The following is a 123135-nucleotide window of genomic DNA, read 5'->3' on the forward strand; positions in this document are numbered from 1 at the left end:
TTACCAGTAAATTCAGATATGCATTTATACATAATGAAGCAATAGGAATTAATATACCAATAGCTTGAACTTCCTGCTTTGATTCTCAAATTTTGTTTTTTTAGAGAATGTGCTGCCTCTGTAGAGAAAGGGGCAGAATGTATAGATAGGGACAGAAGCATGGCACCAAAACTGTAAATCAGGAACCAGAATCAGCAGAACTCGCCTTTATAACCTCTTGTCTGGTTCATATTAGTGCCCTGAGCATGTAAAAAGCAGGGCATGAACTAAGCATGTTTAGGGGCGAGATGAGGTTTCTCACCTGCTGCAGCTGTAGCAAGGAAAAGGGTGCAGAGTTTCTTACAAGGTGCAGGGGGGAGCAACTGGTGGAAAAAAAAAACCACAAAACACCACAAAAAAACAAGTAATGGAAACCACAGACTCAAATTGAGTGTAGTATTTGCCAGACAGTAGGTAATAAGCTTGGGTGTGGTGAGAGAAATTATTTGGAGAAGACTGAAATTAATAAGCACAGTACATATATTTCAGGTGTTGAATAGCTTTTTAATAGACAGTATTTTCAGGTAACTCTCTAGCCACATAGGCAGCTGTACTGAAGCATACTGGTACCAGCCAGCAATAATGGCACCTGCAGGAATGAACCTGAAAATACTGGTAATCTTGTATATTTTTTAAGTTCTTTAAAGAGATTTTTAAAAACAGAAAATGAGATTTGATCACTAAAGGTCTTTATCTTCTGCAACACAGGTTGCAATAGTCTTTTTTCTTTATTTCACTTATTAAATAAAAGGGAATTTGGGTGCCATCTTTCTGTAAACTTTTAGTGTGTTCTCTGTAATATTTCCCAAGTCTTTTAGTGGATAATGCAGTGAATTTCTGCTGGCAGTTTGAAAGTAACATAGAACGTGGGGCATAGCCTACGTCACTAATACTTTCTGAAGTTTAAACTTATATTCAAACGTGTAGAATACTAGCTTGTTACTGCAGAATTCCATACTTCTAGCTTAGCTTAATTTTGTAGGTGGGCTTAACTTGTGCAGAACACTTCTCCATGTACAGAGGCTCAGTCCTCTTTCTTAAATAGAAAGAGGAAGTGTCTTGGAGGAAGAAATTGTGTGTCAAGTTAACTCCTGTTCATACTTCATAGCCAACCATCCATAAAGCACCATGATTTGGGTTTAGAATGGGGGTTGTGTTTTTTCTCATGAATGCTCTTTCTAGATATACAAGAATTGCCAAGTGAAGATAGGAATATTATAAGAGAAGATAACTATTTTATAGTATCAGAAGTTAGACTAAATGAAATCCTTTCAGCCAACTTCTTCAAGCAAAAAGGGAATTTGTAAAACAAGTTTAGCCCAGCAGTTAATCACGGTCACCTAATTCTTAGTGGGTATTCTTTAGAACACTTCGCATGGTTTTAAACCCTGTTAAATACATTTTCTTTTGTGTGATCAGTAAGCAGTTGTATCCTTTGTTAATGCTTATTCCCTTCAATATAAAACTTGGGGAATAAACAACTTTAGGATGTCAGTGAAGATATCCTTTTGAAAAGTATGGTATAACAGCAAAGGAGAAGTATTAGTTATAGATTCTTAAACATTACCTTAGTACTTAAAAAAACAGGCTAGAAAATACTTCTTGTACTGAACTTCTGATGGCATGCTCACATGGATTAGTGGAGGAAATTATTGGTGTCACTAGGAACTATGTACTCCCATTACGCACATGTTTTACATGGTGACAGTGAAAGAATGTCTCCCTGCAAATTCTGATGTTTTTCCAAAAGGCAGCTTGCTTTTATATCTATGCATCTTTGAGGATTTCAAGATAAGATTTTATTCTTTTGACACTGTAAAGAGGAACTGTTTAAAAATGAACTTGGAAACTCTGCACCTGTATACAAATTTTTTTAGCAATAAAGCAGCACAGGCTGAGAATGCACTAAAACTGGATGTGTCATTTGTTCAGAAGACAAATTAACCAACTTACTATACACTACACTCCACTTCCGAGATGCGTGTGTACTTGCTGTACCTTTGTCAAAACTTAACAATTTGAGCTAAACTCATATATGCTGGATATCTGCTTTGGGTCCAGCTGTTCCAGTGGACTTCAGGCACAAGAACCTCTGACTTCCTGGAAGGCAACTAAAGAAAAATTGTTACTCCACTCATACTAGGATGGACAACTTATCAGATAAAAGCTTCAAGGGTTATTTTAGACGGTAGCAGAAAGTTTCTGCTGCTTGTATAGATTGCCTAAAAGTAATAAGCCCTTCAGAAAACTGTTTCATATACATGGATTGTTTTGGCAACTACATTTCTGAAAAATTCCTTCTGTGCTTGGCATATCACAACCCACAGTTGTAGTTGCTGCTGTAAGCAGTTTTGGGGAGTGCTGTAATGCAGCAGCACGACACCACCTCACGAGGACTGTGCTGAAGAAGCCATGGCTCCTAACCCTGCTACAAGCTTTCCAAAACCCATTATGGATTGCTAACCCTTTATGCTAGCTTATAGAAGATTCACAGTATGATTGTTACTTCAGTAGCCTGTTCAACCACCTTAATTTGTTTCATTTTCTAGTTGTTTTTGTCTTGAGATTCCAGAGAGGACAGCTGTTGGTTAGCTAACATAAGAAGGCCTGACCTTGAGACTTGCTTTCTAAGTGGTTGGTATTGATTTAAATAGAGAATCCATCCTGTCCAAGCCAGACTGGCCCTGGCTGCACTTAAAGCTAGAACACATCTCTCAAGATGCCTAGTTAGAGGAGATTAGATTCTACACTAGAATAAGAAAAACAATTATTCACTGATCAATTGTAGATTAAGAGGAATTTGAATCTGGGACAGGCTGTGGGATCAAACACTGAATCTTTCAGGAATAAAAGTTTGTAAGTGTCACTTAAATCAAAATGCACCCATAGGTTTAAGTTGATATCTCAGTAAATGTTCATCTCAAATTACTGAAGAGAATGCATTTAGTGTGGCTTGCTTCTTAAAACAGAATTTACTTAGAATGCTGTACTGCTGTGAGTCTCAGCAGGTACATCAGGCAATAGTCAGTGCCAAGAAAACACATCATTTGACAAATAGACATGAAGGACCACAGCTTGACTGAACAGAGCGGAGGCCCTCCCAGTTCCAAAGAGTAAAGAAATGTAGTTTAAAAATTTACCAGCTATTATTTAGGACATTATTTGTTTAAATTCATGCGAAGTAATGTAATATGAGGAACCATTCATTTAACGCTTCATAATGAACCAGGACCCAAGCAAGATAAACTGATGTTTTTTTTCTGCAGACGTAATCTAAGGAAAAGAAGTAGGCTTATGACTCACATGATATTATCAGTGATCTGCACTATATATATTTCTGAATTTCAGCTTTTTTTATTTAAAAAAGTTTCTTCTTTACAACTGTAAAGATAATATAAAAAAAATGTAACTGACAAATTTCCTTTTAGGGGTGGACACTTAGCTAAATGAAGCAAGACCATTTAGCACTATTTACACAGTATAGATATAAAGTATATAGCAAGAAACAGTCTTAATGCAGAAACCAGAATGAAAGGGCAAGAGTGAGTAGTCCCGTTATCAATCATGTTTCTCAGACTGATGCAACAACAAAAGGGCTGTCACTTAGAAAGTAACACAAAGGTGAAGTAATACAATGGAAAACATTTACCTGAGATGGGGAGATGCTTGCACAAAATGAGCTTAGTCACAAGACCCCAATTAAAGACCAACAGGCCCTTAAACATAATGCAGAAGTCACTGCACAACTTTAAAATGAAATAATCAAATACAGCTAATCAAAACTTTACATGCATATACAGTGACAACTGTTAAGAACAACCTTCCAGTTAAGGTTTAAGGATAGAGCTCATTTTAGAGAAGATAACATTTATCATTACAGGCAATGAAACAGATCTTACAAGAGTGTAACATTTACTTCAAGTAGTTACTTTTGGTATCCTGAATTCAGCTGTCATTGAAAAGCACTGTATTTTTGCACTTACGCCTGTCAAATTTGTAAAACATAAACAACAAAAATAATTTAGATAGCATATAGTATTAGAATTTAACAGAGAGCATCCCTCCTCTCCCTGCAGAATGGTTGTTGATATTCTACATTGTTGCTTAATCAGAATGAACTGAGACAACCTGGAACTCTTAATCAAAAAGCAGCACAGTGAACATTAGCAATAGCATAAGTACCAGCTGCCCACCTAAAGCCTCTGAGGTGCCTTGCAGTGAGTTTTGTCCCCTCTGCTCCAAGCCCATTACAAGAGGTATTTTACAAATAAAACAATTATGACCATGAAATACAGGGAGTACTGGCATCAGAAGCAACGGGGGGTGCAATCTGCCAATCATATATAGAAGCAGAAGTAAGGGAATGGCAAATTGCATGACTGGAATTAAGGTGATCAAGTAAATACAATCCTCTCTAGACTACTACAGACAACTACTAAACTTTATGGAAGGTTTAAAACATCAGCGCTTTAGGCAGCAAAAGGGAGAGGAAAAGGACCCTTAACCTTCCAACTAACAAGAATTATGAATAAAGATACTCTGTCCCAATAACAAGGGGTAAGTAGTGTTCTTTCTTTTCCATCAAATTACTTTCTAGATGTTTGGAAAGAAGCAGAACCCATTCAAAACAGAGAGAATGCCAATGAGTACCCATTAAGTATTTTTTATGAAACATCTTGACTGGCTAAGTGAAGGCAGCAGGCAGATTATCACAATTTCAGCAGAGTAGTGTTCCCACGATTGAGCAGAAGACTGTTCCTTGGTTTCACAGCTTCAGCCCCAGAAAGAAATGCTCAAATCTGTTAAAGGCAGTTGCTCACAGCCTAAGCTTCATGGAGCTGCCAGAACTTGACTCAGTCCTGTGCAGCCATGGGGCTACACTTCCATAGGACTTGGCAGGCATGTGGGTTGCCCCTGAATTTGAAATGTAAAACCTTGTGCTCCACCCAGCATTGTGCCATCCAGATTCATGCACTAAGCACACTGTGCAGCTTCTATGACATGCTAGCTTGTGCCTTTTGCAGGCCGCACACACAAGCAAATCCAAAAGAACTGATCAGGAGGCCATTTAGCAGTGCTTCACATACCAGATGTGGCTAATGAGCCACTTGACCAACAGCTAGCTGCCATTAACACTGTATCTATATGAAAAGGTAGGACAAGAACTTCAGATCTCTGTAAGAACGTTCAATTTATAATAGCTCCTCTTGAATATCATCTTGTTAGTATGTTTTGTGTAGTTCCAGAAACCTGTTTGTAGTATTTCAAAGGCTGTTTTCCCCCCTGAAGTCGTTAGAGAGAATCAAAGTCTAGTTATACTGTCTCAGTGAGTGATGTGCTGCATGGGTGAGCTATTCATTTTTCCACGTATAACTTCAGTATGTCAGATTTTCAGGTGTTCCCCTTAGATTAAAGGGATGCACTTAAGCATCGGTTCCTTCCATACACAGATAAAGTGACAGATCAACACTCAAACCTGTTCTGGTGCATTATTTCATCATAATAAACTCAGCAGAGATGCAGAAACAACTCCAGCAGTTCTTGAAAATGGCATCTTACTAGTTGACTCTGACTATTGCATATCCTGGCAGTAAGCCAACTGCATCTGATGCAGAGCTTCGCCTTTCTGCCATATTATTCTTTTGTTCCAGTTCCTCCAGCTTCTTTATCAGCAATTCTATGCGAATGTGGGCCTCCACAAGCTTTTCTTTCAGCTAGGAAAAAAGAGAAATAAGAGTATTAAAACTAGAGAAAAACATCCTAACACTGGATCTTTGAATGATCTGCACCCCACTTCCGGTGGCTAAAGAGCAGCTGACTTTCAAGATGGAAAATTATACTGGGCTTTAATTTCTATACTGCATGTCTAGTACAGCCAAAACTGGCACCCAAATCAGAGGCCTCCGCTACAAAGAGATAGATGAATGTGTGCCAGCATAACCCCTTTCAGAGGTGTATGGAAATACTCTACTTAAGGAGACAGAGTTGCTGGAGCCTTACTACAATCAATCCAATCTTTCCTACTAAACTCATTACAAATTTTTACAGAGCCAGAGACCTTCTTTGACAATATCTGGACAGACTGTTTCATCATTAGCTTAGGAACACATGTGGACAGTCCCTCAAAAATGCCATTTCCAGAGTCTGGGGTTTAAGTTAACACATCTAAAGCACAAGAGTAAAATCCTGCTGACATTATGTCTCAAAAAGCAAAGACCAGATTCTTGCACTTGTTCTAGTCAACAAGCAAACTCTCCACAGTCACATAATTTGTGTTTGCAATGAAGTACTACCATTTTTTTACTTCAGAAAAATGTGTCTCAACTTTAGAAGTCTTGCCTGGATAAGGTTTTTGCATTTTAGCCTCACTTGACCTGTAAAAACACTCTGATCTTATGGTAAGACACTGGAAGATGACTTTAAAGAGGACAAAACTTAAGAAATGTCATGGGCCCATTTCCATGCTTAGAACAGAAACTACAAGAAGAAAAAGTAAGGAACAAGTAAGCACATAAAACTAGATACACTGGCTCTCTCCTACACACAATAACTTTGAGTAAATTTTCTGTCCCATAGCTAAGTTAACTAACCAAGTTACAGAAAAGAACATCCAATTTAAACACCAAAAAAGGAGGGAGGTTCTAGTGTTGTCTCTGAAACGACAAATAAATACTGCCATGCTGTTTTGAGCTTACGTAACCATAAATACAACTGTGCTAGAATCACTTTCAAATAAACAAATTGCTTTTTTAGAAATTCTTCAGCAAGGACTTATCAATTCTACGGACAACACAAGTAGCAATACTTCGGCGAAGTCTGTCTAAACGATTCTTGGTTTTTTTTCTTTTCAAAGTATAGAGAGAAAAGGATAACACACTTTTGCCAGAAAATTAGCTAGAACTGGATATCTTTTGCAGATAAGTGGTTCTAGAAAATGTTTTGCATGTCTCACACATTTAAGTCAGTCACTGTATTTTAAGTCAGTATTTTCTCCATCTTATGCACTTAAAAAGAAAAAGTCATTGTATCAATATTTTTGGACCAATATCCAAAAATATCAGCATTTTTAAAAGATTTTCCATACAAATTAATGTAGAAACATTACTTCCCGCAGTTGTTCCTTTAAGGTCACATCAGGAAAATCCACCTTAGAAGCTTCTATTATCATTTGGTTTTTTAAGAGATAACTGGAAAACAAAAGGGGAAAGGGGGAAAAAAAAAAACCCAAACAAACAAACATAGAAAAACAGTTAAAAACCCCATAGTTGCATTCATTGTTTAGACAGGTTATTTAAAATGATTTTAAAGCAGATACAAAGTTGTTGTCAAAAGTAGTCAATATGAAAATATTAAAAACATAACAATGGTTTTACTTTGAAATCATAAGATCCTCTCATCACCAGCTATAAGTAATATACAGCTTCTATAGCCAAGTCCTCAATCTATCATGGAACTACTTTGATATCTTACATTAGCTAAGCGAATCTGGAACTGAAAGAGATTTCAGTATTGCAAATAACTAAATTTAAACCTTGACATTACATGAGGACACTCAAGAAGCGCAAGGCAAATCAAATGGAGTCACGCCAACACAAACAATTTAAACATGGAAGATATTAAAATCCCACATCAATGCGCTCAGTTAAAAGTAAAGCCGCTTTTGTTAGCTGTAGATTAGTCTGATACCCTGTTGTAATAGCTTTCAAATTCCTGTGAAATCATTGACCATAAGAATACTGTATACTCACCAGAGGATGCTGTCCTTGAAGAAACAGAAGAAGCCTCGGAGATATGCCAGGTCACTGGAGGCAGAATAAAGAATGAAGCCCACGATCAAGCCACATGACCGACAGGATAATGCCTTGTAAGCACTAAAAGGAGAAAGTAAAAAATATTATTAAACAGAAGCTTCTGAAACCATAGATACTGCATGCTTGTCAGAGGACATCAAATCTTCAGTTCTATCAGGACAGCAAAACAAGACATAATAATGCTTTCTCCTTAAAGAAATAACACATACAAAGAGAACATGAACATAAAAAGTTGGGCATGTTGTGCAAGAAATAATCTCTGTAATAAGTGAAGTTGCAATTAAGGAAGGAAATACATGTCTTATTATCACAGAGTGGTTTAGGCTATACTTAAACATGATTTAACTGGTAAAACAATGCCTGTGCCAGGTCATAGATGTGAAATTTCCTCCTGATAAAACAGATTATTGCCTCATGCAGAGAGACAAAAAAAAAAGAAAAAAAAAGGCAAGTCTTATATTTAAAAAGTTCCCAGGCCTTGTAGTTTGTAAAGTAGCCTTTACATATCATTTAAACCAACTACTGGTTCTGTAAGTCTCAGGTGATATTTACATCCTTCCCGTCAGACTAATCCCAGAGTTATCAAACCTGTTGCTAACTGTAGGCTCGTGAATAGAGCAGCGGAAGTTACTCATTTTCAGTACAAAAAAACCCTAAAACCCCAAAGAGAGGTGCTTTAATTTAGGTAATAGACCTTTTAGGGAAGGAGCAGAAGAAAGAGACCTAAAGGCTAGGCTGTCTTTTGCTGCATTGCTCAAATGTTCCTCTCCACCAACAAAAGATTAGAGCAGCAAAACTTGTGATTTTGACAAAAATGAAAGCTACACACCTACAAAAGGTTTCTCCATCCGAAATGACGAAGCACGGGTACAAAAAGCACTTCGGAGTTTACCAAGCCCATAAGAAACTCCAGCGCACAAGTCAAAGGAGCTCCTGGCTCCCAGCTTTGCAGAAGCCCGTTTTTGCCCACGCAGTTTACCGCGGCCGGTGTTCCCGGCAGGCGCGATGCCAAAAGCAAGAACCAGGTGAGCTACGCACCATCCCAGGAGGGGTCCCTCGAGGCCGATCATGAGCGAATCCTCCCAGGCCACATCGTTTGTAACTTCTGAGAAGAAAGAGAGACCCGCTGAAAACGAGACCTCCCCCAGATCAACCCCATCCCGGCCGCCCCCCACGGGCCCGAGACGCGCGCAAGGCAGCGGCGCGCCCTCCCACCCCGCGCCCTCAGGGCACCCAACGCGAAGCCCAGCCCAGACCCCCAGGGCCGGGGGAAGGTCGGCGGCCCTCCGGGGGCGGGGGGGGCAGCACGGACTCGGTCCCCCGCCCTCCCCGCGGGGCCCAGCCACGCACAGCCCCCCCCCGCCGCCCCGAGGCCGCCAGGCGGGCACTGACTGAAGCAGACGAGGAGGCCGAGCCGCCGCTTCTCCTGCGCGCACAGGTGCAGCGAGTCCCCCAGCACCGCCCAGCAGCCGCGGCACTGGAACATGGCGCACTCCTCCGGCAGCGGCCCCCGCCGCCGCGGTGGCGACGCCGCCCCTGCGGCCGGCGACGAGGAAGGCGGCAAGGAAGACGGCGACCGCGAGACCCATGCGGCAGCGGCGTGCGACGACGGCCACTCCACAGTGATGGTCCCGCCGAGCTGCGGGTCCTGCAACAGCTCCTGCAGCTGCCGGCGCACCGCCATCTTCTCCCGCCCCGCGTTCGAGCGCGGCGCCCGCCTTCCCGGCCTCACAATTGGAGCGCACTTCAAGATCTGCGTTGCCATTGGGCAATAGATGCATCCATCCTCATCGCCCGAGACTATTGGGAAGTGGGCCGCACCGAGTCATTCCGTCGCCCAATCAAGCAGGAGAGGGCAGGACTTTCCCTCGCTAGGAGCACCTATCGCGTTTGAAAAAAAGCACGCCTCGGTGACCGCGTCGCCATTGGTTGTTTCCGTGCGCCCAGGCCCGACCCCTTTGCCTCGTTCAGCCAATAGCCTGGCGCGGCGGGCGAGTTCGAACGGCGGGGGCGAGGCGCGCCGTGTCAGTTGAGCGCGAGATTCGAAGTGCGGCGGTTGGCGCTAGTGAGGCGGTGGGTTGGTGCTGCAATGGCGCTCTCTTCGCTCCAGCAGCTGGAGTCGCTGAAATACGTGGAGCTCCAGCGGATCGCAAAGGCCGCCGGCCTGAAGGCCAACCTCCGGGTGAGGCGGGGGCAGCTGCCGTGGCTGGGAGGGAGCAGCGCCGTGGACCTGAGCGAGGGGAGAGTGGGGAAGCTCCGGGTTCCCGCCCGCTCTCCGAAGAGCGGCCCCGGCTCTGGGGCTCCCTCTCTGCTCGGCCGGGAGCTGAGGGGAGCGGGTGTCGTGTAGGGAACATGCCCTGCCCGTCCCCGTGGACATTGTTCTCGTTCTGGGTACCGCACTGACGGAGCCTTCAGTCCCCGTCCCTTCCTGGGGCTGGAGGCGGTGATGGCAGGGGCGCAGCCCCGGCCTGCCGGGTGGCGGTGGTAGCTTTGCACTGAAGCGTCCCTTCGTCCAGGAAGACGCGTCCTGGTCGTTAGTTCCCGTCCGTAACGCGAGGCGCTGTGCCCATACAGCTTCGTGACGGGCGTACACTCAAAGACAAAGTTGATTATGCGGGGCTCCGTTTTTCCGGAGGCATCGAGAAGGGGAGGCGCGGGGCTGCCCCACGCTGCACCCCACGGGGTCCGCCCGCAGCTCGGCAAGCGCGTCCCTGTCGTGCGCAGCACCACGGTGTCGGCAGCCTGCCCCTGGGCCCGGCTGCCCCTGGGCCACCGCCGCTGTTTTCCCCCCAGTGTGGGTAGTTGGGTTTTTTTTTTTTTTACGGCTCGGAGTCAGAAGAATAGTAACGACAGGGTGCCTTAAGGGACGAGAGTGCGTGTGTTTACCAATCGTGGTTAAGAACGAGAAATTTAAGCACGCTCCGATCTCTTTCGCCTAGAGCTACAAATTTATGACAGTGGCCTGATCTTTTCTGGTAGGCACTGCCAGTAAATCACTCCGCAGCAGTCAGGCTGCTGCACTACCAGTGGGAGAAGGTATAAAGCCTTAAAAGAAAGAAGATCCACGACCTAGGTGGACAAAGGAACTCGTTGTCCTGACAGGACTAAGACTTCTGCTTGGGGTTTTAGTTCTGGGTTATTTTGTTCTTAAACTTCTAGTTCAGGTTTGATTTTATGCTGACCTTTCCAATTAGGTATTTAAGAGTCTTTCATAGCCTAAAATATCAATGAAGTAATTTTGTTGTTGTTATTTTATTGCTATTACTGCTGAATATATGCAAGGGAAGAGAAGAATGCTTTGCATGTAGTATGGGCAAGACAGAAGTTATTGCAGAAATTTCGTATGATTTTAATTCATATTCAGCTACGCAGTGCTGCTAAAAACAGTCAGTCTCATTCATCCTTGAACAATTAAACTTTTTGGAAAATAGACGGATGGGAAGAAACCTAGTCAGGGAAATTTGTCTTTGTGCCTCTGTGGAGAATATGTTACATATTTATCTGCGGCCTTAAGCACTTTCTCTAATTTGACTTGAATGAAGCTCTAGGCATGTCTTATTCTGCTGGATTCAGGAAATGTTCTGCTTGTTTGTTAGATCAATTTTTAGGATGCTATTTGGGTTTATGCAGTTTTTTGTTTGATGACTTAATGCAATATTTGGTTCATATATTGTTTTGATTTCTCCCCAGGCAGACAAATTGTTGAAAGCACTGAAGCAACACTTTCATGGAACAAAACAAGAAAATGAAAATATGGTAATAGATGATAAATCAGCCATTCTTTTTAAGAGAGATAGACCTAACTTTGTAACTAGTAGAGCAGGGCATGTACTGAAGGTTGTTTTTTACCACGATGTGAACTGTAATAAAACCACTTTTTTCTTAGTAGTGCCTTTAGTTTAGTGCACTCATGCACTGATAGAAACAGATGTGCTAATATTAGCTTTGAAATGGAATCCTGTATGACCCAAAGCTGATTTCCTTTCAGCTACCAAAATTAACAATGTATTTTTCAGCATCAGTACAAAATTATTCTCTGAACACTAACATTTAATTTCCATTGAATAAATCTTAATTCTTGCCTGTTTAGCTCCAGACACTGGTCAGTACCAAATATAAAAATATTTTATCCATTTTGCATGCCTAGATGACAGGGACTAGATACTCATCGGAAAGCATTTTGTAGCTACTACAATTTACTTACACTGACACTATAATGAAAGTGATACAATTGTGGAGTTTCCTTTATTAATCTCTTAATGTATTGTTTTCTTAACTTTAAAAAAAGTTTTCTCTTCTGTAAGCTGAATTATTTTGTTGGGTATGGCAATGTTTTTTACATTTTTGATAGAAGGTAAATTGTTATCTGCTTTTTCTAAAATATATCTCCCTTTAAGTGCTTCCTTTAAAGTCATCTTTAAAGGTTTGAGGAACAGGTGTAATCCTTGGCAGCTTATATTTAATTTTAACAAGCATGGAAGAGGCTCTGATTTTTTGGTGAAGAGTATTCCACAGAAACATACAAATCTGGGAGGGTCACAGCATCATGCAAGTCGGATTTCAAATATAAAGTATTAGGTTTTTTATAATCTTATTAAAATGCTATATAATAAAACAATTTTAGGACTTCTTTTTAAAGTCTTCAAAAATGAGCTTTGATGTTTAGGGAAATCTAGATATTGCCAATTTCTTGATCACTATGCTACTAAATGGCATGCTACTGCTTTTCCTCTGTATGAAATACTTTTTCCAATAATAAAACTGAAACTGTCCCTTCGGAGTATCTAATTTATGTTTGTGTCAGGTATGTTCCACCTTATAGCATTTTTCTGCTACAGGACTCTGAAAAAAGTGCATCTGCTTCCATCGGATCGGATGAACTGAGCAATCAGGAGGAAATTATGCCTGATTCAGTGTGTTTTATTACAAAAAGACGTGGTAAAGAAAAGAAAATAACCAGAAAAAAGAGGAACTCCAACGAGGAAACTAATACTGGTGAAGAAAATACAGGGCTTTCTGATGAGAAAGAGGTGATTTGCATGGCTTGGTTCTGTGTGCTGGCCGCTCTCCCTTCCCTCAAGCATAATTTAAACACACTTGATTTTTTTCTACCACCATTTAGCAGGTGGTATCCTTTTTTTTTATATATGTGTGTGTGTATATAAGAATTTCATACGCAAACATTCTGGTACTGGTCTTCTGTACTTTGTAGCACTGATTTTGTCCATCTTGACTATATGCTATTCTATAATGAACAGAGATTACTTGTTAGTCATTACTTCAAGGAAATAAATTTAATTCCTCTAAGAAATACACAATTCCAAACACCTTTACCTGAATGTAAGACTGCTTTCACTAGTTCATCATAGGATTCTGAATATTAGACTAGTTTCAGAATTTATCTAAAATAAGGCTATTTTCACTTTATTTAGAAAAAATTAACAGAAATTGGATGATCGCCTAAACCTCACAATTTTTTAGTTCCCACTCCTCTCAGTGGGTTCTTTTTTGATGGGTTGTATGACTGAGGGGGGGAAGTTTCAAGGTGAGATGGGAGTAGAATTATTTTTCTCTAGAATTACATGCAAGTAGTGAGTGAACTAAGAACTGTGTGAAAGACTTTTACTGATTTAGATTTAGAGGAGGGAAATGAGAAGATGAGGAATGTTAGTCTATTAGTGTTAGACAGAGAATTGTACAGTAACCAAAGCTACAATAGTAAAAAGTGACATAGCCGGTGAATTTATTTTTACTTGCAAATAATTAACTTTTGTCAATAAAGGCAACTTTATACTAAAATGTTAGAGCTGTGCAGGTAAAAGCTTTCTAATATAGATTTATCTGTGAAATAACAGGGTAAGTATTTCACAGGTTAATTCAGGTTAGACTTCAGAAAGTCTCTTGCTCAATCTCCCAGTCAAAGCACAGTCAACTATGAGGTTAGACCAAAATGCTTGAGGCTTTATCTAATCTGATATTGAAAACCTCTAAGGTTGGAGGCTATGCAACCTCTCTGGGCAACCTGTTCCACTGACTGACTGTTCTTGGAACAACAGCCTTTCTTTATATCCAGTCACAACAAACTGTTCAAATGAAGTATGTTTAAACTGCAGGAGCATTCCGAAATGAAAGAAAATGAAGTACCTCAGGGTGAGCACGAAAAGGGACAGAAGGTATTCCAAAAAGAGGAACAAGTAACTAAAAAGAGAGCTATTGAGAATCCAGGGATGGGTACTGGTCAGAAAGAACAACCAAAGAAGACTTCTCCTAAAAGTAGTGGAGGTGAATGTAAGTAGAAAATTCCAAAAAAGTAAGTTTAGTAATTTGTACTGCTTAAAATGCACCTTTTCGTTATTTTATTGTGTCTGCAAAAATTTTTGTGGCATGTCTGGTGATCAGTACTTTATTTGGGAATACCAGAAAAAAATCTGTCTTGTTTGAGTTTGTGTACCTGTTTGTTTAGCATATTGTAACACAAATCCACAAATTCTGCAATGTAGGAATTCTACTGGCTTTGACTTTAGAACTCTGGACCTGATGTTTTTAGTGAAGGAGTTCTTGAAGGTGTGATTGTATTTGAGTCTTGCACCTCATTTAAGATCAGTGCCTTTTGGAATACCCCTGTGTCCTGGTTTCGGCTGGGATAGAGTTAATTTTCTTCTTAGTAGCTGCTACAGTGCTGTGTTTTGGATTTAGTGTGAGAATGATGTTGATAACACGCTGATGTTTTAGCTGTTGCTAAGTGGTGCTTATCCTAAGTTAAGGATTGTTCAGTTTCCCATGCTCTGCCAGCAAGCAGGTGTACAAGAAGCTGGGAGGGAGCATGGCCAGGGCAGCTGACCTGAACTAGCCAAAGGAATATTCCATACCATAGAATGTCATGCCTAGTATATAAACAGGGGGGAGTTGGCTGGGAGGCGTGGATTGCTGCTGGGGCATCCGTCAGCGGGTGGTGAGCAATTGCATTGTGCATCACTTGTCTTTTCTTGGGGGGTGGGTGTGGTTGTTTTTTTTTTTTTTGTTATATTCCTTTTCATTACAATTACTATATTATTATTAGTTAGTAGTGTATTTTATTGTAATTTAGTTATTAAACTGTTCTTATCTCAACCCATGAGTTTTACTTTTTTTTTTTTTCCCTCCTCCCCACCCCACTGGGAGGGGGGAGGGGGAAGCAGCTGTGTGGTGCTTAGTTGCTGGCTGGGGTTAAACCACAACACCCTGAGATGCTACTTGGCTCCTTTAAAAAGTGGCAAGAAAGGGAGAGCTTCCTTCCTCATGCTTCATTTTTCTTTTCCTACAGATGAACGGGTTTTGTCATTTCCTTCCCAGGAGTAAAGGAAGGGGTAGAAAAGGACGTACAGACAGAATTCTTTATAACTTGTTTAAACTGCCTAACAATATCTGAATGTATTATGGTGGATCATTTTTCTATCTGGTGGCTTTTTTTAGACCTTCAAACATGATGTCGCTCAAAATATGAATTCATTTCTCCCCCACTCCTTTGTGCATGCAACTGACATGAAGAAATGAGTTTGTCTGCCCAATCTGATAATTTATTGGTACTCTGGGTCTGTCAAATAAGACACATACCATTATTTGCTCCTGTTAGACTAAGCGTATGTAGTCCTTGAGCTGTATTATGGATATTCTTGCTGTTCAGTAGAATTTACAAGGACATTTTTATTGGAGGCCATCTATAATTTTGAAACTAATTTAGAAAATAATGATTTTCAATGAAGGTTCCTTTAAAAACAGAAGCAATAGAATATGTAGAGGATGCTTTGGTTGAGGCAGCATTCATCCTGACAGTTGGCACAGAACTCATCTGTTCCTATAACTGTAATTATAAGTGTCCATACCGCTTTCTGTTTTTTTGTTTTTCTTCAGTAACTTCAGATAGCAAGAGCTGTGTGACAGAAAAATATTATGTCTGCATTCAGTGTTGAAAAGTTGATTTTTCAACAACTGTTTTCAATGACGCCCCATTATTTGCTTCCAGTGAGGATTTCTTTCAATATATTGAGGTCATCCAAGTTTACTTTAAAGGGAATGTGAATTAATAGAAAAGCAAATGTTTGCTTTTGATATGCAAATATTGAACTTGAAGTCTTTACCTGATTTTTTTTTTTTCCTTAATAAAATAAATCACTAATGTGAACATGAGCTTAATACTATACCTGAGAGCAGAGATGATAAAAAGAACTTAGACTCTGTATATGTATATAAGGCAGTGGCAGAAAAGCTGGCCAAAAGGTATTTCTTCTTTGTTATCAACATTTAAAAAACACTAGCTTATTAAACAGATAAAGACCTGTGAATTTAAAGTTGGTTTTGCATACCACAAGCATAGTTCACTTGTTAACTTCCCCTGTAAAATACTTTACTGTCGAAAAATAACCGAATATGACTGTAAGATTCATGCTGGGCTTGTAGTTTGTCAAGACATGCTGTTACTGACATACCATTTAAAAGGCTTTTGAGAGACTAAGGACATATTTATTCCAGCTGATGCTTCTATTTCTCAAAACCTAAACCCACTTTGAGGAGATAAGGTGTGTTTTGGAACAAATACTTTAAAAAAGGTTGTGATGACATTAAAGTATTTTTCAGGAGTTCTAATGATTTTGTCTAATCTTACTGTACCAGGTGATGCTCATCATGCAGGAGGGAAGATCCCTTTATATGTAGGCCGTGCATCTAGGTCTGGGAAAACAGGAATGAAAGCTACTACACCAAGTAAGATAACCTACCATCTTTAGAAATAGATGTGTTGTCTGTGTGTGAAAGGAGACTTGACTTATAGGTTTTTTACAACCCAAATTTCTATTTCTGCTTGAAGAAGAGAACATCCTCTCTTTAAAAAGCAAGCAAACAAAAAGAGTTCCCAAAGGTTACATATTAAGGTATATCTTCCAACTTGTAAATTCATAGTAGTAAATGACTCATATGTATGTTATAAAACTGGTTTGTTGAACACTTAGATGTCTTTTGGATATAATACTTGCATTCATGATTTTCAAAACAACAAAGAGCAGGAAGACATGCTATTACCCCTGCTTGTTTAGTTTTCACTTCATAAATACTACTGTTGTGCTGTATTACTATGTATTAGCTCATTTATATCACTTTGTAAAATACATCCATTGGTTTAAAATTTGGAAGTATTTCTTTTTTTCTTTAACTGCAGAATTTGGGGGTTGGACTAGATGATCTTTAAAGGTCCTTTCCAACCCGAACTGTTCTATGATTCTATAATTCCCCAGAGCATGCACCAGGTAACTGGCTATGTGGCTGGTGAAGTAGATTCTATTTCATACTGTTTGGTTACCTGTGTATACACAGTCTTTAATTAAAGGGATACGTTATATTTTCTTTGAGGCCATAATGATAGGTGTAGCAAGATTCTCCTGTTACGTAGTAAACTTCCTTAGGAGCTTATCAGATATGTGACTGTTCTTATTTTTTGGAACTTCTTAGACTTTAAAAAGTTGCATGAGGCTCACTTCAAGAAAATGGAATCTATTGCTGACTACATTGAGAGGAAAAAAAAAATGATTGAACACTGCAGCAGTTCTCTCAATGAAGTCAAGGTAAGTGATAACACAGGAAGATATCCATTGTTTCTGTGTTCATTTATTTCCAGAGCCTCTCTGTAAAAGTCCTGTACAGTCTCTTTAGAGCAGTAAGTACCTGGTCATGTGTACATGCAGTGGAATGTTAAGATCAGTGAAATTTAACTGCAGTCCTATATAACTAGTTATATAGTTATTTGTATAGAACTTGTAGCGTTATATAAGTTTTTATATGTTAACAGTGTATGGTTATAGTTATAGGAACCAACAAATAACTTGTTTTGAGTAAAAATAATTATGTCACAATTACTTTTGTGAAGGATCTCCTGGAGCTTTTGTTTACAACTGCTTAAGTTGCTGCAGAAATTAACCAACGGGACGTGTTATTTTTCAAAGAGTGGGAATTAAATATTAAGTTCCTCTTTTGTGCCTTAAAGAACCATTGTCCAATTACTGCATATGACTCTCCTTTAAAATATATGCAATATACGTTGTTCTCAGTGGCCCCGATTCTCAGTTCTTGTATTTCACGCTTGCACGGGTGAAAGCTGCTAATAAGGCCCTTTCAGAGTGCAGCAAACCTTAGCAAAGTGACAGTAATGTATCAATAAATATATGAATGAATATGTCAATGGACATATCAAAACAGTAACACTGAAACTCCTGACCACTATATTTCTCTTTTCTATGGCATACATTGTATCAATGTATACTTAAGACAAATTACTTTTGGCAGGTGCTGGCCAAAAAATCGAATCACTTAAAAGCATCAGAAAAAGGCACTCCACATAACAATTCTAAGGTATGTGTTTTCAGATCAGTTTTATTATTATTAAACTACTTATGTTTAAAATATGCTTTTAAAGAAAAAAAGGGAAAAACCGAAGAGACTGTATGCTTCTGATTCACTGTGTATTTTCCCTTCCTCTTAGATGCTTTTCTGATAAATTTTTAGCAGAGTGTGCTAACTCATGATTTGCTTTTCCCTAGAAACAAACCAGTGGCAAAACTTTTTTATTCAGCCCAAATCCAGAAAGAGGCAGATTCTCCGCCACTTGCACTCCTAGTAACCTCCGGCACTCACCACACAGTTCTCTGAATGCTGCCAATCGGAGTATTTTATCTAGGAAATCTTCATTTAATCCTTCTGTCCTTTCAACAACCAAAATGAATGTCAGGTAAAAAGAACAAACCAAAACTACCAGTGAGAAATTTGGTGTGATACACATGAAATAATCAACGCTGACTGTGATTTGACTACATTATTTCTATTCCAAACATGAACTACATGAGACTAATTCTGATTACTAACTTCCGGCCTACCTTTATGGCTGGTTTAAGCCTTACTGTGCTGTTACTATCTTGATTCTTCATTTTGATGTCTGATGGTAGAGGAATCTTGCATCTCTTTCAGCTTTCATTTTGCTAAAACAACCAAGCCAAATTATTTTTCTTCTCTTACTGTGTTAGGTTTTCCGTTTTGTCAGGCAACCTAATAGTCTCTGTTATCTGAATTAATTAATCTTTGAAATTACTTAACCAGAACTGTATGCAGTATTCCAGGTGAGTCTCACAATGGACTCATCATTTGGGGTTTTTTTGGTACTCTCTTTCCTTTTTTCCACACCCCCCCCCGCCCGCCCCAGTGTCACAGCAGGGGCTCATCTTGTCATTGACTACTATAATCAGATTGTTTCTAGCAGATGGGAACCAAGTTGACACCAGAAAGTCATGAGGAATTGCTAAATGAACGAGCTCATACACAATGCTATTAAATCTCACTTCCTTTTAAAACATCATGCGCACTTCACTATTCCTACACAGTAATCTAATTCTCTATTATGTTAATATTTCATGAACTTTTGTTATCAGTAAATTTTATTAGCTTATTACTAATTTTTCTAAAGTCTTGGACAAAAAACCTTTTAAAAGAAGGAATCAAAAGGACAGTCCATATGGTACTCATTGATAAATGCCCTTTCTCCTGGTTTTCTTTTCAGTGAAAATCCTTGTCTCTACTATTTCTTTGTTGGTTTCTAACTATTGTACTAATTCCAACGTTATCCAGTTTACTAAACTTTCCACGGTGTCTGAAGTTGAGATTTAGACATTCTATAATTTACCCTTATCCTTTTCCCCCTGCTAACAATACCCAACTAATCTCAGGTCTCAGTTGTGTCACTCTCCATTTTTCTGATAACCTTCACTTCTCAAGTTTTGCATGCCAAGATTATAGCTGCTGGGACTTTTTTGTCCCTGAATAAAGTAGGGGGAGGGGGATTGTTATTATTAAGTCAGATAGTGTGACTTCTAATACTGACATCTCCTAATAAATAATTATGGGACTTTTGCATGCAGTTCTTTTGCTATTCAAAGGTCAAGATTACAGGTTCCTTGTAAAATCAAGCTCATAATCTTACTGGCTTTGTTTCTACTTTAAATGTGCTATCTTTCATTTCAGTAGATAACAACAAGTGAAAACAATATTCATTCTACCTCTGGTGTCCTGTTGGATGATCTTTATTGTCTTCACTGCAGCCCTACTTGATTCTTAGCAATATTTAAAACAGAACAACACTTTTAGAATTTGCTGCCATTCCATTTGTCCAAAGATGTGCTGAGGTGGATCTTGCAAGCTGCACTTCATCCATAAACCTGCTAGCCCTCAAAACAAAGCTTTCTTCAACATTTACTCATTGTCTTTCCATATCTTGCAGGCTTTCAGCTTATTCTCAGTATCTTTTTGATAAGAGTATTACTTCATGCAAGATTTTGAATATATGTACACATATATATGTATACACACATATACGTTAAGAATGTGTGTGTATATACACACATACATACAGCACATATGTGTGTCTTGGTATGCAAGTAACTTGTGTGTTTTGACTAAAATGTCTAGCTTCTTCCTCTTGTAGATCTTTGAGTTCTAGAGTTCTGTTATTTAGTTAATTTTCTTTCAGTTTTTCTTATTTTGAATTAAAATGAACAAAATATATATATATATATATATAAAAAACGTTTTACTACAGAATCTAAATCTAAAGTAAATCATATTTGTTGGTGAAGAAATCTACAGGCTTGTTGCATCCAAATATATTTGTTCTCCAAAATAACAAGAAGGTCAGTTCTTTTGTAATTCCTAATATTACTTACTGCTATTGATGGTGGCTCATAACTTGAAAACTGCTAGGAAAGGTATTCTTAGTGCAGTTTATGCATAAGCTGTGAACATCTTATACACAGTAAAACTTTCTACCTGTAAGAAAAGTAGAAGGCAGAACCTTCTGTATTCTGTCACATTGCTTATGATGTGCATAGATCTTGCAGATGACTGACTTTGTTTTCTTATTTCTAACAATTTTCAGATTCTCAGAAGCCACAAAAGATAATGAGCATAAACGCTCTCTTACCAAGACTCCATCCAGAATGTCTCCGTACTTGGAGGAGATCTGCACACCTGATAGCCAGAAGAGCTGCAAACTAATAAGTCAGAAAAACAGCAAGGGAAATGCAAGAAATAATGATCTGACTGCATCAAAGGGTAAAGTGGATGGTAAATATTTGGCTTTTTCAGATCATGACTTTTGTCTTATTGAATTATTATATAAATTTTTTATAACCTAGCATCATGTAGACCCAGGTTTTAATGTCATTCTCTAATTTACGACTGATTCTTTAGAAACTGCAGTAGTTTCTTTGTTTCCTTTGGTTTCCAGTGTTTTGACTAAAATGGTTAAGTGCTAAGACTTAAACATATGGTACCTAACTAACTAGAGAAAAGGGGATAGAAAATCTTCTAGACATTTGGGGACTACATAGCAAAAGATTCATATAACAGGTACAGGGAGATCCTGTCTGCGGTGAGAGGAGTTCCTGATGCCTTCTCAGAGGTCTCATTCTCCTTGTGGGATTGGCACACACCAGGCTTCTAGCTGTGTTTTAGGACAACCTGTTATTGTCAGCCTCAGCAACCCTGATTAACTGAGGAACTAAAACCCTGTAAGAAAAAGCAGAAGTCTCCTGATTACTAAAGATCTCTGCACCAGCACAGCTCTGCTATCTAACCATTGATACCCTAGCATCACAGCTACATTAGCACAGGTCAAGAACGCAGAGTTGCCTGTCTTGCTGTATGACAATAATGATGTTTTTAGGGGGAAAGAAAAGTTCCACTGCTGATCTGAAGCTGGTGTGTCCGGAAGAATGCTTCTTTTTTTAATGTGAAAATCCACTTCGCTCCAAATAAGCACAGAGACTAGGAAACACAATTTGCTCTGAAAGACTAGAAAAATACATGGAGCTGTTTATGCTATTGCATAGCATAATCGGAGCAAAAGGGCTAATACTCTACAACTCTTGCTCTCTCCAGACCCAAAAGCTCCCTATTTCAAGTGAGCTGTATTTGTGCAATTCTGTCTTTAGAGGTAGCAGATGGTAGCATTTGATGGCTCTTTGGTCTTGATGGTTGTAAGGTGGTCTTCACAGGCACTTCCAACTTGCTATGTACAGTGATGTTCTTGCTACTATAATTAATTATGATATCTTGATGTTTTTTGTAGTTATCACCCCCTTCAAGTTTGCAGCTCACTCTGCAGAACCCACAAGCACAAAGAAGACGTTTGATCTCAAAGCAAGTCTCTCAAGGCCGCTGCGGTATCAGCCACACAAAGGTACTGTGATCCTGTGCAGTTTGCATTAGTCATACCCCTTATACTCAACTGCTCATAAAGCAAGGCATTGATACAAACCATGACAGCAAAGTTTTCAGTCTCTCTTCCTCTCCCTTTCCCTTTCCCTCTGGATTCCCACACAGTCTGTGGACTGATGTTAAATTTCTACATAATATATGCTTTAAGAGCTTTTCTACTGAAGAATAAGCCTTTATAACCAAAAGCCCATAAATATAAGAAGAAACACCCTTGTATTCCACTGAATAGATGTACAGGAAGTATGAGATATTCCTTACACAATGAGGCTTACTTTTATTTTATTTTTTTTAAAAGTGCACTATTGTGTGAGAAGCTGAACTTTGTGTGGTGAGTGTTACTTATAAGTGCAGTCAGCTGTTATACTTTCAGAAAAACTACTTGTAGGGGATGGGCTGGTGAAACTGATAATACAGCTGAAGAGGCATTTCATCTTAAAGTCAACCAGAAAAAGCAGGCTAGCTAGTATAAAATTCACAATAACAAGTTAAGCACACAATTACTAAACTAGGAATTCAATAGTCTCTCTTTTTGCCCCTAAATTGTAGGACGACTAAAACCTTGGGGAGAATTTAAAGAAAATACTGTCCTAAATAAGTCTGTTGGTAGCAACATCTCTTCACGTAAGAAAGATTACAAACAGCCGCATCTCCAGACAAGGTTAGTACACCACTAGCTTTTTATGAATAGTGTTATTTAAAATAATACGATGACTCATTTGTATTTTTAGGATTTAAATATGCAGTTCAGGAAAGAATACTTTTATATTAGAGCAATTTTTGCCTCCAATAGTCTGTCTAGTATCAGGAATGCCAACAGAGAGGGCAGCTCTGAATCCCATAGACTTTTATTCTGTGAAAGCTATCAGTTCCTGCGTTGGGAGATTTACCTTCACCTTGGAAGAAGCTGTGAATATTGACATGTTGTTACCTTGAATGTTAGACCTGTACATCTAAGCAGAAGTATTTACCTGAATATTTGGATTCAGTCCAAAAACGGTACTGTTCTCTCTGCCCATGGCAAATGCAGCACACTGGTTAAATAGATGTTAAGCCTTGGTCAGCTTCAGATTCCTTTGGTTGCTTGTGTCTATACCTTTAACATAACTTGATATGGTCTCTCTCTCTTCTTTTTCCCCTTCAGGGAAGAAAGGCGTGAGAAACATGAGCAAGAGAGAAAAAAGAAAAAGGCTCAGGCTCTCGGAAACCGTAGAGGGCTCTCTCTGGGTTAGGAGGAATAAGAAATATCTAAGAAATCACTGTAAATACTGTTCATGTCATGTAAATATTTGTGCTGTCTGTGTATGGTTCAGGTTGCTATTAGCTAGTGGAATCCAGAGAGCATTGAGTGAGAACGTATAATGCATCTGAGCTTAATGTTTTAGTGATCAGCTTCTCCGACGAGATGAGAGTTCTCAACTTTTAGGAGCTTAGAACTATCTCTAGTTGCTTAATAATGTTTTTCGTTTAATGAACTCCTTTAACTAAAAGATGTTAAAGGAGAAAATGTAAGGGGAAAAAAGATGCTCAAGAAGCCTCCTTGCAACTTAGGACAGACTTCCACCAGAATGCATTTGTTACCCACTAGAATGCACACTTTGGATAGTAAGCTTCAAAATGTTCCACTGGTAAATTACAGGAGTTGGAGATGTCTGCTTGCCCTGTTCTCCAGATCAGTCCTTAAATTCTGTAACAACAGTTACAGCAATTATTCAGCATTTCTAATTGTATGCCTGTGAAGTGGTAGGGAATTTCCAAGAGAAGAAAAAATACGCAAGCTCTCTGGAAAACTAAAAGCTTACAGCATAACATAATTGTAAAGTACTGTATTTTTAAAAAGTCACAACTGAAAAGTGGCTTTACAAATTACCAACTGGATGCTTTGAACAGTTAAGGTTGTTTTTGTTCCTTTCTATGGTAAATAGCAGATGTTAACAAAATTCTTCTGCTTTTCATCTCTATGATGCTTAAAAGAGGTTACAGTAGTGTTGAGGCACATTTAATACCTTAGATTTAAAAGCTGTTGTTACTTTTACTTCTAAAAAAAACACATAAAAAAGCTGTCTGGATTTATTATGGATGGAACTGGAAAGGTAACTTAGCAGTTAATCTCAGCTAGAATTTTGAGCATGTAATTGTTTCAGTGAATTTAGTGTCCTATCAAATATGCTGAAATGTCAAGAACAAGCAATTTTTTTTTATAAACTTAATGGGGGGAAATAAATATTTTGTATATATCCTGTTTATCACTGGTTATATCATCTAGCGTACTATATATAACTACCTCCTTAGTGTAGTGCTACTTTTGTTCACACTTGCATTTACTACTCAGTGTCTTTTTTTGTGACAAGTTTTCCTTACCAATTAGCCTGCCTACCACTTTATGAAAGCATGTTTGTTCCGGTATCTTATCTGTATAGAAATGATAACCATCACCCCTCATTTGCTCTTAAGCTATTTAATTCTGTGCAAGAGGAAAATGATAGTACAAGACACCGCTTCAGCTTGCTTTATTGTGGCCTCTTCCACATAACATATAGGTACACTTAAACAAGGTCACTGCAGAGGAGGTCAGTGCTTTGATGAGACAAAGTTTGTGACAGCTGAAACAAAACCATTCAGCGCTTGTCCTTTAAAGTGTTTCTCAAATTACTGAAAACCAGACTTCTCAGAAAAAGGGAGGTATTGAGCTTCTGTGCCACCAGCTGAGGCTGTGACTTCTTACAATACAGCTGAGTTAAGCTAATCGCACACATCAGAAGTGTGATCTGATCTGCCCTGTAATGGTGCTAATCAAGGTGAGCTATGCCTCCTTAGGGAGCAGACAGTGATGGGGGCTTCCCCCCAACCCACCCTTGGAGCATTACTTGTGTTCAACAACCTTAGCTCTATAAAGCTGTAGGACTATCATCAACAGCTCTAAACTAAAAGCCAAGCCCACCGCATAGCTACTGTTTCAGTCTTGGCAGTGGCAGCTTTTTCTTTTTTTAGTTATTCAGAGGAGCCAAAGCTAAAGGTTGAAATACTTCTGCCTTTTCCACTTCTGGTGCTACTCTTTGTGAATTTCAGCAGCTGAGTCACACTTAAGCACCATTCCTCAGGGTATTAATTCTCATCATACTTTTTCCAGTTCAAAACTAGCGGATGCAAGTGTTTTACAACTGTCTACAAACCATATAATGTAGAAAATGAAATTGTACAAAAAAGAACTACAACAAGCTCATGAAATACTTTTATTTCTGTAAAGGTCAGGACAGAAGCCAAAACTTACCCAGTCAACAGTTACTACTTTGTAAGAATGCATCACAACTCTCCTCAGGCTATGTTCCAGTCCATGTATGTACAGTCTCTCCAGGACTCTATTTGGCAGCTCGAAGATGCCAACGGTGTCACTCTAGTCAGATTACTACAGTCGACACTTCATGCACTTATCTCGTTAATGTTTACTGAGAATCTTCAAGTTGTTATAAGCCACACGTTAAGAAATGTTTTATAAAAATGAACCAAGCATCTGAAGAATGCCCCAAAGGACACCAGCCCAACTTAGACTTGAGGATTCTTTTCATATGTTTCATAGGCAAATTCTTCTGTATGAGCTCTATCGTTTAGCAGGCCAATAAAATCAATCTCCAGCTGGAACGGACCATCTACTTTATCTCCAATTGTGAATCCAAGGGTACTAATCTAATTAAAAGACACATACATTAGAACAGTATTTATAATGTTACAATCAAACACAATTGTATCTACCACTTCCATATTTTACAAACAATTCATGGCCATCTACTTTAAACTGGTATTTGTTCAAAATGCAGCAGCATTTCTTAAGGCCTGAACACTTCACTACTGCATTTTCAATACAGACCCCAATGGGAAACTAATTCACATTTGCCTTTCTACCACTGTGTTGAACCCTTTATTAAAAATGGCCTGAGCCTAAAGCAACACTGCAATTTTTATCCTCCAAGGTTTGTGTACGGCCAGTTTCATCATGACTGGGTGTACAAACACATTTTCATAAAGTCTGTTACAATTCTTTCGTGAGCAGGAAACACAAACAGAATGTAATTAAGGATGGAAGGGAACTTTCATTCTAGATCAAGTCATACACCTGGTATAGTGTGAAAGTGCACCAAAACAGACATTTTAAAATGCATGAAACTGTTACTGAGTTTTATATTGAGGCAAGGTTCTTAGCCACTGTTTCCCCATTAGAATAATGTTCTTAAATATAAGAACATTCTTCATTCCTTTCCCCTAATGTTCTCCCCCACCGTTATTCCAATTTAAAAAAAAAATAATTTTTATTCTAACTGTAATAAATTCCATAAAAACCTGTGTGGCTCAGGCATGCTTCCTATTAGCCTGTGGCTTGCCTGAAAGCTCTCTCAGCTCTTACATGTCACCAGTCACCTTTCAGAGACTCCAGTGCTAGCAGTTCTCAGGACAAGTTGGGTCACCAGTGGCGGGCCACCTATGAAACTCTAGCTGCCCTTAAGTCCTGCTAGAAGTGCAGGTCTGAACTGTACCCATGATTTTAAGGACTGCTGTACATGCAGGAAAATAATGCCTAGGATATGTCAGATAAAGTTGAATAATTGTAGGCTGAGGCTAAATATATATTGCAAATGTATGCTAAATAAATAATAGAACAAAGCTAAAGAAATTAAATGCATTGACATTTCTCTCAGATCATTCTAACGTTTTAAGTGCTGTCTCTTCCCCAGAAGCAAGCTCTATAATCAGCCCCTTGGCTTGTGGAGCCTGGAGAGCTTTTAAAGTTCCATCTTTCTGGTTCATATTGTTATAGATGACTACAGGAGACACCTAAACTCCCCGCTCTGAAGAACATATTCCTTTGCGAGCCCTACATACATTGGCTATTTCCCGCCTTTTTACTCCTGTTTAACAATGCCTTTCCTGGTTTCTGGGAAAACATATAGTAGTACCATGAGGGACCAAGACATTTTATCAAGATTTCTTTAATTTCCTTCACACCGCTTCCCCTATTTTCAGTTTTCTTTGAAATACATTTGTAAAATTAGACTTCGTATTATATGCAAGTGCATTGTTTTTGCTGTGAAATAGTAAGCATAAGATAACAAGGAATGAAAATTAAGTGGAGGGTGCTTAGATCAAGTACTGTTTTGTCCCTTTAACTCCTGGTAAATATTTTTAAACACCCCATATACAACTTTATGTTTTCATTTACCATTTTGAATGACTGTATATTCCAAATCCTGATAAATTCTTCAGCGTCTGTATTTAAACATAGGCCTTTTATAACAACTTTCTTCCATAAAGCGTATTTTTTCTTGTAGTTGATCCACCTTCTTCATATCATTCATACTTGCTTTCTACAGCCTCAACTTTTTCTGTTTTAAAACAGATTGTTTTCATGCTGCCAATCACTGAATTGCCCTCAAATTTTTCCTAATTTGGGTTTCGTTTTTCATTAAGGCAATTAGGAACTGAATGCAACATTCCAGGTGACTAACACTGATTCAAGTAATGGGCCTTTTATTTTCTCCCCATATATATTTCTAACATCATTGTTTGTTTTCCTTTTGGTAGTCACTGGGTATTAAGCTGCCCTTGATTACATGCAGGAGGGTCGCTGAAATTTAAAAGAAAAAAAAGATACAGAAACATTTTTTTCCAACTTGTCTCCTCCTGTGAATCAGTGAATTAGTCTACCTATTTGCAGAAATAAAATAAAAAATAGTCAACACATTTACTTAATACTTAGACTAGAAAGCCTGAAAAAACTAAAAAAGAGCCTATAAATACATCAGTTTACTGCTCACCATCAAGGTCACTGATACTGTACATCCTCAAATAAAATCTCACGATATAACATCCCTGACAGTCTTCTGTCAGGAAGAAAGTTTATGATACTTACTTTTATTATTTTTGGCAGTACTGTGCCAACCGGCATTTTAGATTTCTTAGTCACTTTGTCACTCCTCAAAAAAAAAAAAATTGCTTTTGTTTTTTTTGAAAAGCCAAGTAAGTTGTGAGTTATTTCTTGGTTACATAGATCTCTCTAAAGTATTTTTGGACCTCCTTTGAAGTAAACTGACACTATCACAAAGTAGGATAATTTAAATGCAAAGGCAAGCACACAAGAATAAGTATCTTATAACTAGAAGAGGCCCTTCAATTTCAAATTCACAAACATTAAAGGATTTGTAAACTATCTATATCATGACAATATTATCTTAAAGGAAATTTCAGACAGATAAAGCCTATAGAAAACTTGCCTTGTCTAACCAGATAGGATGCTGGTCATCCTGGACTCTTCCCCGACTGGAGAGAAAGAATTTGGAGAATGGAATCTGACAGAAACAAAACAAAACAAAACCAGACTTTAGTGTCACCAGTACATAAAACAAAAACTTAAGAAAAAAACCCAAAGCCTGCCTTAGTAAATGAAATAACACTGCTACATCTGATACCAGCACTAGTTGGGTACATAGAACTGGCACAGACAAATGGGCCACATTAACCCTTTCGTTGATCACTCGCAGCCAGCTCCAGGCCCATGCTGTTCTGTGGTGGCCATTTGTGGCCATCGTGCAGGATTGTTACCCTGTTAGGACACAACAAGAAGCTGCAGCACAGGTGGCTGTTTACATAGAGAATATCTCCTTCCAATAACATGTCAACATAAAATAGAAATTAATGAAAAGTCGAGCATGCATGTATATTGGCAGCTTGTCTGTATCCAAGCTGTGTATTTCATAGCGCAAACTTCATACTGAGACATCAGTACTCTAACAAAGCAGTTCAGAATAATGTAAAAATGACTTTGAATGCAGTGGGAGCAAGAAAGAGAAGGGGCTGTGATGAGAGAGAGGAAACAGGAGGGTTGGCTGGTGGAGGTGAGAGGAAAACATGCAAGTCAGCAATGACACACCGATCTTCATCCTCCTGACTCCTCATCTGTGAAACAGTGGGCTGTTCTCATATGATTGGACAACGGTATCATGAAGCACTCAATGCCAATTCATAAGGATGTGCAAACCTCCCTAACGTTGTCATCAGCAAATTACAAAAGTTGCCCAAGTTTAATCAGAAAAGAGCCGAAACTCCCACTTCTTACAAATATTATTTTGTGTCACAGATTCAAAGGCCACAAATGACAAACCACACCTCTGAGTCTCTGACTGACTCCAGCGAGTCAGCGGGTTAGCAAATCCTGTTGCAGGGCACAAATCCTACACCAGCCTACATCTATCTGTATTACAGATAAAATGGTTATCACAGAGAATATTCCTGGCAACACCTGCTAAGCTTCAATCGCTGTATCTATTCTGTTACTCCAGTAATAGCTAACAGCAAGCGTTTAGGTGGATGTATAGTGGATCAAATCTTTTAACACAACTGACACAGTGTGCCCTCCCACAATCCAGTGATTTACAGTTTTGGGAACTCCCAAGCCAAAGGCACACGTCTGTTGTATAAGGATACATTACAGAAACATTGTTGAATGGACAGCAATAGCAACAAACTGTGACTGTCGAAAGAATTCCCCTTCCACAGAGCTATGGCCAGGACCCCAAGACAGTCTCCTTAGTTTGAAAGACTCATTAGTTCACCTTTATTTCCTCCCAGTATGGGCCTCCTCGGGTGAACATGAAGTAGTTGTAGAGGTCATCCTTTTGATGAGAGAAGTAAGGGTCTGTATAAATGTTTACCATCCAAGGTCTGCCATCGCCACGGACACGTAAATACAGGCTGTTGAAGTTTGACCAGTCATAATACTTCTTCCTAGCAAAAGATCCCTACAAATTATTAATAAATAGAATTATTCCTCCTTAATAAAGGGAAATTTCCATCATGAAGAACAGAGCACTATTGCTTTGATCACTGCCCTCATTATTATGTCAGATAATATCTACTGTGACATAGTGAAAACTGGGTTACTCTTTCATCATACTAGTTGCTGATCTCACTGAATTTCCTTCAGCACTGTATTAGAGCCCACAAATTGCAGTATTATCACTGTGAGGACGCATGCTTTAATTATAAACCACAATCTTGTAACTATCAGAAATCAGACCTCCTTCCTAGGACCAAAGTCCCTACCAGGCAAGTACACAAACGCTATAGTGACGGATCAGTAGTTATGTAGTTCATTAAGTTTAACGTAGTTCATTAAGTTTAATATTCCGTAGTCAGTACTAGGTTATTCAGAGGTGATTACAAGAAATTGAAGAAGTGGGATAATTTATCCCTTGTAGTAACTTCCCTTACTGAAGACTGACATAGGCACTGGATGCATTTAATGTGTTCCAACACTTATTGTCATTAACTGTGCATAATAATATGGATTGCAAGCATGTCTAATTCTCGACTGCATTTTTCTCCCAAGATCTTAAAAGTGCTGGTGTTGTGATTTGCACAGAGGCAAATCCAAGAGTCTTCAGAGAGTTACACCGAGGTCACTTGGAGCGATGGGGGGTGGGGGTCAGGGCTATTCTTGGCCAGAACTGCTTAAACCAAGTAAAAATTAACACCAAAAATTCAGATGTTTCCCCTTAATTTTAGAGTACAACGACAGTTACCTATCAACTGTCCTTCTATCAACTCTTCTTATAGGTAATAGGATGAGTAGATCATCAATACATTAATACAAGGCCTGTGTTTACTTGATTTTATGGTTTTGCCCGTTTTGAGCCTTTTTAGTTAAATAAAGAAGAGCTTTTGCATTTATGTTTTCACCCGCTGATTTCAAACTGCATTATAAAGACAGACTGATACACTCCATTACTTCAGAATTAGGAGATGAAAGTTTCAGTCACATTTGCACAAGTCAGTAGCAGTCCTGGGAATTTAACTCAGGTGAGATGCAACTTGCTGTTCCATTCCTCTGACCCAGTGTCACCATTTTAATCAGAGTTCATCTGCCTCTCATTTGCCCATTGATTTTGCTCACTCATATTCTCTGCTCTCCAAGTTTCTGGCCCAGAAAAGATTTTACCTGTGTACCTGTGCCAAGTCACAAACAATAGAACGAACTAAAAAGCATTTTATACACTGAGTCAAAATGTTCTTTTGCTTTTAAAGGTGCTTAAAAATAAGGAATGAAACAAGCAGTGTCAATAATGAGCACATCCATTTCTGGTTCAGTTTTGCTCAATTCTGAGCTATCAAAGATTTGCGTCTCACTTTTTCTGATGTACAGTAGGAGTCAGACCTTTAAAAAGTACATTTCAAAGCATTATTTTCTGCAAGAAAAAAGATGAGCTCATTCACCTAAACCAAGTTTGATGAATAAGCCAAGTTAAAGCCCAGAAAATTTGTCCTTATGACACATTCAATTAACTTCAAAATTTAGAGAGACATCTATTAAAATCATACCAATTTTGGATATAAAGGTTCATTACAGATCCTTCATTTGCAAGGAGGCTGCAAACAGGGCTGTCTAAATGAGTGGATGCCCTATTGTACATAAGTAAATGATCAAACATATATTATTCCTTTTCCAAGAAAGGAAAACAAAATCCAAGAAAAAGTTTTAAGTTCCTTCCAGGTCAAAGGACACAGCAGCAATTACCTCCCTGAAGGAGTATCTAATACTCCTGAAAGTGATCACTTTCAACCACAGTAAACAACAGTCCACTTGTTGTCACTGGGATTACACAAGAATGCTCTCCAATTAAATAACAGAAGCCATGCAAACATGAAGCTGTACTTACCACTGGCGGTTTAGCTCTCATACTACAATATCCACTGTATTTTGTCTCCCCATCACGAGGTACTTCTGTATTGAGGGTTCCATAGAGCAGAGCAGCCTGGTTATTCCTACCCAATTTGAGGTAAACTTCACTTTTCCCTCCAATCTCTACATCAGAGGAAATAACCCATTTATTTAAATCTTCTTGACTCCGAAACTCCCACAACACCCTTGTCTGTTCCAACAGATGCCGACTGAATGGATCGCCTCCAGGTCCTATTAAGTAATCTTTGGTCTCCTTCTTCAGCATGCTTAGCTGAGCCTTTAAGACATCAATGCCCTTCTTAAAACTGAAATCAATATTTTGCAAAGATGTTTCCTTCTCAGGCTGTGACCCTGGCCTCCTGTAGCTGCTATACAATTTTGACATGGAATCGCTGAGGAGAGGTCCAAGTAAGGGGTGCAAAACTTTGTGCCTGCAGCATCTGCCACGTAAGTAAGCACTGTTCAGCAACGTAATAGTCAGAGCCATATTGGTAAACTTGAAGAATTCACTTCCAGTAAGGCAATTAACAGGTTTGAAATTATTTTAACAACAAAACTAGTATCCAGAGCTATCTTACTTTAGTTACTGTAGTTTATCTCCACCTTTAATGAAAAAGAGAAAAGATTACATATAGGATGCTTGTAAAACTGTTTAATTTTTAAAACAGATATTAACTAGAAATCTAAGCCATTGGAAAAAGGAATAAAAAATAACATCAAGTATTACATTTCCTCAGAGTTCTAGTTTACTTAATGATTTCCACCTTATGTGTTCCCCCTCCTTGTGATGTGAAATACCCATGCAAATAAGAAAAACTAAGTCAAATACTTGAAATAAAACTGAAAAGATAAAAAAGCAATTCCTGTTCATCCCTTTCACTCTAAGTAAGTTTAGGTATTATGAGTAACACCAGCAAAAATAACCTCAAGAAGGTGGTTTCTAAAAGATGGCATCTATATAACTATAAAATATTATCCCCCGCAAGAAAATCACAAATTCACAACAGGTAGACCCTGCTGCCATATGGACCAGAATGACAGTCTCATCTGATAGTCACAGATGACAAGACTTTTCAGATATGAAGTCCTACAGCAGCCATACTACATGCTTCTTCCATAAGTCATCCAGCCCGTTGCCCCCCCTCAACGTATCTGGTTTAGGATTACAGAGAGCTTTGCGAAGACCAAACGATTTAACATGAAAGAGACTGCAATTCAATAGTTTTTTAAATAAAGCTTTGGAAAAATTCTGGAAAATCTTCTCTTTGCTTCTCTCTGCATCACCATTGGTAGGAACAGCTATGCCACATTGCTATTCTCTAATTCATAAGGGAAAGCCTTAATGTTCAATGCTCTGTACAGAGGCTATTACCTCTGACTCATAAAATTAGACAGACTAGTTGCCTGGTTTGGGGTTTTTTGGATTTTTTTTTTTTTTTCCCCCCACAGAATGAATCCTAAAACGATGTCAAATCAGCTCATCTTCTCTGAGCTTTAAAGAATGGAGCCATTCACCCCACATATATTCTCTATATGCCACATACCTTCCTTTACTCATGGTAAAATTCACTACTATTATTCTCATACTCCAATTAAGATATGCACCGTGGACTAAACCTGCATTGAAGGAATTCACGTTTTCTCTATCACACACTCAGTAAGATAGAAGGCAAGTTCCTAAAAAAGAAACCCCATGCACAGGGCTTCCATGCCCCCTGGGACTGAGGTGAAGCACACAGCATGAAAGCAACAAGAGCCTGAACAGTGACCCCGTCCATTTCTGGGCCCCGCCGGCAAACCTGCCCCAAACCAAAACATAACCAGCAGAAAGGAAAGGTACAGAAAAGCTGCAGCCCGCAGTCCAGCTGAACCCCGCTCGGCACAGACTCGCCCTTGTTTCCTCTCAGTACCAAGAAGGAGAAAATGGGAATTTTTAGTAAATTTCACTTTTGCCCGATTTTTGTCCCTACGCAACGTTTTACCAGCACGCCGATCTAATGCCAGCACCGATTCACCGCCCAGCAGTTACAAAACCTCGGCTTCCAGCGACGGTTCGCACCCCCACAGCGAACCGCGCCGCGGCCTGGGCACCGGGCCCGGATCCCGCCCGCCTTCCCCGAGCCCGGAGGGCAGAGGCCAGGCCGGGACGCGGCGACAGACGGTAGCGACCTCTCCGCAAAAGCGGCCGCCTCGACACCTCCCCGCTCCGTGACCGACAGACTGACCCCAGCTCTGAGGCACCGCCACACCTTCCCGCCGTTACCGGCGGGTCCAACCGCTTCCGGGCCCCGCGGGGGAACACGCACCGCGCCGCTCAGGTTCCGCCGGCGGCGGCGGTAGCCCCCGAGCTCCGGCCCTCACCGGCGGCGGCGGAGGAGGCGAAATCTTCCCTCCACGCTGCGGGCGCGGAGAGGTCGCTGCACGGTGCCGAGCAGTTGATTCGCAAATATCTTTGCGTTTAAAGAGAGGCTGAGGGGGGACGATGCCTGTTTGTGAGGAACATGTCGGCGGGATAGCTCGAATAAACGCTGATGAGGGCCGGTAGACCGTCCGCAGCGCGGGGCCGCCGCCCGTGAGGGGCGAGGGGCGAGGAGGAGGCGTCTGCCGCCTCCTCCTCGCCCCTCGCCCCTCACGGGCGGCGGCCCCGCCCTCCTCCCCGCCCCGGCGCGGCGCGCATGCGCGGTGCCCTTTGTGTCCCGGTCGGGCGGGCGGCGCGGGGCAGGCCGGGCCGCTGTGAGCGCCGCGCCGCCGCCGTCGGCGCCGGGGCGGGGAGGGGGGGGAGAAGCCGGCTCCGCCATGGTGAAGAAGCGGAAAGGCCGCGTCCTTATCGACTCCGATACTGAGGATAGCGGTAGCGAGGAGAACCTAGATCAGGTGCGCGGGGAGGCCCAGCCCGGACGCGGGGCCTGGGATCTCCGGCCCGCGCAGGGCTCGGCGCCGCCATCCCTCCCTCGTTCCCTCACTCCCGCCCGGGGGTTGCGCGCCGCCGTCGCTCTCCTCAGCCCGATGGGGGCCCCCGCGGCCTCCGTGGAGAGAGCCCTCTCCTCTCCGGCGGGTCCCTGGCCTGCCCCTGGCAGGCGGCCCGCGTTGGCGGGTTTCGGGGGCTCTGTGCAGCGGGCCCGGTGCTTGCAGGAGGGCGGCGCTCGGCGGGACGGAGGGGCGATGCTCCGGGGCGGTTTGGCCCTGAGGAGGGGGGAGCGAGGCCCGGCTGCCGGCGGTCCTTACCCCTGGGGTAGTGGGGGAAGAGAGGCCCGAAGGGCTGGGCAACTTTTCTGTGCTGCTTTCGCACGCTGGGAGAGCTGTTAGGCAGAGCAGCGTGTCAGGTCCCTGCCTCCCGCCGGCCCGGTGAGCCCCTCGGGGCAGGCGGGCTCCCGGGAGGGTTGTTAATGCGTCTTTAATGCTCCCTCCTCAGTCTGAGCGACTGAGCTGGGGGAGTTCTGTTGATGGGAAACTGCCTGGAGTTAGCAGCCTGTAGATATAACAAGGGGAAGTATTTATTTATCATCAGGGCATCTCCTGGGATTGGAAGTGCGATGTCTGGTGTCAGTTTAACCGTGTCAGGGCTGCAAAGGGGGCATCTTCCTCTTTGGAGGGGGCTGCTTTCAAAGACTCATCTTCCGGTGTAGCAGGTGTTGATGATGTGATTCAAATGTTAAATAAAGACATTGTAGGTGAAGTGTGTTATAGCTTGTATGGCAGTGCTTGTTCCGGGGAGAAGTTTGGCTTGTTAAGTATGCAGAAGTCTGTATGTCCGATGTAATTTATGTGCTGGACCTTCAGGGTTTTTAATATAGAAGCTGTTGCTATGTTGCAATAAAAAGCTTTCCCAAACATTCAAAAATAGTTTTGGAGCTCCAGAAAAATCAAATTGGAGGCTCTGTTAGACAAATATACTGGAGCAGAGCATGCCCTGATGTTGTTGATCTTGCATGCCTCTAGACTCTTTAGAGCTGCCAACATCTCACCACTAGTATATTAGTTTGGTAGTTTCTTCAGAGCTTGAAAATAGGAGTTGGACTAGGTCTAGCATAGATCAGGCAATTAGAGTGCTGGTGGTAGGAATAACCGTACAGTTCTGCATCTGTTCCATCGTTCACTGGAAGCGTGCATCTGCAGCTGTACCTGAGTAGTAGGTGCTTCGTCCTCCACTGAGCTGTTTGTAGCAACTATAACAGCAGGGACATGTATGTGCAAGGATGAAGATTAGGTAGCGGTGAAGCAATGTTTTTGTGGTGTGATTTAAGGATGAGAGTATACTGAGGCCCCTGTAGGTTAAATGTTTGACAGCTTCCCTTGGCAATCTAGGCTTGTTGAATCAAAGGAGCAGGAGCCTTTCTAATATAGTATCTTGGAAAACAGAACAAGGGTAGAAAGAAAGAAGGGAAATTGCTTGGAATAAAAGTAGTGGTAAATATGCCAAGATATCATCCAGGGAGGTAATCTGGGTTGAGGGACTACTTAGAGACAGTTGTGAGAGAGAAATTCTAGAAAAGATTGTAGAAAACATCAGGAGCTTCCTGAAGAGAACTGTTAATTGTACAAATGTGCTCTGTTGATGTTGCATGCCTTCTTCAGAGAAAGGTTTGTAAAATGCCATTACTAATGGAAAGTTTCTTTCTTGGTAAGTAGCCTAGGCCATCAGCTTCTGCAGTGTTTATGTTCCTATTTGAGGTACTAAATTGTAATCTGTTTGCTGTGGAGATGATCTTCCAGTTGTGAAACTAATGCAAACCAATGTAGTATTGACTTCCGAAGACTGCAGAAGTTGGTGTGACTATTTCTACTCACAGCTAAGGGTCATCAGGCCCAGAGCAATGTTTTTAAGAATTAATTGTGTGTCATGGACTACAAAGACAGTAATGCAGCTTCAGAAATGTTTGTTTTATACTACTGCTTCTGTCATCTGAACAAACTATGAACAGCAGATGATGAGATTATTTGAGAGCCATTTAGTTCTTTGTGCTGATGTGTGTTGCCTTTGAAAGTGCTTCCTTTGGAAGAGAACAGCTCTACTTAGTTTCACAGACTTTGAGCGTGATGCCTGCTCTGTGTCTATCCAAAGCTTTAAGTGCATTCTGTGGTGTGTAGGGACTGTGTGAACAGGCCGACTAAATATTATTTGCCATGATATTGTGGTGATGCCTAAAGTATTTCTCTTTTAAAGTGTATAACTGGAAACATCTTTCTTTTTTTTTTTTTTTTTTTTTTTTTTTTTTTTTAGAAGAAGGAGCTGATCTCTAGTGATATTTGGCTTTTTGGGTTAATGCTACACAATGTGGTTAGGGTGTTTTTGAATTATTACCCGATTCAAATAAAACAGACCTGGACATGACTCTGAAAGTAATTTGTCTTATGTCGTTTATACCAAGAAAGTAATGGTAATAGTATTTACTTCTTATAGGTTGTTATCCTCAAAATCCTTTTGTAGCATCCAGTTGTATTAAAATTATGTGTGTGTATATATATATTTATGAAACATAAGTAGACTTTGTTCCTTAGTGGGAATAATCATGTTACTAGGATGTGCTCAAGTATCACAGAGAAGGTGCATATGCGCTGACCTGGATTGGTAAAACTAATTATGACATTTTAAAATAAATGTGTGTTCTTTCACACCAGGAGCTCTTGTCATTGGCCAAACGGAAACGCAGTGACTCTGAAGAAAAGGAGCCACCGGTGAGCAAACCTACAGCATCTTCAGACTCTGAGACGTCGGACAGTGATGATGAGGTGAGTTTGTCATTTTATCAGTGGAATTACTATGGGTTATTTGTCTGATTGTACCTAAGCAGTGAAAGTGTATTTATCATACAGTATATGTAGCCTGCTGACTTCATAAAGTGGGACTGGCCATCAGTGGAACTGACAGAGACCCATTAAGCCCAGAGGATGTGTACTCGGAAATACTTATTTTTTTCTTTTAATTAGTATGTTTTGAATTCTAACTGTATACAAAATAGTTTGAATGTCTATAGAAAAGATGACTGCCTGTTTAATCCCATGTTCATATGGTCTGAATGGTCTGGTGATCTGTCTGCTTAAAACTAATGTTTTTCCTGTGTAATGCTTGCGGTTGAAGTAGCAGTGAAGCTGCTAAAGTTGGACTCTGAATTAAGGGAGAGAGGTTTTCAGCTTTAGAAGAGAGCTTCCTTCCTCAGAGATGAAAAGGGTCAAGGCAGGTAGTACTGTTTTACAGGTGGTAAAACTGTTCTGTTTAGCTGCTTTGATTCTCCAAGAACTTTGCTGTGAACTAGCTTGTCTGGTCATTTGAACATGCAACAGAGTGTGTTTTTATTGGCATTTTTGAAGAAAGTGAGGCAAGGAAGAGTTTAGCATTGCTTTGTTCTAGCATTTTGTCAATTCCTTGTATAGCGGTGCTTATCTACTAGATCTGTTTTTATTATATGTGTGTGGTACTACATTCTAGAGCTGGTTAAAAGTCTCTGCTTTCATCTATAAATGAAAATTGAAATGGACTTATTAAAACAGAGGAACTGACAAACAGGTCATACAGGTATTTGAATAAAAACACTTTCTTGAAGGCTTACAAATGTCTTTTGCAAGCTTTTCGCACAATGTAGTGAGGTCATTTATTCCATCTATTCTTAAAAATTTAACAGGGAGCTGTTTGGGGTGGATTTTTTTCTGAAACTACATTGCGACAACTTGAAGACCAATAGCGTAGGCCAGTGATAAACTATTAAGCATTTGGTGGTGTAGCAGAGTTCTTCCAATAAGTGTAAAGAATGTGTGGTTTAATTTTCTTTCTGAGGCACTTTTGAAATAAATATGCTTGGAACTGTTTCAATCAATCCTTTTCTTAAAAAAAAAAAAAGTGACTCTTGTATCTAATGTATGCTTAAGACGTAAGGAGAGAGAAAATAGTGAATGGACTAGATAGATTACGTTTGTTATTGGGTGACCAGTCTGTCACTGTGTGTTCAGATCTGCTGGCACACAGCTTATTTATTCTAAGCTGTGTGGAGAGCAGCTTGTCTGGAAAAGTAGACTTAGGTGTGGAGAGCACATCAATGATCAAGTCGTCTTTTCTGTATCTCTGAAAACTGACAGAATAAGTAACGTTATTCAAATTATTTTTTTAGCGTGTGTAACTACAAGTGAAGTCTACCTTTCCATTATATGTAGAATATGACAATGTATCTCTTCAAGAATCTGCCCAAACCTTGCAGATGCAGTAGTATCTCTGTTGCACCATGTGCATTTGATACTCTTTCTAATCTGTGTATCATTTCTAATTGATACTCTGTTCTTTCTGACCTCCACGCAGCAAGAGGAAAAGATTTTGAGAAGAGGTAATTAGGACACTTGCTTCTATTCCTGTGCCTGCAATACACATTCTGAACTGCTGCTTGTCACAGCAGGGTGAGACAGGCTGGGTTATAACAGTTCTGCTTCTGCCAGTCACTCAGTTGTGTGCATCCCTAGGCTTTGACTACACTACTCCTGCTGAACAACTTTGGTTTTAATCAGTGTTCTTGTGGTTGGTTTGAAGTTTGCTCAACCTTAGGGTTTGGGAGAGGGGATCTAAAAGTTGAAATTGTCTTACTGGACTTCGTGCAAGATGAGGACCTTGAGGCAAAAGCATGGAAATTGTTGCCCTGGGCAAATGTGCTTGATCATACCCATGTGCTTCCACGCAGATTTTGTAGCGTGCACATCCTTTGTGGTTCCTGGCAAGCGCTAAAGGTTCCAGGATTGTCACTATGTTACATGTCCAGGAAAGGAGCCTAAATCTCTGCTTCAGAGGCTAATGCTGCATTTCTGCATTTTTTAAAGGGAGGAAAGTTTGTGGGGCATAGGAGAGAGAAAGTGCATTTTGGAATTATAGAATAACAGCATGTACAAATTGTGCCACATCTGTACAATGATGCCCAAGGGATTTCAGTAGATCTTTATTGTTGTATTTTGTGTGTCTTGGTGAGAATGCACTTCTGTGAAAGCTCTAAGCCACATCAGGTGTTCATGGTGCAGATGCTGGGTTCTGTAACACTTTAAGGACCTCTGTGGTCTGAATCAAATCACCTAGCCAAGGGATGGAAGGTGAGTTGCAGGCAGTGAAATTGCAGGGATGCTCTGAACCATCTTCTGGTGGGTCTGTGGAACGTGCATGACTGAATTGACTATGAACTGTTGTTCAGAGAACTGATAAATAGCAGTGACTGCAGGGCTTTGCAATAAGAAGTACTGCCTTTGCAAAGAGATACACTAAGCCAGACACAGATGTGGAGGCAGACAGTTCCTTATCTGTGGAGCGATGTGTGGCCATGACTACTCAAGAGCTCACCATCCCAAACTGTTAGCTTGCTGCATGTAACCAGTTTGGTGTTAGCCAAGTTACTATTGGGGCTACTGTGCTAGAGGTGTATGTGTCCACAAGGTACCCTTGTTGCTTATTGAAGACATTGTGTGGAAGGTGCTCCTCAGCTGCAGTAGGTTAATTCTGGGTTCTTGCTCTTAATTTTATCCTGGCATCATTACTTACAGTACGAGAATTCTTTCTGTTGTGTGGTGAAGCCTGGATGACTTCTGCAACAACTTCACTAACATCAGCATAGATTAGACAGAAAGCCACAATGCTGTAGGAGCTCCTGTTTGTTTCTCTTGAAAGACTTGTTGTTAGCAATGCCGGTGTAAGTCTGTGCATCCTTCTATGCTCATTCTAATGTTGTGAGGGATTTGGTTGTGCCTTTTAACAGCTCTCGGGTGATAGCAGAAGATACTTCCAGGACAAGAGAAGTTATATCATGAATGCTTGGTACTACTCTGAAGTTTAGTGAGGAACATCTGTTTATGTCTTTATTTGCAAAAGTGCAGATTCAGTAGGAAACAGCATATCTGAAGATCTTGTCGAGAGCTATGGGACAGAGGAGGAGGTGAGCAGTGGTCATGCAGCTAGTGAGGAAATTGGTCTCGAATAACAGTTGGCCTAGGAGGCTTTATGCCCCTATTATGAGGAAAGAACTTGAAAGTTTGGATCTACTTACTACACTTCAAGTTAGAGCACTCTAGTAAACCACAGATAGCGGAAAACTGCATGTGTTCCTTCTGGTTTGGGGGTGTCTTTTGTGGGCTTGTGGAGATTATGATGCTAAATGTCGTCTTTTCCTGTGTGCTTTTATTTCATAATGCTGCTTAATTAGACCTTCAAGAATGAGTGGGTTCTCTAGTCCTGTGAGGCCTTTGCCGTACATTTTTTCAAGCTTAGGAAATTTGAAACGGGCTGTGCTTTAATCTTCTTATACACAGCCTAGAAGGCTGTGTATTTTGTAACTTTGACTTTTCTTGGAGACAGTTTCCTTCAGCTGTTAATGGGTGCAGTAGTAAAGCTTTCCCTAAGGAAGAGAGGTGCTGTTACTTCCCCCACCCCAAACAAAGTGCAAGTGCAAATCTGAATAGCACAGGCTAATTGTATGGAGGCTAGCATGTCCAAAGAAGTAATGTGAACCAACTGTGAACAAAATAGGTATAAAATTTGGTCTGCAAGTAGCTTCTTTAAATTGCAAACTAGCACGGGGATAAATCAAGTCCCCAGAAGTTACGTGGTATGAGAGTCTGCATACCACATAAGGAGGAGAGAGGAGCTCTGAAGTGGAGCAGGTTGCTCCAGACTCATGGAGGTGCTGGAATTGAATATGTGATTTTATTTAATTTTTTTCACTGATTGAACTTTTCCTTTGTACCCAGGGAGCAGTTTTTGCTGAGAACAATCCAGTCATAAGGAACTGTCTAGTATCTAGAGAAGTCATTAAGCCTTTGTTAGTCCAGATAATACTTGCTGGCTGGTGATGTTAGAGCCATGCAAGGCAGTTGTTGACCAAGTGTTATATGGCTGTTGCCATCTCTAGCTGTTTGGCCCAGGCTTCCTAAATAAAACGTTGCAGCTTTCCACAGCCAGTAGCATCCCCAAGTTTGTTTTGATTATAGAGGGTGCTTCTTCATTGGCATTTGGTATCTACCATCTCAATGTTGTCACGCAGCAGTTCTTGCCATTATTCAATACATGGACTCCTCCAAATACTTCTAGAGCAAATGTTAACTTGCAGCTTAAACTGAATTTGAACCTACTATAGGCAGACTTTTTTTTTTCTTTCCATAGTTACCCATAGTTACCTTTCTGTGAGCTCCTTTGAGCAATACTCGGACAATAAGGGTGGATCAGGTGTCTGGCGATTTTTTGGCCCATGAAGCTTGCTTTCAGGCAGTTCTTGGCAAAGCCTCTTCTGTGGCTTCAGAAGGTGTTTCCTTTATTTGCTCATCTCCTTTCTATTTTGGTGTTGGCACCTTGGGTCTCCTCTTTGTGTCCTAGTTTTCTAATTGCTGGGCTGTTGTCATTGTGAAGGTGTTTGAGGTGTCCGAATGACAGGTACAGACCCTGAAAGGCAGGAAAAGTAACAAGGGTTTTTTATTTACTATTTAGTTTTAACAGTAGTGGTAGAGAGTATTTTCCTCCTTGTAGCTCTTGGACTGCTGTCTCCAGAGTTCTCCCAGCTTTGAGAAACCCTGAAGACAGTAAATGCTGCCTTATCTTCATATCTGTGCTGCCTGCTGTTGTCTTCAGACAGGCTGAAACTGCAGTTTGATGACTTGCCTGGAGGACTGCCTTTTGTTTTCCCTGTATGAACAGAGGAGAATGGATGAAAGTTTGTAAGCTGGGCTAATGTTATGTACCTTGGCGCTCTTAAGCTGTCATGTTGTCATGGCGTGTAAGTTTATCTGGCCTAGGAAAGGAACACATTGGTAAGAGACCTGTTTTGCTTTGATGTTATGACTTGTAATTTGTCTTTTGCTTATAAAAGCCATGTCCAGGAGGGAAGGATATGGCAAGGACACTCTGTCCAGTTTGAAATTAAAAAAAAAAAAAAAAAAAAAAAAAAAAAAAAAGGCAGGGAGAATACCTATTTGCAAAATAAAATCTCAGTGGACAATGCATTTCGGTACTGTGTGAATGGAAGAAAATAGTGACTATCTGAGCAGCGGGTGTAAAACAATTCTACTGCATTCTGCACTCTGAAAGCTCACTTTTTTCCCCTCTCCTTTTTTCCCCTCGCTCTCATTTCATCTCCCTAGTGGAAATATGTTCCAGGTTTGCTAAGCTATAAATGATTTTCTTCAATCATTTTGTGTAGTTGCTTTTGTAGAAGCTGACTTCTACATCTGGCTAATTTCTATTGTGGGTTGTTTTTTGTTACTGGCAGTCCATTCTGGGTACTGTGGCTTAACTTGGACTTCTTAGAATTGTAGAATCATTTAGGTTGGAAAGGATCTTTAAGATCATTGAGTCCAACCGTTTCTTGGGGGAAATATGCAAGCTATTAGCACTGTGAACCTTGGAAGCAAGAGGAAAAATTGAAATGCTCTTCTCGCTACTTCCTGTGAATGAACCATAAAGCTCTGTTGTTCGATAGTACTAAACAATAAGCAGAAAGCCATGTTGCAGCACACTTCTGCATGGGTTTATTAACTTGCTGTGTCTGGAACCAGGGAGGGTTCCAGATGGTGGCCGAGGAGGCAACAGTGAATAGAGAGGCTGTTTAGAGGAGGCGTTATAGTCATGGAAAGCGTGCGAGAAGTATTGACTGGCTCTGCCTGACTGGAACACGGAAGAGGGAACCTGGAGAAGCTGCAATAGAGGACAGATTTTGGAAAATATGGTTATTGTTTGCTGTTTGAGATGCATGGAGTTAAGGGAAACAGAGCAAACAAATTCTTCTGACTATAACTGTGTGTGCGTTTTTAGTTGATGTTACATGCAAACATGTTGTTGCCTTTCTGATTTCCACTGGTGTGCTAGAGCGTGAGGAAGGGGTTCAAGACTCTGGTTTGGTCTGCAGGTTGCCATGCAGCTCACGGCTTTCCAGTATTGTCTCCCGTCCTGCTGCCCCGCCCCCCCGCCCTGACCTGCTAATCTCTGTTATGTCTTCCTCTGCTGTAAGAAGAAACTTGATGTTGGCTAGTCTCTCTCTGAAAAATACAGAGTGGTCATTCAGTGCCCAAATGACAACTGATGGTTCCTGAGCCTGCAGAGCAATCTGTGAGCCTAAAAGAGCCTCGCACTGACTACGTCCTGGTTTTGATGATTTATTTGTCCTTAAGGCTTGCTTGAACCCTTGTCTTGTCCTGTAGTGGTACCAGGAATGACCAGGCATTCATGAGTGATTGGGGTAGTGGAATAACCCCTGAAGCACCTCTTCTTCAGAGGAGGAATTCGGCTTTGTGACAGCACTGAAACTGGGAGGTGACAACCAGTTATTGTGACTTAAAAGACATAGACGTCACCTGCATAAACAAAAGCAGGATGAAGTGTAATCTCCAGGGTGAAATAGAAACCAAAGCAAAATTTCCTAGATGAGGGCAGATTTTTTATTACTCTTTTTTGTTCAGGAGGTGGTCACACAGCTTTCTCTTCAGTCCCATCTTCCTGGTCCCAGGTTCTCTCCGCAAGTCCACTTGTGAGTCAAAGGCTGAGAACAGTGATCTGTAATGCATGTATCTACAGCTATTAAACATTTTATTAACAACTGAAGTCCCACTGTTTTTATATGATCTTAGCTTCTTTCATCTCAGCATGACCTCTCAAGGTCTTGATATAACTGTGGTGTATACTATGGCTTTCTCTGTGCTTCTTCCTTGCTATACAGCATGCTGAGGCAAGGTATAATTCAGTGTTAGAACACTGAAAAGAAGTGGCAGAGCTCTGGGAAGGAGGCACCTCTGTGTCCTGGGTTCAGAGGACTCTGCTCCTCCCTGCTAAATGCTCGGTTTCACTTTCTCACTGTTGTATTTTCACTGGTATGCTGGCAGTAGGTGAGCTCTTGAACAAATAGCAAAAGTGCACTTTTCTGTAATACCTAGGAGATGATTCCTGAGGTTTGAGCAGATTCAGGCAGAGTACAAGCTTGTTCGTAACTGATTTACATAGGCATAGTTAACCAGGAATATTATTAGGCAGCAGTAGTGTAACACTAAACAAGTAAAACTTTAACGTGGAAGCCAATAAAGACTTGAGTGCAAGCTCAGGCTGATATAAAGTCAGATGCTTTCTGTGCAGTTTCTTACCTATCCTGTGCACCATAACAGACTGGGGTAACTGCATAGGGTATGGATTGCAATTGGAGGCTCACCACGAGGTAGCTGTACTTTTACCTCAGAAAATAAAACTTCTGCCTGGCCTTTGACAGATACTTTTGAATACACAGCTGATGCTTAAAGAAGATGATGAAGCAGTTGGTAATATGGAAGGTACAAGGCTGGATGTGAGAGTAATCAAAACCTAGGAAATTCTAAAGATATTAGTAGATCAGGTAATAGCTTCTAACTACTCGGCTGAGTTTCATTTAGAGTATTTGAACACCGGGCTTCTCTGAAGTTGGTGCCTAATCAGGCAGAAGAAGTCATCAAATTTGATGGAATGATTACTGCCGGCAGAGATCGACTTGATTCATCCCCCAGGAAGGGGTGAATGGGTGAGAAGCCTCAAGTTTGTGTGCACCTGAGGTCAAATATAAAGATTTTTTTTTTTTTTTCCAGGTAGAGTAGTTTTGAGTGCAAGATCTCAGTTATGCAAAAGAGTATTTGCCCCTTTGAATTAGGAGTATATATTTTTAGTAGACTGCATGCTTGAACAGATGGTGATGTGCATGAAAGATGAGAGTAATATACAGGTACAAAGAGAATAACAATCTAAATATATATATATATATATATATATATATATATTTAGAAAGAAACCATCTTATCCATGAAGGTCTTGCGCCTGGAGAATTTCTAGGAGAGGTAGTGAAGTGCAAAATATTGTAAAGCCTTAAAATAATACAGAGGCAATCCTTACCAGTTCTGTTCCCTTCTGGCTTTACCCAGGTAGCTGGGACAATGCAAAAATTCTAACAAGAAATCACACTGTAAGGTAAATACTAGTTCTTCTCCTGGGACTTTGGGATTTAAAGTTGCTACCCGTGTGTCTGTGGTGGTTTAAGTCCTGTACTTGGAAACTGCAGTCTAAGTTAATTGAAGATACGATATTAAGAGAAAATTAAAATTAACTTGACATTTCTTTTTTTTTTTTTTCTTTTTTCCCTGACTTCTGTGATTCTGATTTGATTCCAACTTGTGTACATAGATGCAGGTGGTGGCACGACTGTCTATGAGCGAGTGCGCTATTGGTTTGTTGCATAAAAATACAGATGCTGTGTACTCTTGGTAAAACTGAGATTTCTGAAAGGCTGTCATGTATAATTGGTGTGCCTTCATGAAATCTAAAATGCGCTCTTGAATAAACTAGTTTTGGAAACACATCTGTTGCTTCTGTTTAATAGTCGTAAACTGAAGCTAATCTTTACAAATGCAGTTGGACACTTTTTGTTTAAGATTATTTTCCTAGGAAAATGTTTTCAGTACCTCTTTTCTCCTGGTGGATATTGCAGACTCTGAAGACTTCGTTGTTTTTAAGAGGGGTGTCCTACCAACTGTTGGCTTGCACTGATAATGGATTTTTTTGTTTTTAAAGGAAAAACCCAAAACAACCACGTAACACCTCACCCCCCCAAACCCAAGAAACCTTGTAAAATGCTTTCATTTTATAAGTTTCCTATTAGCTTCTTTTTTTTTTCTTCCCTTGTATGATTGATTTGTTGCTGTCAGATATTGGACTGTTTCTCAGTCATTTTTACCCCAATGTTTTGGGGGAGGGAGAACAGAGTGGTGTTCATGTCTCATGATCCCTTTCTTGGTTCTTTCCTTGCAGTGGACTGTTGGAGGGTCTAAAAACAAAAAAAAGGGAAAAGCGGGTAAGGCAGAGAAGAAAGGAGCCATGAAGAAACAGATGAACAAAGCTGCCTCTTCAGGCAGCTCAGATAAAGACAGCTCGGCTGAGAGCTCAGCACCTGAAGAGGGTAAGATAACACATGTGCATCTACTTACAGTGTAATTCCAAGTGACATTACCCCCTTTGTGCACACTGAAGAGTAATATTAAATGGTGATGTTAAAGACTACCTTCAAAGAGTTTTCTTTGTGTTACTTGTAGTCTGGGTGACTCTTAAACTTGCCATGGCTTGAAGTGCATATAATTCGGTATAGCATTGCTGTAAGCACTCCATTACAACTGAAACACTAAATACTGTTTCAACTGATGAATGTATGACATATTTCATTACTTGGCTTTCCCTGGAAAATTCTTTCCTTCCTTCTAGCATGTCCCATCTGTAGTGTGGGTAGCATTTTCTTTTATTCCCATTGATGTATTTTCCCTTCCCAAACTTCTTGTGATGACAAAGGGAGAGGTGTATAGTGTTGCGTGATGCAAATAGGAGCTTATCTTGCATGCATTTGCTCTGAATTGGAATTCTTGCACATTTATACTGACATGGAAGAAGAAAAATCATTACTATAACTTTGTCAGAATTATTTTACATGAATATTGAATCTGTTCGAATGCTGGGCAAACTTCTTGTGTTCCTGTTTTCATCATGCCCGTGAAGATTTGCAGATGGTTAGTTGTGATTTCAGTTGATACTAAAAAAACAAAGTTAAGAAAGAATATGAAGGAGCCTACAGTTTTAAGTATATTAAGCACAGCAGAGACAGACCAAAGCATGAAGTGACTGAACCTGTATATATCAGTGCTTACAAATCAAAGTTTTTCACGGTGTGAGACTGCAAAACTGGAAGTTTCTGGAAATACTGAGACCAGAATGAAAGTGAAAGAAAGAATCCTAATGTCTGCTTTTGCGATTTGGTGTAATGTAGTCAATTAGGTGAGATAATCAAAGCACTTGGACTTGGATCAAGTTTTAAGGTGGTGTTACCCAATCTTATTGGGGAGTTGGTTGTTCCCTAAGCCCATGTGTAACTGGGAGGGCTTGTTACAGTATTAGAGCTAGCATCATGGCCTTGCCAGTCCCGAGGGTAGTGTGTTTCAACTTTATTTTGTGATGTAGCAATTCATAGTGTTGCAGTCTTCAAATGACGAATTTTGGTTCTTCAGGTTGCTATAATGAGGAGTATTGGTGGTGGTGAATAGTGGCATTTAAGGTGCGCACACACACTTACAAAGTTATGGATGTATAAGCAGCTTCTCAGGGACATAAGCATATAGGCATAGAAATCTAACCTTAAGACCCTAATACTAACCAAAAGTTTAACCAACCTCCTAAAATTTGCTTGTTCTATTAAGAATTTTTACTTATAACCCAGTTTGTGTTCACATGTAGTACCACTCATTTTATAATTTTTTAACATGCATATCTTGGGGTAATAAAGTATTTCCTCCTGGGTTTAGTTTTCATGATATGTACGCTTTTAGTATAGTGGAAGAGGAGTGTAAAATTCATTCTTGGTATCCCTTGCTAACATGCTACAATGAATTGGTTGGGCTTTGCCCCAGCTGAATCTCAATGCCTTGTATTTTTGTTTTAGGAGAAGTCTCTGACTCGGAAAGCAACAGCTCCTCATCTAGCTCAGATTCAGATTCTTCATCTGAAGATGAGGAATTCCATGATGGCTATGGAGAGGATCTGATGGGAGATGAAGAAGACAGAGCTCGACTGGAACAAATGACAGAAAAGGAGAGAGAGCAGGAGCTGTTTAACCGGATAGAGAAGAGAGAAGTGCTAAAGAGAAGGTGACTTTTGTATCTGTTGATATTTGGTAGCAAATTCATACAGTGTGAAGAGTATGCTGACTGCTCTCATGTTTGGGGTCCAAGCATTCAGCACTATAGAGTCAGTTAAGCTTTATTGTAGATTTTTTGCGTAAACTGTCCTTGTAGCTGGTTGAGAAGCACGCAGCAGGAATTATGCGTGTTCTTGTAAAAGTCAGTTTCTGAAAGTTTCTCAGCTGTTGAGTATGCATGGTTCTGTCAGCTAACGTTGCAGCCATATTACTGCTTCATACACTAGATGCCAGTCAGAAGGACTGCTTTCTCTTCTGTCTTTTTTGTGTTAGCTCTCACATGCTGATACTTTGGAAAACGGCAAACAAAGTATAAGGTGTACATGAGCTTCTGGAATTTTTCAGAAAACGGTGGTGAAGCAGAGAGCAGTGTTAGGGTTGCCTCTGTATGGGTGTGAAGCTGGATGGGGCCCTAATAAAAGAGAGAGGTATTTGAAATAATGAGGAGTCGTGTTGGAGATGTCATTTTCAAGGGATCGTTTGTGGACTTCTACCTTAGGTGTTGTGGTTTTGTTTGTTTGTTACTGTAACACTGTCCCGTCAGGCAGCTTCCTTGTAGTAAAGGTATTTTTCTTCCCATGTGTCTAACAGAAGAAATTTGGCACATGTGGGGCAAGTTTTCTCCAGTTTCTTCCCTCTTCAGTGACTTCTCTGTTTTCTCACTTGCTGACAAATTTCTCTAGGGGACTGACTTCTGTTGAGTAAATCATGTCAGTACAAGCTACTGTCAGACTGTCCATTTGTCCAAGCCATAGTTAGAGCACTGCCTGTTTATCTGTGGTTTTAATACTACTTTCAATGTCTTCTCTAGTCTGCTGCTCTCCTCAAAGGGATCAGAATGAGTGAAAGATTGGATTTAGATCAGGTAGAAGGATACCGTATTTTTAAATTCCATTCACTGTTCCATGGTAACTGAAAGTCTTTCTTTCAGAATGAACACTGGAGAATGCTTGATACAAACAAGCTAAACAGTCTAAGCTTGAGTTACTGATTTAATCTTAAATGAGTTTGTCCTGTTCTATGTAAAGAGGTTGCCAGGTAGAACTAAGGGGCTGGTGGTGGGGGGTAGCTCTTTAACTTTATGGTAAGTTGAATCTTTTGAAATGCTGTCTAGCTCTTTGTATGTACATTGTACTGTGGGTTCATTGGGATTACAGTAGGCATTCTATGTGATACGATGCCTGTGCCCTGTATGTTATGCTTCATGTTAAAGGTATAAAGGGCAAGGAGTTCATCTGGCACTTCAGCTTCTTGTCTACAAAATCCAGGTGTAAAGGACTGAAGAAGAATGGACTGTGTAATACGCATGTGGATAACACATTTTGAATTTCAGTTATTGGAATTTAAGTATTTTTTTTTTCTTGTGTTTGTCCATATGCACACTTCACTAAAGCAATGACCAGTCCATGGTGCAGTGGAATCTCAGCCACAGGACAGTTCCAGTGAAATCACTACTCTTCTGAATACAGTGGCTGAAAATAAGATTTCAGGGTGACATATTTCGTGAAGGTAGAAATGGAAGTGCCTAAATTGGACTGCAGAAACTGCCCGAGTCTGACTGGAATGTAGCTGCTGAAGGAGGACTCACTGTGACTTCGTTGCAGTCGTTCTTATACAGACTGGTGCCAGTAGAAAGGTGGAGTTTAAGCATGAAAAAGTTAGCATGAAAGTGGCTTTAAACAACAAAGTTTTTAGCTGTTGAGATTCAAATGATGTGAAATAGCCAATTCTTTTTAGAGTTGGAGGCAGCATGCAATGGTCACTACACTGGCAAACGTGAAGACAGAGTAAGGACAGATTTCTGGGGAGTAGCCATTACTATGTGGTCTCCTCAGCCCTTTAGGTTAGCTGTCTGTAAGCCTGCACTTTTCTATGCTCAGCTTTTCTTCACCTTAATTTTCTTGGGAAAGGGAGGAGATGGGAATGGGGGACAGGATAGTGTTAAAGGGTTATCCATCTGGGGCAAGCAGTGGAAATGTTCCTTGCAGCCTACTAACAACTTAAGCTGTGATAGCATCTGAGCAGTACTTTGCTCACGCAGGGAGAGAGCATTCTTTCATACATTCTTTTTGTTTCAATATCTGCTACTAGATTTGAAATCAAGAAGAAACTAAAAACGGCAAAAAAGAAAGAAAAGAAAGAGAAAAAGAAAAAGCAAGAGGAAGAGCAGGAGAAGAAAAAACTCACGCAGATCCAGGAATCCCAGGTAGGAAATGGAACTGTCCTTATTAACAAACCCTTTTCCCTTGGCAATAGGAGATAGGATGCTGCGTCTCTCTGCCCCTAATGTTTTCCCTTAATGTCAAAGAGTGTGGTAAGCAGGTCAGAATTTAGTTCGTTTATATGCTGAAGCTATCTTTAGCCTTTCCAGTTCATTTAAAAAAATTAACATCTTTGGCCTGCTGAGGGATGCACTGATAACTCCTTTTAATGAAAAATGCAAAGTTGCAGCTATATCTAGAGTTGCTGTGATAGTCCTCCCATATGAGAACAGGAAAGCAACCTTTTGCGGTTCCTCTAGCCAAACTTCTGTCATTCAGTCTGAAACATTACATAAGCAGTCTTTCTTGCAAGTGAAAGTTTGAGAGCGCAGGCCAGAAACTGCTCAGCTGTTGTCTTAATTATTTTGCATGCATATACAATGGAAAGAATGCTTAGTTTCTACTGGTAGGGGTGTCAAGGACAAGCTTGAATGCTAGGAGGAGCAGAAATAGTTCTATAGTTTTTCCACCTCCAGTAGAAAGAGGATAATACCAGTTTTTGGGGTGAGGCCTCTGTAACTGAACTGTAGTTTCAAATGGCTGAATTGGCTGTAGTTTCAAATGGTTAAGATCCTGCCCTTAACTATTTATAGAGTCTGGGCAGATAGGCTCCCAGAGTGAGATGGGAGTCATCTTGCCTAGCTTTAGCCATCTAAGAACTAGTTGGTTGTTTGCACTTGTTGTTGCATCTGTCTTTGTGCAATGGAGGAGAGCACCTCCAGCTGGCAATTCACTCCAAGTTATTTTCTAGTGAAATAGATGTTTAACACTTCAGTCAAATTAGGTGAGATGAGTTTTCCCTTAGGCACATGTTAAGTGGAGTGAATCTCATCTCCCTACCCCTCTCAAGTCCATATATGTATGTGTGTGTATATACTTACATAGTCCATATATATAATACATAATGTGTAGATGCATATACATATATGCATATATAAAAGGATCTTATGCAGAGTTCTTTTACAGTGCCTTCCAGAAATTACTTTGACCTACTTCAAATGACTGTCTCATGCTTATAGAAGCTACTTTCTGTGCTACCTGGTATTCCAGATAGACCCGTTAGAAACGGAAAATATTAGAAGGCTTACAACATTTAAGATTTGGATTCATATTGCAGACTTTACACACAACTTTATTCCTGCTTTAAGTATTTTTTAACATAACTTTTCTCTTTGCTACCGAATGGGAACAAGTGCCTTGATTTGGCCTTGCAGAAGGAGAAGCAAATGAGAATAATATTAATCCAATTTTTCCTCATTACTTGTTAGCTGCAGAATTACTTCCACTTTATTTCTCTAGTCCTTTTTTGACTTTAAGGAGGAGTTTTGAGACTAAAACTTGGTGGCAGAAATGTTGAAGTGTAAATATGTTCATTATTTTTGATACGAAGTAGAAAAAAGAAATATGCTTCAAATTGATTTTCCTCTCCCTAGCCTCTGTAAAAATGAACTTGAAAAAAACTGATTTCAAAATGGAGTTTGTTAGTACTTTCTATTTGAAAAGTTTTCAAAGTGTGCAAACAATCTTTGTTTTAATGCATTTCAATTTATGGATTGCACTTGGTGTTGAGGGACTTTCTGTGCATGTTTTTAGGTCATGTCACATAACAAAGAGCGGCGATCAAAGCGGGATGAGAAGCTAGACAAGAAATCTCAAGCAATGGAGGAGCTAAAAGCAGAAAGAGAGAAAAGGAAGAACAGAACAGGTATGAAAGTGTGTTGCTGTTGCTATTGCTACAATTTTTGAGGCATTATTACAGCTTTCTGAAAGTGCTACTTCCTGTTTCTAATTAATGCAACAATCCTACACCTTGGAGTGAATGAATTCCGTGTCTGTGTTATCCTTGGTCTTTTGCCCAACATGAACCACCTAGGGTACTGTTTGGCACCACTGATGCTGTATTCCTCCCCCCCGCCCCTCCCCAGAATGGTCTGAAAACAAAGCAAACTTTCATTGCAGTCTATTGAATGGGACTTGGTAATGTTTAGTTCATGTATTTGAATTGGTCACTTAGATTCTGTTATTTAATCTCTGAACCATCCAAACCATATTTATTGTACTTGTGCTACCTTGTCTACATTTGCTTGTTTCTTCACTGGTACATCATTTTGTCCGTCTTGCCACAGGCTTTTGATGCAACCCTTTTTGTTACTCTACTGGGTTTTATTGCGGTCCTCTCCAAACGTGAGATTTTCGATTTTTTTTCCTTGCAAAATAACAATGAGTTGTCTGATCATAATAGTTTTATCTTGTATATCCAGTTGTTATGCCCCTCTTGTATTGCTACGTGCGGTCAATTTGGGAGACTGAAGATAAGTACAACTGAGATTTAAGATGCTTTTAAATACTTTGATTTCTCTCTTTGAATATATACAATGGAGTGCTTAGCTTACTAGTGGATTTGAACATGTGGCACTTGTATCCAGCGTAAAATTAACAGCTATCTGCCTCTTTTTTTTTTAAACAACAACAGGGTTTCAGCTCTAAAAGGAAGCTTTCGCAAAAAATTTACAGCTTGCTTTTCCTTGTTCTCTGTCATCCTTCCTCCAGCTGAATTGCTTGCAAAAAAACAGCCATTAAAAACTAGTGAAGTATACTCTGATGATGAAGAGGAGGAGGAGGATGATAAGTCTAGTGAGAAAAGTGATCGCTCATCCAGATCCTCATCATCTGATGAAGAGGAAGAGTAAGTAGCAAACACTGAACTATGATTACTTGTAAGTGTGTGTTCAAAAACAGAGTTCCACTTTATGTAGACACATGCTGTTTTAGAGGATTGTTTGGGGGCAGTTCAGTGTCTCTAAAGTGGTTTTGCCTCTGGGCACACTTGCATTGCTCAGATTTGCATCCTTGGCTTCTATATCATGGTGCATGGGGCTGATTTACCTTGGATGGGTTTGCAACTTCAGTTCCCTGCTGTTACCTTTAGCGCCATTTACACTGTTGTTCACAGATTTGTTTAGTCCTACAGTTTAGCAGCTGCAGAACCCTGGCATATCAGGAGGGCAGAGATGTGTGCTGGCTTATCTTAAAGCATTGGCCTATAAACTGCCTTGGTGTGCGAGTCTTTCTGCTTTGTGGTAGCAGGGCCAGTGGGTAACAAGCCTTTCTCATGAATGCTAAATTCACATCTCTACAGTCAACTAGTGCATGATGAATCATTCCTTTTACTAGTAATTTAAATAATTAGCACTCATGCTGTACCTTGCTCAGGACCCCTTTTTTGGTGATTATGTCTCTACTTTTTTTCTTTATTCCTTCTCACCTTTCCCAAATCAGGAAAGAAGAAATTCCTCCTAAGTCCCAGCCGGTGTCCTTGCCTGAAGAACTGAACCGAGTACGGTTATCACGACACAAGCTGGAACGCTGGTGTCATATGCCCTTCTTTGCCAAGACAGTCACTGGTTGCTTTGTCCGTATTGGCATTGGAAATCACAACAGCAAACCTGTTTATCGGGTGAGTTTAGTTCCAAGGGATTTAGTTCTTTTTATAGTGCTGCAATACAATATTTGCAGCTCAGCAATTCTCAGGTACCTGTGATTGTTTGAGTGGTTAATAGAAAAAAATTGCTTATAACCAGAAAATGTAATTGCTGCCAAAGAAGTGGAGGAGACTGGTTTAAAAATAAATAAATCTGTGGGACCAGCTAGGTGAGTGAGAGAGGAAGCACTAACAAAGCCTGTTCTTCCAGCTTTGGTTCATGCTGTCTTGTCTCATCATTTGTGTTGCAAACTAGAGTTCAGGACTGTGCTTTGACCAAGTAAGGATGAGTAACATTCACTCCTTATTTCTGGGAATGTTCCCAAGTTATTGCGTGGTCTCGGTTCTTTTTTTACGAAGTGTTTCTAGTACATCAGTGTGCTTCAGAAGAGAACGCGATTGAGAACACAATTCTGTTTTTCTGTTTCATTGCTGTAACTGCACAATCATAAGATGCAATAATATTCTCTAAAATTGCATTAAAAAGGTCCCCAGAGGGGCTGTGTTTAGTATGTGAGCAGCACTGGTGTATTTCATTTGGGACATACGTTAACCCAAACCAGCGTTAATTGAAAAGGAAATACAAAAAGTAGGAAAGTGTACACCATTTGGTCAGGAAGGCAGAACTGAGAAGATAGAAAAACTGCATCAAGCATTCAGATGGTATAATTTGTCAACTCAAAGGTGATGCATGAAGCAACTAATTCAGTACCTGATAGTGTACACTGAAGAGTCTTGCTTTTCTTGATCTAGTTAGAATTGTTAGTTAGATTAAGGTTTTTGATCTCTAGTGAAAAGGCTTGAATATGCCAGATATATTCCAGGAACGCAAAAAAACCCCTCTTGCATCCTTCTTCTTGTGTATTTTACTCTGTGATATAGGTTGCTGAAATAACTGGTGTGGTAGAGACTGCAAAGGTTTACCAGCTTGGTGGTACCCGGACAAACAAAGGACTACAGTTGCGGTAAGATACCAAATTAATCCTCATCAGTTCATGAATCGGTGTCCTTTTCATAGCAAATAATGTTCTGTGTGTGGTTTGGAGATGAGCTAAAAAGCAGACTGGGCCTTGCCGTGCCACTTACTGCTAGAATGTTGGGGTTGGGTTTGTTTGGGTTTTTTTCACCTTGGGCATAATGGAAATTATTTTAAAAAATCTCATGCAGGGACTTGTGATTGTGTCAACATCTGAGCAATTCATTTGCGTTAGTAACCCATGATTGATTATATATGCCTCTTGACCTTTGCAATACTCTCTTATATCTTTTCTCCACTGTTGTTATAATCAGATGTTAGAAATATGTATCATTTGAAGGGATGATTGGATCTGGCATACGTGTTACAACATAAAATGGTACTTTGGAGGGAAGAAGCTGAATGTGGCATTGGATTTCTCAGTTGTTCTTATGGTCTTTATAAGGATCATGAGGTGAAGGTTAACAGTTACAATACAAAACATCCTGGTGAGATAGGACAAGAAGACATTAACCATTTGGGACAAACAGGAAGGCATGTGGAGAATGCACATGTGTGCAAGTATGGAGTAAAAAAAAAAATTCTTATCTAAAGGCATTGTGACATTCAATAACTTCTTAGGCTACATCAGGAGAGAGCTCCATGCTTTGAGTGAAATTTACACCATGGCAACTAATTTTAGTATTGGCTAGTAGCAGTATAGTAGTTTAGCTGGTAGTGCCAAAGGTAGTGCTCCACAGAAAATGTTTAGGGATTTCTGGCTTTTGACTGGCCAACGTATGAAAAATTAGATAGGGGTTGGCTCTAGCATTGTATAATTCAGTACTGCTTAAAGGTTACTTCTACTGGTCCAAACATGAAGGAGCTTTGCATTTCCGAAGATCATGCCATGGGTCGCCAAATAGGGTATGTAAGGTTTAGGTGTGAGAGAGGTCTGTTTCTGTTTCCTTCTGAGGGTTTTACTGCCACAACTGAGCGACTGTTCCCTGCAGACTCACTGTCTAGTATTCTTTTGCATTACTACTAATAGCTGATATAGGCTCCTGAACTATGGCTGACCTGACTGAAGTTAGGAATAGGTAGCACGCGAGCCACAAGAGTAGCCTTAGATGTCTGGTTTTGGGCTTCTTGAATCAGTTTACACCTATAGATCCAACATCACAGCTCTGTACTATCAGAGACGGATGTTGTTACACTTTCTTGTTGCAGGCATGGCAGTGATTCGCGTGTGTTTCGTTTGGAGTTTGTCTCAAATCAGGAATTTACTGAAAGTGAGTTTATGAAGTGGAAGGAAGCGGTAAGTTTGCCAGACTTTATTTCTTCTTAGCAGCCTTCTGCCAAGGATATTTTTAAGTGGAAAGTAACCTCTTTGTCACTTGTGTTTAGATGTTCTCTGCTGGGATGCAGCTACCCACACTAGATGAGATAAACAAGAAGGAAGTGTCCATCAAAGAAGCCCTCAACTACAAGTTTAATGACCAGGACATCGAGGAGGTAAACAGTGCATTGTAGTGAGGCTGTGGCAGTGCTTAAAGGTGACAGGAACTCATGGAGCAGAGCACTAGCTGTTACAAAGCAAAATGATCATGGTATTTGCTTCCTAAGAAGAAAATAAAGGCTCAAAATAAAGTTATGTAACTGGATAGAGTAGCTTAGTGATCCAGCTGTTGTTTGGTGCTCACTCCTGCTTTACTTAATCCTTTGTGCCCTGTTACCTCCTCTTGAACTTGTGTTGCAGAGCTCTGAACTCCTAACCTGAGTGTGGCAACTTAGTTCTCAAGTTCTGAAAAGCTAACAGCATCATGATAGGTGCATTTATCACAGTTTCTGCGGTTTAATACTTGCTTAATACTGACCAAATGTGATTAGCATCAGATTTTTGTAGGTCGTAAGTGAGGGGAATGGAGCTGTAACTCATTACCAAGTCACAAATTAAAAAATGCAGCAGAGAAAGAGCATGAGTAAAATTCTGTGGCAGTAAGTACATTTCTTAGGTGATATTGATCTGTTGCTTCTAGTGTCCAAGTATTGAAATAGGCATTTCATATTTGCATATTCTTGCTGTTTCCTCTGCATTTTACAGATTGTGAAAGAGAAGGAAAGGTTCAGAAAAGCACCTCCAAATTATGCTATGAAGAAAACTCAGCTGTTAAAGGAGAAGGTGAGAGATGAGATGATGCCTTCAAGCTTAATGCAGTCTTTGATTTTGAAGAACTGGAGCTCATCTGGATTTTGGCGGTAGTCAGCAGTAAGCTCGACTTTAACTATGCAGCTAAAAGGTGGATCTCAAGGTTCATTCCTGGGTTCAGAACACTTAGAACCCAGCTAAAGCTATTGCATTCTTTTTCTAAGGGCAATTGCCAACAACTATAGCTGTCTCTCTTTGTGTCCTTTAAACAAGAAGATCTTAAGCTGTTCTGCTTTAGAAATTCTTTTTCTTTTCTTTTTTTCCTTTCCCCCCCCCCCCCGAGTACTCCATAATAACATTTGAAAGTTGATTTCCTATACTTTTTAAAATAGGAAAAATGAAAGTCATGTTAAATTGTTTTTTTACTCAGGGGTGACTTAATTGTCGCTTTATGGCCAGTAATTTATATTGAAAAGAATACGTTGCCCAAAGATTTACTTGCCACTGAACTGTTGTACATGTAGACCTCCTAGAACAAATAGACCTAACAGTGCTGAGAAGCCAAAGCCGAGAAGTTGAGAAAACAAGCAGTCTTAAGTATCTCTGAAGACAGACATAACAAGTTTTGTTTGTTTTTATTTATGCAGTCCTTTTTCAAGACATTTGTGCTTCATATACAGTAAAAACAAAGAGTTTGTATTAATCTTTAGTTCTACATTCTTTGGCTTAGCTGTATTGTTTGGTCATCATTTTACTATGAACGAATATGTAAATTGTTAGTTTTCCATTGCAGAAGAGTGCAATTGCTTTTTGTTGTCACCAGGTGGCATAATAAGCTACTGTTGTTGGTCTCGTGGTGTGGTAGGGGACTCTCCAACTCCCTGAAATATGTGGCAACTGACGGTTGCAGAAATAATCATTCTTTTCCTGAGCTGGTAAATAGTGATATTAAATTTTAATCAAACCTGTAACTTAAATCAGCTGACTTGCCCTTCTCATGCTGGGACTAGTGTTCCTACATCTTCCTTAGTTTAAGGGGTTTCAAAGGTTTTCAGAGTTCTTCAGAGTAAGAAGTCCTGTTTTGCCTTGAGCTGTAAGGATAGTTTAGCTCTTTGTTGTATTCTTACCATACGGCGTAGAACATCTGCAACTGGAATAGGGTTAGCTGGCTGATTCATGGGTCTATCCCTTGTTTCTCTGACTAGCTCTGTGGTAGAGAGTGTAGTGCCTAATGAGTTATTGTTTGGTTGAAGGCTATGGCTGAGGACTTGGGGGACCAAGATAAGGCCAAACAGATTCAAGATCAGCTTAATGAACTTGAAGAGAGAGCAGAGGCCCTGGATCGTCAACGAACAAAAAACATTTCTGCAATCAGGTAAGCAGCAGATATTGGGAATTTTCTTTCTTAAATAGTATCAATCAAAATATATGGAGAAGATAAACTAATGCAGTAGCGAATTAACTACAAGATTTTGTCTCTTCTTTCCTGTACAATTTATTCATGAAATGTGTGTCATGATGGCTCTATTAGTGTTTGCCTGTCTTCACTTCCTTGTATCTGTCATTCAGTTAAAACTGTCAAAAACATAAACTCTCTTCCACATACCCCAGCTAGCAGTTGTGTTGCAATAGGAGTAATTTGTGATTAGGATGAAGCTGCAAGAATGCTGTCAGGCGTTTTGTTGTGTAGGGATTGATAAATGACAGTCACTTTCTTTCCCCCACCCTCCTTTTTTTCCTTTCTGCAGTTACATCAACCAGAGAAATAGAGAGTGGAATATCGTTGAGTCTGAGAAGGCTCTTGTGGTAAATAGTGCTGAATTAATACTTCTGTACAAGTAGAGATGAAATGATGCAAAAGGGGATAATTGCATGGTGAAGTTATTCAATTTTTTTAATGATCTATAAAATCTTTCATATAGGCAAATGGCATAATTTTGAAGCATATTGCTTTATCTTTTTGATTAACTCAATTATCAGCAGATTACTGACTGTAATAGTGACTTAGTGCATTTTATATGGGAAAGAAATCAGAAAGGAGACTTCAGAGAATGAAGTAGTAAAGGAAATATCCAGTTCTCTGAAGTGACACTTCTATTAAGGAAAAGTTAAGCTTGTTAACAAATGGTTAAGCCTTAACTATTCTGAGAGTTGTGCACCTATTTTCTGTGTTATATTCAATAAGGACAGTTTTGCCCTGGGAAGCATAGGACTGTGAGGGTGTCAAAATCTTTCTAATCTGTAATGCTGTTGCTGGTTTTCCTCTGATCTTGATATTATATATAGCTGATGAGTGCTTGCATGGACCAGGTGCTGTGGTAGGATTTACAAGGGTGCAAGTAGCTAACTCTGCAAAACCATGTGTTTTTTTGTTCTTCAGGCTGAAAGTCACAGCATGAAAAACCAACAAATGGACCCCTTTACTAGGCGGCAGTGCAAGCCCACAATAGTGTCTAATGTGAGTGTAATACTTAAGTTCAGTTGAGGCAATTTGCAGAGAAACAGAAACCAATGTAACGCAGAGAGTAGGAAGGAAAATGTTGTTTGTATTCATTCCCAACTGTGCCATATGCTATTAACTCTCCAGATGCCAGGGTGAGATATAGTTGAGTGAGATCCTGGTCTCGCTATCCCAAAAGAAGGAAGAAGCACTATTTTTTTTTTTTTTTTTTAATGCAAAGCGTGAAGGATATAAGTGATGTGGGAATGTACATGGAGAAGCAACTATGGTTTAGACTTCTGTGGTAAGTTATTCTATGTAGAACTACTCAGATTTAGCTCTGGGAAGACAGTTTGCTTTAGGTGTGAGTTTCACTTCTAATTAGTTGAAACTTTCCTGAAAGATCTGTGAAAGGAGAGAGGACACCTGGCATTTTGGGCCTGTGATGGATAAAGTAGTTTAACACAAACTTCCCCTGTGACACTGTGGCAAAACCTGCTAGTGCAGTCCTAGCTATATAAATGATGGATAACAAGGTGATCAGCTCCTACTTCTAAGTAATCTGACTTTGTTGAGGCCTGTCCTGGAATAGTATATGGTTCTGGTATCGGTAGTTGAAAAAAAAAACTGATCAGGTTGACTCTCAGTCTCCACAAACTGGCAAGGGAATAGAAAAGGAATTTTATTGCAGGGCTTGAGTTAAATAATTATTTCTGAAATAATTCTTTATTAGAAAAGAATCATAACTGAGTAGCTTTATTATGGTAGACAACTATTATGTAGAGAACACAGTCTTCTAAAGATTTCTTCTCTCTAGTAGAGTGTTTCAGCCAGAACTGTAAGCTGAAAGCAAATACATCTAACAATAGTGTTAAGACTAGTCACGGGAGCAAACCATATCAACAGGAAGTGTATTTCTCATTTTCTCAAAGAAAGACTTTCTGAAGGATAGCTCTTAGTTTGTTACTCTCAGATGCATTACACAGGTATCAGGATGATTTCTATTCTCTCTGAGATCCTGAAGATTGGGCTAACTGATCTACAGCCTCTTATGGTTTTAGATTCATGGATGTGAGTGCTTTTTTAACAAAATGGCAGTATTGTTTTCGCTAATTTAAATACAATGGTTTTTGGGGGTTTTTTTTGGTGTCTTTTTTCCCTTCTGCAGTCTAGAGATCCTGCTGTCCAAGCTGCCATCCTTGCCCAGCTAAATGCAAAATACGGCTCTGGTGTATTACCAGATGCTCCAAAGGACATGAGTAAGGCAAGTTTCCATTTCTGTCTCTGTTACGTTCCTCCCACTGTCACCATTTTGCTCTAGAAGCTTATGACTAATAGTAGATGTGCATGCTTCAGTTCTAGGAATAGGTATCCTGTAGAGCATTATCATAAAAAAGAAACAGCTTTTTCTTTCTTGGGGAAAGAAAATTAAGTTTCTCTAGCAGTATGAAAGCTAAACTAAGTACCTTTGTGGCAGAAGTGGGGAAAAGCATTTTTATCTCTGTTTATCTGGACAGATAAGGGTTGGAGACTTACTGTGATTTCTATTTCAGGGTCCAGGGAAGGATAAAGATGTGAACTCTAAATCAGCCAGTGACCTCTCAGAAGATCTTTTCAAAGTGCATGACTTTGATGTAAAGATTGATCTTCAGGTTCCCAGTTCAGGTAGGTGTTCCAGCTGAGTTTGGGGATGTGATTGTCCAGGTCATTATGGTAGAGCTCACTTCTTCCAGAATAGTTCTTTCAGCATCATTGGTGGGCTTTTGAAAGTGGGAGCAAGGACTCTGTGTTTGTCATCTTGGCAAGTATCTTGAAGCGAGGAGGAGGGGATGTGTGCTAGTGATGTCCATTGAGAAAACAAGAACAACTGTGTTGTGTTAGACTGAAAGCCCAAATATACCCATATCCTTGCTCCAAATGCCTCGGGAGAAAAGGAGGTAATGAGTGTTTTCTGATTTACTCTTCCAGGCTACAGTATCTATGACTTGCATAATCTTTGCGAAACAGACAAGAGTGTTGTATTTAATAAGCCTTGATATGTGCCTTGATATGTACCTTGATACTTACTTCATTAATTTGTCTAATCACTTTTGAGGACAGATAAGCTTTGGGTGTCTGTGATGTCCTGTTCCATAATCTGTGTACATACTATGTGGATAAAGTATTTTTATTTGATTTTGAACCTGCTGCTTTACCAAGTTGCTGTTCTCTAACTTTGGTATTGCAGATGGTATCGAAGCAAAATTTTAGGGGAACCAAAACACTGGGCAGGGAGTGAAGGTATGCTTATAGGCACAGATTTGCTGACCCTTCCTCTTTGTGATCTTGACTTTGAGAGCCTGAGATGTGTGGCAAGAACAGCTTAGTGTCATAGAATCATCAATCATTTAGGTTGGAAAAGACCCTTAAGATCATTGAGTCCAACCGTTAACCTAACACTACCAATTCCACCACTAAACCATGTCCCTAAGCACCACATCACATATTTTAAAAGCCTCCAGGGCTGGTGACTCAAACACTTCCCTGGGCACCCTGTTCCAATGCTTGACAACCCTTTCAGTGAAGAAATTTTTCCTAATATCCAATCTAAACCTCCCCTGGCACAACTTGAGGCTGTTTTCTCTTGTCCTATCGAGCTGTTTTCCAGTGGGGGGAAAGCATGGGAGTATACCAGTGCAATTTGACTCACGAAGCTTATTTTTTCTTGCATTACTGGAAGGATTAAAGCTGAAGTTTCTTGGAGGACAACAATTTAGGAATTACTATAAGAACATACTTGTCAAGAAGGGAAAGTAGGAGAGGTTGTCTTTCCAAACTAGGTCAAGATTGGAAGTCTGGACATAAGACTACAGAATGAGGTAGGATGCCAAGAATAGGAGACTTCCTGAAGCAGATAGTGAGAGTTATGAACTTCAGAGAGCCAGCAAGCAGATGAGGGTTAGGCACTAAAGGACAGTGAAAACCAGGAAGGGGACTGAAAAGAGAAGGATGAGAGACACAATATAGGTAGAGGTTTAAGTATGGCTGTTTTGGTTTTTTTCCTCAGACAGAACACTCTTTTGGCATCTTGCTTTGTGCAGTCTCCTTTCTTAACAGAACCTGGGGACTGGTTAAAATGTGTATTGTAGACGTGGATAGGAAGTTTGACTTCTGTCCACTTTTTATCTGTCTCTCTGTGCTTGCTATTCACGTGGGATAATGATTTATCAAAGATCCTGGAACTGAGCCTGAAGGCTCTGTTTGTATTGTGATTTAAGTGTGCTATAGAGTAGTTTTCTTAAGAAATGAAAGTATAATTGTCAGCAGAAAGCTGGATTAACAAACAGTTTCAAAATTGCACATGCTTTATCCATGAAGATAAGCTACCAGATACTGCCCGTATTATTAACTGAAGTTCTAACCTGATGTATGCTAGAGAAGCCAAATGTGATTTTGTGGTGAAGTTGTCAGCAAAAGCAAAAAGTAAAAATCTGTAGTTTTCATGTATTTCGGTCCTCACTCTTTTGTTATCCCCAACAGAATCTAAGGCACTGGCCATCACCTCCAAGGCTCCACCAGCAAAAGATGGTGCCCCTCGGCGATCATTGAACTTGGAGGACTACAAAAAGAGGCGGGGGCTTATTTGAGCATGCCCACTCTGCTGCTTCTGATCCTGCATGCTCCATGACGATGTCCTACCTTTTCTTCCTCCCTTTTCAGTTCTCCCTTCTGGGTTGGAGCAGCAATGGAGCTGGGAAGAGACTCTTTAAAACTGCCAGTCATCTGTAACATAAACCATTCAATTATTTACTGTATAGACCTCCCTTCTTGCCCTTTCCTCCTGCCCCCCTCACAAATGTGGATCTGTGCTATTTGGGGTTTTCCCATTTCTTTTAGTTTGAGTTTTGTTTTTATTTTGTTGATGCAGCTCGTTGGTCCACTCTGTGTTCAGTATTAGCCTGAGGTCTGGATTTCCATAGAAATCTCTTGGTGGTCGCAGAATCAGCACTTGGTGATCTCCCCTTACATACCACCACAGGCACGGTGAATAAACATTGGCGCAAGACCTTTGTGGCTGGAAGGTCATCTGCACTTTCTTCCTCTTCTTCTTCCTCCTTCATCCTAGCTTTGGAGAAGGGAATCTTCAAAAACTGGCTTAGGTTCAAAGTGTAAATTTTTTTGGGAGGGTTGTGTGACTTTTTTTCAGGTGTTTTTTATCATTTTTAAGCTGCAGTACTATTTGTATCCGTCTGTCACAGTTCTTTACGGCTGTTTTGAATTTCTACCAGCTGTACTTGAGCATCTGAAATTGCAAGAAAGAAACTCATTAAATGTGATTCTTCTTACTAAAACGGCTTGGCTGATATAGCTGTTTAACTTCATGTTCACTTTTTTACTTACACTTAACTGATGAGAGAAAGGTACACAGCTCTTGATGTGGGACTTGTCATCTATAGCACATCCGGAGTCTCCAGCTGTAACTGAGTGGAGTAGCTTTTTCTGGGATGGCCCTGGGGTGCTCACTGGTTGGGCTTTAATTTCTTCTCCAAGCCTCCAATATTACATATTTTTTAAGTCGTCATGTCTTCACTGGGCTCCAGCTCACTTTGTTTCTTGCTTTGTGAACCATTTAAACGGGGCTTCTATAAACAAACAAAAAAATTAAAAAAATAAAAATCACTTTGTGTGGAAAGGGAAGGACACAGTAAGGACATAGTAGAAAGGTCAGTGGGTAATGTATGAGAGGTAGCTGATGCACATTTTTCATATATAAGCTGGTACAAGTGGAGTGCAACACTAGCACAAGAATTGTATGGCTTTATGGAATATTTGACTGGACACAAGACAGCTAAATTATCACTCAGGTGTAAAAAAAAAAATAAAAAAAATTAAAAATCAAAGTGTAAATATAAGTGACATTTAACGAAGAACTTTTCCAAACAAGATACAACTGAATATATGGAGCTAAGAACTAAATTAAAAGAGAATTAGAAGTCTAAAAGGTTAGAGGCCCTCGTTCAGGTAAGCGTGCAAGCACGTGTTTGTTCCTACTCAGGCCAGTACGTATAGAATAACTTAAGCACTGAACTGGATAGGAATGTTTCTGGGGGACCCTGAAGAGGGAAAATGCTGATGCTCTTCTTGTGTCAGAGCATTACTGTTTTTCTGAAATCATACACTGGTTACGTTTAAACCTGTGTTTGATACTTTCTTGTTGGATTCTTAATGAAACTTTAATCTAGTTCTTATTTAACTTTCTCTTCCTTTTTTTAACAGTAGCTTTAAAGAAACATCATGTAATAGTGTGCAGATTGATACTATGAACTGTGTATAAAAAGAAAATCAACCTATGAAGCAGCTCTTATCTACCATGTAAACAAATAATTAGAAATCCTTCAATACTTATTTACCGAATAGTCCCTAGTTCTAGGACACGTGTGGGTTATTCTGTAAATATGTAACCATAGACTGCTTTATTTGATGGCCTATTTTAGCAGCTTCTCTGGAGTTGTAGTAGGCTCTCACATATATGTACTTTTAACTTCTTAAGAGTGGATTTATGGAATCTACCACGATAACTTCATAGGAGACATCGTGATTCATTGTGTAGATATGCATTTGATATGATTTTGTTTTTTTTCAACAGCTTCAATGATGTTACAGATTTGTAATAAAAAAAGTCTAAACTTATTTTGCAATAGCCAGTTTTCAAAATAATCACTCTCCAATGCTTTGCAGAAATAATTGCCAAATCAAGCGATTCAGGAACTGATTTTTCTACAGAAATGCCTCAGAGCTCTGAGGTGCAGTGACAAGTGGTCTCTAAAGGTAAAGTTAACTCAAATTCAGTATTTTTAATATGCTTGCCCTTGATATATTGGTTTTAGGTAACTTCTACATTTGGTAACGCAAGAATAGTCTGTACTACAGCCAAAATGTTGACGAGACCCATGCAGTGTTGCAAGTAACTTTTAGTGGAGATAACCAAAACAGAAGAGATGCAGTGAGGTTAGAAGGCAGATCTGAATGGTGGACTATGTCCTAGTTATCTGCAACTATGAAACTGCCACTTACCCTCTCACAGTCTCTGGATTCTGCTGAAATACTGTTTTTAAGAGAGGCAACAGTCAGTAAAGTATCATGCAAACCTCTTATATTGAGAATAAAACATCAAGAAAGTACTCTTGAATAGTTACAGAACTGTGTATGAAAGCTGTAATCTTTTTTCCTTTAAGTGCATGTAAAGGTGAGTGACTACACCTCCCACTCGTTAGAGAGGGAGAGATTTGTTTGCTTTGTTTCATTGGTGTCCTAGCATAGTTCATCACAATTGTACAGACTTCTATAAATAAACTTGGTTTGTTGGTTTAATAAGGTTGATTGTTTATCCCTTGATCTGAGGTGCTAAGGGTTTCCTGTCTGGAATTTGTTTTTTCAGAAACTGACACTTCATTTATCAGTCTGGACAATTTTATTTAAAATACTAATACTGTAAAATAACTAATGAAAAGTAAGCCCCCTCTTTTGCAAGAGTGGCTGTTGACTCCTGGATCACTCTCTAACAACTGGAGTTGTTCCTTATCACTAGAATCAAACGGAGCCTCTTGGAAGGTCAGTTCATTTGCACCTCTGCTGCATCTCAGTAAAAACACAGACTTTGCTCATCTTGTAGAAATCCAGACTACTTTTGTAATTAAAGATGCTAAAGCATGTAGCTGAACTTAGAGAAGCTACTGAATGAGATGAAGCAAGACTGTTCTCAGGGAGTGCTTGGTGGGATGATGAGACACAACAGGCATAACTTGAAATAGGACAAGTTCTGCCAAGAGGTAAGGAAAAAAATTTTCACCCTTAGGACAGTCAGAGAGTGGACCAGGTTGCCCAGAGAGATTGCTCTGTCTCTATTTTGGAGGTTTTCAAGAGAAGGCTGGATTAAGCCATGAGTAACATGATCCAACCTTGTAGCTTACCCAGCTTTGAGCAGGAGGGTGGACTGGAGACTTCCCTGAGTTCCCCTCTGACCTGAATTGTCCTATGATTCTATAAGTAATTTCATATTGCTTTCTCCAGTTTTGTCTGTCTTCCCTGCGTGTACTGCCCCCTCCCCATCCCCCTTCCTACATGCAGCACGCAGAATTTGTCTCAGACACGGTGGCTTGCTATGAGCAGTGCAGCCTTTCCCAACACACACATCCTTTCTGAGAATCTCTGGGTGTGTATGTCTAGAGTTCATGCTAGGGCTGTCTGTGAAACAAAATTGTCTCTATGGATTTATCACTGAAGAGGCTGGAAGACAGCCTGTTGCACTGTAGTGTGAAGAGCTGTAACTGAGATTCGATCAGCAAAGTGTTCCTTTGATGCACTTTGAACAACAAAATACATTTTGAGTTTTCTACCTCCTTATGAGCTTTTTTTAAATGCATATGCTTCTAAGCTGCTGTGCAAGGTCACAGATTTTCAAGGAAACTTTAGGATAAAGGGTCTTCAGGATGGGCGACAGTTTTTAACTGGCTTTGGGAAGGATAGTCAACCAAAGGAAAAAATGTTGTGCCTCAAAGGAAAAGTGAAGCACTTTCTTCACAGCTAGTTCATTCCTAGCAGAAGGTGGAAGCAGAAGAAGGTGAGAACTGAAAATGAGGAGTCTGCACAAATGCTTCACTAGTTATACATACTGGGGAATAGAAAGACACATGGATGTCATCTCAAATTTGGGCTTTGGCATCTTTGTTTTTCCCCCCCATCTTAACTAGACCACTCTGAGCTTTGAATTTGGGGGTTCTTAATTGTGGGAAATAAGTGCTGTAAATTTGATACTTAAATTACTGATACATACGTAGACTTACTACCTTCAGCACAGTAACTTAGTCTTTTAGAGGGAGATGCTTAAGTAGCCAAATAAATGGGTGAATTTTCTTTTTTTATTTTTAGCTGGAATGGTTAAGCACTCACTGGTTCTCCCTTACCACCATCATCAACCGCTTGAGATTTTAGCCCCTCCTTGTCCTCAGCAGCTGAAGGAATATCATATGAGCAATTTCTTGAGTCTCATACTGTGTGGAGTTATCTGGGTCAAAAAAAAAAAAAAAAAAAGCTTTATTTCCTGCTTTGTCAGTTGCACTGTGGGGGTAGTAAACATGAAGAGAGCTGTGGTGGTAACATCTTAAACTTTTCCAGCTGTTTGGAAAGACAGCCATTAGATGCTCCCTTGGGGTTCTTTATGCCTTGACATCTATCTAGATGTTAAAGGCTCCTGTGGCCCAACTGTGTCAGGCTATCACAAGTAGGTGTTCCTCATGTGCCAGCCTTTAGACATTTGACTATTTTTCTTTAGCGTTCTCCTTTCTACTGAGAAGAAGCAGTATCCGGCTAAGAGTATGAGCAGTTAAAGAAGGTAAATTAAAGTAGGAGCTTCCCTGGAATAGCTAATATGTTGCAATTACATATGAGTAACAGAAGGCAGGGTGAGTATTTATAGTACTTATGACGGTGTATCTGGCATTTTGTATTAGACCACATGTAGAATACTGTGTCCAGTTTTTGGGTTCCCCAGTTCAAGGAAGACTTCAGCCGCTTGGAGCAAGTTTAGTGGAGGGCCACCAAGATGGTCAGGGGCTGGGGCTTGTTCAACTGGAAGAAGGTAATGATGTACCATTATAATACCATATTACTGTTGTTAGTAACAGGCCATAACCTTAGTACTGAGTCTGCAAGGCCTCAGCACTGAGGCTTATCAGGCTTCCTTTTCTGGACTTTGCCTGACCTGCCTGTAGCTTTGGTTTACTTAGCTTTGCTATAACAATGATTTCTCTAACTGGCCAGATATCTGTGGCTAATTTATTTTACTTCTGTTTACCTTTGTGTGGTGCAACCATAGTTTTATATATGTAAGAGTAATAAGCAGTTATTTTATGTAGAATGAGATATTTATGAGCAAAACAATGATGTGGTGGAGAGAAATGCAGGCATGGTATGATAGCAGAGACCTTTAGAAGTGGAAATGAAGGATGTAGCATAGAGAAGTACAGATGGATGACGGGGCACATGTATGGGACTGGAGACCCTGTAGTCATATATTGGTGAGTGGTTACAGCAGTCAAGTATGTGTTTGTTGTTGGGGGGTGTGTGCATTTTTTTATTGTTGTTGTTGGGGTTTTTTTGTTGGTTTCGTTCGTTTGTTTGTTTGCTTTTAAAAAAGGCAGAACCAGAACTGGACAAAACTCTGTTTAGGGAGTAACAGAACAAAGAAATCATATCTAACATACGTGAAGGTCACCATATATCATAAATTTGGATGTAGCATGGAGCTGTAGACCAATGAGTAAAGAGAAAGATGTAAAAGCATGTTAGCAAACATAAAAAGAACCCCAAGTGGATCCTAGAGGGAGGAGGAAGAAAGCAGCAGCATATTCCTCCCAACAAAGGACTCCAGATGCTGACAGCTTCACGTTATCTTTTCCAGCAGTCTCGAGCTATTGACTTTGAGACCCAGAGGAGCAACAGAAGGATGAAAATAACCCCTAGAAAAGGGATAGAAACCGAGAAATGTGTGTTACAAATTTAATTGTATTACTGCGACTACTTCTGTATAAAAGTACTCAACTGCATTATTATTCTTTCTTTTCCTGTAATAATTAGATCTAGGCTAATAGCAATCCTTGAATTAGGTTAAGATTTCCATATCCTAACAATAAATTTTTAGCTTTACTAATATATATATATTATGCTTCCTCTTTGCCCATAAACAAGATCTTCAGTCTAACAGAAGAGGCAACTTCAGGAGGAGCTAAATAGCAGCCTTCCAGTAAATGTGGAGAAGTTGTCAGGAAAGTGATCTGCTTTTTACAGTTGTGTGTGTGTGTGTGGGAAGGATGAGAGACAATGGCATAATTTGAAACTAGAGGTTCTGATTAAAGGTAACGAAACCCCTCTGTGAGGACAGTGAATTGGTGGCAGAGGCTGCCCAAAGAGCTTGTGCAACGTATCCTTGGGAGGTTTTCAGCTGCATAAAGCCCTGAGCAACGTGGCCTTGGAGCTGACCCTGCTGGGTGCAGGAGGTTAATCTAATCTAAATTATACTATGACCCTATTTACAGTAAATTCTAAGTGAAACTCGAGTCTACTTTGCTGTAGCTTGTCTGCTCCATAGTCAAGCTGTTTTAAGACAACTGATAGGAGTTACCCATGTTGCCAAACACAGCACTTAGCTATTTGCAAATGAGAATTATAGGCTATTGATTTAGTTACAGTCTGGCTTCTCTAAATATACAGTCCATGCATAAGTTTCTTAATTTATATCTTTTAATTGAATGGAAAATGTAAAGAGCAGTTCTGCTACCGTAGCCCACTGCTGGGGGGACAGTGACTCTCTCCTTCTTGGGAAGAACCTGGAATTTAACAACTGGCTGTTCCTAAATTCTCAGCATCCTGCATTCCAGTAGTCTGTGAGTGATAAAGTGTATTTTCTGTAGAGCAAATAATTAATCTGAGTGTGATTAGGTTGGGTAGAATGTATTTGGGGTAGAATATATTCTTTATCATTAACTTTGCACTCAGTCTTCAGTATTGAAACATGAGAGGAATTATTTGAAATGGAAAAGGACTGTTTTCTCTTTAGAAGAGCTGGCACTTAGTGTCAAAGAGTGAGCTGAATGCTTTAAGAGACTTAATACCCTTATGCAGTATGAAGTAAGGCAGTGTAATTTCCTTTCTTAAAGAGTAATAGTTATGGAGGGGTTTTCTTTGTGTCTTTTTCTTTTCTCCATATCGAGCTTTTAAAAAAAAAAGTTGATTGACTTTCCTTATGTTTTTTGATCCTGACAATAGCTGATGTCTTTCTAATTCCTGAAAGCTAGCTGCAGACTGTCTGCTCTACTAAAACTATTTATATGCCATTCTGAGCTTCTGTCTTTCCACACATTTGTAATCCCCTGACAACAGAAGAAACACTGAGCCCTAATGAGGGTGGGAAAGAGTGGTCATAGTCTGGAAAATACTGAGAACCTCTGGTCCATGAGGACAAATACTGTGCAAACTTCAAGACATAATATATGCTGCTTTCTGATAGCTAGCCTTCCACCTGTGCCAAATGTGGCACCTGGTTGGAGTGAACCACGTTATTTTCACCCATGTTGTAGAAAAGCATCATGCAGTAAGTAATTTTCTGAAATGATTTTTAAGGAACATTAAAGTTCTGAAATAGGTTAATTGAGGAATTGGTGGTTACTCATACAAACACTTGCAAGCAACATCCCTGACTTAATTGCATGTGCGTAAATTATCATGGATCCTGCACAAGTTTGTTTGGGTTTAGTAAATGTATAAAACTTTTTGCTATATGAGAGCTATGGTTTTTGAGTACTGTTCTGGAGAAATTACAGTAGGTCAGTGCAGAAACCCATGATGACAACAAAGGAGAAAGGTAAGAAAGCCATTGGAAAAAAACTTGCTGGAAGTCTTTGGTTAATGTCCCAAATCTCATGTTAATTCTCAAGTAAAAATACTACATTTCCTCAGTCTTTCTGGGGCAGGTTTTTGGTTAGTTAGTAAACCTCTGTCAGCTTGTTCTGCAGAAAATACAAAGGTGGACAGGGTAATAAATTACACTGCAGATAAGTAACTTTGTCAAGTTGTTAAAGCCCATTTTAGACAAGATTCATAAATACAGCTTAATGCTAAATAATTTACATGGAAGCAAAGAATACAGGTTATTTTCCGGCATGAGTTTATATACATACAATGACCAAAATACATCAAGTCTTTGAGGAGTTTGGATTTGTGATTCAGTGGGTTGGAGGAAGGGGCAGTACTGATAAGAAGCTGGGAGTGATCTGCCTTTGTAAACAGCATGACCAAGATCACTGTGCCTTATTTCACTGTGCCTGCTTCAGGAAAGAAATTCAAAAGAGTGGGAAGGGGGAAATCTCAAGAGCTGTAAAATGTGCCACTAAATCAAACAGATAAAATTTTATCTGAAATCTGTGATGATTGTGACTTTGTGCTTTATGAAAGGACCATTCTTGAATCATTTGTTTGCTCTCCTTAATGACTATGGACAAACGTGCAATTGCCAGATACTGCACCTGGGGCACAGGAGTATTTGCCTTGAGTGCAACAGCATAAATGGCGGCTGCTTCGTCCCTTCTCTAATTCTTCCTGGTGGCACGTCTGCCAACAGGTAACTCACTTCCATTCTTTTTCAAGGTGAAATTGCTGTGTAAAAGATCAGCCCCTAAAACCGGATGTGTGGCTATCAGTTTTTAGGCCTTTTACTGGAAGTGGTAGTGGAGGAGTACAAGCTGATGTGAGGAAGCCATCTGAACACCAGTGACTCGGCAGCTGATGTGTGGACATTTTCTGAGGTGGCAGTTCTAGTGCAGCCTCTGCTGCTTACCTGTACCGGGTATTTCTCATCTTATTGAAGCAACAACTGACTTTTTTGATGGTTGATGGTATGGCAATTAGAACAAAATTGTTGCTTGTATCCTAAATATGCTTTAGAAGATTACTATGCAAAATTACATCTTCTCCCAAGAGTGGTCCTAATGCAGTGGTTTTTCTGGCTGCAGTTAGCACAAACACAAGCTCAACAGTTGGTTTAATATTGTAGGCTTCCTTGATTTGGGAAAAAAAACTGATCTATGTGACTAGAAAAGCAGATCGTATACAGCATAAATACTAAAAAGGAAAAAGACAATTTTTTTGTTTCATACTTTGCTCTTGAAGACTTCCTAGTCATGAAAAACTGAGAGTAGCTATTTGTGTAATGAAGCTGTCCCCTTGGAAGTATTATAACGGACTATGGAGGCAAACCTGTTTTTCCACTATTAAGTTAAATTTGAACATTTGAATAAATGCTGTCTTTATCTGAAAAAGAATAGGTGAATTTCAAATACAAAGCAGTCATTTTCATCGTTGAATCAGGATTAGTTGATTATTAATTGATCTTTATTTCCATTGCAAACTTCCACAATATTTTCCCAAATCATCAAAGACAGGAAGTTGAAGATAGCAACGTATGATGGCAAAAACTGAAATTAAAAGTAAGCTGAGAACAATTTTAGCATTTTGTAAAATTGTTTTTTAGCTCTGCTCCTAGTAAAGGATCTGCTGTGAAGAGTTCTGCAATTCAGCTTAGCAAGCAAATTCTGGGAGTGGGAATGAACTATTGTAACAGCGTGGGATATAAGGTCTTTAACAAAAACTTTCACCTTAAGCTAAAATCCCTTTACTGCTTAGCACTGAGGAGTTTTTAATATTACAGTATTAGTATTTCAGAATACACTCCTGGGTTTCCTGTCAGTGTTGCCTGTTTCAGCTAGCACAATCTGTTCACAGCAGCTAGTACTCTTCCAGAGGCAGATAAGAGTACTGAGGGGGGAAAAATTATGTTTATAAATTGTATCTTGAAACACTTCAGGGATGAATGCCCAGAAGCCTGAAAACACACAACCCCAAATATTACATAATGGTCTATCTAGCCTCTGTTGCAGCAGATGGGAACTTTGGGGGAGGCAGTGGGAACTGGATAGAGTCCTCACGAAGAATATTTTCACTCACAGGTGACCTGAATTGCAAAGTCACAGGGCAGGACTGTTCCTGTGGTGATTATTTTGTGTTATTTACTGAAAGCTAAGACTGAGGTCTTTGTAGACTGCCACACACTAAAGTTTTGAATGCTTGGGCAGAGACAGCCTGGGTAATTCCTCTGGTCCTGCTCTCTTCAAGAAGTGATGTGTAATGGGATCCACTGTAATCTACCATAAAGTGAGTCGTCACTCATGACAAGTTTGTTGATGCCTGATTACTAACTATAAGTTATGACTATAAAATTAGAGAGCATTTAAATTCTGAAGGCTGCTGTCGTGGTTTAACCCAAGCCAGCAACTAAGTACCATGCAGCTGCTTCCCCGTCCCCACTCCTAGTGGGGTGGGGAGGAGGAGGAAAAAAAGTAAAACTCGTGGGTCGAGATAAGAACAATTTAAAGTAAAATAAGATATAATAATAATATAATTGTAATGGAGAGGAATATAACAAAAAAAAACCCCAAAACCCAACCCACAGCAACACCCAAGAAAAGACAAGTGATGCACAATGCAATTGCTCACCACCCGCTGATGGATGTCCAAGCAGCGATCTGTGCCTCCTGGCCGGCTCCCCCTTGTTTATATACTGGGCATGATGTTCCATGGTATGGAATACCCCTTTGGCTATTTCGGGTCAGCTGCCCCGGCTATGCTCCCTCCCAGCTTCTTGTGCACCTGCTTGCTGGCAGACCATGGGAAACTAAAAAATCCTTGACTTAAGATAAGTGCTGCTTAACACGCTGGTGTTCTAGTTGTTGCTATCAACAGTATTCTCACACTAAATCCAAAACACAGCACTATACCAGCTACTAGGAAGAAAATTAACTCTATCCCAGCCGCAACCAGGACAGCTGCTTCTTACCCCTTTGTTTTTCTGTGTTCCTGCTCATTAACTTCCACTTTGAAGTAAATTCTTAATTTTATCACAACTTATGTATTTATATGGTATATTAGTTCCCTTTGCTGCAGTCCCTTTTCAAAGGGAACAATGATGCTAACCCTTGGAGGTAGAAACCAAGTCCCATTCATAAAAGATTTTAAGATAACCCATTTTTTGGCCTGTCTTTACACATACTAGGTCTCAGCTAACACTGTTCTTCAAAGTACCTGGGTATTTTTGGCCTGACTTCTTGGGGATGGTAGCAGATGGCCGCAGCAGAACAACAGATGTTTTTTCAGATGTTAAAACAGGGCCAGACTGAAGTGGGAGTTTGTCATGAATGTAACTAGATGTCAAATGTGATCTGAACCTCAACTTTGAAAGGAGAGGCTGGCTGAGTGGGCTGTCAGAGGACAGAGCGAGCAGTCCATGCTGCATGAAAGCATTTCTAACTCTTTGGCTGAGTATGGGCATTCTCAAACACCAAAGATGAAGCATGAGGTCTAAGCCCTACTGCTCTGCTATGCTTATTCACTTGAGCTCTGTGCTTTGGCAAGGTGGCAACAACAGAAACCAGGAAGGAGGCACAGCAGTGTTGTTCCTCAAACAACCTTTCCGACTGTCCCTTCATCCTGCATCCTTTCCCCTCTGTGATGGGGGAGCATGGGGCTCAGAGAAAGCAAGGTCTGGGGTGCTGGGACAGAGTGAGGGGATCTGGTGATGTTGGGGCTGCGGTGCCTGGGGAGCAAGGAGAATGAAAGGCAGCACCTCGAAGGCTGAAGGCAGCGTCTTGAAGGCTGACCCGTACAAACCTGAGAACTGTTTTTGTGAAGCAGGGCCTGGCTTCACCTGCTCCACTGGTGGTCCCTTGACTTGTTTTACCAGTCCCCTGAGCTCAGGAGAGCGAGGAGGCAATGTTGCTACTGAGCATGCTGAACAACTCCCACAGCTCAGTGGCGTCTCGTAAGCACCCTTCTCCAAATGCTTTCACCGGCTTTTTGGCACAAGTTTGTAATAACACAGCTGTACTTGATTAGGTTGTGGAAAAAAAAGTGCCTGGAGTTTACTATTGCCTTAGGTTTCTGTATAAAACAATATACATATATATGTATATTTCTACTCTTATTACTGTGGCTGAAAATTAATCCTGGGAAAAGACCGACATGGTATTGTAGAAAGTCATTCAGTATTAAAAAGAATCGATTTGTCAAGTTCAGGGAGGCAAAGCACCGTTCAGCCATGGCAGGGAGCTATGGTAACCATCCACTTGGGCAAGCACATTCAAAAACATCACCTTGAGGAGCACACAGGGTTTTTTTAATCTCTCTCAAAAAGAAAAAAAAGGTAATAAATGGCTACAGCATGCACATCATCCAGGAAATCAACCACATCAGGAAACTGTAGGTTCTTCAATAAAGCAATTCATGTAAAATTGATGAAAATATATTACCTGGTACTTGTCTTTATAAATGGAAGACAATTTGAAGGCTCAGCATTTAAAAAATGTGGTGATTCTGTTCCAGAAGTCCTGTGGCTGAAATTAGACTGTTTAAAAAATTTGAGACAAAGCTACCGAGTGTATTAGAGTAGCTATTAGTGGGGAGAAACAGACACACACAAAACCAAAATCCAGGGAGGAGTAGTTTTTTGAAAGTGGACTGAGCCACATGATTTGACCAATCTCCTTTTAATGGATTAGCACTCAGGCTATTGTTACAATTCTGGGTGCTTTTTTAACTCTAACATTGAGCAAGGATAGCAAAAGGTGAGTTTCTTGAGGGGTTTCTCTTGGTGTGGGAGGACTAAGACTGCAGTCTTTGGATGCTTGTGAAATTGTTTGGTTTGCTTGCTTGGTTGTGGAAGGAGCTGGTGGCTTGCTTGTTGAATGGGTTGAGATGGTGCTCCAGCTTACATCTGATAAAATGTTTACATGTTCTTTTTGTCTCATATGTCTTGATCCCAGACTTTACCTTCAGACATGAATAAAGCTAAGTCAAAATGTAATTTAATCAAATGGGTACTTCTTGCATTATCAATAAAAAAAGAGGAGCACTTATTTGTAAGGGTAGAACATTTAAGGTGAAATTTCTTGTTCTAGGCAATAGCAGACCATGAGGCTACAGAGCTAACTCGCATCAGATGTGAACACTGCATTCAGTTTCCACCAATTAAACACGGAGACTCCTGAAGCTGGTAATCAGGCTGGAGGGACAGGAGTTTTGCAGAACAGTCTCTTTTTGGTCTCTAAATTGATTTGGGATTCATTTAAAACAGCAGAAAGCTTGTGAGGATCATTCTGAAAAAGTAAAGATTTCCTGCATGGGACAGACATACAGCTATAATAAGCTTTATTTTCTCACTTATCTGACCAGGCTGTAAGAGATTGATTTATCTCTTTTCTATCAAGGGACTGAAAGTTTCACAGTAAAATTGTGTGGTGAGGGAGAAATGTAGTAGGTTTTCTAAGAGCTTCCCAACAGGAGGGACTTATAAATCCTGCAAATCTGTCAAGTGGAGAAACAAAGATGCCGGGTGGGGAAGGGCTCCCACAAGAAGGCGGTTAGACTGCCAGAAGTTTTGCCAGGGAATACTCCATTGCTTCTTTAGAGGGAGAAGCAGCATTCCTCTTCTAGGTGGGGAAGGGCTGCCATCAGAGCTGCCCTGCTGAGTCTAATCAAATATCCCTTTGGGCCATTATCCTGTCTCAGACAACGGCCAGTGTGGGATGATTAGGACAACAGTATAAGAAATAGGGCACAAAGAAAGTGCTCTTTTCCCTCGATATCTTCTCCCAGCTACTCAACATCCACAGTTCAGGGGCATCCTGAGCCAGGGGTTGTTTGGAAACTCATACTTAGTAACCACCAGCAGACCTAGCCTCTTTGGGTTTGTTCACAGTCTCTTTTGGAACCAAGAGAAGAGCAAAGTGGCAGAAACCACTACATTTTTCACAAGCAATAGAAGCCGAGAGACATGGAGAGAAGCAGTCTCTGAGATTCACTAGTAAGAGTCTATTGGAGGAGGAGCAAGGGTCAAGGAGAAACTATGATGGTCTTCATTGCATCCAAAATTTGCAGAGGAATTGTGTAGTGTGGGTGTGATGGTAGACTTCAAAGTAGCTGACTTGTTGCTAAAGATCTTGATTTTTTCTTTTTTCTTTTCCCAAGCAATGAACAGGTGAAGAAGTACTAAGAGAAAAAATGGTGCTGGGGGAAACGGATGTTCAAGTACTTTTCAGTTTGGGTAGTACAGGTACGTTTGTGGTGAGCAGATGTCAGTGATACTTTTCAAAGCCTCCACTTCTTATTTGGAACAAAAGAGCAAACTGCAACGTGAGCAGTGTAGGAGCACAGCACCTGCCCAGCCATCACCCCTCTAAGCTGGCTGGCTGCTGGCATGTGCTTCTTGCTGAGGTGTGAGCAGAACCAGTACAGGGTTTTTGCCGGTGTTGGGGAATGAGCATTATTCCTCTGGCAGGTAGCCATGCTCACAGTCTCCTCTGCTGCCAGGGCTCAGCTGGCTGAGCTGTGCTGTCCTGAGAAAAGATTGTGGAGAAATTGTTATAGAGCCTGTCAGATGCTGTCCCCATGACATTGCTATTTTTCTTAATTTAATTACAAGATAACTCTGTTGGGGACTTGTCCTAAAATCTTATTTCTTGCAGTTGGGTTGACAACATATGATCCACTCTCTCTCTTTTTTGATCCCTTTTCTGGCATATACTTTTCTAATTACACCAAACATTGCCTGTATGCCTTCATTTTCAAGGTGCTCTGCTGTTTATCCCCACCCTACTAATTATCTTTCATCATTAATGAGATGCCGACTCCTGCCTCTAATGTCTATGGCCAACTTAAACGTCTTTCAGACAAGCTCCTTCACGCTTTCTACCATGCTGCTTCTCAGGTTTCGGAGGCGCTTTGTGCAAACACTCTCAAGGGTCTCGAATCATCCTTCTGTTCCCTCTGCAGAGCCCCAGTCCCTCACCCTGCCACCTTCCAGCCACACGTCCTTCCTCTCCTGCTCACCTCCCAGCCTGTCAGGCTCAGCCTTCTCCCCCAGCTCTGCCCTAGGCAGCACACCTTGGCGGCAAGAACTGCAGCCGTCCAGAGGGAGCGAGCAGTAGAGATTTTTCCGTTGTGTTCTTGAGCCCATGTTCAGTGGCAGCTGCTGGTGGTGCTGCCTGCAGTGCCAGCACCAGCTCCTGCAGTCTTATTTTGGGCTGCAAGTCACTGACAGACTTTTCCAACAGGCTGTTAAAAGGGAAACCATGTTCCAGGCTGGGACAGGGTACAGACTCACTGCCATTTGACTCTTCATCCTGCCAATTGGCGAGCATTGCTGCTCAGCTGCCACTTCGGTTTGTTAATACCTGGTGCAGCTTTTCCTTTCCTTTGCTTTAGTTTTCTGTTTTAAGATAAGGTCAGAAGAAGAGATTAGTCATGAATTTGCTAGGTGAGCATTGCTCAAATGCAGAAGAGAAGGTAACACAGAGCAAACAAAGCACAGACCTGTCTTGAGGAGCAGATATGGAGGAAAAAGCAGAAAACTTAATCCTCTGTGACAAGCCATGATAAGTAAAGCAGAGAGGAAAGATTTTTCAAATCCAGCAATATTTCCTGATCCTTTAGTACCTGTGGAGCCACTGGCACAGCCTGTACATAAAGGGCTGAAGGCTAAAAAAAGCACAGTTGCCAGCTCAGCTGTTTCGCTGTTCATTAGAAACTCATGTCCCCATCCTATGGTCACCGTAATATTCACTATGACATCCGAGGCAAATATGGGCCCTTGGGACAAGACGCCAAGCATGCCTCAGGCAGGCTGTGCAGAGTTTAAGGGGTACATCTCAGAGGAGAGAATAAGGGATTGCTATTCCCCATCATGGAGCACCTCAAGCAGCTCAGTTCTGTGCAAATGCACAGAACCCTTTCCCAGGGATTGAGGTAATGCTGACCAGCTTGTAGTTCCATAGGTCTTCCTTCTCCCCCTTTTTCAAGATAGGAGTGACGTTTGCTTTCCTCCGCTCCTCAGGCACCTCTCCCAATCACAACGATTGTTCAACGATAATCAAGTGGCCTTGCAATAACATCAGTCAGCTCCCTGGCACTTGTAGGTGCATCCCATCAGGGCCCATGGACTTATATATGTCGTTCGCTGAAGTATTCTCTAACCTGATCCTCTTCCACCAAGGGTATGTCTTCCTTGCTCCTGACTTTCCCCCTGTTCTTTGGGGCCTGGGATTTCTGAAGCTGGTTTTGCTAGTAAAGACTGAGGTGAAAAAAGCATTCAGTACCTCAGCCTTTTCCATGTCCTGTGTCACCAGGGCCCCTGCCCCATTCAGCAGCAGGCCCACGTTTTCCCTATTCTTCCTTTTGCCACTTTTTGCCAGGAGCTCCTTCTTTATCCATGCTGGCCTCCTGGCATTTTTTCCTGACTTCCTGCTCATTGGGCTGGACTGCTCTTGAGCTTAGAGGAGGTGATCCTTGAATATCAACCAGCTTTCTTGGACTCCTCCTCCCTCCAGGGCCTTATTCCATGGGACTCATTCAAGCAGATCCCTGACGAGGTCAAAGTCTGCTCTCCTGAAGTTCAGGGTTGTGATCCTGCTTTTTGCTCCACTCCTTCCTCTCAGGATCCTGAGTTCCACCATCTCACAGTCACTGCAGCCAAGTCTGCCTTTGTTTACATCCCCAATGAGCTCTTCCTTGTTTGTGAGTATGAGGTCCAGCAGAGCACCTGTCTTCATTGGCTCCGCTGTCACTTTGGTCAGGAATTTGTCATCGATGTTCTCCAAGAACCTCCTGGATTGCTTATGCCCTGCTGTGTTGTTCCTCCAGCATTTATCAGGGTGGCTGAAGTCCCCCAAAAGCACAAGGGGCTGGGAATGTCAAGCTACTTCTAGCTGTCTGTAGAAGGCCTCATCTACTTGTTCTTCCTGGTCAGGTGGCCTATAGCAGACACTGACTACAATGTCATCTATACTGGTCAGCTCTATAGTCCTTACCCATAGGCTCTCAGTTGGCTCATCATCCATCCCCAGGCAAAGCTCCATGCACTCAAGCTGTTCTGTCACATAGAGGGCAACTCCTCCTCCTCATCTTCCCAGCCTGTCCTTTCTAAGAGCCTGCATCCCTTCATTGGAGCACTCCAGCCATGCGGGCCATTCCACCATGTCTCCGTGATGCCCAAAAGATCATAGCCCTGCAACTGCACACGGATCTCTAATTCCTCATATTTATTCCCCATGCTGTATGCATGAGTGTACAGGCACTTCAGAGGGGCCCACTGGCATGCTGGTGGGTTTTCCCATAATGGTGCCTTGTAGGCACTTCCTCGCTTACATGCAATTCCTTGTAAGAAATTGAGGTGACCTTGCTTAACCCTCTTTTGTTGATTTTGTGTTCCCTTTCATTCACATCATCCTGGGCCCTCTGCTTGTCAACCCTGTCCATCACTCCCTCACAGGGCTGCTGGTAACTCTCTCCTTTCCCCATCACAATGCACATAACTTTCTGTTCCATCCTCTAGAATAGTTGTTCTGCAGAATTGCTTGTGCCTCCTGGAAAAACGAAACAAAAACAGGTTTATTTTAAGAAAGTATGGTAGGGACAGAAAATTCTATTCTGTCCTCAAATATTTATGCTCACTGGAGTTGCTGTTTCTTTTCATGCTCTACAGGAAAGTCTACACAAGTAAAGGTAGGTAAGGTAGGAGGAATTGTCTTTTATCTTTGATACAAACAAATGTTACAGAAGTCTCTTCCAAAAACCTGAACCACACAATAAGCTTTCAGAGAAGAGAAATGGTTCACTGTGTTCACATGTTTATTAATATTTCTCAATAAACTCAAAGGTCATACAGTTCTCAAGTGGTCAAACAATGGTATGCCACAATAGCTGTTTCATCATCTCTCTCCCCCCCACTGTCTCTCTCTCTCTCCCCCCAAGCCTGAGCATGCTTTCAGCTTTGCCCCATGGTCTAAATGAAGACCTTAAATGTGTTAGGGTTAGGACCGAATATTTCTGACACACACAATGTGAATTTCACAGAAAACTGAGGAATAAATAAAATCCTTTTGGATTCAAAAGAGTCTGTTGTCCAGGCTCACGATAATAGATGTAAACTGGTGAATAATTTGATCCAGAAAGAAGGAAAATGGTGTTACAGAAAGATTTAAATTTTACTCAGGAGAAGCTGAAATCCTGGCATTAAAATGCTATGACAACCTGATTTGTTAATGTTATAATCTGCAATAGCTTAGCCTCTGTTTACTCTGGGCAGACGTGGTGCTGCTGAACAGTGCCCGTCTTGCAGCCCTGCAGGAGAAAGTCCTTTGTCTATTCAGGGAGCACATACTGTGCTCCCATGGTTGCTTCATCGCCCTGCCATCATCGCCCTGCTGCCGGGCCCTCCTGCCTGCCCTGCCGAGAGGAAACCTCGAGGAAAGAGGCAGAGAGACAAGAGGGTGCCCTGCCGGGGCAGCTGATGTTTTTTTATTAAGGGCTCCTCTTAATTCTAAGCCGCCAACTCTGACTTCATTCTAGCTACCATGGAAGAGCGCTCCCTCGTACCAGGAGCATCATCTTTGTACCAAGAGCATCATCTTCATTAGCAGCCAAGCACAGGCAATTGTGCCAGGAGCAGGGTAGGAAAAAGAGTGTGTTAAGAAGCTGCACAAGAGCTTGTATATGAAGAGAGGGAACCGAAAACCCTGAGTGCCTGAAACTCTGCAGGAGTGTGGCAGGCAAGTTGGAGATGCTCAGGTGCGAGTTGTGTCTCACCCTGAGTGCCCAGAGAGCCACGTGAAAGGGAAGTAAAGCAGCTGTTGAAGAAGTTGCTGGATCAGAGGCTAGATATGTGTCAAAAATACAAAGTAAGTTAAGAAAAGTCAATCAGATACGGAAGAACACTGAATTTCCCGAAAGAAATACAGTTAAAGACCTTACAATAAAATTGAGTAAAAAGATGCTGCGGAGAGGCTATCTAATCCAAGGATATCTTGCAATAGGATGTTGACATCCAAAACTGAGGAAAATATAGGTGGAATTTCCCAATTTAAACTTAGAAAATAACAATCAAACTGCACCAGGATGCAAAATAAAACCAACAAGGCTCCGAGTGTTGGAAAGAAAAAAGCCTATATTATCCTGGATGATATTAAATAAACACCAGAGACAACAACAATGAAAATGGGCAGAGGAGAATGGAAGTTAAAAGGCCCAGGGAGGAGTCTGCAAAAGGCAGTCAGCATGCACTAACAGGGAGCAGTATGTAGGGCTGTACAAGGAAATAACAGAGGCTAAAGCAGCTCTCAGCATTTGTGAAGAGACAGTACACCTGTCAGGAGCAAAACTATTTCACGAAAGCCCAAAGACAAGGACTGAAAACGCTTACCAAGAAACTAAGTAAATGTATTTTGTACAACACAAAAGAATTATTTTGAAGACGTTAATGAGAGAGCTGTGTCAAGAGACTGGAACATCTACATACTAGCTGAAATCTTAATACGCTTTTATCAGGCAGTGAGGTACTAAGTTCATGTGCAGTAAGGAAAAAAAATGAGGAAAATGTATTCTTGTTAAACATGATTCAGAATATACTGCACAGAAATAATTTCCCAGGCATAAGTAATTTAGATATAAAGATAAAATAAAATCTTGGAAATAAATAGCTTAGAATTGTTTTAGAGAAGAAAATATTTATTCCATGCTTGTGAACATGACAGGGCTTGTTAGGAGGATGTGTACATTAGGTAGACATGTACTCACAGACACGACGATCAATTTAGAAATATTTTAAAGGTGTGACAAGGAAATTGCTGTAATATAAGATGTAGTTGTACTGCCAAAAAAAAACAAACTACAAATGTTTCTTTAGTGCTCCAACAAAAACGTAGAGACGAATTTGATAAATAGAACAGCAAAGAAAAGCCTATTAAATGGCTTAATTCTGTAGTAATTATGGAAAATGAAGGTGTAAAAGTTTGCTTAGCTTTAGCTCCAGGGACTAATGCAATATAAAAATGGCTAAAATTGTGTACTGTTAGCCTCAAATGAATGTAGATGTAGAAGTATATAAAAGAATGTGAAATGTAAAAAAAAATCAGAAATGCCCAAGAAAAGTTTGTAATGATAACTGCAGAAACTGAAGATCTGCAGTTGAAAATGGCCTAGATTTGCTTGCATGTGCTTGAAAGAAATTCTGTACCAGTTTGGATTATTTTCTCAATTCACAAGAATAGTACTGTTCAAGTACTAAATATGTAATCTCATTTAAAAAAAAATATAAATAACATCTAGTATGTTTGTGATGCCATACTAAATGTGATAACTGCTTATAAATAGTACTCAATTTGATTACTGTAAGTTCAAATATTTTGCAAAAGGATACGACTGTACCCATTTTCCATTGAGTATAGAGTATCCACAATCCAATATTCCTATGGAAAAAAGTACAGACATTTTAAAAGACTGGAGACTTAAGCCCAAACTCTTAATTGGCATAGCTAAAAATATTTGAAACTAGGAAGTTTTCAATAAAAAGCTGAGAACTGGACTTCTTTACAATATAATGGGCAGTATTATAAACGTGGATATTGTGATCTGTTACTTGCACAAGGGAAAAATAAAACTGAAAATGTTCTAGAAAAAAGCAGACTTGAGGCATTGGCAAACAAGGTGGAAAAGACTGGAGGCTTTTCTAAATTTTCATCAGGTTCCTGCAAGATGATTATTGAACACGATCAGGTATATAAAAGGAATAGTGAGCATCTGAATTCTTACACAAAAAGGGGAAGGGGAAAAAAAAGAGAAATAGGAGTTTTTAAGTTAAAATACAGGACAGGCTGTTAAAATTTGACATCTTTGAGGGACAGGAGTGAGCCAGACATTGTAGAGAGCAAATCCTAGGAGCTGTTTTGGAGAGTCGTGAAATGGCGTTTGAAAATGCCTTGTGTAATCTTTTTTTCTTATGGAAGACAGAGTTGTAAAAATAATTGTCCCTTTCTGAAACTGGCATGATCGACCCAGATCAGCCATTGATGTGAGGCAATGCAAGATATACCAGGTGTCTGTCAATACTTCATTCTGTCCTAAGCTCCTTTTTTCCCTCCTACCGTCTTTTAATGCTGTGTTAAAAATACACCTTTCTTATAAGTGTTTGATTCAGAGTTCAGGGGTTTTGGTGTGATAGACGAGAGAGTGCAATGATTTATAGAGAAAATAAATTAAGAAAAATGGAGTTTAAAATTAGACTATGTTAGTCTAATTAGATTATCCGTGAACTGGTGGATTGATTGTAGCAGTTCGGTGCATGCATTATTTCTGGCTTAGTTACTCACACTCTCTTCTTTTCCAGTAGAATAGTGGGAGTGAGGCACTGAACAAACAAGACAAGGAACAAAAAAAAAAGATTTTAAACTTTAATTGCGAACTGAACATTTCAGAGGATTAACTGAAGGTCTATTAGAAGCTGAATGAAAAGAAAATATGTGGTTATGGCACAGCAGTATGATTATTTCCATTCACAGTTTATCTTACTTTCTCCAGCAAATGAGATTAAAGTTACAACGGCAGATATGAAGTTTTGTTGGGAAGGTTGCTTTTCAAAAAGTATTAACTCCATGTGCACAAGAGAACAAGGACTTGTGGGCAGTTCATGGGAAACCAAAGCCCGATAATCCTCATCAACACAATAGTCGCTGCAGCACTGCAAGGAAGCTGGGGAGCTTGTGCCGAGCATGTTGTGAAGACTGTTGCAGCCCCAGAGAGTTTGCATTAACCAGGGTTTAGATGGCAGGAGTGGTTCATCTCCAGCACATGTATGGGGGCCTGTGGAGAAAATAGTCCATAGATTATTTTCAGCCATAGATTTAAGGAAGCTGTGGCTCCCGGAGGTGAGTGGGATCCCGCTGACTCGGAGGACCAACCAGCCCGAGCAAAAGGATCAACTTTAAGGAACTCCACTGAGAATGTTTTTCACGAAGTGCAGCGAACAAATTAAAATAATGCAAAACAAGCATTGCATAAAAGAAATACAGGAGTATAATAAGCAGAAAGAGAAAAACCTTAACACTGACATTTTTTAAGTTGTAAGACTGTCAGGCGGCCGATAGCTCTGGCCCACAGCTTGCCGTAAGCACCGACGTCAGGTTAAGGGTTTGCCTCAGACTGGGAATGCCAGGCCCCAGGGGCACCACCCAGCCCTGATGGCTCTGACCAGCCTCAGCTGGGGCTTCCTCACACCCATGGGCTCAGGGGGTCTATTTAAGCTCAGCCCAGGGCTCTCAGCCCCTACTTGGCATGGTGGGGTGCTGGTCTCCAGCTCAGCAGTGCCTGTGGAGCACCTTGCTCTGGGCCTCCATATGTGGGCTGATGTCCTGGCGTGGCCTGTCCCTATGGTCCTGCCTGGCTGTGCCTGGAGCTGACCCTAGCCCTGTGGGTTGGCTTTTTGGCCTGCCCTGCCCCAGCACCATAAGCCTGGGCCTTCTCAGTTGGACCCAGCTGCCGTCTCTGGCTGTGGGCAGCGGGACAGGCCTTGCCACCCTGGGGATCCCCTTGCACCCACCCCTGCAGGAGCAGCCACCTTCACTGCTCCCCAGCCCGGGGGTAGGAGCTTCTCCATGCACAGAGCCTTCATTTGAGGAACGCTGCCCTGAGGAAGGATTGTGTTTTTAATGTCTAATGATTAGTGCAAAGCCATGCTATGACAAATAAGTAAGCAGGTGAGTAGTGTATTTAATTTGACTCCCTGTTTCTAAGCAAGCCAGGTGTCGTGGTTTAACCCCAGCAGGCAACTAAGCACTGTGCAGCAGCTTCCCCCTGCCCCTAGTGGGATGGGGAGGAAGAAAAAAAAAAAGTAAAACTCGTGGGTTGAGATAAGAACAGTTTAATAACTGTTTAAAAGGTTTTGAGCAACCTAATCTAGTTGAAGATGTCTGTGCTTATTGCAGGAGTGTTGGACTAGATGACCTTTAAAGGTCCCTTCCAACCCAAACTATTCTATGATTTGTTAGGCACAATCCCTTCCTGAACTTGCCTGAATCTAGTGAGTGTCCACTGATCCATTCTCAATGGAGTAACTTATGCTAAGTGTCAGGGAAAACTTCCCGTTAGCAGTTTCCAAACCCTCGAGATGACAGCCCTATCTTTGATTTCACTTCCAACCCCACTCTCCTGTTTTCACAGCTAACAATTCCAGCAGTGAAACATCATCTGTGACCCTTCATGAGGCTTTAACTTGGAACAATTGTTTGGGTGAAAACTTGATTGTGAAACAGAGAAGAAGATAGCTATTGTTTAATATTGCTTGTCTTAATACACCTTGTTGTTCATGTCAGATTTGTGTTGAATGACCCACTTGATTCTGGGATTTTGTCAAAGCAATGATAAACATACAGCTAATGTAAACAGTCATTCTGTATTGCAAAAGATAGAGATTATTTTCCTTGGCTGTCTTCAAACACCCTTATGTTGTATTACAAAGACTAGAGAGTAGAAATACATGTGTTCAGAACAGTGTCCAAGGGCTTTTGTCTTCTTACCATTAATATATCTCAGTGAGACCTTCCCAGTGAATGAACACAAACACTGTACGAGCTGTAGTAGTACCCTCCTATGGTACCTTCTAACTCGCTATGCTTCAGTTTTTCAAGACTTGACAAAGCTGTGGGTGATCTGTTCTGGTATTGGTGATTGTCCCACTTTGAGTTGGGGGTCGGACCAGGTGACTTCCAGAGGACCCTTCTGCCCAGCTCTTCATTTTTTTTCTTTTTGTGATTGTATAGTCTTTGACTTGTTACCTATCAGCACAATGGCAGCATTTGAGCAGAGAATGCAATATTCCAAGTAAAGTATACAGACTATCAGGAAACTTTGGTCTCTGTTTAGACAAAAAACCCTGTGGATACAGCTGAGGCAATGAGGAAGCTTGTTTTTTTAAAAAAAAAAAACAAAAACAAACAATTTTGTGGGTAGATAAAGAATTATGGTCTGAAGGTTGGGATCCAAGCACTGTTCACCTACACTATATTCATACTAAATAAGTAAAATGTGGGGAATAAAAGATTACACTAACTTCTGACAACCACATTCTTGATTACTACATTTCTGTCACAGCTAGTGACAGAAGCACTGTCAGAGGCTTCTAAAATTATTCTACTGACTTGTGCCAGTACTATTTTAATTATTGCAGTTGAGCCACAGCTGATCGAACTTTAAGAATTGAACTGCATCCATACCTTTCTGTAACAACTCTCCTCCCTTTGCACTGGAGGCCAGGAAATTTCAGAGCAGTCCGATCTCTCAGCAACAAGAGAAACCAAATTATTCGTTATTGTAACTTCACTACAGTGGACTCAGACTAAGCTTTCTGTGGAGTCTGAAGGGGTGGGTGCAAGGCAGTTACAGAATATTTATCTCTCTTTCTGTGGCATTCATGTCTCACATGTCCCAAATCTTCTGCCCCATTGATAAAGGCATTTTCTTCACCTGTTGCATAATACGCACCTGGCAGTATATTCACATACGTAGAGGTATGTGACAAGATAATCATCTTAGTGTGCTGACAGGTGATCTTTGACATAATTATGACCCCTGACTTGATTGAGAAATGCTCATAAAGCTGAAAAAAAGTAAAGCTTTGTTTTTATGAGACCTTAATGTGTGTGCTTCAGGCTTTTAGAAGCACTCTTCTAGCAGTTGTTTGCATCAAGGATGAAAGTCATTGTTCTTGTCTGTCCCTGGCCACTGATGTGCACATTGTGTGGTATTTGCCATCAAGCATGAAAAAGCAGCAACCCTCGTGTGGGTGTGCACAGACTTTCCACAACAGAACAGAGTTTTCGTCCCTGTTGTAGGTTACCAGGGCAGAACAAATCTCCTTTGTGTGGGGAAGTAATGATGGTTCTCCAGAGGCAGCTCTGCTGCTGCTATACTGCAGCTACATGGCTGTGTAGGCTGGGGCTGAGAACAGCACGCTCTGCAAAAAGAGCCCCCTTTCTCCCTCAGGAAAGTGAAAACCAGAGCTGACCCTCTGATGCAGAGGGTTGGGTCTAATTAACTCTGGTCATAGTGGAGGGGAAGCATTGAGAACCAAGGAAACCATATCATGAGAGTCACAGAAAAGTAGGGCAGGAAGACCTGCAGATCAGCCACCAAACCCTCAGCCCCAGTAGGCAGAGAATCTGCAGCCTACTTGGACATTCTCTTGCTGGGGTTTACCAACATTATCACTGTAAGTTTATTTCTAATATCTAACTGAAGTTCCTCGCTGTAGTACAGACACATTATTTCTCCTTCTTTCCAAAGACAAGAGGTTATTTTCTTTTCTTTGCAAAAGTACCTTTTACATATTTGAAGACTGTTATGTTTCATCTCAGTCTTCTCTTCTTTAAGCCTAGTAACCTCAGCTTTTACATTTCTTTATCAAAGGCCATAGTCTTTGGATGTCTAATCGTTTCCATCTCTCTCCTGAGTCGTCTTTGGTTTGACAGTGTCTTTCCTGAAGTGCTGTGTCCAAAACTGAACAAAACATATGAGAATCTCAGCAAATCCTGTCTTTAAACTGTTTTCCAAACAAAAATAAGATGCTTTTTCTTGGAACATTTCTCAATTTTCAGCCGCAACAAGGATAAACAGCTTGTTGCCCAAACATTGCAGTCCAGGAGTATGATATCAGGTTCTCATTATTATAATGCAAAACCTTCATTGTATAGCCTAGTAATGTAACACTAGAATCTCCTCTCTGTCTTGGTTTGTTTGTGCCGCGGTTGCCAAACACAAAATTATTCTGCAACCGAACATGCATATATTTATATATCTGATATATTTATATATCAGAAAATATACTGAGATGCAGTGATTATTAAATAAGGTTAATTTTGTAATTTGTGAGAACTACTTGGAGTATGACGTTTTGGAGAACTGACCGTTATTTCAATAGCCCTTTCCTGTCTCCTTCCTTTTCCTATGGATAATGACACATGATGATACAGATGAACATCTGTATTACTCATTTATCTGAAAAACAGAGAACATTTATGCTAATATTGATACACTTAACTGCTGCTTGTTCACATGCCCTGATACACACAGGCATAAGCACATTTGCTGTTCTTAATTACATTTGCTTTCCTTGTGTGAAGGTTGTTCCTATTATAGTGTTACAGCTAAGATTTTACATGACTAGAAGTCATGTATTATGTATGCTAATGAAGATTTCCGTTAGCACGCCATGTCTTTGAATGTACTTTGTCATAAAATTTATGCGTTGTATGCAATGTCAATCAAACCATACTGTAATGGCTCTTTTGTGACAGCTAAGAAACTGCCTTTTTGCAACCTCAGATTTACGTTTGAGAAAGTGTCCCAGGGTTCCCCAATGTCAAAGGTGCCATTGCAGAGCAAGAAGTGGTCTTGCTATTCCAGAGAAACTATCATAAAATTTCTAGTTGTTATACTCAGTGTATGTAATATTTCCCGAATGATGGCCCACAGAGTGAACTCATCCAGAAAAAAATCATTGAGGAAAAAACTGCTGCTTAGATTGACCAACTCGGAAATTTAATCAAACTTTATTGCTTTATCAGCCTTTTAATAGAAATGTTCAGCTATTACTGAATAATATGGACAGTTCAGCAGAACAGTGAATTCTCCTGGGCATGCAGTCTGGCACTTGTAATGAAGGGAAACTGAGTAGAGCTCCATGGGGATATGAATGTCTTTCAGGTACACTGGAAAGATCTGTGGAAGGAACAGGAAACAATTTGCACCAGAGATGACCAATCCCATATGGGAATAATAGTCCATTGTGTGTTCTCTCACCACTTCAGTGAATAATCCTGAGAAACATGATAAAGGAATCCACAGAGTAAAATACATTAACGTAAAACATGTCTCACTTCTCAGCTAAGCCACTGAAAATATTACATTTTGAACAAAGGCAAAGTATTAAATTATTGCAAGACTACTCTGACAAACTTTAAAGGGTTTCTGCATACGTTGGTAGATGCTGGTGGAATTTAATAAGTAATCTGTGTGTTCCAACCTAAATCAGGAGTCAGCAGTCAGAAGACTGTTGCCTATGAAAATAATACAAGTGCTCATTAATTGCCAGAGTGCTATTTGAACTGAAAGCCTGCAGAGAAACAATTCTGTGTTGCTAGTTCCCCGCGATAATTGTATCTTGGATTTCTTATGTTTTATTTAGCTTATTTTTTCAGCTTACAATTACTGACTACTAAATCTCAGAATTTAGACAGTAGAATAAAGACAGTAAAAATATCTTGAAATTTCTCTGTAGTAAGTCTTTCTTCAATCAGTAGGATGTTCCTTGTGCCATGTCCCCATGAAAAAGGCTAAACAAATAAAGAATAGGTACAATTTTTCATTTAGAAATGTCAAAGTATAACTGAACTGTAGAAAAAAGAATTGGAGTACACATACACTTAAATACGTATACATAGTTAAAAACTACCAGAAAAGGTACAGGAACAAATTTATTTCTCCCTAATTGCAAGTAAACATGAAAAATTCATAATCCTTAAAACAATGTTAGAATATAAAACAAAGGTTTCATTGAATGACCCCATGTGGAGGCTTACAGTTGTTCTCTTTATAGAAAACAAGAGTAAAACACAGATTTGATCAAGTTTGCTTAGCCTGTAAGGATTTAACCAAGAACTTCTTGAAACTTATTCTTGGTCTTTTCTCTGAAACAAACCCTAGCATAAGAGTAAGCTTAGCTGATACTTCCTGCTATATGTTTGGCACTGTTTCTTGCTCTACCTGTTTGTTGGCTACCCTAAAATGTATGACTTTGTTCAGGAATGAGGTTTTGGGTACATACTTAAAGCCAGAAACATTCCTCTAACACAATGGCATTAAGAATATCCTAGAGGAACTTTAAATATAATAGATTGTTATTTAATTAGAAAGACTTTATCAAATGGATGTTGGAAAGTATATATTAAGAAGCACAAGTAAAGCAGAGTCATAGCTGTGTATATGATCATGATATAAATATCCAGAAAGGCAAAAACAAAATTTAGATGTGAATTTCTGAAGTTCGGGGGAAGTTTTTGTTCAGGATATCATTTTAGTAAGTTTGCTATATCCGGGCTTGAACAAGATGCTTATACATGTACATGCCAATTAATAAATACAGTTTATGTACAGGTAGGCAAGCAAAACATTTCACAAATGTTCTTTTGAAAATCTGTGATGTTCAGCTGTATCCATTGATTGCTGATGCTGTTTTGGTCTCTGTCAGCACACAGCAAAGGAGAAAATAGGCCACAGAGATTGCAATTGCCCCATATCCAGAGGGTTAATTCTTCTAGAGAAAGGAAACACTAGTTAGGAGAGTTTTACCTATACCTGCCAAGGCTGGAGTCTTTGGTGCTGTTCATCTGTTAGTCCTTGAAGATGTGAAATGCTCTAAGATGCTCAGACCTACCCTGTTCTGCCTCTCTCTTGGGGCTGTAAAGAAAACTGCCTTTTGTTCCTTTTTGGTAACACATTCATATATTTTAGCCTCTATTAAAGAAGAATAAATTCAAACTCCATGTAAGGAGAAATATCCCTAATTGGTCAAGTGCATATGCCAATTCCTTTAGTATGTGTACACAGGAAATGGCAGAACTTTGGATATAGGGATATTACCCCTGAGAGAATTCATCACTGAGTTAACTAACACACCAAATTGTTTTGAAGATCAATAAAGCAGAAAATCAGAAATGGAAGCCCCTGTGATTATACTAGATAGTTCAAATGAGAAGAAAGAATCCCTTGTTTTTTCTTTCCAAGCCAGCCAAAACATGTCAAGTGTTTGAGTGAGAGTCTGGGGAATGCAGGCATTTTGCCCACATTGAAGATAAAGTTATAGTGAATTTTCTTTGAACAGCTGTAGTACTGTCAAGGCTTTGGAGAATGCTTTGACTTTTTTTTGATGAATGGAAACTGCTCACTTTGATCAAATAAGCCTTTGAAAAACTGCAGCTTGCTTATTAGCATGATTGTTAGATACCCAGATCCTAGCATACAAATTCTTTCAGTGCTTGTGGGGAATGGGCCATGCTCAATCCACTGCAGCTCTGGATTGCTTCAGATCATGCGTTTTACAGGACTATCAGTTACTCTTCTAGCAGATATTGTACCCATATTAAAGAAGGACCAGGAGTGGCAGTAAAACTGATCCAGGCAACAATAGGGCCATTAGTCTGACTCAACAGTGTGCAAAGCTTTAGAACAGATTTTAAAGGAAAGAATTAATTAAGGCAGAACAAAAAAATGGAACATACATTTTTTTCCAAAGGTAGATCACGCTGTACTGATCTGATATCTTTGATAAAAGAAATGATCTAGTCAAGAGAAATGCTGTTGATTTAATTTGCCTGGACTTCAGGAGAACCTTTAATATAGTATCAGTTTGAATACCTTGCAGCTGAGAGAGCTGCAATTCTGATGAACACAGTAAAGACATACAGGGTCTTCAGAGCAAAGACAAGCAATTGATGTGTGGTGTGATCGAAATGTAGGATGGAAAGGAGATGTAGAGAGTGGATGGGACATGACAGACTATTGAATTAGTGGTTACAGCAGGGTAAGACTGCATTTATTAAGGCCTGAGAAGAGGCAGTGCTAATAACTGATGTGTGAAGGGCAACAATCTAATTACAAGTTTTATTTTTTTAAGCCATATTAACCGAGGGACTGTGGAGGTTTCTCTGCATATTCTCTTTTCCTTTTTGTGTTCTTTAGTGAATATTGCTTTTTCATGTGTAGCAAGTGTATGTTACTTTCCCTCCTTTCCCCTGCCAGGAGAGAACGTGTATCTCTTCCAAACCCAGATCAGAGCATCTACAGTTTTGTGGTGTGTTTGTTTTTTTTTTTTTTTTTTTAAGACTATTGAAGGAATTTGATTATAAAATACCCAAAACAAACTTTATTTTGCATTGGTTATTTAAATAATCAAATTTGAATAGTTTTGAATTATGGAAAAGCTGGGTGGCAAATCAACCATCCAGAGATTAACAGAGTTTATGCAGCCCAATTGCTAATCCTGCTATCTGCTTCCAGAGGTCTTGCTGGCCTGTTAGGTAACCCTGTCACTTCAACTATTTGCCTCGGCACTCAAACATATAAGTAACATATGCAAGTATTATTGTCATTTTTACATGGAAAATCTTATCCTCACATCAGGTGCTGAAGATCACCCTGTTTGGCTGTGACCAAGATTTCTCCCTGCCAAATGTTTGTTTGAGACACACCTGCACTTACAAATTTATCTCCAGGAGATTTAAATATGTATCGCCTATTTTCATTAGTTTACTTGGGACAAATAATACACCAGTTTGCGTGTAACTGATATTATTATGCTTCTGAACTACCACGTGAGTATATACGTTAATGTTTATCCACGTATGGAGGTAAAGGGTGCCATATATAGATAGTCCTACATTTAAAGTTGTACAACTTTTTTCCATTGTAAGAGTTTGTTACTTATAATCTTTCCCACATTTAGTTGTTCAGATTGAAAATGGGCAAGTTTGATTTTTACTTTTTACTTTTTGCAATTAAAACTAGAATTTATTTGATATTTCCAAAGCAAGATCAGTGTATTAAGTTGCAGGTCACTGTTTTAGAAGATACAGGATAAAGGAAAGTAATAACTAATGCCTGCCACAAGCCATCATGTGACAAGAGAGCATGAAGCCCTTTAGGCTCCTGTGTGTTACATTTTGGGAAAATACTACATTTCAAACACTGACTTAATGAAGCTGAATGTTTTCTCTGTGTAACTGATATGTGCTCTTTCCTGGCACCAGCTCTAGTACTTCTGTTTGTACTTCATGGACAATATCGAAGATTGGGGAGGGTCATAAGAATAACCAAAATACCTGAAATGTGTTTATGATGAGTACATTTCAAAGTCATTGGCTGCTCTTGGCTTGTTTTTATTCCTGTCTCTGTCCCACTTTGCAGACCAAAGCTTGATGGCAGAAGCCTGTTCAGTATGGCTGGAGAAATGTTTAACAAGATTCTGGGGGTGGTGACTGAGTTTAGGCAAATTCAGGCTGAGAAAAAGGTGAACATTTTTATTAGGAAAGACACGAGCGGTGGTGAGTTAAGACAGAAGAACTGAGGATGGATTCCTTATTAAAAACATTTTAATCAAGGTTGGGTGCTTTTTTGAAAAGTGTGGTTTAGCCCAAACCCATGTATTTACCCAAGTATTTAGTTTCAAGCAGTAACTAAATCAGACATGAGTTCTGCAAGAGACTAGCCTAGATAACCAGATCCTCTTGCCCAATTAGATCTAGGAATGTTTTTCCCATACTAAAGCTCTCAGTCATTTCACTAAGAAGCTTTCATACATCTGTGATGTGAACCAGGAAGGTATCAATGTTGTTCCAGGAACGGGAATGGAACTTTGTGAAAATACATCCATATTTGGATGCTTTATATCTCTCTAAGTCAAGTCTTTTAAGTCGTGGAAATTTTCAACTAAATTCTTCAAGAATTGTATGTATGGCAAACAGGACTTTCCAGCTTTGCAGGAGCTGTGGGATGCTGTAATACAGGGCACCACAACTGAAAACATGGGCACTTTTTTCCTTTGCTATACTTTCTCCTTTTCCCACCACAGGCGGAAATGGAAGTGGATAAAAAAAAAAGCTCTACCAGAGAGAGCAGCTAAGTTTTTTTAAAAGACTGAGATTAGAAAAATCTCTTCAGTTTGCACCATATTATTCTGTAATAGTATCAGCATTTGCTGACCCCTCTCACATCTGCAAATGTAAGCATGTTAAAACACCTTTTTGTGATCTGCTTATGCCTTTTCTGAACTGTAAATATATTTCCCCATGCTTTCAATAAAAACATGAGAGTAAGATAAAGGAAGGAAAAAAACCTTATTTCTCTAATACTGAAGCAATTTATCCTGCTATGTTGGAGGCTTCTGCTTAGGCTCCCTAATAGTGAGCACGCTCCATCAGGATCAGTCTGTTTTATCAACAGTACTCCTTTGTAATTTAGGCTTCCTGGGTGGGGATTGTCTTTCTGTTATGCATGCAGATAAGAACAACGATCTTCTGATTCTTCTCTAGGTACTGCTGTCTTAAAAACAGTCATAACTGATGATTGTTGCCTGCAGATCATACTTTTGTCACAATTGTTTCGGCTGGTAGTTTAACTTACAAAGATATATAGGTAATGTATAAATGATACGCTTGTGGTTTTAGCTGATAAGGTGTTGCTCTGCCTAACAGGGTACAGTACAAAGATTATCTGGAAATTACTCCATCTTAAAAGCTCATTCAATTGTGATTGGCCAAAATAGTCAATAACTGTCCATCATTCATCAGAGGATGAATAAGTCACAGATGACAAACAAGTGTATTGGGGAGCAACTTCCAGTGAACTTCTGTGGCTTTTCTTCCTTTTTGTTTAAATGGACAGTAGTTAACATAGTGCTATTCCTGCAGAAAGCATAAAATCAGCAACTTCAGCAAGAAAACCTATTGCACTTTTGCATTTTTTAATAGAAACCATACCACTTTTAGGCTTTACAGGAATTGAACACATCAGGCTCGTGCTGTGGACTTGGTTCTTAGAGTGTTGTCCTTCTCTTTGGATAGGTGAGTACCAGTGATATACATCTTTAGGCTGTCAGTGTGGTCTAGTGATGTGGTCTGATTTCCATCTCCCAAACTGAACACCTGACTCTATTGCAAACTGCAGAGTCTCAGTTTTGAGATACAAATGAGGATGTGAAATGAACCAAAACACAAGCCTAGGCACAGCTGCTGATGCAGAAGTACAGGGAGGTACCGTGTCCCAAATCAGACCTAAAGCTTTCGTGAGCTCAACTTGCTGTTAGTGTCAGCAGGTAACAAGTCAGGCTCAGAAAGTCCAGCTTACCTCATACAATCCCCTTCCTGCTCATGACAAAGGTGCAGTCACAGTACACGGGGTGCTATGGGTAGGATAGGCCCATTTTCTACTTACTTATTTGTTAGAGTTGAACAACTCTTTTCATAATATCATCAGTGAGCTGCAAGAGAGTTAAGGATAGATATCGGAAAAAGATTTCCACATGCATAGTATTAAGGTATAGAATTCCTTTTTCTGCCTTCATAGATCCCTCTCTCCTTCTATAAATGTGAATCTTGGGATGAATCCAACGCACACACTTTCATACACATCCCTTTGAATACTTCAAATATGTACTTTTGTCCATCCTTAGGTCACCAAACAGCTCTTGGCACCCAGACAGGCTAGAACTGAAATGATTGCACACTATTCCAGAATAGGTAGAAGTCAATGTATTTGACAGCAGTGTCTGAAACATCTCAGACAGACTTCTGTGAGCTTTGAATCAGACCCTTTTTGAAGTAGAAATCGACAGGTTGCATAGTGCAGATATAGTGCATGGATGAAGGAAAATGTTTAAAATCAAAGAAAACGTTAAAAATGAAGGTAAAGGTCACTCAGCCCAAACATTTTCTTCCATTTTTTCCTAGGGTCTAATATTGCTAAGAAAAAAATTCAAACTCTCTTGCTGAAGAAAGACTACAATGAGTCATGTTGTACGTATAGTATTCAAGGATACACCTTCTTTTTATTTGAGCTAAGGCATTAAGTAAACAGAAAGCAAACTGGAGGCAGAGTTGTGCAAAGCTGTACCCAGACAGGAAGCTCGAGAGGCAGATAATGTTGTAGAGGTATTCTCTCTTCTCTTTTTCTGTTTCTCTTAGAATATTAGTATGATTTTTCTTCTAGGTATTTTGCGAGTAAATCAAAGCATTTGTATTCTCTATTTGTGTTTTGAAAGATACTGAGTTCTGACTTTAGGTTTAGTGATGTCAAAGGCAATTGGTTTTTCAACTGATCTCTTCAGATGCAGAAATAATTTTGCAGTTGTTAATGCCTTGATGTGTTTTTTTTTTTTACATTGCCTTAATTGCAGTGAAAAGCTGCAAAATTTTAGCTAGATATCCAGTGACTAATTCCTATCACCTGAGAAGCAGTGTGTAATTATCAGTGTAAAGGAGATGCACGAATCACACGAAATGCTAAATATCGTGTAGACAATAGATTTAAAGTAGTAGTATGAAGAAATGTTGATGTTATAGACTATTTTAAACTTCATGGGATATTACATTCTACGTTTTCTGTATTTTTTTTCTGCTTTGATTAAAAGCCAGGACACAATCTTATTTAGCATTTTCAGTTTCTTTTTGATAGCTAAAACTTTTAGCTGCAAAACCCTAGAAAATCCTCTTAAGGCACAGGAATTTTTGCCCTTTCAAACTTCTGAAATTTTTTAGCTACCAATGTGATGTTGTAAACCTATTTTTATACTAGTGCAAGGACTCTTATTCATGCAAACATACAGAGAATACAAAAGTGCACACAAGTTTCTTCTTTTCCTGTCATTTCATTATTGAGATTATTTCCAGAATATTCTTTCCTTTTGCATTCTTATGTGTCAAAGCTTTGGTAATCTTTCCACAATAAAACTTCTAAACTTTTGAGCACTTTTACCTGTAGGATGAGTTCTACTACACTATTTTGGAAGTAGTAAGCTGCCTTCATTTTTCAGCTCTCACAGTGTTTGAATGGGTGTTGCCAAGTCTTATTGAGAATACAAATTAATTACTAGCTTCTTCACACTTCGCTTTAACCTTTTTTAAATTTTGGCCTTTTGAAAGATACTAATAGTTCTAAATTTGAAACAAAGAAAATTGAAATGAAGGATCACCTTGGATTTTTTCCTCTCAGGCTTCACATATACTAGGAGTGCTTCACTAGTTAGAAATTCTTGTCAATTGTATTGGCAGATTTTCTGAGTAAGCACATAAATGTAAAACAGAGGTATGTTTATACATTTAATCATCCCTGTATTCTGTAGATGAAGCAAGAGATACCTCTAAAAGTGCCATTTAATTGTGACTGTACAAAGTGCTTCTTCCATCTTTCTCTCTCATTCATATAGACATTCTTTATTCTGCTATGGTGAATGAGCTCTGGGTCGTAGCTGGGCATATGTATGGTTAGTCACATTTGTACAACCTGTATTATGGTTATACAACATGATACCATGTCCTGTTTCTTACATAACTGTAAAAAGGGCCATTAAAAGCCATATTTTCTTGATATTACTATATTCAGGCTGAACTAGGATCTGTAGGGAAAAAAAATAATCGGTGAAGAGTCAATAATTTAAAAAGCGATGATCTTTCCAGAGGTTATAATTGCAGGGCTTCATGCAGATATACTTTTCCAAGGCTACATTAGTTATCCTAAATCCAGATGCTGCTATTGCTTCTTTTCTTTTTGGAGGAGTGGAAGTTGCAGGAAAGCTGCGGTTTATCTTAATTATTACTTAGGTTTAGATACTGTTGCTACTAATTACAATGGTTTAAATTAACATCTCTCATCTTTGCAGCCTTATAAGAATACTGATACTATAAAACAATTCCACAGTGTCACAAAAATCTATCTCATCTGAAAATATCATTGGCATCTTTTATCCTCAAAGGACCAGGACTTTTCCCTCAAGATAGCTATTGCTTCGTGTACTGGAACTTGGACCTTGGGACATTTAAGTTTATCAAACATTTTATTACATCTTCCACTTAATTTCACTGGAAGACAGGCTCAGGAGCACAGCTATTGGCATTTACCTTTGGGGCACAGTCACTGATATCGCGTGGTGGGTTTAGATGGATGTGGTTATAGTTGAAAAGCCTATGCTCAGGCAGGAAGACAGACATTGCCTTTAGATGTAAGGCTATTCCTTGTTTTTATAAAGTTTTTAAACTCTGATAGAATAAATGAATGCTTTAGTTTATTTGTTCCTTTGAACAACTTTCTTCTCAGCTTATTCGAAGTGAAATACCTAGCTCTCACCGTAACTTTTCTTCAGCAAAATGTGAGAAGTTTACCCAGAGAAAAATCGTAGGATAGTGAATTTGTGAAAACAATATTCGTTGTATGACTCCTGTAGTAACCTATATTAGGTAAGCATGAATTTCATGCTATGTTTTATATTACTCTGAGTTTAAAAAGTATGTCTCAGAAACAGATTCTCTTGTGTATTTTAGACAAATGCAGTGTTCAGTAGAAATTCAGAAGGTCAGGAAGCAGTATCAAACGGATTTTTCCTGTTTCAAATAGTTTATACTATTATACTATTACTCCCCAGGAAAGAGACAGGCACGTTGCTGACATTTGGAAAAGTAGTGCACAACCATCAAATATCAGATCCACTAGGCTCTGGAAAATAGCAATCCTTTTGCCACAACACCTCACATTTCTTATGAGAGCTAAAAGGATGTACAGTAGAAAAAAAAAGTGGCATCATGCCAATCTGGGCAGTGGCTTCATTGGTTATGAGTCACTATATCGAAACCACAATCTGGCTTTGTATAATTTAGAATGAAAACTTTGATAAATGGGGCTTCTAAATTATACAGCAGGATGAATCACAGACTTACAGAAAAGGAGACTGGAAAAGACCTCAAGACCTCATCTTGTGCATTCTGAAGCTCCAAGAGAGAATCAACTGTACCTCAGAAATGAAAAAGTATTTAATTATCTTTATTGTTAATAAGATTTTCTTAATATGCAAGATAAACTTCAGTGTCATAGCTTAAACCCGTCACTTTATATCCACTATAGATAAAAAAATTTAATCCCTCCTTACCTCTTTACAGGTAACTTATGTAGATGGTCATTTTCATGTGTCCAGTTGGCCTTCTCTTCTTTAGACTGAGCAACCCCAATTCTTTCAATCTTTCTTTTTTTTCCCCCAGACAACTGACCATGTTCTCTGCTCTTCTCTGGACTCTCTCCAGTTGGTCTACATACTCTCTGAACAGTTTTGCTTGAACAGGACACAGTGCCACTGGTTGCTGTGCTAGCCAGAAATATAATAGGAGGTATTCCTTAATGTATCGTACAAGCAAAACAGTTTATCTTCCTAATATTCAGTTTGCATTCTTGTACACATATGGTGTAACACTACTTATTCATGTATATCTTGTGACTGACTGCTACCCCTCTTATCCCTTTTTGGCAGAATGGCTGCCTAATTGGTCATTGCCAATCCTACATCTTTACCAACTATTATTCCCCCTCAGAACCTCACACTTGTAAATGCAAGTGCATTGCAATGTGTTTTCTCCTACAGATAATTTCTCTTATTTGTCAAGAGCATTCTGAATTTAATGTATCATGCAATGTGTTTGCTGTTCATCTGGGCTTATTGTTATCTACAAGGTTGAAGGATTGTTCCTTTATCCAAATCATAGTGACTTGGGCTATTACCTGGCCCAGAACAGACCCAGCTAGAATATCATTGATTATATTTTTTTGAGTTTGATAGCGAATGATTAAAAACTAATCTTAAAGTCTGTGGGGTGTCCCGTCCCGTGTGTTGTCTGTCTGTCCGTGTCCCCGTCCCCCGTCCGCCCGTGTGTCCCCCCCGGTAGTTTTGCACTCTCCCTGAAGTAGTTTTACTTTAATTTACTTTTGAAAATGTTATGAGTTAATGTCAATAACATCGTTAAAATTAAAACATATTACATGACCTGTTGCTTCTCTATTTATGAGACTTGTTGCCCTGTTACAGAAATCAATAGCCAACATGCCAAAAATATAAAGCAATATAGCTTTTTAAACTATCTTTAAGATTTTATGAATAATTTCTTTTTTTACTTATTCTAGTCTTTTTCCAGGATTGGTCTCTTCCTCATTTCTTGGCTCTTTAAAGATGAGCACTGTGTTCACCTCTTCACACATTTCTCACACAACTGACAGTTTTCAGAGGAAGCTAACAGCTCTGAGCTTGTTTCACTCTGTTCTCAAGGTATATTCACGTGCACTTCCTCAGGCCCAGCTGTCACTACGGATAGGACTCATTTCACCTAACTTTAGCTGCCTATAAAATAGCCACATATATCTGTGCAGGGGTGTAGGTTCCTATCACAGTCAAGGGAGACTTAGTACAGTCAATGACCAATAGAGAGCTGTTCTGGAGACATGCTGTAGAGGTGTACTTGAGGATGAGGTGAACTGCAGTATTTCTAAATTACTCTCAGACCTGTTCTTTTCCTATTTTAGATGGATTCTTTCTTACTGAGTTTAGTTATTAGTCATGTAATTACAGATCACCCTTTTATGAAGCGATGGAAAATGTACTTCAGCCTTCTGCAAGTGAGCTATCACTAGGTTTTTCTTTTCCTTACAGATTTGTTTTCTTGCTATCCCTTATGTCCATTGCTTTTTGCAGTTAAATTTGTGCTTTATCCTTTCTGACTTTGTTTCAACATCTTGTGCTATTCTTTCATACTTGTCCTTAGGAGTTTGACCTGGTTTCCATTTTCTGTACATTCCCTTCTTGTGTTTCAGGTCATTGAAGACCGTGTTGCTTAGCCAAGTTGATCTCTGACCATACTTCCTATCCTCCTCCTGTGTGGGATCGTTTGTGTTTGTACCCTAAATATAATTTCTTTAAGGAACTGCCAACTCTACTGAATTCCTTCTGCTTTAGCCATGTTTCCCATGAGACCTTACCTTCCAGTTCCCAGGGTTTATTGGAGTCTTCTTGTATAGAGTCTATTGGGTTTGAATTGATCTTTCCTCTTGTTCCTCATCCAAAAACAATATACATTATCACATCACAGTTGCTCTCAACCAAATTACCTTTACCCTCATATTCCCAACCATCCTCTTTCTTGGTTGCTTAGCAGGCAGGCTCTTGGCAGGCTGCTGTTGAAGCACTTGGCAGGCTCTGACAGCTGCTGTAGACCATACGCAGGGAGTGGTTAAATGCTGCTCATTATACCCAGAGACAGACACAGCACATTGCTTTGTAATGTGCAACTGGAGATGCTCACCTAAACATTCACAGGGAAACACTTGCATCTTTTAGCTGGACATTTAATCAAAAAGTCAAATACTACGTATACAGAGTGTTTCAGATGCTCTCCTGGGAAAGCATCTGTGTGGATGCAGAAACACTTTGCCCAGCCTTGAAGTCCAGGTAAGGAGAAGACAAAAACCTCTCCCCTATTTCCTTTGCAGACCTAGGCATAAAATTAAAATAATATGTCTCTTTGGACTGATCTTTCTTTGTCTGAATCTTTATTTTCTATTTACCATCACTCAGAGGAATGGGAAATCTCCACTGAGGTTGTCTGATTGGTGAGTAAAATTGGATTGTTAGTAGCTTTTCACGTTACTGTGATTTTCATAGCGTAGTCAAATCTCCACAAAGAGAGATTTCTTTGTCAGAGTTGGGTTTTTTTTTTTTTCATTTATCTATTTAGAAATTGCCATTGAATCTCTCAAGAAATAAACTGAGACATTATTTAGCTTTTGAAATCACACCATGATGAAGTGAATCTACAGAGGATTTTTTTGGCAGTCTATTTTTCATTGCTATAGCTCTCCTCAGCTAAGAACAGGGGAGTTTAACGTACAGCTGAAAGTTGATGCTACAAGGATTCTGGTGCCTGAAACGAGAAGACAGAGGCTTTCATTCACTTTCTGGCTTTGCTGAGGGTAATACTCATCTTCACTCTTCTCATTTCAATACAGTTTGCAGCTGCACCGGATTTTGTCAAATTTCAAGTGTTTAAGCAGAAACTTTCCATGCTAGATATCTACCTCAGGATAATTTTTAAAAGCCTCTGAGCAAAAATAGTTTATAGCTTTTTATACAGGGTGTTTTGGAAACTGTGCTCTTTTTTCTCATCTTAAATGGTTCCAGTGACATCTTCTCTAAGAAGTTCAGGTACTTTGCAGGCTTTGGAAAAAGCATTTGAAAAATGAGGTTAAGGGGATTCATCTTGTATATTCTCAGTGAAACCTCTGCTGGACTGAGGTGGCACAGGGGAGTAAACCACCCATTTTAAATGAGGCAAGCACGAGCAAGATTTTTTGGGGGAGAGTGGTGGGGATCACTGGCAAAATAGATTCAAAGAATGAAATCAGCAGGAAGAAATTGTGCCTTGATGAGTAGTGTGAAAATCAATGTGGGAGGGAAAGGAAAATGTGTCAGTGTAGTTTGGGAGATACTAAAATAGCTAGAGGAGCTGAAGCGCAGAGCCTGAGACTAGCTGAGTACAGAGCTGAGAGCGAGAAGCAGTGGGGCTGCGTGGGAGGCTTGGAAGAAGGAGAGACGGATCTGATGAGCTGGGCTCAGAAGTGTGGTTGGTGTGGGGGGCTGTGAGGCTGACTGAGGAGACTAAGGGAGGAGTCTGGCAGTGGAAGCCAGCGAAAGAGCTGGCTTTTGCATGGGGTGAGATCTGATGAGCATTTGGGAAGCTGGAAAACAGGATTTGCTGGGCAAGCTGACTGGGAACGATACGAGGATGGCTTTTGGAGGTGAGGTGAGGATTTGCTGGAGACTGGGTTAAAATTTTGCCTGAGGAGCGGAAGCAGGGACTGGGGAAGAAGGGGTCACACCTGGGGCGGAGGCCGAGAGAAAAGCACTGGTGCCCATGCAAATATATGTCCAGCAGCAGGGGAACTCAGTGTTGGAGAGATGCTGGGGAGTGGGGCGCAAGGAGGTGGAATTGGGGGTAGCGGGAGTGGAAGACTCTGGGCGGGCCGTGCTGATGGTGGGAGCAGGGGAAGCAGGGACAAGCTGTGCTCTAGGGACCATTCTCCTCCAGTGCCAGGAATGGCATCCCGCATGCCTGAGCCTTGCCATTTTGTTGCTGTCAGCAGGTAAGCCTGACAAGCTTGGGTCTCGTCATTGTCGATGGTGGGTTTGTTCAGAAGACAGCAACCCGCTGCCACTATCAGTTATTCCATTAGAGTGAGTATCATATCAGTCAAGGGAGTTAAATGATTCACCACTGACAATGATTTTTGTGCATGTTATGATGCCACATGAATACGTTTTTCGGTAGTTTTTAAACACTTGGTTTTTAAAGAAACGATATTCTACACAACTTGACACACTCAGTTCACAGGATGGGCATGCTCTTGAGATGCTCTAGGGCTGTGCAGTAGGATCGCCACTGTCTACAGCAGATGAGGGAAGGTGTGCAGTGAGTCAGGCAAGAGGTTTTAGGATGAGAGTTTGGATTCTTTGTCTGCCACAATAATCCCACGTGGTGTGGAGTGCCCACCTTTTCAGAGACTCTCGTTGACTGTCCATTCTCCATTTTCTGGGTACTTGAGCAGGCTCTGGACGCCAGATTTGCAGATCTTTCAAGCATTCATATCTGTAACTGAATCAGCAAGACTGTTTTGACCTTAAAGTGTACTGTAACATTAAATACTCTGAAATGTCAGCTCTTTAGTTTCAAGACTGTGCTACCAAAAGCCAGCAGATACTTCATCTTATGCTTTCTAAGATTTAGCTCATGCACCACTTTAATCCTACTATTTCCTAACTTCTTAATATTTGATACTGCATGTGCCATAGTATGATGTAAAATCATGTTTCATAAAAACAGATTTTAAACATAACATTTCTGCTGAACATCTTGTTCTGCAATACAGAGGGGACCAGAAAGGAAAGGAAAAATAGGTCTAGATTCATGTAGGAAGAGAGATGAATGCATACACACAGTTTGTCAGTAAGTGTCAGGATGTTTCAGGTGAAGAGGTTATTTCTGTAAAAGAGCAGGCACCAAAACACAGGTCTAAGGACTTGTACAGGAGTCTTTGGAGGAGTATAAAAAAGAAAGAGTTGGGGGGAATGAGAGTAGAGGTATGGTTTTGGACAAAACGGTGTTGGATCCTGAAAATGAGGGTCAAAATATGTACTAGAATGATAGCAGAAGCTAGAGGAGATGGGAGCAAAAAGCAAAATAATTTAAGCAGAGACATTTTGTATGCACTGGAGCGTAAAAAGAGGAAGAGAGATCATGGCTGTCATCAGTTATGGCAGAGGGGTACTAGTGGAGGGAATACAAGAAGGATATAACGAGCTGAACAGCAGCCAGGAGGTTGCCTGGGGGCTGTGTGCTAAGCAACCAGGACTGTTAGAGACAGTTCTGGCTATGCTATTTGGTGTGCAATGGCAGGAATGAATGAATAACTTTACACAGGGAGGTGAAAAGCAGGAGGGGACAGAGAGGATCTAGGGTTAGGACAAGGTGGGTAGACCTGAATGGCAAGGACAACATTGCTATTACCGACAGTAACTGAGAAGAGAAATACGGGAGGGAACTGTAAGACACGTGAAAAGCCAGAGACCTAGTTATCAATATAATGAGAAGAGCAGAGGGATTTTGTGAGGCCCCCCAACAGCACACTCAGAACAGCGTCCAGCAAAGCTTGTTTTTCCTGTTTGTTTTTCATTCTGGCTGTTCCTGGGGTGTTTCTGCACGTCATCCCCTCCTCACCTTCTATGTACCCGTGTACATATCAGTATGTATGTATTTGCAGTTGTCTTTTTGAAGGGATTAACAGGGCTTAAGTACAGAATGGGGCTCAGTGACTGAGAATGTTATCTGTTTCCAGAGATTTCCCCTACCTTCCACTGAGCTGCCCTACTGGTACCTTTTTTATTTCTGGCTTCAAATATATCAGGAACACAAATAAGTATTGTTGTAATTTCATTCTTTTAATCTGGAAAGTCCCACTTATCATCAAGTAGAGTGCAGAGGATCACCCCATGTGCTCAGCTGTGACCGAGGTCTGTCTTTGCCAAAAATTAGACACACCTTTGTAAGTTTATCACCAGGAGACTTTAAATCCTTATCAACCTACTTAGTTTACTTGGAGCAAATAATATGCCAGTGTAACTGATATTAATGTGTTTCTGAACTACACGTGTGTGTATATATATGTACACATGCATATAGTTCAGAAATATATATACACACACGAGTGTGTGTACATGTATTTCTGTACTTGAGTAATAGGTGCCATATATAAAGACTTAACATTATTCAATGTTTCCAGTTATAGGACTTCTAAGTGTTTATAAAAGTATCAAAATATTGTTTTTTCAGACTGATTTTTTTAATACTTCTTCAGAAAGTGCAGATTTTTCAATTGCAATGGTTCAGCAGTTCCAGGAGAAGGATTAGGGAATGCTATATTATGAATCATTGTTTTAGCAGTTCAAGGACAGAACGGTGTACTAGTGATACCTGTTCAAGGCAACGCAATCTACTCCTTTGGTGCCTGTGCTAGGAATAAACCTGCATGGCAGGAGGGAGAACTTCAATCTGAGTGTGATGTGCTAGGTCATGTACTCACATAACTTTATCATTAAAACATCTTTGGACTGTCTAAATATTTCCTAATAGAAAGAGTACTAGAGATTCTGTATCAGACCTTGTCTTGGTCAGGGGAAAAGGAACTCATTACATTAGGTGGTTGGATAAGTGTGAGTGGTTGTGGTGTAGCTACATATGGTACGAACTGTTAAAGTCCAGTCTGCTAACAGACGTATGGGATGGTTGCAGAAGTTCTAATATCACAAGTATGAGACAAATGAACTGAGAGAAAGCAATTTAACAGAAAAATTATTCGATAACTCAGGCATATGACAATTTTGTGAGAGCCCTGGGAAAGTACAATCTCATCATTGAGACAGAGAGCTCTTCTGGTTCAAATGATCTAGCCTGACATACAGGGGATGTGCAAGTAGGTTGCCAGCCACTCCTCCATAGCCAGTGTAACATATAGAAAAGGGAGATGTTGAAAGTAATTAACAGCAGAAAATTGTCATAAATTTCTTGAAGGAAACAGAAGGATGGAAAGAACATTTTATGGTCAGCAAACTTGAGAACAAAGATATGAACAACATGATACAATTTTTTTGGTTTTGTTATGAGGAGTATATATTGGGAAGAAAATCTTAAAAATGAATTAGTAGAGGGAGATAGTAGAATTATCAGTAGTGTTGGAATTCAATAAATATTTCTCATTTTATGAGGGCTTCAGGCCTTTTTCCCATCTTGCATGCACATGAGATGATTGGCATTGCTTTCTCCAATAATCTGTTCCCCATTTGCTACCACTCTTGGCTTGAGCAATTGCTCTGTTTGCTCTCACATAGAAACTTTGGATTACATTATAGGAAATGGTTCTCACCAAACTGACTTACTATTTTTGTCTGGGTTTGGTTGATTAAGGTAATAACATTGATATAGTGGATTTAGAATTGTATAAAGCATTAGACTTCATACTGCAGCATGTTTTGGCTAGGAAGCTAGAAAGCCATCAAATCAGCTGGACACACACTGAAGGAAATAAACACTAGCTAACTGACAGGCCTCAAAAAATCTCATCACCTGATAGAAATCCTTCTGAAAGCATTCTGTGAGGAACATTCCTCTTACTGCCTGGTTTACTGTTTAGTAATGTCCAAGAAAGAGTCATAAAATTGATTTCTGATGAAATCTGCAGAATCCAGTAAGACATGCAGAGCTGAAAATCTTAAGCCATAGCTACATATGGTTGATCTATATTGATGTGATCTGAAGAACAAGCAAAAAGTGCAGTGTAAGGCTGTTATCTAGAAGATTTTATGCTTCATTAAAAATAAAAACCAAAAAAAATCCACAACCCTCCCCAACTATGTGTAACAAGAACAAAGCAGATTAATGCCCTATATTTAGTTTTTAGTATTTTCTCCTCTCTTTGGGGATATGTTAGTTCCAAAGAGACATTTAGATCTCTGACTCATGCTGTGTTACTTTTCAGTAGAAGACGTTTCTGCCTTTTTTTGGAGTCCTATGGTACTGTCTTTCCACCTTGCCTGTGGGAGCCTATTCTGCTGCCCTGTGGTTACAGCAGAACTAGGCTATTTATTATGGAGTTGTTGTGTTAATAGACTCACCACACCTTGACTGAGGAATGCCTTGTAGTTACCCAGTCACCTTAAATCACACTTAATTCAAGGTAGGATGAGGTAAAATGCAAATAGAAGTATTAATTCATTACGTCTAAAATAAACACAGTTACAAATACCTGGAAAAGACGTAAGTGAAGAAATAGAAGAAAAAGTTCATCTGATCTACTGAAACTGAATGTATCACAAAAATGTTTTTTGTTTTGGACTTTTTTCCCCCCCTTTTTCATTTCCAGGTGACTTGTCCCTCTTCTGACAACATGGCGCTCAGAATTTTCTTTCCTCCTATTTCTCAGGTTGCTCTTAGGTGATTTTCATCATTGGAGACCTTGCATTACACAGAACTCTGTACTGGGGTCTCCCATCAGAAAACATCTTTAGAAGAAGCCTTCGGACTTCACCTTCAGGTAGCTTCTCCGAATTGTCATGTTGACCTCGCTTGTTGATGGACGGTTTTAGCTCTTACAGTCTGCACTTTGAAGTTTTCTAAGGGGTCCAGATAGATTTCACCTGTCACCTTGGAGCTCGTTCTATCCCTCCTTATGGTCTGACTATTCTCTTGAATTAAAATAAGCATGCTTTTGCTTCCACAAATATGCAAATGTCTTAGAAGAGAAGTTGTCTCCTGTCTTTGACTAGCTCATAAGAGCTTCTTTACCTCAAGGAGGCAAGTCTCTTCCATTTCCCTCTGGTGACTCATTGACATGTTTCAACATGAAATGTGTCTCATGGCAGACCTTATGTTCTGTACCAGTAATTTAATTAACAAATATATATGATACAAGTATCTAAATAGGGTAAATTAATCTAGTTCATTTTCTGATTCCTGAGACAGGTATGATAACAATAACTACCCTGAGGTGACAGCATTTAAGGTAAATAAAGCCCAACCTCTTTCTCCTAAGCATACTCTATCAAGGAGTCCCTGTACAGAATTATTTAGTGTCATATTAATTTTAATCGCTACACAGTGTGAAACTGTGTCTTCAAACCACTTCTGAAAAAGAATAAAAAGTCTCAGTCTTGGACCTTGTGAGATCAATGAACAATCTGACTGACTTTAGGTGGCCTTGAAAACAGCCTTTGATGCATTAGAAGTCAATAGATCACACAGTGAAGGGACAATTCATGTGCAGTGAAGAAAAGGTTAAAGGCTGAAGATCAACATATATTTTTTCTTGTAGCCTTTATAATGATCTTATGCAGCCAAGAAAATGCAAAAATATTGGCTAAATGCCATCACGTGTAAAAAATACTGCATTCATTTGAATGAGTATTGTAACAGTTTAATGTAAACACAAGTAAATTGTTAATATATGTGACTGCGGATTTGTTCATAATGGTGTTTACAGGTCAGAGATAGTGAACAGTCATCCCTCTCCATTTCTCAGGTCCTGCCTACACTAAGAGAGATTTAATAATTAGTAATGCTGTTAACTGTATGAGTTTGAAGATATTCTGGTAAAGATGTGTGATATAATAATTACCCGTCAGCCCTGAAAGGAAGAAGCCTTGTGTGCAGGTACATTTTCAGCAATTTAACCAGTGCTGCCTCTACTGCTGTCTCAGAACACAAAGGAAACCAGTTTCCATTATGGCAGCTGTGGTTTATGTACATCCACACTGCAGGGGTGCAGGGGGCACCACAAATAACTTCCAGAGTGGTCCTGTTGTATCTTTGTAAAAACAAAAAAAAGTTGAAGTTACATCCTCAAGAAATCCAGGCAATGATTTTTTGTTATTGCCGCCAGGTTCAGGGTAAAAAATTGAAAAGCAGAAAAGGAAGACAGTGTTGCTTGACTTTTTTGATAGTGCAGACTTTATGGGATAGAAATAGAATGTCATGTTTGCCAGTAGTTATGGTTTTGCACTTAATTTTGCTACTTCAAATAAAAAGGGATGAAAAAAATGAAGAGCTTTCTAACGGGGGCAACACAGTAAGATTGCACGGAGGACTTAGCTCTCTCTCCAGGAAGTGCAAGGGGACAGAATGAGTGAGAACAGGAGAGGGAATACATTGAGTGTTGGACTGCATTGGCCTTCTCTCCTTTTATCTGTGAACAAGGAACATCTCCTTTTCTGTTGTTTCCTCTGCTGCTTCTATATTCTTCCTGCCATAGTGAACCATTTTGGGGCTCTCATGCCACAGCAGCAATGGCAGCAAACATATATACACTGCAGTGTCTTTGGGAGAGAGAGAATGGGAGAATTCATCTATTGTTAGTAGTTAGGATTCTCTGCTGGAATGTGGAAGAGTTTCTCCTGCAGTGAATATTGATTTATTTGTACAAAGTGGAAAGCTTCAGGGCAAGAGATGGGAAGAATCTCATCCTGAATGCATCACAGGCTTGCGGATAGGCCTGTTGCAGGTTACAGAAAACTTTGTATTCCCAGACTCCAACAAGTAAGGTTGTTAAAAAAAAAAATACATCTCTGTAATCCTAAATGAGGTTATTGTTACACGATGTGAAGGGATAGAGAGTTTGCTTGGCAGGAACACCATCTTTAAATGAGGAGAAGGGAGGAGTGTTTGCTCATACACAGTTCATTGTTATGAGAAAGAAGGGAATTTTGTAATACTTTGAAATGGTCATATTTGTCTGTTTGGTTTAACAGTATAACTGTGGTGGTCTTTTTCATAGGGGAATTTTTACTTATTAGCAAAGCCTGTTTTCATAGGGCTTGAAAGGTCTTTCTGCTATCGTACATTCTGTAAGAGAATACCATGTTATCTTTGTTGTATCTAACTTGTATTATCTTTCCTTGTTGACAGAAAGGCAGATTTCCACTTTAGAGATCACGTCATCCTCCTTCCCGTGAACATAATATGAACCAGAAGGTGTTAGTTTTCCTTCTCCCAAATTTTATTTTTGGGATATGTCTTTTTGGGTTTTTCTGTAAGAGACAAAAAAACCTAACAGGTGAGTAAAGAATTTACCAACATAAAGACTTAATGTTTTCTAGAACCAGGGACATCTTTCCCAAACATGTTAGAAAGTAACTATGGAGCCTAACTGATAAACAATACTATGAAAATATCCAAGGCCCTGTCACTGTGATAGCTATCTTAGCAATGTATGAGAGGAAGAGCACTACAAAAACCAGTTGACATTAGTAGTGGTAGAACATCAATCTTGCTTAGAGTAATATTGCTAACATGTGGAAGTTTGAATTTTAACAAACTTTTCACTAAGCAGGATAGTTTATTGCATGTTTGCCATAGTGGAGTCTGGTGACAGTAAACAAAAAATTGATTTTGGCGTCTTCATTAGTTTTTGTACGCAGGGAGGTAGATAGAGTGCTATGATTGCCACAAAGAAACAGACTTATGTAAGTCTGTTTCACACTAATGGTTTAAATTTCTTCCTTTGTTGCAGGTGCTTTTCCTGATCCCGCTGAAGATTGGCTGGCAATTCAAAATGACCGCAAAAGCACACTGGCTTCTGTCTGCCTGAAGAATAACTTGCTTAAATTAAGAAGCAAATTGGATTCTCCTGTTGCAAACCAGCTCTTTGTGGAGCACCAACATAAATTTATCTACTGTGAGGTGCCCAAAGTAGGCTGCTCCAACTGGAAGAGAACTATTTTTCTGCTCCAAGCAGACTTGAATGCAGAAGCTTCTGAAATTGAGCATGACCACATCCACCAAACCTCGCTGATCAAAAAGCTGGCGACTTACTCTCCTGCCATACAAAAGGAATTTCTGAACAATTACACCAAAGTGATGTTCACCAGACATCCCTTGGAACGCCTGGTTTCAGCTTACAGAGACAAACTTCTGCACTCTGAGCCATTCTACAGTATCACTGTCGCTAATGAGATTAGGGCAATGTTCAGGAAAAACAAAAATTCTTCTGAAAAAGTGAGTTTCCAGGAGTTTGTCAACTTCATTATAGCAAAACCGCCAAATACTCTTGACATTCACTGGAAACCAATGTTTCTGCTCTGTGATCCTTGCAACATTCACTACGATATTCTGGGTAAGTATGAAACTCTTGGGTTAGATTCTGAGCATGTTCTGAGGGTCATTGGAGCACCAGAGAGCCTGCACTACCCCAGCTTGAAGAGGTATGGCTCAGAGAAACGAACTAATGGTGATATCACCTTGGAGTATCTCAGACAATTGAACTCAGAACAAATTGAGAAGATCAAAAAATTGTATCAAATGGATTTTTTCTTGTTCAACTATACTATGAAATATGAGGATTATTTTTCTCTGAATGACTAATGTAGGTTAAACAAAGAACAGTTTCCTTTGTACAAAATGAGCTGAACCTGTCCTCACAGGTGCTTGATAGGTAGGTTGGTGATTGACTGCTGCTGAGATTTTACTGGTTTTTGGAGACATGGTTTATCATCCTAAGCACTCTCATAGCAAATCCCCGCCATAATCTGTTGTACTGTACAGTACTTTACCTATATGAAATTATTGTCTTCCTGTTGATCATTAATGGCATATGTTTTTTTTTTCCACAAAGACTGTTTATAAGTGATAGTTTTTGGTCTGTTGGTAAGAGATAGGGGAAGGATGAAGAATGTTGTTTTTCACAATGAATATTTTTAGAACACCTTTTTTTATATATAAATGATTTTAATTTTGTATTAGAAAAAGACATACGAAGCAATAAATAGCCTGCTTTAGAGTCAAACCACTCTTTGTCTGCAAGAGCTTCAATCATGAATCCTGTAGGAAAGGAGCAAACAACTTCAGATGCTTGAAGCTGCATTACACAGAACTTAATGCCTGATTGTATTCCCCTCTAGCAGTGCTCTCGCCACAGCCCACCAGCCTCATCCCTCAAGCAGTATGGTTGGCAGCAATCCAGCCAGGGTTTCCCTTATATCTCTTAAAAATCTTCTGATGAGCAGGTCTGGTGTTCATGGCAACTTTGCAAACTCTTTTCGCCACCTTTGTGAGCATTATGGTCTGATTTAAGAGGGAAGGTCTGAAAAATGTCTCTCTCCTTAGAGAAGTAACTAGAGGTGCCTTCTAAACTGTACAACTGGGGTGGTGCAGGATCTAAAATCTCAGTGGAAAGGTGACTCTATTCTCCAAAAGCACTTACCACCCAGTCAACTGACTGGCCAGTCAGCACAGAGGGGACAATGTTTGGGCTTTCCCCATTTGTGCCTGCTGGAACCCATGAGTCCTTGGGACTTCCCTGAGCATGGCACTTAGGTGGAGCTGGGTAACCTCAGATAAAACACTTGTTCTACCTGTTGCTTTCTCACCTCACAGGAGATTGAGGGTGCAAATAAATTGTAGAATTATGGTGAGGGGAGCAATGAAGCATGTGGGAGAAGCAACTCAATCCATTATCCACTTCTTATATTCCTAGGTGGCTATGGTTTTAGATCACTGAGGGGTCTATGACTGCTACAAGTATGAGACTTGCCCCATTTTTTTTTTAAATCTATTGCCTAGTCACATTGAAAATTAATTTGTGACCATATTAATTGTAGCAAGTTTTAGAAACTAATCGTGAGTATTAGCATCATCTTTAGGGGATGTCAGTCTCTCAGGAGCTAACTTGAAAATTTCTCAAATCCACTTAGTTCCTATCAGCTATATCTGCAAATGTACAAAGGCTGGCAGGCTAGTCTTGGATCCAAATTTGGCTCACAGCTTCTCAATACATAGAAAAGGACAGGGACAAAATAACTTAATCACGCTGCAGCGACCAATCTGTATAGCCATTGCTGCCAGCAGCATGGCCAAGGGAGAGGGAAAAGGAGGCTGCGAGAAATGGATGCAATGGGACTTCAGTCATGAGGGTTGTGAAGAGAGCTCCCGGTGCAGGGAGTGGGATGCAGGGGTGGTCTACCCCAGAGGGAAGATGCAGTGATGTATTGGACGTCAGCTGGAGACACTGATGAGACCATGGTGACAGGAGGAGGCAGAGGAAGAAGCTCTCTGTGTCCCTCCTTGATGGCAGATGGTACACAAAGCCAGGACTACCATTCAGTACATCTGGCAGCTCGTGCATGGCTGACTACTCCATAAATGGGGCAGCTTTGGCACAGGCAGATATGCAAAGTGAGAACACCAAGCAAGAACAGCAAAACAATTTTTTTTTAAAATAGCCTGTGATTTTATGCAGAGGGATTAATGGTTCTGGATCTTACCCTCACCACCACCATATTTGGTGTCCCCACAGTCCTACTGTCCCCTGATACTGGATTGCTCATGCTGCCCTGGCACCCCTGTGGTTCATGTGGATTTTTTTACTTTTTAATTGTGCTGAGGCAGAGGAAGCTGGAAATTATTCCCATCAAAGTTAAGGCTACGCAGAGGGATGCAGCCTCTCTCTCTCTCTCCCCCCCCTGAATCAGAGCCACCTCCAGCTATGTGCTTCTCCTACTTTCTTTGCCAGATCATGCAGAAGAAGAGGGGAATAAGATTTGCTTCATAACTTGCTTCTACATGATAGATCCCTCGAGAGCTATAAGTTTCAGCAAAGATACTTTAATTTTCTGGCACCATCAGCCAGCCTAGGAAAACTCCGAAGAAATAATACTGACAGAGTTTGATATGTGTCTTTGCTATCAGCACTCTAGTTTGCTGTTAGATGTGAGTGGCTTTCTATTCTTATTTCCTCTTTCACACAGGATCACATATTCTTCCTACAGTGATAACAGAAAATGGATGGCTAATTCATTCATCACAAGCACTAGTCAGTAACAGAAGGCTATCTATTGATGCAGAAAAATCTCTAACTATTCACAACAAACTTTCAGATTTGACATTCACCTACAGGAAACTAAGTCTCACATTGCCTAGAACCACTGGCTGCTGTAATGATGTTTCGCTGGTGTGGGTATCAACAAAAACACCCATAGAGGATGTGTGTGCATGTGTGCGCATATAACAACAGTTTTAGGAAGCAGCGTCATACGAGAATGGTATAAGTTGTGCATTACCAACGCTAACAAAATGAGAATAACAGGTTGATATCTGTTGGAAAACAGAAAAAACCAGACACTTTATAAAGGATCTTGTAACATTTCCCTGCAGGCATCTTTTAATGCTTAACCCAATTTACTGCATTTCCATTTCTGTGAGCTTGAGAGTACTTCCTAACAGCCCCCCCACCCAAGAGCTGCTGTGCAGTGGCACAGGAGTGCGTAAGAGCTCTGCAATATGCTTCAGAGTTAATGAAAGCAATGGTGACTTGCTATATGTTGTAAAAAGCTTTCGCAGCTTGCGAAGATGGGCATGGAAGTTTGGGCTGAGCTCAAAAAATGAGTCTGCAGGAGAAAATTGCAAGGTCTTTAGTACTTGCATTGAGTTGGCTGTATTGTTTAGCGATAGCTGTCAAGTGGCAATGCTTGCAGAAAACTCTGGTCTATAATATTTCCTAATGTGTGAGCGACTGCCCATTGCCCAGAGCAGAGTGGGGACTACCACCTTGTTTATTCCCCAGATGAACCCCAAGGCTCATTCCACTGGACAGCATTGTAAGTTTGCCGATGAAAGGTCTTACTGTTATTTCATTCTTGATATTGTAATGTAATAAAAGTTGATGAAGGCTCTGGACCTTCTTGTCCTAGTCAGCCCACAAGAACTGCAAGACACCTGTAAACTTTATGATGAAAATGATAAGATGACTGTCTCTTTGTGGCCTGGGAGAGAGATTTTCTGTACTGTCTTCCCTACAAGTGTACTGTCCAGAACAAAGGCTCTAAGCTGAGCCAGCCTCCCTCCTGGCTTTGCCTAGAGAAGAACCCCCAGTGGAGCTTCTTTCCTTTGGGTGCTAACTCTGGGTCATGTTTTCCTGGGAGAAAAGTGGGTGCTTGCCATTGGGAGCAGGGGTGGAGGCGGCATGGCGTGGCTCGGGGCTTGGGCCCCAGGGTGGATTCGAAGGGGTAGGGGGTGCCATAATTCATCTTCTGATTTATTGTTATATGCCTGTGGTATGACCATTGCTATGTTTCATTTCTAATTACTGTAATAAACTGTAGTGAGTTAATACATTAATCTATTTGTTCATCCTTCTCAATAACATCTGTTTAAAAAAAAAAGGACTCGGAGCTGTTCCATCAAATCATAACACAGGCCACACGCTATTAGACAACAATAAATACAAAGCCATTTGGCTCTGCTTTGGTATGTTAATATAAAGCTGTCTCACAGGACTTCTAAAGAATTGAAAGAATTAGCAAATACTAACGAGTATTCCAGTTCGGAGAAAAGATGGAGCTAAGCGGGGAAAGGAAGAGAAACAAAAAATATTGCAAAGTCAAGCTTGCAGCTTTCCTACAAAGCTATCTATCAGCAGTCAGGAAATAAGAGAGAATTTTTCCATTCTCATGGATATCCACACACACATTCTTTCAGGATAGGTATCCACAAACCTGACATCATACTTTCTTCGTGAAAGTATAACAGATCTGATAGTTGATCAGTGTATGTCAGCAACGGAGACCATGTCACCCGTTGCTCCTTGAAGCAGATGTTTCCTGCAGTTAACAGTGATGATTCTGTCTGTCAGCAGCCCTAATTTTTCACGCAGTTTTGAATGTGAGTCTTAACAGGTAAACTGTGATTAGTGGTTTCTTGTTCAGAGAACTTCCCAAAGGAGGACAGCTGTGAATAGAATAAAAGGTGTGAGCAATGAAACTTCCAGTGTTTGCTGCTCCACAGAAGTGTCCTCTGACCAAGGGGAAGAAGAGGAAATACCACCTGTGCAAGTCATTGCGCATCGAACAAACTGCAGCCCTCACGGCTCACAGCTAGAAGGTGATTCTATTTCTGCATTCACACTGTTAATACATCAAAAGCTTTTAGCTCTACAATCTCCAGTTTTCTTGGCTTGTCTGTCATAGAGGTAGAACCAGAAAAGGAAACAGGAAAAGAAAAGGACACTAATGCTCTGTGATTGTGGTATAGGCCTGGCATGATTTCTTCCTGTCACAGCACTTCTGATCTCCCTTCCTTCCAGAATTATATGCTAGGTCATGCTTTAGTATAAAACAGAAAGTTATTAACTTATATAACTTACATAAATTAAGGTAAACCACATAAAATCAAAACAGGCAGAGAATTTACCTGATAGAAGTGTCCGAAATTTCAGGAAGTCCTCTTGGAAGTTTTGACCGGGTGTCGAACGCACACAGGTGTGCAGTTACATTGCTGCTTCTAGTAAGAACTATTTTTAAAGAAAAAGCTCAAGTGATCATAAATCTCAGTCAGTATACTGAGACTAAAATTCCAACGAATCAGCAAATCAAAAATGAGCGATACATCACAGGATCAGGTCTGTGAAAAGAAACCGGCTCAACACTGCTTCACCACTACCCATGCACCTTTGCTCACGGCTACTAGAACACTTTATACCTCCAGGATCCTTCTTGTAGCTTCTTCTGGAGATGTACCAAAGCTTAGCAAGATGAAAGGGCTTTCTCAAAAAGCCCCATCATCCCACCCTGTAGAGACATTGTTAACGAGATTAGACATCATTCGTGGTGTCCCACCAAAGGTACAATAGTTCAGCCATTACTGGAGTTCAGAGCAGAACTTAGCAGGAGTACCCAAAGCCAGATAGGCATACTCCAGTTTATATTTCCTTGATTTAGCAGAAGTATGGGGAAAGCTTTTTACCTCCAAATCTATGACTAATAACCCAACTCCCACCTCATTTGATTGCATTGTCCCCCCTTTTTTCCCAGATCCCTTCTTCAGTATTCACCTGAACTGCATGTATGGACTCCTGCTGAGTTCCCACAGTTAGGGGCCACCAAACAGGTGCTGCAGATGCGGACTTATTCAGGCAGAGGTTGTTGCCAGCTGCATGTTGCTGGATGTATTGCAACTATTGTAAGAAGGCTTTTTGTGTAAGAAAGTTGTTCAAGCACCTGCTCCACGAGCGAGATATTACTACAAGGTGAGATGTGAATATAAAGTGAAGGGCGTTTTGAAGGCATTTTCCCCCCTAAAAATAAACTCATCTTCCATTCAGATAGGTTTAGTGGGTAAGGGAGAAAGCTAATTTTGGGATCATCAACATCAAGTCTCAGAGGCCCCTGTTAATTATAAACCAAAAGAGACAGGAAACTCTCTCTCATGAGGGGCCATCATTCTCTGCAGGGTTAAATTTTGTTTACCCCCAGAGATTTGTTTAGACTTGTCCCCAGGGGTGCCTACATGGTAAAGGAGCCCCTTGAGACTTCTAGCTTTTGATAAGCATCGAAAAGTAGAGTGATGAAGCTGGGAGAGAATCCACCTGACATCTGAACATAAAACAATTGATTCTGGATCCATCCTGTTCCAGAAAGACAGCACAGCTAAGAAACAAAAACAGGGGAAAAATCAATCAAATTAATATAAACAAATTATTATCCTGAAGATTTTTGGTATTCAGTAACTGAATCGTACATTTTTTGGTCTTTGTTTATTAGGTTGCCATCTGGAAGGCTGAGGTTATGGGTTTGGCTTTTTTGGGGTCTTGTTGCACAGCAACTATTGCTACAGGTAGAGCCCTTTAGGTTTTGTAATTTTAAATGAAGGGTCACAGCGTTGCTTTTATTTGTAGTAATATTCTTTGTTGCTGTGCAGAGCCAGGCACCCACTTAGCTGTATACTGTGTCAGAATTTGGATTTGTTCCCTAAGTTCCTGTTGCTGTGGTTTACACGCCGTAGGACTCTCAGGAGTACCCTGTCTCACTGCTGGCAGCTGACTGTGCGCTACGTGTTAGGTATTTGTTACAGCCTCTGCCGAGGCTTTTCATTCTACTCAGGTTTTGGGGTTTTGTTTGTATCTGAAACAGATTTGGCCTCCACATTCTGCAAACTGCAGGTTTAGGAGTTGATGAGAAAATTTAGTCTCTCTAAAATTGTAATGATATACATAAAAAATAGCTCTGAAATAGCTGTTTTAACCACTTATTTCATATGTAAACTGTTCTATAAAGTCTTTATATGAATTTAAGTCTTGCAGCCTTAGCAAAGACCATGTATTGCAATTCCTGTTTGCTTTGCTTTATTTTTTTCCTAATTTGTGTTCCAATAAACCTTGGATTTTATGAGTTTAGAATATTTTTCTGTCTTTCAGGGCAGCACACTGTAAGGCAAAGGTGTAATCAGGTCTACCTAAAAGGGCCCATAACTTGGACACACACAACACCCTGCAGTAACAATTAACAATTTATATTTCTCGTTGAAGGAGAAGGTGTCTATATTGATTATAATGATCTTGTGGTGTTTGAAGGGTAAAATATGTAAACAAATCAGTACATCAATGAATATTTCCTGCTCTCGCCCTCAGGACAAGGCATAGCCAATGTGTGCATCTCTATCTGAAAGCAAGGAAGGGATGTACTGTTTAGTTATCGGTAATATTTTACAGTGCTGTACTGCAGTGCTTCGTGTTCCTACCTGACTATGGAGACTTCCACAGGACATTCGTCCAGGGTGGGAGATACATGAACTCTGAAAAGCAGAGTTGGCTCTGAAAGCCAGAAAGGCAACACTTTTTGATACAGGTATGCATTAGCAAACTGATTCGGATCCTTGCACAGCATTACATCAACCTGTCAGAGGAGTGAACATGGCTTATGCTACAGCTATGTATGTGGAATGCTTTCCATATTTGAATTAAGGCTAAAGAGTACTCTAGATCAAAATTTTTCACTTCCAGGGTTAATGCTCTAGTCTGAAAAGAAAAGTAGGATTTCGTTGCTGTGGCAGTTGAGTTTTGGGAAAATCACAGTCCTTTATCTGTGGGACAGGGGTATCCTGTGCACACTGACCAGCAAGAATGCCTCAAGGGCTGTAAGATCAGGATTGTCCAGCCTGGAGATTTCAAGTGGTCATAGGCAGGAGAGAATACAGATCTTGGAAAGCACCACAGCAGTAATTCAAGCATCTATGAGAATATATTCATGAAATGCTTGGCTCCAACAATATAGATGAGAGATTAGAAGAACTGCGCTTTTGACATCTAGTGCTTACCTACTAAGTATAACGATGGTGTTTTCCTCTCCTCTCCTCAAGAAATGAAGAGCTAGCAGAGGTCTCCACAACACCTTGCACCTGGAAGAGGAGAACTGGGAAGTCCGAGTTGAATCCTCTTACTGAAGCATGCAAGAACCTTTGGGACACCAGTGAGGGCCAGAAATCGAGTGTTTGGAACAAGAAGCCTGGGGACTGCAGCCCAGCACTGCTGCACCTTGAAGTGGAGCTGATCACAATAAACACTGGTTCATCAAGGACTCTGTCTCTTAAATTCTGCTCTATAATTAAGCTTATGTTCATCTGACCTACCCCTATCAAAAGGCCTGGGATGCCAGATACACTGTACTTCACCTTTTCTAGAAAAGTTTTGGTGGAATTCCTGCAAGTGTTGAAATTAGCATTCAGTGTTTTTTCACTGAGATGTGTAATTGTTAATTCCCCTGCAAAGAAAACTCCTCGACATCTTAGAAAACGAACCTGAAGGGGTCCTCAAAAGTCTGGCTGTTCCAGGATTTGTTACCTCTTATTTGCTGGCTCATGGCACCAGTTCTAGCTCCCTGCTAAACTTCCTGATTTTAACTCAGGGCCCTGTCCACGATGCCAGTTGTTGCCTGCAACTGGCTGACAAAGCTCTTCATCAAACAGCTTAGCAAGCCATTTTTTTCAGGCTTTGCACACTGGTTATGTTTTGCAGAACTTTTGTTCATCTTTGCTGTTCTCCTTTGAATTCTGTCCAGTTCCAGGTGGTCTCCACCTCTCCTGAAGCGTGATGCCCAAAGCTGGGTGCAATCCTGTGACTTTACAAGTGCCGCATAGGTTGGAAGCATGAACTCAGGTATGTCACATATTACATTCCCATTTGTACCGTGAATTCAATGTCACCCTTGTACTAGTGCATCACGTCTTGTGTTTTTAAGATCGAATCATGATGCTGCATCCAAACACCCCAGGACTCAAGATGTGGATTCTAATCCAAGCTTTTGAACCTGGAGCTGTTCAAACTCTCCAGCCTCATGCGGCCAGACTTTTGGACGTTTGTTTTTTTTTTCTTTTGGCAGGTAGCACCCTTGGAAATCAGACAGATTTAAACGCCGTATGTCTTTGAAGCCAGTAACCAGTTACTCATCCACGCTCATATGGGGCCATCTGGTGGTGAAGTGTGGGCTAGGCAAGAGAAGATTACCCGAAGAGGTACTTGATGGCTGGTGTGTTTCAATTCTTTTTTTGACCTGAAGTCTTGTATCTCAAGACTCTCATGCCTGTTCTTTCTCTCCCTCTGCTTCTCTCCCCCTCTCCCTCTGATTATCTCCCTCTTTCCCTGGAACAAGAATTCAATTTCAGCTTGGCCACTAGTGGCTTTCTTGTCCTGGTAGTTTGTTCATCAGTTTGCCACAAGCCTTCCTCATTAACTTGCTAAGATGTGAGGACTGTCCAGCTTCTGACACTGGAAATTACCTCGTGCTGCTCCAGCAAGAACTTCTTGTTTCTGTGTTGCACTTAGCTTCTTCCATGGTGAAAGCCTACTATCTCTTTTTTTTTTTTTTTTTGGCCTGCAACTGGGCAGGAAAATATGGCATTATGGATTTGATTTATCAGCGCCCTCGTTAAGCTCTAACTGAACTTCCTGGTTCAATGTTATATAAAAATTAATTCTGAAGACAGTGAATTTTCAGTCGCCTACATTTGAAAAGGCATTTTCTTTTCTGTGCTTTGGTTCATCTCTGTCATTTTTTCAGGGAGACATTTATCCATTCACCCTCTTCTAATATCTCTTTATGAGTCTGATCTTCATGTGACAATCTGAAAAACAGGGTGTTGTATATGGTTATGCATGAACATCTGACCTGCCACTAGGCATTTTCTGTGTAAAGTGCAGCTCAATACCTCTATTATTAATCTCAGCCAAAATTCTGATAATGTATTTACACAATGAAATCTGCAGATAACATTGTTTTCCCGGAATCCATATGTGTGCGTATCAAAGGGAAAAGGTTTTCATGAAAATGACCAAAAACTGCCTGTGAGGGAAATGCAGTTCCTAGAATGAAAGTGAAATTCAGCAAACAAACCCCTAGACACTTCACATCAGTCTCCCTGTATCATCTCAGCCCAGTGTTTCCATTTCTGAAGGTGCTTATGTCCTCATGAGGCAATTTCTCAAACTCTTTGGCAAGTACTTTGATAACATTATAAGAGAAATAGGATTCTTTATTCCTCCAACTGATAAACAGAAAAAAACCACAAAAACATTAGGTTCTAGTTAGTAAATATCATAACTAATTAATAGTCACCCTTGCCAACTTTTAAAAAAAAAACAACAAAAAAAAAACCCCCAAGCTAAAACCAAAGAGTGTTTCTTCAGGTTGATAACAACCCCACCAGGGAAGCAAAGGTCTTCTCCTTGCAATTTCAAAGAGGATGTGGTTTTCTTTGCTTCCTGTCTGGTCTTCACGCAGCTTTGCAAAATTGTACTTACCTAAGGCAATAATGTATTGGATGCATGAATGAATAAAATACCCTTGACATTTTTTCTTTGTTTTGCTGTATTTTTTCCATGATGTTAAAGACCATGTTAATAGTTTTTTATGCCAGTAAAAGCATGGAGTATTTTTTCCCTAGTACTTTTGCAGGGCTATTTTGTTTATCACTGCTTATTAGGACAAATTGTGCAACTAGTCCCATCAAAAAGATGAAACAGTGGAAAGCACCATGAGTTCAGGAGGTTGGAGGAATGCTTGATTGATAAGCCACCTATTCTGTCAGAGGAATCAGAAGAATTTGCTGAAAGATTGACCACCCCTGGCTTATAATATAGTAATGTAGTTCCTTACGAGGAAGAATGAATGGTTTAATCCTGTCTTGCTTTCAGTGTCTTTTTCCAGCAATCTGCTGTCTTGGAAAGAGAAACAGAGATGGAAACCCAATCTAATGATCTGCAATCCCAGTTTAGTTACTGAAGAGAACTCTTTGTGCTCTTAGCAATGGTGGAAACACCAAAGAAAGACAAGTGCCAGATATTAGCTCAGCACATGGATATGGCAGCATTAATTTTTGCAGCAGGGTCCTGG

The 123135-nt window shown here is 40.2% G+C and overlaps 5 protein-coding genes across 7 annotated transcripts; 3 read left to right on the plus strand and 2 right to left on the minus strand.

The window, feature by feature from the left end:
* Positions 1 to 3377: 3377 nt before the first annotated feature.
* Positions 3378 to 9534, minus strand: OIP5 (Opa interacting protein 5). Its single transcript, XM_050897761.1, has 5 exons — positions 9243 to 9534; positions 8889 to 8955; positions 7788 to 7910; positions 7145 to 7226; positions 3378 to 5753 (listed from the first exon to the last, which is right to left on the minus strand). The coding sequence occupies exons 1-5, from the start codon at positions 9532 to 9534 to the stop codon at positions 5598 to 5600; spliced, it is 720 nt and encodes a 239-aa protein (XP_050753718.1). The 3' UTR covers positions 3378 to 5597.
* A 405-nt stretch (positions 9535 to 9939) lies between these two features.
* NUSAP1 (nucleolar and spindle associated protein 1) lies at positions 9940 to 24380 on the plus strand. Of its 2 annotated transcripts, none has more exons than XM_050897455.1 (12): positions 9940 to 10032; positions 11541 to 11606; positions 12689 to 12880; positions 13964 to 14138; positions 16500 to 16589; positions 17331 to 17443; positions 18162 to 18227; positions 18416 to 18603; positions 20797 to 20984; positions 21991 to 22101; positions 22686 to 22797; positions 23281 to 24380. In XM_050897455.1, exons 1-12 carry the CDS (start codon positions 9940 to 9942, stop codon positions 23366 to 23368), a joined length of 1482 nt encoding a protein of 493 aa, XP_050753412.1. In that variant the 3' UTR covers positions 23369 to 24380. The 2 variants fall into 2 exon arrangements, with proteins under 2 accessions (XP_050753412.1, XP_050753413.1); XM_050897456.1 differs by having other exon boundaries at positions 20797 to 20972.
* Positions 24381 to 25355: 975 nt separating this feature from the next.
* On the minus strand, positions 25356 to 34372 carry NDUFAF1 (NADH:ubiquinone oxidoreductase complex assembly factor 1). 2 transcript variants are annotated; one of them, XR_007766517.1, is made up of 6 exons: positions 34225 to 34372; positions 31841 to 32466; positions 29738 to 29923; positions 28400 to 28474; positions 28039 to 28102; positions 25766 to 25820 (listed from the first exon to the last, which is right to left on the minus strand). XR_007766517.1 is itself a non-coding variant. In XM_050897458.1 (5 exons), the coding sequence occupies exons 2-5, from the start codon at positions 32348 to 32350 to the stop codon at positions 25680 to 25682; spliced, it is 912 nt and encodes a 303-aa protein (XP_050753415.1). In that variant the 5' UTR covers positions 32351 to 32466; positions 34225 to 34372; the 3' UTR covers positions 25356 to 25679. The 2 variants fall into 2 exon arrangements, 1 of the variants encoding a protein (XP_050753415.1); XM_050897458.1 differs by lacking the exon at positions 28039 to 28102 and having other exon boundaries at positions 25356 to 25820.
* A 166-nt stretch (positions 34373 to 34538) lies between these two features.
* RTF1 (RTF1 homolog, Paf1/RNA polymerase II complex component) lies at positions 34539 to 66182 on the plus strand. The gene is given in 19 exon segments (XM_050897188.1): positions 34539 to 34631; positions 34633 to 34737; positions 37483 to 37593; positions 46625 to 46772; positions 48297 to 48501; positions 50643 to 50757; positions 52406 to 52517; positions 53363 to 53498; positions 54092 to 54269; positions 55176 to 55258; positions 56479 to 56566; positions 56656 to 56763; positions 57353 to 57430; positions 58651 to 58772; positions 59146 to 59203; positions 59778 to 59855; positions 61006 to 61101; positions 61391 to 61502; positions 63357 to 66182. Coding segments are annotated over 19 exon segments (2133 nt in total). The 3' UTR covers positions 63464 to 66182.
* Positions 66183 to 110941: 44759 nt separating this feature from the next.
* On the plus strand, positions 110942 to 112342 carry LOC127016367 (carbohydrate sulfotransferase 8-like). The gene is made up of 2 exons (XM_050896796.1): positions 110942 to 111035; positions 111492 to 112342. The coding sequence occupies exons 1-2, from the start codon at positions 110942 to 110944 to the stop codon at positions 112340 to 112342; spliced, it is 945 nt and encodes a 314-aa protein (XP_050752753.1).
* The last annotated feature ends 10793 nt before the right edge of the window (positions 112343 to 123135 follow it).

This window comes from Gymnogyps californianus, chromosome 5, assembly GCF_018139145.2.
Source record: "Gymnogyps californianus isolate 813 chromosome 5, ASM1813914v2, whole genome shotgun sequence".
Taxonomy (NCBI): Eukaryota; Metazoa; Chordata; class Aves; order Accipitriformes; family Cathartidae; genus Gymnogyps; species Gymnogyps californianus.

Bases quoted from the DNA above. Each gene is read 5' to 3' on its own strand.
- OIP5 (XM_050897761.1), bottom strand. From the start codon at position 9,534: ATGGCGGTGCGCCGGCAGCTGCAGGAGCTGTTGCAGGACCCGCAGCTC. The intron at 7,227-7,787 runs GTGAGTATACAG...TTTGTTTTCCAG, and splicing joins TTCAAGGACAGCATCCTCTG to TTATCTCTTAAAAAACCAAA. The intron at 5,754-7,144 runs GTAATGTTTCTA...CTTTTTTCCTAG, and splicing joins TAAAGGAACAACTGCGGGAA to CTGAAAGAAAAGCTTGTGGA.
- NDUFAF1 (XM_050897458.1), bottom strand. From the start codon at position 32,350: ATGGCTCTGACTATTACGTTGCTGAACAGTGCTTACTTACGTGGCAGA. The intron at 29,924-31,840 runs GTAAGTACAGCT...AATAATTTGTAG, and splicing joins TGAGAGCTAAACCGCCAGTG to GGATCTTTTGCTAGGAAGAA. The intron at 25,821-28,399 runs GCAAGTTTTCTA...TCTTTTAATTAG, and splicing joins ATCCTATCTGGTTAGACAAG to ATTAGTACCCTTGGATTCAC.
- LOC127016367 (XM_050896796.1), top strand. From the start codon at position 110,942: ATGAACCAGAAGGTGTTAGTTTTCCTTCTCCCAAATTTTATTTTTGGG. The intron at 111,036-111,491 runs GTGAGTAAAGAA...CCTTTGTTGCAG, and splicing joins GAGACAAAAAAACCTAACAG to GTGCTTTTCCTGATCCCGCT.
- NUSAP1 (XM_050897455.1), top strand. From the start codon at position 9,940: ATGGCGCTCTCTTCGCTCCAGCAGCTGGAGTCGCTGAAATACGTGGAG. The intron at 16,590-17,330 runs GTAAGATAACCT...GGAACTTCTTAG, and splicing joins AATGAAAGCTACTACACCAA to ACTTTAAAAAGTTGCATGAG. The intron at 22,102-22,685 runs GTACTGTGATCC...CCTAAATTGTAG, and splicing joins GCGGTATCAGCCACACAAAG to GACGACTAAAACCTTGGGGA.